This window comes from Carcharodon carcharias, chromosome 1 (assembly GCF_017639515.1).
Source record: "Carcharodon carcharias isolate sCarCar2 chromosome 1, sCarCar2.pri, whole genome shotgun sequence".
Lineage (NCBI taxonomy): Eukaryota > Metazoa > Chordata > Chondrichthyes > Lamniformes > Lamnidae > Carcharodon > Carcharodon carcharias.
This window is the reverse complement of record NC_054467.1, coordinates 19,086,347-19,230,525: the sequence shown is the minus strand read 5'-3', so window position 1 is coordinate 19,230,525 and position 144,179 is coordinate 19,086,347. Positions and strand designations below refer to the sequence as shown.

Here is a 144,179-nt window from a genome sequence, read left to right as displayed (position 1 = left end):
TCAAATTGGCCTGTAATTGCCCGGATTAGTTCAATCTCTGTTTTTAACTACAATGGCCTGCACTGCCAACTCCTCTAGCACACATCCATTCTTAATAAAGCCCTGAGATTTGGGCCTAGAAATTGGTTGGCATTGGCATACCAATGCACTCCTGCACCTCCCAGCTCCCACATTCAGCTAAATTTTTTTTAAAAAATGTCCCTTTTTGGTGGTAGCCTACACCAGTGCCTTTAAGTCTCACTGCTAAGACTGCATGTAGGGCCTGTTTTCCTTAACACAGCTTCATACGAGGCAGTCCAGTTTCGTGTGAAACAGGCATGATCTCCATTTTGCATTCAACAATGTGAATTGCTAAATCCCCCATTATCATCATCCTGGAAGTTATTATTAACCAGAAGCTTAACTGGACCAGTCATATAAATATTGTGGCTACAAGAGCAGGTCAGAGGCTGGGATTTCTGTGGCAAGTAACTTATCTCCTGACTCTTCAAAGCCTGTCCACCATCTACAAGGCACAAGTTGGGAGTCCAATGGAATACTTTCCAATTGCCTGGGTGAGTGATTTCCAACAATACTCAAGAAGCTTGAGACCATCCAAGGCAAAGCAGCCCACTTGATCAGCACCCCATCTTCCACCTTAAACATTCACTCCCTCCACCACCGATGCACAGTGGCAGCAGTGTGTACCATCTCATGATGCACCTCAGGAACTCGCCAATGTTCCTTTATCAGCATATTCCAAACAATGACCTCTACCACTTAGAAGGACAAGGGCAGCAGATGGATGGGAACACAACCACTTGTAAGTTCCCCTTTAAGTCACACACCATCCTGGCTTGGGGCAGTATTGACTGTCTCTTCACTGTCTCTGGGTTAAAATGCTGGAACTGCTTCTCTAACAGCACTGTGGGTATACCTACATCACATGGACTGCAGCAGTTCAAGAAGGCAGCTCACCACCACCTTCTCAAGGGCAGTTTGGGATGGACAATAAATGCTAGCCTTGCCAGCGGCGTTCATCCAAAAAACAAACAAAAAGAAATAAAAGCAAAAAACTGTGGATGCTGGAAATCCAAAACAAAAATAAAAATACCTGGACAAACTCAGCAGGTCTGACAGCATCTGCAGAGAGAAACATAGTTAACGTTTCGAGTCCATATGACTCTTCAACAGAATTAAGGAAAATTAGAAAAGAGGTGAAATATAAGCTGGTTTAAGGGGGGGTGGGACAGGTAGAGCTGGATAGAGGGCCAGTGATAGGTGGAGATAGCTAAAAGATGTCATAGACAAAAGGACAAAGAGGTGTTGAAGGTGGTGATATTATCTAAGGAATGTGTTAAAGGTGACATTAAGGGTAGAAAGCAGGACGAGCAAGGTACAGATAGTCCTAGTGGGGGTGTGGTGGGGGGAAGGGATCGAAATAGGCTAAAAGGTAGAGATAAAACAATGGAAATAGGTGGGAAAAGAAAAATTTATATAAGTTATTGGAAAAAAGGGGGTTCGGAAAGGGGGTGGGGATGGAGGACAGAGATCATGATCTAAAATTGTTGAACTCAATATTCAGTCCAGAAGGCTGTAAAGTCCCTAGTCGGAAGATGAGGTGCTGTTCCTCCAGTTTGTGTTGAGCTTCACAGGAACATTGCAGCAGGCCAAGGTGGACATGTGGGCATGAGATCAGGGTGGTGTGTTGAAATGGCAAGCAACAGGGAGGTCTGGGTCATGCTTGTGGACAGACCGAAGGTGATGTCCCGCCTCCCCAGGGGTGATTGGATGAGCCGAGTGACGACAGGTTGATTGTAGGAGGGATTTCAATGTATTCCTGCCCTTGTTTGGCTGGGAGGGACATCAATCAGAGAGCCTGCCACCCATCCCCTGCTCTGCCTCTTCCGCAACTGGCTCACTTCCATCTACTTGCTTGGTTTTCAGTCCCTACAGGAAGTGTTGTATAGGCCTGTTTCAGACACAGGACTTCGATGCCTTGTTTTCTATCATCACCAATATGCACATCTACCGCATAATGATCATGCACTCGCTGCCCACCATATTGGATGTTCATGCGCCCATTTTGCACTCTTCGAAATTCTAGGCCACAATTTCCAGGACCTCAGCAATCGCCTTCCTTAGGGTCCCAGGATGTACTTTGTTGGCCCCTGGTGCTTCGGCTTCCTTTAAATGAACATCTAAATTTTTTTCTTTTATCATTCACGATATTGCATATCTCACCCTCAGCCACTTCAGGATTCAGTTGCCCGACAATTATCCTTCTCTTCGGTAAATATGGATGCAGAGTATTTATTAAATAATTCCACCCACCGTAAATTGGCAAACCTCCCCTCTCGCCTTCCTCCTAATCTCCTCAATTTTAATTTGTGTTCCTTTTTATCGGAGGTTAGGACACGATTTTTTGTGTCTATTTTCCAGGTCATGGAGCCTCATCTGTTGTCCAAAAATATTGGAAAATCACAGGTATGCTGCCTTTGGTTTTCTGACATGCACCTGCGGGGGGCGATGGTCCCAGATGACAACGCAAACTTGGAAAATCAGCTTCTCAAATTCTGAAGTAAACAGGAATTTACCTAAGACTATACTTTGTGACTTTACGTTCCCAATGCAAAGCCTTGCTAGACAGGAGACCAGATCGGGCGATTTGCCATGGAGCTCAGCAAATCTCATTCCTGTCTCTCTCAATTTTTCACTCAATAAGATTAATAACTGGAAAATGTGAACAGCTGCGATTCAGTCACAATAATCTCTGCTGGCGACTTACAATCAGACCTCTTGTTGTCAAGCAAGGCTCTTCAGTGGCAGCGCCACTTTGTAAGGCTGCTGAATGTAAACCTGCAGCCGAGCTTTAAATACAATGTGACCAACCTTGAAAAACCAATGGATAATTAATGGTAACAGCACAGTACATAAGAAAGAATGCAGAATTGAGCAGTGAATACATCCTTCATAGAGGAATGAATATGGTGGTCAGCCGCTTCCTGTTCATGTTAGATCGAAAGTAATAAATAAAATTGGCTTTCAGTGTGAGGTTTTTGGTTCAAATAGTGGCCTATTACTTGCAGGAAACAGGAACAGGTAGAGGTTGAAATTATACTAACAGCTTTTAAAAGGAAAAATAACTGATTATTTGAAAGGGAATTTTTTTGAAATGGTCTGGGGAACAGCTGGGGAATAGAACTAATTGGATACCTCTGTTTCAAGAGCCAGTACAGTGTCAAAGGGCTCAATGGCCTTGCTTTTGACATAACCATATTTGGGTGCCTAGGGATTACTCTCTATGTTCCACAAGAAAACCTGCAGCTTTCTCTGTTGCCACAATGGCCAAGTATCCCCCATCTCACTCCTCACCACTGACTTGACTTCCAGAGACCATTTCTGCCCCTTTTCTTTTATTCCTAAGCTCTACCCGCAAAGCTTCATTTGATGTCCCCTCCAAGATATCATCTCTCCTTACTGCAGTAACTGACTCCTTAACTAATAATGCAATGCCTCCTCCTCTTTTACCCCCTCCCCTGTCTGGCCTGAAGATTCTATATCCCGGAATGCTGAGATGCCAATCCTGCCCCTCCCTTAACCACATCTCAATGATGACTACTATATCACAATTGAACATGTCAATCCTCACCCTTAACTCATCCGTTTTACCTGTAATACTCCTAGCATTAAAGTAGAGGCCATCCAGCCTTGCTTTCCTCCCTTGAAACTTAATGCAGCTGTACTCCCTCTGACTTGATTGCTTTATGATGTGTCCCTATCCTGCTAACATTCTGTGTCCCCTCCCCCTGCTGAATTAGTTTAAACTCCTCCCAACAGCACTAGCAAACCCGCCCATAAGGATGTTAGTCCCGCTGTGGTTCAGATGTAGACTGTCCCGCTTGTACAGGTCCCACCTTCCCCAGTAACAGTCCCAGTGATCCAGGAATCTAAAACCCTCCCTCCTGCACCAACTCTTAATTCACGTATTCATCTGCACTATTCTCCTATTTCTGAGCTTGATAGCACGTGGCACTGGGAATAATCCAGAGATTACAACCTGAGAGGTCTTGCTTTTTAGTCTACTGCCTAACACCCTGAATTCTTGATGCAAGACCTCATCCTTCTTTCTACCTATGTCATTGGTATCAACATGTACCATGATCTCTGCCTTATCACCCTCCCCCTTCAGGATGCCCTGCAACCGTTCAGTGACATCCCGGACCCTGGCACCAGGTTGGCAACACACCATCCTGGAATCACGTTGATGGTCACAGTAGCGCCTATCTGTTCCCCTGACTATAGAATCCCCTAATACTATTGCTCTTCCTCTCTTCCTCCCCTCCTGTACAGACAGGCTGCGTGTGGTGCCAGAAACTTGGCTCTGTCTGCCAGAAGGATGTGATTGCACTGGACGGGGTGCAGAGGAGATTCACCAGGATGTTGCCTGGGATGAAACATTTAAGTTATGAAGAGAGGTTGGATAGACTTGGGTTGTTTTTGTTGGAGCAGGGAAGACTGAGGGGCGACCTGATCGAGGTGTACAAGATTATGAGGGGCCTGGACAGGGTGGATAGGGAGCAGCTGTTCCCCTTAGTTGAAAGATCAGTCACAAGGGGACCTAAGTTCAAGGTGAGGGGCAGGAGGTTTAGGGGGGATGTGAAGAAAAACGTTTTTACCCAGAGGGTGGTGACGGTCTGGAATGCACTGCCTGGGAGGGTGATGGAGACGGTTGCCTCACATCCTTTAAAAAGTACCTGGATGAGCACTTGGTACGTGATAACATTCAAGGCTATGGGCCAAGTGCTGGTAAATGGGATTAGGTAGGTAGGTCAGGTGTTTCTCACGTGTCGGTGCAGACTCGATGGGCCGAAGGGTCTCTTCTGCACTCTGTGATTCTGTGATCCTGCAGGTCCTGGGTCTGCACACCTTCCCTGACTCTGGTCTGAAATCATTAACGCTGGGTTCTAGCAGGCATCAGATCTGGTGTCAATAATGTAAAGGAAAATTTTGAAACGTTTTGGGAATGGTTTGTGCTCTAAGTGTCTCTGAGGAGGCAACTTTGGTACTGGTGGAGTGTGAGAACCTGAAGCTGTATCCCTCCCCCCACCTCCCCACTCTGCGGGATAATAACACCATCCTCATGCTTTTTCTTCTTCATTCATTTATCTACTCATTTGCTTACTCCCTCTCACTGTCACGCAGACAAACAATCAAGCATGAAATTGTAGCACACAGTGTACTGCATGTAAGTAACATTTGAAAAGGTATCATGCAGTCAACACCCTAACATACCTTCCCCTTTTCTTTCCATAGATGACCTCAAAAAAGAGAAAGATTTCCATTTACATAGTGCCTTTCCTGACCACTGGACATCTCAAAGTTCTTTACAATTAATGAAGTACTTTTGAAGTATAGTCACTGTTTTAGTGTAGGGAACTGCCCTGCAAGTACACAAACAGCAAATTCCCACAGAGAACAAGGTGATAATGGCCAGATAACCTGTTTTTGTGAAGTGGATTGAGGGATAAATATTGGCCAGGCTACCAGAGATAACTCCCCTGCTCTTCTTTGCAATAGGGCCATGGGGTCTCTTACATCCATCTGAGCAGACAGATGGGGCCTCGGTTTAACATCTCCTCTGAAAGAAGGCACCTCCAACAATCCAGCACTCCCACAGCACGGCACTGAAAACACCAGCTGCAGCTCTCAATACCATACAAGAAGCCAGCACCTTCCAGCATCCTGTGTTACACATTTCATGCATTGCAAGCCAATTTGAGGAGGGTGAACTGGATGAATCACTGGGAACGAATGAGCGGCAGCATGTGGTTGTGGTAGTGAAGCAGTGGGAACCTGCTGCCTAGATGTTGGACTCCTCCTACTGATCCCCGTGAAGTTTCAGGTCAATCAGTACTGTATGTTTTCAGCAGGCTCCCAGAAGGATTTCCATTTATGTCTGGGAACTCATCACTATGGGGGAAGAATGGGAAATTGCTCCTGAAGCAGGGACTATTGCGTGCCAGAAGCAGCGCTAAAGAACAACACCTTTCAATGCAGAAGGGCAATGTGGGGAACCATTCATCTGTGACCCCTGAACCCACTGATATGCCTGTTACATTTTAAATTATTTTCCTACCTTGCTTTACTATAGATTTTATGACTTTCATATTTTAGACCATGCTTGAATCTTATCTCACTTTCAGCCACTTGCCTTTAAGAGTCACCTTTGCCCTTCACTAATCTTACTACCTAGGTAAAAGATCACTAATGTTCCTCGGACACTACAGAAAATCCTAGTATATTAATTACTTTTACACTTACTAGGATTATGCCAATGTCTTCACAAGATCTTGTTCATATATACAATAAATAATCTCACATCCCGCCCAACCTCGCTCTGGTTTAAAACTGGTAAACAAATTTACTGAAGCATGAAGATGTGATATTTTATCATTTGTTCTCAGGATGTGGGTGTCACTGGCAAGGCTGATATTTATGTCCCATCCCGAGTTGCCCTTGAGAAGGTGGTGATTGGACCTCTTCTTGAATCACTGCTGCTTGAATCATCACCCACAATGTTGTTTAGACTTGGAGCTCCAGAATCTTGACCCAGCAATGTTAAAGGAACTATGATATGTGCCTTAGTCAGGGTGGTATGTGATGTGGAGGAGAACCTGCAGGTAATGGTGTTCCAATGCACTTGTTGTCCATGTCTTTCTAGATGTGGATCTCACTCGTAACTTTAGGAGGTACAGCCAGAAAAGCATCGGCAAGGTGCTGCAGTGCATTCTATAATTAGTACACACTGCAGTTGGATATGCCAGTGATGCAGACGTTTAGGCTGGTGCTTGAAGAGCCAATCAAGTGGATGGCTTTGTCCTGGATGGCTTTGACTTCTTGAGTGCTTTTGCAGCTGTACCCAACCAGGAAAGTGGTTGTATTCCATTGCACTTCTGGCTTGTGCCTTGGGGTGATGGAGAGGATTTGGGGCTCAGGAGGTGCTTGTCACTTTAACACAGAACACTGACCTGCTCTAGTACCCATTGTATTTATATGGCTGGTCTAGTTAAGTGTTTGATCAATGCTGACACCATTGGAAGATGATGGTGGAGAACTTGATGATGGCAATGCTTTTAATGGTTAGGTTCTCTCTTGTTGGTGATGGTCATTGCCTGCACTTCTGTGGTGTGAATGTGACTTGCCACTTATCAGGATATACCTGACTTCATTACTCTCCCTGTTCAACCTGAATCACAAGACATTGGGATCCTATGTAACCCAGAGCTTAGTTTCAAACCCCACATTCATTACATTACCAAGGTCATTTAATTCCAACTCCACAATAATGCCTGACTCACTTCGGCCTCATCCTTACAGTCACTGAAAGGCTTTTGTCACTGTTGGACATGATTTCTCCAACATCCTTCTTGCTGACCTTCCATATTCCACCTTTATGTTTAAAGGAAATCAAAAACATCATGATCCAAAGCACTAACTTGTTTCTGTACAAACAATTATTATATACACAGCTCCCCCTTCTTATTTCTTTACCATGGGAGCGAGTTAAAAATCTACCCATTTTCCTGACAAGATTTCAATTTGTTTGATTCATTTCCCTCTTAGGCAGTTTGAAAATTCATCCATTTTTACACTCCTCACTCTGTTGCCACAGATTTGGTGCTCAATCTAGTTCATCTTTCTATCTTTTAACATGTGTTTCAGCTTCTAGTTACAGTTTGATGGTGTCCCATTTGAGATTACATTATTCAGTCCAGCTCTGCATTCCAAAGAGCATGAGATTCTTTGTGAAGTGTTTGATATGGGCCTAATGAGTACATTTCAAGTTCTTTGTTCTTTCAGTTTTTTGTTTTTACATCTGAAACTCTATCTGCAGATTTTCCATTCCAACTCCAAGTTATTTTAAATGTTACTGCTCAGCTTTTGGAAATTAGGTCATTTCTGAAGTGTCCCAGATTGTAACTTGGTATTGTGCTTTAAGTGCTCTTTTGGAATACACAGTGCAATTTCTGCAAATATTCTTCAGTATTTTTTCTTGCATGCAGAAAATGCATTTGCCAATTATATAAAAGTTGGAAGAGGGAATTCAGGGTTTTCCCACTCGTGGCTGACACGCTCCTTCCTTGTGTTATAGATCCACATTGAAGATGTCAGAGATTAGAGCTCAAATTTTGTTGATCCCAGCAAAAATTGTGCAGGCCTAGAACTATTATACAGCTGTGCACAAAATGCAATACAAGCTCCATACTAGGCTACAGCGGAAAGATAAGTATGCCCAGATACCTTGGTCTGCTGCACATGTGTCTAAGATTGCAAATCCTAGTAACTCTCACAGGGCTGAAGTTCACACTCCAGAAATGGCTGCATTTTCTACTCTATTGTGCCTGCACAAAAGTAATATTAAGGCAAATATTCAACATTTCAAATTAATAGTAAATCACCAGTAAAAATATAGTTACAAAAAGCTGTATATTTATTGCCATGTTGAATTATGAAATTGTTATTTTTAATAGTACATTTGCACGGTGCAGTACATATCGCTGAAGGATTGTAAAGTGAACACAAACTAGACTTCATTATGTGAATCAGATAGCCTTATTTAGGCATGAAAATAGTGGTCCTGAATTTCTCCTGAACTTATAGTGGTCCTGAACTTATCTCAAGAACTTAAGAGCAGGAGACCTGAGAAGTTCCAGGGACACAGACTTCAAATTCTTTTGAATAATGTGCCATTAGACAGGTAAATACTGGATTGAATAGCTGTAATCCAGAATCAGAAGCTATTTATCTTAAATAATGGTCTTCAATTATTACTCTCACTCCCTGATCCTGCAGTTCGTTCCCAACCAAAGTGATGTTCCTGTGTGAGTCCAAAAATAGGCCCCTTAGTTCTCTCAATTTCTTCATAACACTTGCGTTGCTGACCTCTACACATGTTATAAATTCCTGGTCCAATAATTATCTAGATCTGGAAACGGTCCACTCTTCATTCATGCAAATTGACTTGAAGAAAATAATTTCATAAATCATTTCCCGATTCTTTATAATATTTTTGCTCATCATCCATATCTAGCCTTCAACATTTCAGCTGTGACTAACATCTATATGTATCTATTTAATACAATAATTGATCTCCTGTGGCATTGAACACAATGAGTTAGAGATTTCTCTCTTACATGTTCTTCATTGCTAATTCTCTTTTCATCCTTCACTAGTTGTGCATATGTGTATCCCGCTCTCTCTCCTTTTTTCTAAAATTATCTCTTTTTGCTCCTCTCTGTTCTACATCATTCTGTCATTATTATCTCATCTTCCTTTCGATTGAGGAGTGATGTTTGGCATTGTGTGCTTTGTAGGAAAAGGAGCAACCAGCAGCTAATGTTGTACTTCCGATAAGGGATTGTGGAGAAGACCTGACCCTCAGCAGCTCCTCTCGCAGCCTCTCTCCCAATTATGTGCGCTATCCTGTTACCTTCTCTCTGGACATTCCCCTTCTTACCAACCTTTTACTGTCAACATTCCCACAAACTGATCCCCTTCAAACGACCTGCTAAACGCCTTTAACCTGTCCTCCTTGCTCATCTGCCAACTCTCCTCACCTTAATGATTCCATCTTCTGCCTCCACTCCTACCTACTCCCTCTTCTCTGAGGAAGGTGGTTAGAAGACTGTGGCACACTCTCCTAATTCCCCTTCCTCCCCCAATCAACCCTATGTTTCCATTTGTTTACTTAACGAGCCTTCGTTTGCTTTCAAAGTACAACCTTATTTTAAGAAATCAGGTTATAATGAGGAAAAAAACTATTTGTCTACCTTTCTATTTGTGTTTTTCTGTCTTTCTCATAGATGCTAAGACATTAGCAATGACCTTACCAGGCTGTCCTGTCAACAAATCACAGGCCTGATAACTGTCTGGCTTCAAATTCAAATGTTTTTGAAAATTGTATTAATATGTAATAAAGACACAAATTTTCTCTACTAATCTTCTCTCCAACCGACCCCAGTGTATATCTCACTTTTATTACTGAAGTTTATAGGACACAAAACAATAGGTGTGGAATACGATCAGTCATTTTCTCCCTCACACACACATGCAACCTCCATTTAAAAAAAATGCTCGATATGTATATTACTGTCATCTAGCTTCTGAAAGGTGTTCTCCAGTATTTTTCTTGAAAACTTTGCGCAGAAATTTCTGGAAGCTGAAGAATAAGTATTTATCAGTATAGCTGACTTAACAGTACTGATGTTCCCTGAGAAATTGTATGCAACCCAAAATCAGCTAACGGCAGCACAACTCTGGGCAAAAATATCAACTTATTTTCATCCACCATTTTTTCTCAATAATTAAAATGTCTATAAGTCCAAAACAAGAAATTAACAAAATATAGAATTCATAAAATACAATTTCACAACAGTGCGGTTAAGTTTATATGTTGTTATATAAAGATTTTACTTTAATGACCGAGGCTCCCATAAAAGCCTAAGGTTTGATTGGATAAGTTGCCAGACATTCTGGAGAATTAAATATTGGACATCTTAGGGAGTCAAGGGTTAATAATCGAATTTCTTTGTATTTTAAAGCAATACGCTTTCCAATATAAACAGGATGCCTTTGAAGTGTTATGAGAGGAAAGCTTGGCTTGTCTTATGCTTTTACTGTCCAATATTATATATGAGAAATGCTGTGCAAGGGAATAAGTGACAGGAATGAAGTCAGCCATGAGTGATTATAGTACTTCTTTAGGGGATAGGGCCATAAACATAGGTAAAGGGATTCATTAACTATAGTATAGAAGGATAGTGGAAAGATACAATAAAGTTATAGAAAGAACTTAAAAACAGTCAGGCTAGGAAGTCTTGTTTGAGGAAAGTAGTTTTGGAGAAAACAGCTACAACTATTTATATGAATAGATGGTTTTCAAAGGGTTTGAGAATAGATAAGCCATGGTTTTTGTACCTTTGACGTAAAGTGTATAATGGAGCAGGGTTTTCAACAGTCTTTCAGAGGGACTGAAATATAGAACTAGAAGTTCATCAAACAAACCTGGCACCAATAAAACCTATTTTTATATACTCCGTCATAAAGTGTCTCTTGCTTACTCAAAGCACATCACTGTAAACTGTTGAATACAAACATACACATCCTGCATACATATGCTCAGTGATTCAATATGTGAAGATGGATGGAGATTGAGGTCAATGTAGAATGATGGATTAACGGTTATGGTAATGAGTAAGTGATGTGCACCATGATGTAACAGTGACATCAGCAGTCATGTGCAAGAGACTAAGAGAAGATGGAATAGTCTGTACAAGAGAGAGATATATGTACCTAGAAGCTTAGAATGTACCATAGCGTAAATAAAGGAGTTTTTCAGGAAACATGCCATAGTTAGACCTAAAGTCACTCATAAGTAGCAGTCAACCTTCCAGATCCAAAACAGGCCACAAGTTACTTGAAGGGAGATCCATATAGTATTCAAAGTGGAAACCAAACCACACAACAACAATTTGCATTCATATAGCACCTTTAATGTAGGAAAATGTGCCACTGCGCTTCATAGGATCCTAATCAGATACATCTTGCCAGTGCCACAGATATTACGACAGGTGACCAAAAACTTGGTCAAAGAGATAGATTTTTTTAACGAGCACCTTAAAGGAGGAGAGTGAGGTAGAGAGATACCGAGGTTTAGACAGGAAATCCCAAAGCTTAGGACCGAGACAGCTGAAGGCTTGGCCACAAATGGTGGAAAGATGAAAATCTGGGATGCACATGTGGTCAGAATAGGAGGCATGCAGAGATCTCAGAGGGTTGTAGCACGAGAAGCAAGTAAAGAAATGGGGAGGGGCAAAGCCATGGAGAAATGTATAAACAAGGATGTGAATTTTACTACAAAGGCATTCCCCATTGCCGACTGAGAGCCAATATAAGTTAGCTAGCAGAGAGATGAAACGTGATTGGGACTTAGTACAAAATAAGGTTACAAGCAGCAGAGTTTTTGATGAGCTCAAGTTTTCATGGTGTGCATTAGGGTTAAGTGGGAGGCCGACCAGGAGGGCATTTGAATATTTGAGTCCAGAGGTAGTAAAGACACGGATGAGAGTTTCTGCCTAATGAGCTGAGGCAGAGATGGAGATAGGCAATAGTACAGAGGCAGAAATAGGTTTTCTTCACAGTCTCCGCCAATTTTACCATTCACCATGGTGATAACTCAGACATGCCCATGATGGACAGCACATTTTATTCCACAAAGCGAAGATGTGTGCAGGTGGCATTGGTTTCCTTCATTGGCAGCCACTTGGCACAGTTTGCGCATAACCTTCTCCTGCTAGTGAACCTCCTGTAAGGATGCATAGGCAATTTGCATGTCATGGTAGAATAGTTGATGGGCAGTGTGTAAGATGTGAGGTGTGTGTAAGTGAGGTTTGCAGTAGTGGTGAGGATGAGGAGAAGGAGATGTAGTGAAGTATACTACAGTTTCTGGAGGAGAGTGAAGGGAACCAGGGCAGGGATGTTTTTGGAATGGTGAGGCAGGAGCACATTGCTTTTTTCCAACATTGCCGTCATGTCCTGGGAATGAAACCCCTAGCATTGTCCTGTTCTGCAGGCCCTCTCCCCACTCCCCATTCATTCATCCCATGAATGAATAAAAACATGGAGAATTTTCCATTGCCTCATTTTTTCCATTTGTATTGGCCAGTTGAGTATTTTGGCCGGGCACAATTACAACACAAAGTTTGAGTCTCTGGTTCGCCCGACTGAGAAATATACTTGTCCACTTGTTTGGTTTCTGTTGGCTCAGTATGACATACTCACATCCACTTACCTAAGACCAGAATGTTTTGATGCAATTTGGAAGAGCCAAGGCTTGAAGACCCCAAAGTATGCGCAGGAATAATGCTGGAATGTAACCAGTTTACCAGATCAGAGCACTGAGCTAAAATAGCTGCAAAGGGTCAAGAAGGGGCACCCATTCGGTGATATTGCTTTGGAGATCTTATTTCAGGCACTCAACAGGGTGAGGGAGATTCACTCCTTGTTTTTCACTCCCACGCAGGGGGTAGAAAGCCCTCCAGGTAACTTCACTGGCTGGGCCAGCATTTATTGCCCATCCCTAGCTGCCCTTGAGAAGGTGGTGGTGAGCTGACTTCTTTAACCGCTGCAGTCCAAGTGGTGTAGGTACACCCAGAGCACTGTTAGGAAGGGAGTTCCAGGATTTTGACCCAGCAACAGCGAAGGAACGGCGATATATTTCCAAGTCAAGATGGTGAGTGGCTTGGAGAGGAACTTCCAGGCAGTGGTGTTCCTATCTATCTGCTGACCTTGTCCTTCTAGATGGTAGTTGTCATGGGTTTGGAAGGTGCTGTCTAAGGAGCCTTGGTGAATTCCTGCAGTGCATCTTGTAGATGGTACACACTGTGGCTACTGTGCATCGGTGGTGGAGAGAGTGAATATTTGTGGATGTGGTGCCAATCAAGCGAACTGCTTTGACTTGTACGGTGTCCAGCTTCTTCAGTGTTGTAGGAGCTGCACTCGTTGAGGCAAGTGGGGAGTACTTCATCACACTCCTGACTTGTGCCTTGCAGATGGACAGGTTTTGGGGAGTCAGGAGGTGAGTTACTCGTCGCACAATTCCTAGCCTCTGACCTGCTCTTGTAGCCACAGTATTTATATGGCTAGTCCAGTCCAGTTTCTGGTTAATAGTAACTCCCAGGATGTTGATAGTTTGGGATTCAGTGATGGTAATGCCATTGAACATCAAGAGGCGATGGTTGGATTCTCTCTTGTTGGATTCTCTCTTGTTGGAGATGGTCATTGCCTGACACTTGTGTGGCGCGAATGTTACTTGCCACTTGACAGCCCAAGCCTGGATATTGTCCAGGTCTTACTGCATTTGGACATGAACTGCTTCAGTATCTGAGGAGTTACAAATGGTGCTGAACATTGTGCAATCATCAGCGAGCATCCCCACTTCTGACCTTATGATAAAAGGAAGTTCATTGATGAAGCGGCTGAAGATGGTTGGGCCGAGGACACTACCTTGAGGAACTCCTGCAGTGATGTCCTGGAGCTGAGATGACTGACCTCCAAAAACCACAACCATCTTCCTTTGTGCTAGGTATGACTCCAACCAACGGAGTGTTTTCCCTCTGATTCCCATTGACTCCACTTTTGCTAGGGCTCCTTGATGCCAGACTTAGTCAAATCTGCTTTGATGTCAAGGGTAGTCACTCTCACCTCACCTCGGGAGTTCAGCTCTTATGTCCATGTTTGAACCAAGGCTGTAATGAGGTCAGGAGCTGAATGGCCCTGGCAGAACCAAAACTGGGCATCAGTGAGCAGGTTATTGCTAAGCAAATGCTGCTTGATAGCACTGTTGATGACCCTTTCCATTACTTTACTGATGATTGAGAGTAGACTGATGGGGCGGTAATTGGCCAGGTTGGATTTGCCCTGCTTTTGTGTACAGGAGATACCTGGGCAATTTTCCATGTAGCCGGGTAGATGTTTGACAGCAATGCAGGTTATGAAGCCCTTCTCCAATTATAAATACAAGGCTTAAGTCTACAGGATTCTGCAAAGTACCTCACAATAAAATACAGAAATACAAGATACTAGGAATGGAAAAAAAAATAATGAGCGCTGTAAGTATACACTGGATATTGTAGAGAGAACTAAAGGTGAAATTTGGCAGTGAAAATTGATTTCCACTCAATATGTTAATTCACTGTGGAGGAAAAAACAAAATTCTAAATTATGTTACTAGAGCAATGAATATTAGTTTACTGAAACCAAGCTAAGTACATTGCTATGGTTGGACTGCACCTTCAGAACTGTATTCAGTTTTGGTCACCATGACACAAAAGCAACAGCCAGATAAGGGCCAGGGCTCTTTACCTTTGAAAAAAGACATGAGAGGTGCTGTTTTAAAAGTTTAAATTAAGCAATATAGATAAGGTTAACATAGAGCACTATAGCAAGGATTTTAGAATGAAGGAACACATAACACTGATGAAAAGAAAATTAGGACAAATGCTAGATTGTTTTCACATAAGTAGTGACCAACTCTTGAGTGGTTTATGACAGTGGGAGCAGAAACATTAGATTCGTTTAATAGACAATGAGATGTTGTGATGCGGGTCTATAGGTCTTCTATTCTGGTTCAATGACTAAAGTGAACAAATTATTTCCTTAATCTGTGATCCTGCAGTCAATCCAGCGACACTGCGAATGATATCCGAAGGTTTCCATTAATCCTTTTAGAACCATAAAGTACAATCTATTCCTTGTCAGTCAAACCAGCACTGAGAGCTGAATGTACTCTATACCAAGATGCAGAGCCATAATTCGGCATCTAGGCCAGTTAAATCAAGAGTTACTAAATTGCAAACCAGCCTTATATCACCTAAATTTCTGTCAAGTAGGAATTTAATAGATTGTGCAATCTAGTAATGGAACTTATCAAATCTTTGCATGCCTCTCTACATTCCGTGCATTCTGAGCACATCATTGTACAAGGAAGAACATAGCTTTTTTTAAATTCATTCACAGGATGTAGGCTTCGATGGCTGAGCCAGCATTTATTGCCCATCCCTAGTTGCTCTTGAGAAGGTGGTGGTGAGCTGCCTTCTTGAGCTGCTGCAGTCACTGTGGTGTAGGTACACCCACAGTGCTATTAAGAAGGGAGTTGCAGGGTTTTGACCCAGCAATGCTCTGTGTGTTTCTGGATTGAGCTTTGTAGACTACTTTCACATCGGTGCTGCAACATATTTCTCAGTGTTTAGCAGGGTCAGGATTGTTGCTCATATTTCTTTATCCTATTATTGTGGCCTCCAGCTCCTTTGAATTAAGAAAGGGCGTTTTCTTCTGCATCAATACCTTATCACCAAGCACTTCTAAAACTCTTGTTTGTAGTGGTGCTGGCAGTGAACTGCATTTACACTGTTGTATGCTGGTAGCGATTTCTGATATTGGAGTTCTACTTTTAAGCCTGCCAGACCACTTAGAGCCTCCTCCCTTTCTATGCTAATTTATTTAATTATATCACAGTCCTTTTGCCTGATTTCCATACCCATGTCATCCGTCTCACTTGTGAACACTGACACAAAGTGTTCATTTAGAATCCTACCTACGTCTTCCAGCTCCACAGACAAATTACCACAATGGTCCTTAATGGGTCCTACTCTTTCCGTAGTTATCCTCTTACTCTTGATGTACTTGTAAAATAACTTTGGATTTTCCTTTATTTTACCTGCCAATGTTTCTTCATGCCCCCTTTTTGCTCTCCTAATTTCATTTTTAAGTTTCCCCCTATACATTCTATACTCCTCTAGGGCTTCTGCTGTTTTGAGTCCTCGGTATCTGCCATAAGTATCCCTTTTTCTCTTTATCCAATCCTGTATATCCCTTGACATCCAGGGTTCCCTGGATTTGTTGGTCCCACCCTATATCTTTACTGGAATATGTTGGCTCTGTACTCTCCCTGTTTCCTTCTTGAATGAGTCCCACTGCTCTGATCCAGATTTACCTAAAAGTAGCTGCTCCCAGTCCACTCTGGCCAAATCATATCTGATCTTATTAAAATCGGCCTTCCCCCAATTTAGAACTCTGATTTCTTTATTTCCATTAAACTGCATCTGGCACCTGTCTACACATTCCAGAGCTTTCTGGGCCATTTATAATGCCTACAAAACCTGGCTATGTCCTTATTAAGACTTTTGCCATTTTCCTTACTGTTCGTCAAATACTTTTGTACACTTACGTTCCAGATTGTGCTCCTTATGCCCAGTTCCAAATCATCTATATATGCTAAGAACAAACTCTGACTTCTGGGATATATCACATAAAACCCTTCACCAATCTGAGAAATAACTCTTTGATTCCTGCCCATCTACCAACTTTCTACCTATCTTGTTACACTTCCTCTTTATATCCTACTCCTGAATTCTTATAACTACTCTCTTAGGAAACCATCTTATTGAACACCTTCTGAATTCGACATTCATAAAATTTATGACATTTCTTATATCTATCCAGTTATTTCTTCAAAAGACTATGGTCGGAATTTTCCCTGAATTGCACTCAGTGCAGCAGCGGGTGTGAACAAAGGCTTTATTCCCGCCAGCTGCTTCTGGCTGGGATTTTCTGGCCCTGTTGTGGCGGGTCCCGCTATGGGAGATTCAGTGGCCCAGCCAAAAATCCATTGGCATTCAGTAGGACCTGGTGTATCAGCGGTGGGCGGGGCCGAAAAATCCCACCCTACGGCCGGGATTTTCCAGCCCCACCCGCTACCGGGGATCTTCCCGTCCTGCAAAAAGTCAATGGACTTTTGACTGGCCCACCGCATCCCCCATGGTGGATCTTGCTCCGGCAAGGCCGGAAAACCCCAGCCTATATTTAATGTCAAACGTAGCTCAACTTCACGAAAATCATGATGACTGTCCTTGATTAGCCAATGCATTTCTAAATGCTCACTAATTTGGTGGGGAGGATTCTAGGAATTTGCCAGCAACTGACATTAAACTATCTTGTCAATTGACATTTAGTCCTTCCTGTCTCTCTTCCTGAAAAGTGTTAGGTTGGTTCATAAGTTCTTACCCTGCAATGTAATTTTTATATCCAAGGTAAATTGAAAAATTGTGCTCCAGCTTCTGTCATCTCCTTCCTTCAATAGCATAGGAAATATACAATTAGGAGCAGGATAGCGTATCTTTCTTGAGTTCTGCTCTCTCCTCTAGAATGAAGCCCTTTCAACAACCTATAACAGTTGTTCTACATTCTCACTTCTATCATCATTGGCAAAACTGATCCAAAGCATTTACTTAACATTCCTGTCATAATTTTGTCCTCCATAATTGGAATTCACTCTTCAAATTTGAGCAAGCCTACCTTCGTAAACATGAGCTCATCTAATACTCCGCTGCCTGTGTCTTTCCTTGCACCAAGCCCCATTCACCCATTACCCCTAGACTCCTTGACCTACACTGGTTCCCTCTCAAGCAAAATCTTGATTTTAAAATTCACATTCTTTCTTTCAAATTGTTCCATGTCCACCTATGTAATCTCCTCCAGTTCCAGGATGTAATTAGCAGAATATTAAGGGGGAGCAAGTGCATATTTGGATTTTCAGAAGGCTTTTCATAAGATTCCACACAAGAGACTGGGAAGCAAAATTAACGATTGGAGGTAATATCGTGACATCGACTGAGAATTAGTTAACAGACAAAAAACAGAGAGTAGGAATAAACAGGTCATCCCCAGCTTGGCAGGCTGTGACTAGTCGGTTGCGGCAAAGATCATTGCTTGGGCCCCAGTTATTCAAAATCTATATCAATGATTTGGACGTGGGGACCAAATGTAATATTCCCAAGTTTGCTGCTGACACAAAACTAGGTGGAAATATGCATTGTGAGGAGGATGCAAAGAGGCTTCAAGGGGATTTAGACAGACTAAGTGAGTAGGAAAGAACACAGAAAGTGGAATATCATGAGGAAAAATGCGAAGTTATCCACTTCGGTAGGAAAAACAGAAATGCAGAGTATTTCTTAAATGGCAAGAGATTGGGACGTGTTAATGTCCAAAGAGACATGGATGTTCTTGTTCATGAGTCACTGAAAGCTAACATATAGGTGCAGCAAGCAATTGGGAAAACAAATGATATGTTGGCCTTTATTGCAAGAGAATTTGAGTACAGAAGTAAAGAGGTCTTACTGCAATCATATAGAGCTTTGAAGGGACCGCACCTGGAGTATTGTGGACGGTTTTGGTCTCCTTACCTAAGGAAGGATAAAATTGCCATAGAGAGATTGCAATGAATGTTCAACAGAGAAATTCCTGGGATGGCAGGATTGTCCTATGAGGAGACTTGGCCTGTATCCTGTAGAGTTAGAAGAATGAGAGGTGATCTCATTGAAACATACAACATTCTTACAGGGATCGACAGAGTAGATGAAAGAAGGCTGTTTCTCTTGCTTGGGATGTCTTGAATCAAGGGACACAATAAGGGGCAGGCCATTTAGGACTGAGATGAGGAGAAATGCGTTCACTTAAAAGGTGGTGAATCTTTGGAATTCTTTTCCCTAGATGGTAGTGAAGGCTCAGTCATTGAGTATGTTCAAGGCAGAGATGGATAGATTTCTAGATATTAAAGATACCAAGGGATATAGGGATGGTGAGGGAAAATGGCATTGTGCTATAAGATCAGCAATGACCTAGTTGAATGGCAGAGCAGGCATGAGGGGGCAAATGACCTCCTCCTGCTCCTATTTGCCATGTTCCTATGCTCCTCACCTCACAACTCTTTGACACATCTGCACTCATCAAGTTCTGGTCTCTTGAGCAACCCTAATTTTAATTGTTGGCTATGCCTTCATTTGCCCAGGCCCTTAGCTCTGGAACTCCTTCTTTACACCTCTCTTCTTGTTTTCCTCCTTTAAGATACCCCGCAAAACCTATCCCTCCGACCAAGCTTTTGGTCAGTGAGTTATTGTATTACTGTTGGTTATGAAGGGAATCTGAATGTTATCGCTTTATTATTTGTTATCCGACGGAATCAAAGTTCATTCTGCCTTTGGTTTCCCCTCCTCGCTGGCTCCTCCAGCCCTGGATTTCCCCTCTTCTCCTGTTCACAGTTGGTTTCCCAAGTTCTTTGAACTTATTGTACACTAGATGCTGGTGTATGAAATCACAAGAAAAAAACACTCAATTACACTGGACCAACCTTTATGAGGTAAATTTAATAACATTCATAGAAGTAAGGTCATCAAATGCCATCACATAGGCAGGTGTCATATGTTCAGGATGTCAAGTGATCAAATTTCCAGGAATGTCTCCAACCCCAAATCTGATCCATATGTGGTAAATATGCATGAACTTTACAAATCTATTTCTGCAAGTGTTTTAGCTTCTCAAGTAGAATCAATCCTACCAACAAATCTGAGGCTTGTTACCAAAAGTGAAAAAATATTACAGACCATATTTTTGATTGGGTCCCAACACAGAGTTTTGTCCACTAAGTTCAAATATCAGGAAGTTAGACACTAGAAACTGGTGGATCTCATTGTATTTTCTGTCCATGGTTAGTGTAATGGGTCAATAGGCTATGAGTGATGTAGACTATGATTTATCTTTGACATCAGCAGTCATGTGCTAGAGACTGTATAGCAGACAGGCAGCACTGAGAGGAGATGTGCCTACTCAGTAACCCACCTTATACATATTGTGCATAGTGTAAGTAAACTAGTTATAAGTAAATACCTGAGTCTGGCTACAGTCCCTCTTCACAAGGTACAAGGCCTAGCATGTCCATCAAACACGTGGTACTGCATATTACCATTTTCCTTTCAGAACAAGCAATGTAGTCTGAAAGAGTCTCCATGGGCAGAATGTTACGTCCTGCAGTGGGCATGCACCTGACCCGATCGGGCGTAAAATAGCACGCGATGACGTCGGGTGAGCGTCCTGATGTTAATGCGCATTCGCGCAATATTTTGGTCGGTGGATGCCGGAGCCGCACCCGCCATTAATTAAGAAGCTATTTAAGGTCATTAAAAAGACAATTGATGGCAATTTTTCGTTACCTGTGCGATTTCATGTTCGGCGCACGAGCAAAGCGGGCAGGTGTCCAGCCGACATTTTCAGAAACCTCATCCACGGGTGGGATAAAAGGGTGAGCAGCATTTCCAGTGTCAGTAGTGGGGAGTTTAGGTACATAGTTTGCTGCTGGTGACGTTTTTGGTACTTGGCAGCTTCATCTCTATTCGAGGCTTCATTGTTAGCATTTCCAGGCTTCATTTCAGGACTTCTTGGTGTCTCCAAGGCCCCCAGAGCATTCAGGGCATGTGGAGCCTTCCAGGTATCAGACAGCCTTCTGTAACCCTGGTAATGGGGATTGTGATCTCCGCTGGTGGCACCTTCTCTAAGGAGGAAGAGAGGGGCAGAAGGAAGAGGAGATCAGGTCTCCCAATGCACCTTCCAGGCAGGTGACTGGTGGGAGGAGAGGGGCAGGCACAAAAGGCGCAGGGCCAGCAGAAAGTCCAAGGCGGAAGTGGCCGCAGCAGACGCCACTATCCTGCTGCCAGGGTTTACAGGCAGCGATGCAGCTACCTCAATATGTCTGAGGTGCAATGCCGAAGGAGGCTCCACCTCTCATGGGAGACCCTGACTTCATTTGTCAGATGGTTGGGCCTAAGATCAGCTCCAACTGTGTGGGCGGACACCTCATGCCATTGGCTCTGAAGGTCACAGTAGCCCTCAACTTCTATGCCTCCGACTCTTTGCAGGGGTCGGCGGAGGACCTGTGTGGAGTCTCCCATTCAGCTGTCCATAGTTGTGTCAAGCTGGTGACAGAAGCTCTGTTCAGGCAGGTACTGACCTTTCCGGTACGAATGAAGCCAGCCAGGCTGAGTGAGCTAGAGGCTTTGCAGCGATTGCTGGGTTCCCCGCAATTAATTGCTAATTTTGGATTTGAAAACTATTGTCAGTAATCGTGACCATGAAACCACCAGTGATTCTCATAAAAACCCTTCTGGTTCACTAATGTCTTTTAGGGAAGGAAATCTGTCTTCCTCACCTGGTCTGGCCTACATGTGATTCCAGACACACAGCAATGTGACTGACTCCTAACTGCCCTCTGAAATAGCCTAGCAAGCCACTCAGGTCAAGGGCAATTAGGGATGGGCAGCGAATACTGGCCTTGCAAGCGATGCCCACATCCCATGAAAAAAAAAATATTTCTATTGCTCAGTGAATAGTTAATTTGTTAATGATTTGCTGTGCTTCCTAGGAGCCAGCTTTTTCCAGCATAGGGAGTAAGTCTAAGTGTTGCATGCCCTCTACAGTAAACCGACTGCTCAGCATTCAGGAATTCAGATCACAATGTCAATAAATGCAGCAACAAATGATTTCTACAGTGGTCTGGTAAAAGCTATAAAGGGGTCACATCCTTCTTTCCAAAAATAAGACTGTCTAAAATAATGAAATATGACTAAAATGTTTTTTTAATGAGGAAAACAGTAGTTGGCTGATATTGTCATTTTGAGAGTAATTTTGACTACATGGCTTCGAACAAACATGATGGTCTTTATCAAAGAAAATGATATCCCAATTTTCAACAAAATTGCTGTTTAATATGTCTGTACTTTTGACTGCTGTCACAAATAATGATGAAATATGGGAAGAAGCTTGGATATTTTGGGAAACACTGTAATGATTGTTACTGTAAAATACTGTAAACTGTAATGTGCTCAAATGAAAAGCCATGAGCGGGAGAAGTTGTAAATAACTGGAACATTACACTGACCTCCATAATAGGAAAGGTGGGGTGGACCAAACAGAAAAGATCACATTAAAGGTCTTTACACTCCATCTTTTCTGTCTGTATAATTTTCTCATTAGGATTTTTGGAAGTCCATGCTGGTTTAATAGCTGGCAAAAACAAAGAAGATATTACCCAATGTATTAACTACGATCCCATATTTTATCTGAGGAGCTGGTGGCAGAAGGGTCAGTAGTTTTGTGTTCCATAGCACAAGTTGTCCTGTATTGTCAGCCAGCCTGTAAGACATCTCCCCTGTGTGCACTTCTACTGTGATTTGTTTCTCTTGCTTTCATCTGCTGTCCAGGAGGGCTGAATGAAAGCCTTTATTAAAACTAAAGTCTTAATCTGGGTTTTTACTACCATAATGGATGCTGGAATGACCTGCCCTGTCTTTTCTAGAGAGGGAAAACAAGAGAAAACACTTGCAAATCCTATGTCGAGGCAGACTGCGAAGAGAATAAGGAATGCAGTCTGAATCCACTGCTAAGCCCTTTTGTGATACAGTGCACTATCTTGAAACGTAGGCATGATTGCATGATGCTCCCTAACCCCTCTGGTAGATATCCACAAGCCCACTCCTAACTGATATCCGTCACTTTTCTCTCCTTAAGCCAGAACAAAATAAGGATTGAGAGCATATATAAAAAAGGCATGATTCCTAAATCCAAACTTCTCACATTTCTAAAGGTGGCCGTTGACAGATTGATCTTCTCAGGGGCTGTGTAAGCCTATATATAAATGCATTGCTGGATTCAAGAGAATTCCCCAGAGTCCATTATAAGTAAAACTAAACTGTTTAAATCTGGCAAACAAGTGCTACAGTGGTATGTAGTGCAGAAAACCAATACCAGTTTCTAGAGTTGAAAATATAAATGTCACGACTAGCTAAGTTAATAGTTAAGTTAAAATAATTGACTCGTATTCAGCAGCAGTTCCTCTTCAAATGAAACCCATACTACGTGCAGTATGAGAAATAGTACAAATGAAAATTCACAGGGACGATTAATCTTTCAAGCTTGTGATGGATATCAATACCAAGCCAGAAGAGCTGACAATTAAGGAGTTATTTTTATCACTTATTTCCAAAGCAAAAATTGTCCTTCAGTAAGCAAACCTTTACATGCCATGAACCAAAAAGTGACATTATGAATAAAAGAATGTGCTAATATGTGTCCAGGCAAAAATTGAAACTTCAGATTGTGACAGGATATCACGGAGGAACTCCGCTGCATCTCGTATTATTTCAGGAGACAAATATAATCCACCAGAGAAGGCACCTGTAATAAGCTGAACAATTAGGCACGTTTATTCATAAATAGTTACAGTAAAAGCAAGATAAGAAAATCATTCCAGTAAACGGCAACCTGCATCAAAATCGCAGTTAAGCTGACAAGCAAGGCAGATCCTTTCCAAACTTACTTGCAGACCTGGAGATATAAAGTAATTTTCAGAAAGAAATAACAGACTTATTCCTCAGGGAACAAACAAACCTGTCTTTGCGTACGCTAACCCAGTCACATTCCATTTTCGTGTTTAGTGGCCAGGCTAATACATGAAATGTGCTGGATTTTTATACTCATAAATCCTTTGGAAAATAGGCGCAGCTTTGAAGATTAGCCTGTGAGACAGAGGTAATTGAACAGTTTCAACAGTCTTGACAATCTACAAGCAGAAAAGCATCATGATACTTGTCGGCATTTGGACTGTTTCACACATCCCATGAACACTCAGTCCAAAAGCATCATTAACTCAAATTGGCCCCCTTTGGATTGGGCAATGCCCTTTCGGCCCTATACGAAAGCTTTCACATGGCGTCATTATAAAATATTATTCAGTCATTAAAAATTACAATACAATAGGCCATAACCTAATTTAGTCATGGATCAGTTGGTAGCACTTGTGCCTCTGGGTTCAAGTCTCACTCCAGCGCTTGAGCACAAAAATCTGTGCTGACACTCCAGTGCAGCGCAGTATTGTACTGTACTGAGAATTTCTGATGAGACATTAAACCGAGGTCCCATCTGCCTGCTCGGGTGGATGCTAAAGATTCCATGGCATTATTTTGAAGAAGAGCAGGAAAGTTATCTCCAGTGTCCTGGATAATATTTATCCCAAACCTAAGCACACAAGTTCATCAAGAATCACAAATAAAACAAAAGAAAGATGCACATTTTCTTTTCCTTTAATATGGTCGATGTGCCACTGATTAGGGTCGACACTTGCAAGTACTGAAGACAAAATGGATATAATTCATCAGCTTCTGTTCTCTAAAACCCCTGCACTTCATCTGAACACCGTTCCATCTATCGTTAGTTTACAATTGCCTTTTACCAAGAGTGTTTGACAACTAGTTAGTAACTTTGTTATGAACAAACATTCATTTGTTTTCCTCCAGGACCATTGATCCTATAAAACTAATAAAAAGGAATCTGTCAAGGAGTTGGTTAAACAGTGGCCTCATGCATCTTGGTTCAAATCCAGCCCAAACTGATTGGATGAAAGTCTATTCTGTCTGGTGATTTTAAGGTCTCGTGTGAAATAAGTTTAGACGTGATGAATTCAGTAACCGGTTAGTGTAAGTCTACAGCACAGGATTCTCCACAATTCGGTATTCGTTAGCAATGCCAAACAGAGAAACCACAGGATAGTTTGTTTGGAAAATGGGAGAAAAAAAATCAAACTGCTCTTCTGAGCTGGAAAATTAAGCACGTGCCTGAGGCAGGATAGAGGAGGCTTTACTTTTCCATCTGGCTGTGCTATAGCTGATTGCTTGATTGGTGACTGGGTGCCTGAATCAGTGAGAGTTCCATTCCCCAGCAATAACATCCCTCATTTTGAGCATAAAAAAATCAAAATAACAGAAAAGGAAATCTGAAACAAAAACAGAAAATGGTGGGAGCTCTGTAAAGGGAGAAAAAGGTTTAAGTTTTCAAGGGTAACCCTCTTTGAAACTGAAATCTGAGATTTCACCTTCTAAAGTCCATCTTCATTTCCTGTTGCAATCTGAATGATGTTTCTAAAACAGTTTTCCAATCTGAAACAATAAAATATCTTTTCTCTTCAATAAGGGGCCTTTTTTAAATTCATCCCTGGGATGTGATTGCTGCTGTTAAGGCTGGCAGTTATTGCCCATTCCTAATATTTTACTTTCTAACTGCCCTTAAGAAGGTGGTTCTGTGCCACCTTTTTGAATACAACTGAGTTTCTTAATGCACCATTTCAGAGGGTGGTTAGGAGTCAGCAACATTGCAGTGGGTCTTGGAGTACCATGTAGGCCTGATTGGAGAAGGACAGCAGATTTCCCTCTCAAAAGAACAGTAATGAAGATAACAGGTCTTTACACACCATTGCTTACACTAGCTTTACGATTCCGGATTTAAACTCTGCAACTACTGTGGTGGGATTTGAACTCATGTCTCCAAGTTATTAGTCCAGGTCTTTGAATTACTAGCCCAGTAATATATGCTGTCATACCTGTCCTGTTAGCATATTTGCAGCATTTTCTCTTATTGTATCATTCCAACAAAGCTTCTTCCCACAGTAAGCACACAATTGCCTTCACAATTCTCTTCGTGAACATACATCGTAAAATTCATTGGTCACATCAGATATTTTCAAATCTAATGCATCGGAAATCTTCACATTCCATCAAGAGACCAGAATCACATTGAGGCAATGCTCTTAAGTTCCACATTTTTCCCACGATTCTCACAGAATTCAAAGGATTTTCATGATTTTGTGTAATTTGCAGCTGTCACAAACCAACTATGACAGAGGTGCACTCCTGGACTATTTGTCTTTGTATGAAATGTAGCTACATATTCCTGCTATGATTGTTTCAGTGAATTGCAGGGTACTGCTGAGAGCTATCATGGACTTTCCGGCCTTTAAAACCAGTTAATATGCCAGGCCTTATGGATTATTCACTCATGAAGGCATGCCTTGCTTTTGCTTAGGATATCCATGGAAATAATCTACACCTCTGCCGGTTGCAGGATGTTGTGTGATAAACATCACAGCTGGATATCAGGCCGTTTGCCCAATGTCAAGTCTCACAGGAAGTAAACATTTCGCCAAATCAGCATTGGGAAAGCCAAAGCCATCTTATTTGGCTTGTTCCAAAATCTCATTATCTTCACTGTGATTCCATCTCCAGCCTTCGCTGCTGACTCAGGTTGAACCAGATAATGAGCAGTTCAGGCCTGGTTAAGATTCAAACTCCACAAACAATCCCTCACCAAGATAACTTACTTTATCACCAGGACTACTTAATTCTCAAGACCACCCATTTCTGCTTTTACCCCATTGCCATTACTGAAGAACGCCTCCCCACAACCTCCCCATCCATGTTTTTGTCATCTCCAGACTCTACCGGAGCAGTGGGACCTTCTTAAGTTTAACAATGGAAGCAAAGCCTCTGTAACAGGAGTGCGGTCAGCATGACAAGGGAATTTTTATTTTAAATTTACAGTGGGAGTGGAGCCAGGAGGAGTTGAGGCCAACTTGGGGAAAATACAGAGCCAAATTTCTATTAAAATTTAAGTTAATGCAATGATCGGAGGCCCAACAGACACTGGGGAATGTTGTCTTTAAAATTACATTGAGGTCGGAAGTATGCCATCAACAAAGAAACACACACGAAAACTAGGGCGCCTTTCACCACTTCAGGACATTCCAAAAACCTCTAAAGCCAATGACTTTTGAAGTGCAGTCAATGCTGTTATGTAGGAAATATGGTAGCTGATTTGCACACAGCCAGGTCCAACAAATAGCAATCAGATAACAAGGGGTAAAGATTGGTCCAGGCATCAGTGAGAATTCTCCTGCTGTTCTCCAAAAGAGTGCGACTGGGCCATTTATGTCCACCTGAGCGAGCAGACGGGGCAGTGGTTTAGAGTTTCAGCTGAAAGACAGCACCTCCAACACTGCAGCACCTCCTGAGTACTGCATTGGACTGTCAGCCTAAACCTATATGCTCAGGTCTCTGGAGTGGAATTTGAACCTACAGCTTTCTGACTCAGAGGCGAGAGTGCTACTCCTGAACCATGGTTGACAAAATGCAAGCAACAACCAGGGAAGGTTTTTTAAAAGGAACTTGGAGGGAAAGGCTGGGAAAAACTAGATGTAAAGCTAAAGTGGGTCAAGACAAGTGCAACAAGGACCAATTTTCCTCCTCATGTCTCGCTCAGCTATGTGCTTCTGAAGTTTGTTTCTGTATTTATAATTGTACCCTAGTAAAAAATGTCTGATTAGTAATGCATTTTATAACTTAGTCGTTCTCTTGAACACAGCTTTTTCTTTCAAAAAAAAGCACTGATTAAATTTAATCTAAATTCATTTTTTGAAATTTACCCACTAGCTATTCCTCAAAAATTCTGAAAAACAGCCAAATAAATTTTGTTAAGTACTTTTCATCATTCAATCATTTGGCTATCTTAAATGCTGTTAAATTGAGAAATTGTGTGCACTTGCTCTTGGTCAAACAACAGGATTTAGCTAACAGCGCCATCTGTCTGGTAAAAAAATATCAAGTTGAAGCTCCGACTTCTGGAAAGGCAAGAGAGGCCTTCAAGTAAAAACTATAATGAAGGTATCAGAAGATGGAAAAGATGATTCCACAAATAAGTGTAATAATGCCATTATAAAATATGTATTTTTAATTTTGTTTACAATCTTTTTTTGGAAATTTGTAATGGTGGTTACCGAGAAAAATTGGTGAATATCTCCTTTCAAAAACATTCTGTGGGAATTAGTTCATCAATAAACAAATATTAATTTTATAGAAATTGTTCCTTTATGAATGTCAACATGTTCCTTTAGGCTTTTCCCCATTTTATGTGTTTACATAAACAAATTCCTTGTTAAGCCCAGACTTAAAAAACAGGACTCGAAAACGCCACACACAAAATGCACATCAAATGCATGATTTTTTAAATACACGAGCAGATCTTCCATGAAGTTATTCACAGTGAGTTCAGCACTCAGCTGAACTTGGGTATTTTTGTCATTGTCAGCGGCTCTTTTCTTTGTTCAATCTCTTTCTTTTCTCTTAACTGTCTGCCTCCAGAAACTTGCTATCTCCCTAACCTGCCACTTGATCCTCAGACTCTCCTTCAATTTATCTCTGTCTGTTCCCTGATCTTTCTCTGTCCTTCCAATCTCTCTCTTTCACTCTGATCCCACCCCCCCCCCCCCCCCCTCAAAAGAGAAGAGCAGGGAGTGGGGCTGCATCATTAAATATTTTTAATATGATGCAGTAGGAAGGAGAGTAAGACCTGAATTGCAACTGTCGCTCCAGACTACTTATCTAACATCCAGTACTGGGTGAGCAGAAATTTCCTCCAGTTATATGTTGGGAAGGCTGATGCCAGTTTTCTTGGCGTCTGCTCTAAACTCTGTTTCTGAGCTACCAGCTCCATTCCTCTCCCTGGCAAAAGTCTGGGATTAAGCCAGTCTGTTCACAACCTTGGTGTCACAATTCTTTTATTCCTTGATGGGAGGTGGGCAATACTGGCAAGGCCAGCGTTTGCGGTCTATCTCTAAATGCCCTTGAACTGAGTGGCTTGCTAGGCCATTTCAGAGGGCAGTTAACAGTCAACCGCATTGCTGTGGATAAAAGCAAAATACTGCAGATGCTGGAAATCTGAAACAAAAACAGAAAATGCTGGAAAAACTCAGTAGGTCTGACAGCACCTGTGGAGAGAGAAACAGAGTTGACATTTCGAGTCTGTATGACCCTTCCCCAGAGCTCTGAAGAAGAGTCATACAGGCTCGAAATGTCAACTCTGTTTCTCGCTGACATTGCTGTGGAGCTGTGTTACATGCAGGCCAGACCAGATAAGGATGGCTGATTTCCTCCCCTAAATGGGATTAGTGAACCAGATGGGTTTTTCCGATAATTAGTGATAGTTTCATGATCACCATCAATGAGACTAGCTTACAATTTCTGATTTATTAATTGAGTTTAAATTCCACCAGTTGCCGTGGTAGGATTTTGAACCCGTGTATCCAGAACGTTAGCTTGGGCCTCTGGATTACTAGTCCAATGACATTGCCACTCTAGCCTCATCCTCCTCCCAGCAAAGACCACTGAGATAAGCTTCCAATCTCAGGTTCGGATCGGCAGTAAGACCATTTACCTCCATCTCTGACTTCACCCTGCCATCTGCTGCTGAAACCCACATTCATGTCTTTGTTACCTCTAGACTCAGCTATTCCGATGCATTCCCGGCTGGTGTCCCACATTCTCCCCACCGTAAACTTGAGATCACCCAAATCTCTGCTGCCCATGACTTAACCCACACCAAGAGCAGGGATTTTCTACACCTGCCCACCGCAGCGACCTTCCGATCCGCCGCCAGTCAATGGGCTTCTAGCTGGGGCACCGCTTCACCCACGGTGGGTCCTGCCCGCAACGGGGCCGGAAAGTCCCGGCCTGAGTCCCATTCCCCCATCATCCCTATTCTCGCTGACCTGCATTGGCTCCCAGTTAAGTAATGTCCTGATAAAATTCCCATCCTAGTTTTCAAATCGCTTCAGAGCTTCATCCCTCCCTATCTCTGCAATCTCCTCCAGCCCCCCAACCCTCTGAGATATTTGTGCTTCTCTATTCCTGGCTTCTCAAGCACCACCCCCCCCCACCCCCACCCCCTGATTTTAATTGTTCCGCCATCGGTGGCAATGACTTCAGTTGCCTAGGCCTTAAGCTCTGGAATTCCCTCCCTGCACTCGTCTGCCTTGCTATCTTGCTTTCCTCCTTTAAGAAACTCCTTAAAATAGGGGTTTCCAAACGGTGGGTTGCCACACCTATGCTGTCCCAGAGGTAACATTTGGGGCCACAAGCTGCCCTTACTTTGAGCTGCAATGGTGACTATGGAGAGGAGACAACCTATGGAGGCACTGTTGGGACAGCCCTGGTCCCACTGGATCAATCCCACCAAATAGCATGGGGCAGACAGTGAGTCCAAAGTGCTCTTCAATCTCAGAAGACACTTGTAACAGTGAGTTCAAGTGGGCCTGGGATCTTTATGCACCAATTTGGCATAGTTAGAGGTCGGCGAGTGTAACTCAGTCACTGCCTGAGTGCAGGAAAAACTGGGCAGTAATTCAGCTGAGCCAGGAAGGCGAGAGGTGGCTTCAAATTTTACTGCGTTTCTGCTCCCGTCTGCCTGTAGTACAGGCTCCTTACCCAGAGCGACAACTCTACTTCACAAGTACTGGCAACTAGATGAAAAGGGGGTGGGGGGGGGTGGGGAAGGGGAGAGGAGCTGCTGAGTTAATGAGTGAGGGGCGGGGGGTTGGGAAGAGAGACTGGTGAGTGAGAGTGGAAAAGTTTTCGAATGAGGGGCTGCTGAGTGTGTTGGGGGAGTGGGGTTGGGAAGAGGTGAGTATGTGAATGAGTGGAGGGAGGGGTGTTAGGAAGAGGTATGTGTATGTGCATGTGTGTGTGTGGTGGGGGAGAGAGGTTGATTGCAATGTATATTCAAGACTGGGGGGGAAGAGGGGCTTCACTGGATTTTCTGTCACCAGCAAATGTGGAGATCTTGGCTGAAACCTACATGAGTTCATAAAATAACATTTTTACAATGTGTTTGAAAGCAGATTCTCATATTTATATGATATGTTGATCCATAGAGCACAAACCTTAATAATTATATACTATGCTGCTTTGTTTCTGTTCTGTTTTTGCAAACTGCAGCTTGGTCTGATGAGTGTGAGGTGCTGAGACTGAGATGGTGCTGAGTGAGGGAATTATTGTGCTGATGGTCAGGGAGGTCCTCGTTGGTAGAGGCAGCCGCCGCAGAGGTACAATGGGGAAAGGTCACTGTCTAAGACCTTTCAGTCATAGTGCACCCAGGGGCTAGAAAATTTATAGAGCCCCTCGGGCTGTTTGTCTGGCATTGAACGTATATTGTAAATATCAAAAATACTGAAATTGTATTGAGGCACCCAAGAGTGGAACATGCTGTATGGAGAAAAGTTGAATTTTATTGCACTTTCTGTAATTTTTCAATCTGAAATGTTTCGCCCTAAGGCAATATGCCTAACAGGGAATGTACATTGTAAATATCAAGACTCTTACAAATGTAGGAAAGTCAGAACAAGGAGTAGGCCATTCAGCCCCTCAAGCCTGCTCCGCCATTCAATTAGATCCTGGCTGATCGTCTACCTCAATGCCACTTTCCCCCACAATATCCATCCCTTGATGTCATTAGTCTCCAGAAATCGATTATCTCTGTCTTGAACTTGCTCAATGATTGAGCTTCCACCGCCCTCTGGGGTAGAGAATGGGGTAGAGTGAAGAAATTCCTCCTCATCTAAGTCCGAAATGGCTTGCTTCTTATCCTCAGGTTATGTCCCCTGATTTTAGACTCACCAGCTAGGGGAAACATCTTATCTACATCTACCCTGTCATGCCCTGTAAGAATTTTGAGAGTTTCAACAAGGTCACTCCTCATTTTTCTAAACTCTAGAGAATTATATACGCAGTCTCTTCAATCCCTCCTCATGGGACAATCCCACCATCCCAGGGATTAATCTGGTGAACCTCCATTGCACTCCCTCTATGGCAAGTATATCCCTCCTTAGATAAAGGAACCAAAACTGCTGTGCACAATACTCCAGGTGAGGTCCCACCAAGACTCTATACAACTGCAGCAAGACATCTTTACTCCTGTACTCAAATCCCCTTGTGATGAAGGCCAACATACCATTTGCCTTCCTAATTATTTGCTGTACCTGCATACTCGCTTTTAGTGACTCATGAACAAGGATACCAGGACCCTTTGGACACCCGAACTTCCCAACCTCTCATCATTTAAGAAATATTCTGTCCTTCTGCTTTTTCTACTAAAGTGAATAAGTTCACACTTATTCATATTATATTCCATCTGCCATGATACTAGCCCATTCACTTAGTCTGACCAAGTCCTCTTGAAGTTTCCTTGCATCCTTCTCACAGCTTACATTCCCATCCACAGAAACATAGAAAATAAGAGGAGTCGGTCATTCAGCCCTTCGAGCCTGCTCCGCCATTCACCATGATCATGGCTGATCCTCTAACGCTGTGGGTCTCCTATCCGCCTTCACTTTCATCACTTGCTGTGATATTTTTAAACGTTCCCTAGCTAACTCACATGCTCTGTCCAATCTTTCTCTGAAGTTTGATATATATTCCAAGAGAGTATTTCCAAATTTTGACCCACCAATTTCTTCTGAATCAATTTCAGTGGTCCTGGTTGAAATCCAGTTGATACAGTAGGAGCATGCCTAATAGCAAATCCCTTATCCCAATCCTGTGGATGGTCCTGACTATATGCCCTCATCGTAGTTTTTAAAGTTTGATGCCATTTTTCCAAAGCCCCTTGTGACTCAGGATGGTAAGCTGTTGACTTAAACTGTTTTATCCCCAAACTGTTCATTACTTCCTTAAACAACTGTGACATGAAATTTGAACCCTGATCCAATTGTATTTCTTTTGGTAAACCATATCTTGTAAACAATTTAGTCAACTCTTCCAAAATTCTCCTTGTTGTAATATTTCTTAAAAGTATTGTTTCAGGAAACCTTGTAGAGACATCCATTATTGTCAGTACGTACTGAATTCCACCTTTAGTCTTAGGGAGGAGTCCTACACAATCAATCATGACCCTAGAAAAAGGCTCTTCAAATGCTTGAATTGGAATTAAAGGTGCCGGCTTAATCACTGCTTCTGGTTTCCCTGTCACCTGACATGTGTGACATGTTCTACAGAATTTAACTACATCTCTATGCAATCCAGGCCAATAAAAATGTGTTTGTATTTTCACCTGTGTCTTTCTAATTCCTAAATGTACCCCCATTGGAATTTCATGAGCTATTCTCAGGATCTCATTTCTATATCCAAATGGTATAACAATCTGATATACTTCCCTCTAGCTTTCATCGAATGAAACTTGATATGGCAGCCACTTTCTCATTAACACATTACCCTTAAGATAATAACATTCTGGAATACATTCTGCCTCTGGTTCTGAGTAAGCTCTCTGATATAACTGTTTTATTTGTGGATCCTTTTTCTGTAACTCTATCAACTGCCTAGAGCTAAAAGCCTCAGCTGCATAATCTTCCATTCTTTCTTCCTGAACAATCTAATCAAAGACAGTGTCAGCTAACTAAATTTCAACACCTTCTCCCCATCTTTTAACTTCCTCTCCTTCTTGTTTCAACCTGTGAGCTTGTGACCTTGTTACCACACAATGTGGAAATAATCCAGGATGCTCTTTTTGCAGCACTTCTGTTGAAAACACCTTGACAAGCTGCTCAACTACCACAGGCATCATGCGCATCTGTGACCCAGCTATATCATTACCTAAAATAAATCAAACCCCTGCAATGGGCAATTTTTACACTACTCCAACAACTACCTCACCTGTTTTCCACTTACTCTTTAAATTTACCTTCCACAATGGAATAGGTTTAGCATCTCCATGAACCCCACTTATTATCACCTGTTCCTGCAATGACCCCTCTGAATAACAAATATCACTATCCCACAACATTAAGGATTGACCAGCCGCTGACCCATGGAAAGACTTTCCCTTCACATACAAAACCTTTAAACCTTTCTGCAACCTGCTCCTCAGAACTCCCTTGGATAAATTGTGAACACATTCCCACTTCTTTACCTTTCACTGGTTCTTCCTGTTTTCCCTGTACACAAACCATTGGTTTTTCCTGTGACTGAACCTCAGAACCCACAGTACTTTTACTTGCAGAACTTTTCTGCATCCCTATAATTCCAACAGATTTTCCCTGTAAATTCCAATACACTGACTTTGTGTGCCCAACTTTATTATAATGAAAACACCTCAATTTTCGAGTGTCACTTCTACCCTCAGCACCTTCCTTTCTATTCTGAGAAAAAACTTGCTGGGAATTTCTACCTACTCTTCTTCCCTGACTCCCTGCCTTCCTTTCACCTTCCCACTTTCTATCCTTCTCTGATTTAAAAGGGTGACAAATAAAAGGTTCAGATCTATGAACTAACTCATAATCAACAGCCATCTCCACTGCTTGTCTTACCATTTTAACTCTCTGTTCTAACACATGAGTTCTCACTATCGAAGGAATTGAATCTTTAAATTCTTCCAAAAGAATTACTTCTCTAAGAGCTGGATATGTTGTTTCTATCTTTAATACCCCTATCCGCTGGTCAAAATTACTTTGTTTTACTCTCTCAAACTCAGTATAAGTTTGCCCAGGCTGTTCACTCATATTTCTAGATTTCTGTCTGTATGCCTCAGGAACCAACTCATATGCATTCAAAATAGCCTTTTTTGTCACATCATAAGCATTTCTTCTGATACTAAAGCATAAATCTCTTGTGTTCTACCAATAACCTAGTAACAACAATGGCCATTTTATCTGTTTAGCTATCTTCTCAAATGAAATAAAGTTCTTCAAACTTCAGGCGAGCTTGCACAAATTTAAACATCTCCCCACCGGGTTTTAAGTTAATGGTTTTTTTCAACATCAGAACTTTCCTCAGCATCTGATCTCTTTTTTAAAGTCCAGCTTTTTAAGTCAGTACTCTCTGTCTCTTTCATTTCCTCTCTCCTCTATTGCTAACTTTTCCCTCTGGGGATCAGATTTTTGCATTTCCATTTCTTCTGAAACAATCTCAATTTCTTTTTCCTTTTCTTTTGCCTCCAAGTCAAGTTTTTTCAGTTCCTTTCCTTGTTCAAAATCAAGCTTCCTCATTTCTAACTGAAGTCTCACTACCTCCAGCTGTGACTCACTATCACTTTTTAAAAAAATTATTCATAGGATGTGGGCTTCACTGGCTGGGCCAGCACTTATTGCCCATCCTTAATTGCCCTTGAGAAGGTGGCAGTGAGCTGCCTTCTTGAAATGCTGCAGTCCATGTGGTGTAGGTGCACCCACAGTGCTGTTAGGAAGGGAGTTCCAGGATTTTGACCCAGCAATAGTCCTCTTCACAAATTACTTTCCTACCTATCTTTGTGTCATCGGTAAATATGGCAGCCATCCCTTCGTCCAAGTCATTGATATAAATTGTAAACAGTTGAGGTCCCAGCACTGATCCCTGTGGCACGCCACTCATTACATCTTGCCAACCTGAAAAAGACCCAATTATGCCAACTCTCTGCTTCCTGCTAGCCAACCAATCTTCAATTCCATGTTACCCCTAAACCTGCTAGCCAACCAATCTTCTATCCATCTTACCCCCTAAACCATGAGCTTTTATTTTCCGCAATAACCTTTGATGTGGCACTTCATCAAATGCATTCTGGAAATCTAAGTACAGTACATCCACTGGTTTCCCCTTTATTCACAGCACATGTTACTTCCTCAAAGAATTCCAGTAAGTTGGTTAAACATGATTTCCCTTTTACAAAACCATGTTGACTATGGCTGGTGATCTTGACTTATCCAAGTGCCCTGCTATAACTTCTTTAATAATAGCTTCTAAAATTTTCCCTACGACAGATGTTAAGCTAACTGGCCTGTAGTTTCCTGCTTTGTCTCCCTCCCTTTTTGAATAATGAAATCACATTTGCTATCTTCCAATTTAATGGGACCCTCCCTGAATCTAGGGAGTTTTGGAAAATTAAAACCGATGTATCAGCTATCTCACTAGCCACTTCTTTTAAGACCCTAGGATGAAGTTCATCAGGACCTGGGCTCTTGTCAGCCCGCAGCTCCAACAATTTACTCAGTACCACTTCTCTGGTGACTAATTTTCTCGGCTTCCTTCCCCACTTCCATTTCCTGGTTTGTAGCTGCTTCTTGGATGTTACTTGTATCTCTATAGTGAAAATTGATGCAAAATACCTGTTCAATTCATCTGCCATCTCCTTGTTTTCCATTATCAATTCTCCAGACTCACTTTCTATCAACACTCGCTTTGTTAACTCTTTCCTTTTTTAGATATATCTAAAAACTCTTACTATCTGTTTTTATATCTCTGGCTAGCTTTCTCTCATACTTAAATCTTTCCCTCTTTATTAGTCTTTTGGTCACTCTTTGCTGTTCCTTATATTCTGTCTAATCTTCTGGCCTTCCACCTATCTTTGCACAATTGTATGCTTTTTCTTTAAGTTTTATACTATCTTTAACCTTTCTAATTAACCACAGATGGGGCGTCCAACCCTTGGATTTTTTCTTATTCATTGGAACATATCTATTCTGTGCATTCTGAAATATCCCTAGATATTAGCCACTGCATCTCGATTGACCTATCCCTTAACTTAATTTGCCAATTCACTTTAGCCAGCTCAGCTTTCATGATCTCACAATTGCCCTTATTTAAGTTTAAAAACTTAGTCTCAGACCCACTCAACCCTCCCTCAAACTGAATGTAAAATTTAATCATATTATGGTTGCTGCTACTTAGGGGCACCTCCATTATGAGATCATTAATTACTCCCATCTCATTGCACAATACCAGGCCTACTATAACCTGCTCTCTGGTTGGCTCCAGAAAATGCTGTTCCAAGAAACTATCCTGAAAACATTCAATGTACTCCTTATCTAGGCTACCTTTGCCCATGTGACTTTTCCAGTCTATATGTGAATTGAAATTCTCCCATGATTATTGCTGTGCCTTTCTGACAAGCTCCAATTATTTCTTCCTTTGTGCTCAACCCTACCATGCAGTTATTGTCAGGGGGCTTGTACACAACTTCCACAAGTGACTTCTTGCCTTTATCATTTCTCAGCTCTACCAAAACCATTTCCACATCCTGGTTTTCTGAACTTAGGTCATCTCTCTCCATTGTGCTAATACCACCATTAACTAACAGAGCCACCCCTCCACCTTCTCCTTGCTTCCTGTCCTTCCTAAATATCTTGCACCCTTCAATATTCTTCCTTTTAGTTCCTCAGTTTCACAAGTCCCTTGGTCGCCTGGGAGATTTTCTGTATTTTCTTCCATGAAGACAGATGCAAAGTAACTGTTTAATTTATCCACCACTTTCCTGTTCTCCACTATAAATTCTCCAATCCTGTAAAGGGCTCACAGTTGTCCAAACTATTTTTTTTCCTTTTCACAGGGGAACCTTTACAGAGGCATCTAAGATTGGAACGTGCTGTATGGAGGCAAGTTGAATTTTATGGCACTTTCTGCCATTTTCAAGTTGAAATGTTCTGTGATGTATTTAACAAATTTAAGAACACAATATACCTTTGAGATATAAAGGTCCCAGCTCTGGCCAATCTCCAGGCCTCGACTCTGACCAGCAACAATTCTATTCTCCACCTGTGGCTACATAAGTGCAGTTTGGTCTTGTTATCAGCCATGTGACCGCATCGCGCAGACTCAAGAGAGGACCTGCGCGCAGGCGCACTGCTGCCGCCTGACGTCAGGGGGCGGAGCCACGTGGCTGCGCGACGGTTGGAGTGACATCATCGCCACAGTGACGCTGCCGCCCTGTTCCGTGGGAGCCCGGCAATGGCGCTCCCTGCGGCCGAGGCCGTGGCTCAGGTGGTTCTGGCCGGGGACCTTCTGACTTTCCCGCCCAGCTCGGGGGAGAAGGTGCTGTGCGGGCCCGGCCTGCGGCGGCAGGGCCACGGGCAGCTCTCCGGCCACGCTCTGTCTGTCTGCAAATCCGGCGTGGTCAGGCACAAAGAGCCCTCCGTCTACTGGGTGGATTCGCAGCAGAAGCGGGTGAGACGGCGCCGGCTGGAGGCTGCCTGGGCCCGGGGTGTGCGGCGGGCGGGCGGGCGGGAAGAATGTGAATCTGGGCATGGAGAGGGGGGGAGACCTGGTGGGTGGGAGTGTGAGAGAGGAACCTGTGCGGGAAATGGGGGTGAATCACATTGAATATTTGACCTCAAACCCTCCCCCCCCCCCAAAAAAAAGCACTGGTCAGGCTCATTTCATTCATAATATTTACACCAATCTGTATTCTGTGTGTGATGCAACCACCTCCTCCCACTAAGTGCAGTGGATGTTGTCTGCGTGGATTTTCGTAAGGCATTTGACGAGGTCCCACATGGCAGACTGGTCAGCAAAATAAAAGCCCGTGGGATACAGGGGAATGTGGCCAGTGGGATTCAAAGTTGGCTCAGTGGCAGGAAACAAAGGGTAAAGGATGTTTTTGTGAACGGAGAAATGTTTCCAGTGGCGTTCTACGGGGCTCAGTGTTGAGGTCCCTTGCTGTTTGTTGGATATATTGATGATTTTGGATTTAAACGTGGGTGGCGTCATTGGGCAATTTGCAGATTACACGGAAATTGGCCCTGTAGTCGCTGGCAAAAAGGATAGCTGTTGTCTCTAGAATGATATCTATCAGTGGTTTGGTTGAGTGGGTGGAAAAGTGGCAGATGGAATTCAATCCAGAGAAATGTGAGGTGATGCATTTGGAGAGGCAAACAAAGCTAGGGAATACACAATAAATGGGAGGATATTGAGAGGAGTGGAGGAAGTGAGAGACCTTGGTCCACAGGTCCCTGAAGGTGGCAGGATAAGGTGGTAAAGAAAGCATGTGGGATGCTTTCCTTTATTGGACGAGGTATAGAATACAAAAGCAGGGATGTAATGATGGAACTGTATAAAATGCTGGTTAGGCCACAGCTGGAATTTTGTGTACATTTCTGGTCGCCACATTACAGGAAGGACATAATTGCACTGGTGAGAGTACAGAGAGGATTTACAATGATGTTGCCAGGGCTTGATAATTGCAGCTGTAAGGAAAAATTGGATAGGCTGAGGTGGTTTTCCATTGAACTGAGGTAGCTGACGGGTGACCTGATTGAGGTGTACAAGATTGAGATTATGACAGGTATGCCCTGTTTCCCCTAGTGGAGAGGTCAGTTACCAGGGGGCACAGATTTAAGGTGATTGGTAAAAGGATTAGAGGGGACATGAGGAAAAACTTCTTCACACAGAGGGTGGTGGGTGTTTGGAATTCACTGCTTGGTTTGGTGGTGGAGGCAGAAACCCTTAACTCATTTAAAAGGTATCTGGATCTGCACTGAAAGTGCTGTAACTTGCAAAACTATGGAAGTTGTTGGAATGTGGGGTTAAAATGGGCAGCTAGTTACTTTTCCTTTTTCGGCCAGCACAGATGTGATGGGCTGAATGGTCTCTTTCTGTGCTGTAACTTTTCAATGGTTCTATAGTCATGAGTAGCTACCCACACTGAGCATCCTTTCCGCCTGCGTGTGTAAAAGCTGAATCAGATCTTTCAACATTGTAGACACTTGACAATTTTGTCTTAATTCTGCTATAATTTTTTTTTCATTCATGGGATGTGGGCTTTGCTGGCAGGGCCAGCATTTATTGCCCATCCCTAGGTGCCCTTGTGAATCAGTTTCCTTGTATGTAAAATCATTGATGACTAGCACTCTTTCTCTCTACAAAGCCAAAGATGCAAAATTTTCACCAGGCACCAACTTCACCCCTGTTGTATTAACGTGCCCGCATGATTCACAATAGGAATTTGCTGCCTCTGATGCTACGTAGCACAGTAAATGCATCAGTGGGACTGAGTCGTCCCTTCATGAATTATGACACACTTCTAAACTGATATGCACATCACTGTGCTTAGATGTAAGTTGGCAATGTCCCAGGCTTAGGGACCCGAAGTGTGTGTCAGACACTACTAAGGTTTAGACAGCTTATCAGTGTCGAAGAACTGGTGAAGAACCAGGGTTTTCAGCAAGATTCTTTGGTTGTTTTTGAATTTGTTATAATGTCTCTTATTGATAAAAAGCACGAGCTCCCCGGAGCAACATTCGGATGCAAGCCTCAAACAGAAATCCCCTTCCTGGTGTCTCAAGAATACAACATGGGCAAGTCAGTGGTCCTTAAGAGATTTCCATTATTGCTAGTTTGCTGTCCAGAGCACAGTTAATAAATTCAGCTGCATTTTTCCAGAATTATGCTTGATCCTGTGTATCATTTCTAACTTATTTATAATTTACTTATGTAATGCAGAACGATTCCATTTAGAGCAGAATTTAAAATGGTTGTTTCGTTGCATTTTTTTTTCCAGTATGTACCCGCTAAAGGAGAATATGTGATAGGAATTGTGACTGCAAAGTCTGGTGATATATTCAAAGTTGAAGTTGGAGGAAGTGAGCAAGCCTCGTTGTCATACTTAGCATTTGAAGGAGCTACAAAGCGAAACCGACCAAATGTCCAAGTAAGAATTGTTTTTATTTAAGCTTTAATAATGTAGACCAGATTTATTTTGTCATGGGATGTGGGTGTCGCTGGCTAGGCTAGCATTTATTGCCCATCCCTAATTGGCCGTGAGAAGGTGGTGGCGAGTTGCCTTTTGAATTGCTGCAGTTTGAGGTGTAGGTATGCCCACAATGCTGTTCGGTAGGGAGTTCCAGGATTTTGACCCTGTGACAGTGAAGGAACGGTGCTATATTTCCAAGTTGGGTTGGTGAGTGACTTGGAGGAGAACTTCCAGGTGATGATGTTCCTTTGCATCTGCAGCCCTTGTCCTTCTAGCTGGTAGTGGTCGTGGATTTGGAAGGTGTTGCCTAAGGAACCTTGGTGAGTTGTTGCAGTGTACCTTGTAGATAGTGGCAGCAGTGTGTACCATGTCTTGGTGGTGGAGGGAGTGAATGTTTGTGAATTGGGTGCCAATCAAGCGGACTGCTTTGTCTTGAATGGTGTCAAGCTTCTTGAGTGTTGTTGGATCTGCACTCATCCAGGCATGTGGAGAGTAATCCATCACACTCTGACTTGTGCCTTGTAGATGGTGGACAGATTTTTGGGGAGTCAGGAGGTGAGTTAGTAGTCGCAGGATTCCTAGCCTCTGACTTGCTTTTGTAGCCACAGTATTTATATGGCTAGTCCAGTCGAGTTTCTGGGTCAATGTTACCCCCCAGGATGTTGATAGAGGGGGATTCAGCGATGGTAATGCCATTGAATGTCAAGGGATGGTGGTTAGATTCTCTCCTGTTGAAGATGGCCATTGCTTGGCACTTGTGTGGCACAAATGTTACTTGCCACTTGACAGCTGAAGCCTGGATATTGTCCAGGTCTTGTTACATTTGGACATGGACTGCTTCAAATGCATAAAGACGGTAATTTTTAAGGTACAGATTAACTCCCGTATTCTCTATGTAATCATAGCATAGTGCTTAGTATGGATGGTTCAGCTTGATACAAGATAATACTCCCAATCATTTTATTCCCAACTATTTAGGCAGGTGACCCACCAACTGCAAAAAGATTGTCATAGATCTGCCAATTTTAGAAAAAAATTTATTACTTTTAACACAGTTCTAAAAGGAATTCTCATTTTCAGGAATTTTGCCAAATACTCTGACAGCAGAAATGCTGAAATCTTGGGTCCCTGAATGCAGACTCCCAGCACAATCTCATCTATACCAATCATTTCTCTGCCACAGGAGTTAATCCAATCAAGATTCACTGTGAAATTTCAATGTGAAAATAAGATTTAAACAAAATTTGAAAAAAATTACATTGTGCAAGAACATAATTAAATAGACATGTTGAATTGCTTTAATGCTTTTTAATACATAGAAAACTTCCAGAACTGAGGCTTCAGCTGGATGTTACCAGCCATGTCCATGCCTTTCGAGCATTTCAGATTTGCAGAGCTCCCCAGTGTGCATTTGTAGCTTTCTCTGAGTTGAAGTAAATTATGTTTACTATCTTGACCTGAGAGTTTCTTTGCTTTTGCCAGAAGACTTAATAACAAAGTAGGCATTAACTTCTCAGAGCTTTATTTGAGGCAAGTTTCACATTAAAATATAAATAACTGCTTTATATTTATGAACTGTTCAATTTTATCTCAGTGACGCCTGATGATTAATGCCACCCCCTGGTTTCTTTTGACATTGAGACAGAAAAAATAGATTGCATATGAAGAATGGGCTTTAGATTCTTTTAAAGTAACTTAATTTGGAGTGATTCCAAATATTTGAGCATACAGTGGAATGAAGGTCACAATGGGAATGTTGTTTAAGAATGCATACAAGATTGATTCCTAGGGCAGTATGTTTCTAGTCCCAACAAGGAAAAGGCATTGCTTAACAGATCCATGAAATGAAATGGGGCAGTTAAGTGACACAAAAGTAGAACATATTTAGGTTCTTTTTTAATTCATTCATGGGATGTGGGCTTCGCTGGCTGGTCCAGCATTTACTGCCCATCCCTAGTTGCCCTTGAGAAGGTGGTGGTGAGCTTCCTTCTTGAACTGTTGCAATCCATGTGGTGTGGGTAGACCCACAGTGCTGTTAGGAGTAAGAATAGAGAAGGTTAATAAGTCAAAGGTAAGGATTCTGAACTTGAAAAAGCTAACTCTGGATTGTTAATGTCAAGTTCTATTTCACAAATTTAGTACCTCTTCATTAAGGTGGGGAAGAGAAGAGCAAGACTGAGGTAGCCAGAGATAGTGATTGTTACTTGACAATGCATATTAAATTGTAAGGAAGTCTCTGAGAATTGATACAAAGAACCCAACAGCCTAAGGACTGGAAATATGAAAGGGTCACATGAGTTGTAGAAAAACCAAGCTGGGATCAGCTAACTTTGTTTATATGGATCCGGGGGCTGGTTTAATTCTGGCAATAATAGATTTTTTTAAATGCCAAAAATGTTAGCATGATAATCAGACATTAACTATAATTAATGGACAGCCATACTCAAAGTGGTAGCTTTTAAATTCAGTCTCAATCTTGTTCCCTTTGTTTCATTGTTATAGGTTGGAGATCTTGTATTTGCACAGTTTGTTGTGGCCAATAAAGATATGGAACCAGAACTGGTTTGCATTGACAGCTGTGGCCGGTCCAATGGGATGGGAGTAATTGGACCAGATGGATTATTATTTAAAGTTTCACTGAGTATTGCACGCATGTAAGTGAAATTAATTTGTCAATATTCTGGCGCTTTACTGCCAATCAGTTGCCCTAACTAAATTTTTAATCCTGATTTTCAGGCTGCTTTCTCCAAACTGTGAAGTCATGAAGAATCTCGGAGAATTGTACCCTTTTGAGATAGTGATTGGAATGAATGGACGGATATGGGTCAAAGCCAGAACAATTAAGCATACTTTACTAGTTGCTAATGTGCTGGAGAGCTGTGGGAATATGACCACAGAGCAAAGGAAGCTCGTTTTCAAAAAGCTGTCTGAAAATGTACCATGAATCCAAGACATTTCTGATTCAGTAAGAGCATTTGGAAGCTGTACAAGTGTTCCCACCTATTCATTGAAGAGGCAAACAACGCTGCAAGAAAAATAGTCTGGATTATAAAATGAACAGTTTGCCTGATGATTCTTTGAAATAAATAAACATTTGGCTATTAGATGTCTCATGTAATTGTGAAAACATTTTTAAAATATTTAAGTATTGACAGCTTGAACTTATCAAAATGTTTTAAGTACAGAGATATTTGATGGTCGTGACTGACTTTGTTCCTGTAGAGTGGCTGAATGGAAGGTCCTGTTTGTACAATAGCTGATGAGACCACAACATTATGGACCAAATAAAGTTTTATTCTGAAGAAGGGTCATATGGACTTGAAATATCAGCTCTGTTTCCCTCTCCACAGATGCTATCAGACGTGCTGAGTTTTTCTAGCATTTTCTGTTTTTGTCTCAGATTTCGCTTTTATCTTAAAAATTTTACTGGCTGCCTCTGTATGATAACTGGAAAGAAATTAAAGAAACTCTTTCTTGGGGCTTTAACAAATCAAGTTTTACCCACTGCCTTGCTATAATTTTTTAAACTCTCATTACTTCTCAATCTTATTTTCAAATTCAGAAACAAAGTTTTATTTTTTGAATAATGATCGGTAAACTTAAATTTGTCTATTTTCATTATTTTCAGTGGTCAATTCTGTTTCATTGTTAAAATTGACAGATTATAGAAATAAAATGACACACTTCAGAAATAATTCACTTATTTCAAAGAATCATTTTATAGTTTGTGGGAATAACTATGATTAATGCTCCAAGGATTTTTTTTAGCGTAAATAAAACTGCTAGAAAGGTAGCACTTTTGCCTATTTCATGCTGCAGGTATGCGTTGATAAATACTGTAAGTTCTTACATGCTCTTAACCTACGTCAGTTAGCTCATCTGCTCTCTCTGCTATTTTTGTTAAAGTGCTCATTGAGCAGGTCTGCTTAACTCTCAGCTCCAAGCTGTCTTGTCTACCCATTTCATTAAATATGAGGCATTTGAATGCTGGGCATCTCTTCCGAGGTATCTCCCAATTTGGTTGGGCCACAATTTCCAAATGTAAGGAATCTGCTTGTGGATTTCAACAATGTCAAGGAATGTCTCACTGCAGAAAATCTGGTGTCCAAAACACACAAGTTTGGGCTTATGGACATGTATATATTGTTAGCAATGTTTGGACAAAGTAGCCACCCCTTCCCAGTGTGTGTGTTTTGGGATGTCCACTGAGGCGAAAGGATTGTGGTGTCAAAGCTGAAATAACTGGAATCTGAAGCTCTTAGTCTACAGTAGCACCTTGTATTTACAGTTTGATTGATCTTCTCTACTCCAGCTAGAGACCAGACACCCACTGGAAGATGTGCTATGGGACCTCACAAGTCCTAATGTACTGACTCTGGGAATTGCCTGGGAAGTTTGAATTTGGGTCGGGACTTCAGACACTTACGACTTTAATTAACTAGACAGTTACCCAGGGAACGTTAGACAGAAAAATCCTAGTCTAACTGGGTAATGACACAACTGACTCCCCACCCCCCAGCACTCACTCATGCTGACTACCCCAAGTGCCCAACTGCATCCGAAACTCTGACTTTCTTTTCCCTTCCCAGCCCTGGTCCAATGATACAGGGCCTAAACCCAAAAGAAGGCATAGGGGAGACTAGAGACAATATATCCTACAGTCCAATCCAATGTAAAACATAATTTGATAATTCCTATACCATTTCTTGGCAGGGTTTTGGACAAACTCACTACTGTAGAACTATTGGTCCGTGCTGATCGCTCAACCATAGCTTGGAAGGAAGGGGGGATTATAAACCTTGGACTTCAGAACTTGATCTTTGCTGCATGGTTAGCCATTTCTCCTTCAAGTAATAAATCGTCTTCACACAAGAGTGTTCTGAATCCTTGGAATTCTCCAGTTCTGATGGCTGTGGATGTTCAGTTGTTCCAGGTATTCAAGGCTGAGACTGGTAGTTTTTTGATTTTACAGAAATCAAGAGATTTGAGGCTGGGGTGGAAAAGTGGAGTTGTCAAGTATCTGTGGTGAAATTAAACTGCAAGGCAGGCTTGAGGGGCTGTATGGTCTTACCCCAGTTCCTATTTATGTTCTTATGGGCATTGTAGTTATTTTTTGTGGCATTATGTATATTTCTCACGTCACAATCCAGAAGATGTAAAGTGGAGGAAGATTCAATCAAGGCATTCAGAAGGGAATTGGATCATTATTCGAAAAGGGAAAAAAATTGCAGGGCTGCGTGGAAAAGACGGGAGTGGCATTAGGTGAATTGTTCTTGCAGAGGTCAGGCTCGGCACGACGGGCGGCATGGCTTCCATCTGTGCTATAATCATTCTATGGTTCTACTTAAAGGCAGAATAGTGTCGATGCTGGAAATCTAAACTAAAAACGCAAAGTTCTAAAAGCACTCAGCACATCGGGCAGCAACATTGGCGACGGAAACATTTGCAACATTTTCTGACTTATTTCAGGAGTACTTCATTGGGCTGTAAAGCGCTTTGAGACGTCTTGAGATCATAAAAGGTGTGGTATAAATTTTAAGTTATTTCTGTATGTTTGTGACACACCTCTTGGTGCTTTTGCAACGAGTATATTAACGTGCCTTTGAATCATGAATCAGACGTCCCCGATTCATATCGAGGAACGACCAGCTTTGTGGGTGTTGGTGCGTTAGCATAAGCCCGTTTTCTTGCACAGCCCAAAGTCCTTTTCTCGATGTCAAATGGGAGGAGCTGAGATCCCAGCTGCCGGCAATGGCAGGGCTGTAGCTCACAGCACCACCTGTCGTCTCTAGGAGAGGATCGGAGCCTTAAACTAGCAAAATACTGCTTGTTAGTTCCAAACCCCATTAACATAAGCGCCTGTCCCAAAGGAAACATGGAGCCAGAAGCTTTGGATCAAGGTCTGTTCAGGGAGAGCGAACAGCGTCGACATTATCCTCCGGTCAGTGTGGTCCCTTTGACATTTCGGTCTCTCTCGATGCAGCGAGTGCGGGGACTGATTTTCAGAACTGGAGCTGTTGTCGTGTCGTTCCCATAACAGCAGAAGTCATAGGGTTGGCGCCGTTAGAACAAGGAGAGTAGGAGGAAGTTACACCGTTTGAGAAAAATCTGGTGGTTGAGGAGTGGAAAAGAAGCTTCGGTTTATACATAGGCTTGTGCCATTATTGCTAATGTCAGTCATAGACTACTGCGACAGCAGGCTCGAGAATACAAGTGTTCAGTGTTTCGTGAGAATCACATCAGGTCGGACACTAAAAAGCAGATCCAACATTATAAAGGGGGAAACCAGGATTTGTTGCTTAGATAAAGCAGCCTTTGCTTATTCTAACGTCAGCTCCCACGCTATGCAATTAAGAATGCATGCTTTCTAATTAGCATAATTTACTGGATTGTAGCATAGCCACCAATTTTCATACAGGTTACATTTATAGCCTTTAGTTATTTTAATTGGGTCACATAGGGTAGAAATTTGAATAACACCAGTTATTTCAGCAGAAGCAATGTTCACCTGGATTTTCAGTAGTAATGTTGGCGACACTCAGCATTCACCGCCATTACTCCTCTGAAATTGACAGCAACTTCTGGAGTCTGCATATGCACAGTTACCTGCAGAAATCCGGAAGCTGGTGTTGGTGATTGTGCGCTTCGTCATATTGTGCATTGTTGAAGTGTCTTCGTCCTACCACCCTGAGTGCAATCAAGTAGAAATCACTGAACTGATTAGAACTAGTCCTTTGATCATTTTGGTCTCGCTGTAAAAGCCCTTGAAAAGTCACGCCCTGTTGACCAAACTTCATTGCTGCTGAGCAGCTTCCCCAACCCTTAAAAGTTGTCAAATTGTTCCATCATGATTTTTCAAAAATCACATTTTTTAAAACATTTGCTTATGATATTTCAGCTTCTACCTTGATCCCAGCCATTTGCCCCAATTATTTCTTTCATTTTCTTTAAAACTTTAATTAAAAGTTTAAAAAAAATCAGCACATTTTACTTCCTGGTTTGCTGTCAGTGAGAATGCTTCATTGTGATTGGCTGCTTACCATGGTTGCTACCATCACTGTTGCTGGGTGGCTGGATATCCCATTGCCTTGGCTCCAGTTGGAAATTGGTGTTGGAAAAGAGGAAGTCAACACCACAGCGGTCCAGTGGCGGAGGGAGGGTGGGAATCGGAAGTCCGTGGGGAGTTCGGGGGGGGGGGGTTTTGGAAGTCCGTGGGGAGTTGGGGGGGTCCGAGGTCGGGGTTGGAGATCGATCAAACGTCTTGGGGACGTGGGTGTATTGGGAGGTCAGAAGTCCGTAGGGATGGGGGAGGTCCGAGTTCTGGGTGAGGGGGGAGGTTGTCGGAGATCAGGGGCCAGTGGGGGGTATCGGAGGTCAGGGGAGTGGAGGATCGGTGATCGGGTGGGGGGAGGGGATTGGAGGTTGTGGGGTGATGAGGGATTGGAGGTCATGGGAGTGGGGGATTGAAGGCTGGGGGGTGCGGGGTGTCGGAGGTTGGGGACGGGGGTTGGTGGTGGGGAGTGTCAGAGGCCGGGGGTGGGGGTGTCGGAGTGTCAGGGAGGTCAAGAGGGGAGATGGTGGGCGTGGGGGTCAGTCTGGGCATTTACAATAGTTGCTCAGAAGTTAGGAGAGGTTTCAATTCCTCTAACTTTTCCTGAGTAACTATTGGTATAAACCTGGCGGAACCATCCAAAGTTTGCAATTTAAACCGCATTTTCGGGTGGTTCCCAGTGCAGCACAGTTGTTCAGAGGAAGTGTGCACTTCTGGGCAATTGCTGTGCAAACCCTTACCTGAGAATTCCCAGAGGGATTCCCCAGCGCATCTTTGGGGTACCCCCCAAATCCGACGCTGGGGAGCTCGGAGGCTACGGACCAATGTATTTCATTTATAATTTTAGCTACACTATAGCAATAAAGTAAAACTGATTAATGCTTTTAGTGATTCTTTGACAATTTATTTAAATATGGATGGAATGTGCTACAGAACAATTGTGCAAGAAACACACTGTTGGCAGAAATGGTTTACATCAAGGATTTAAATTTTATGTTTAGCCCCAAAGTTCTGTGGTGCACATGATTAAACCCATTGTGTGAGAAAGCGGGATAACCTATACCCATTATTTGGACACTGAATGCAAAAATAAAAGCCACCACAAAAATAAACATTCCAAATGCAATTTATAAATTATATCATGCCATATTGCATATAAAAGACAACATTGTGCACTCCTTTGGTGCCTGTTGTCAGTGTGCCTCTTCTGGGCTGAATGCCCCTCAGTGGTTGTAGCATGGCTGCTAACCTTCAGTGGAGGAGACTGAAGATGGTCTGGACTTTGACTGCACCACCTCGGCTTGGGGCAGCAGTCTGGGCTGGCTGGCTGACTGGCAACAGGAAGGGCACTGGCAGAGTGGCAGGGGTGGGAGGAAGAGTGCTGTCTTCCTGCAAAAGAACAGCGGGTTCGAGCTCCGAGCAGCCATTGCTACTGGGGGAGGTACCTTGGCAATCCTAGTAATCTGCTGGAGGGCAGCTTGCTGGGCTGCTGTGAGAGGCTTCTTAACGCATCAAACATTTTGTCCTGCGTACCTGTCAACTTTATCCTGTAGGCTGTCCCATTGAAGTGCTCATCTGAATTCTCTACAGTCAGAACTCATGTGTGACCTGCCCTTCCTGTGAGCCTGCACCTTTTTTTGCTCCATATCTCACCACATGCGAGGTCTGCCTCTATACTATCCTTTAAACTACATGTAGTATCAGCATCTGAGCTGGTGACTGCGAGTGTGCAATCGGGAGATGGGTGTCTTCATCATGACTTTATCTTGCTGTTCCGCCATTGCTTGGCCAGGTTCCATTTCTTGGCTGTCTTAAAGGAGAAAGGCATAAGGTGCGGTTTGGTGCATGGAGGCAGGGTGGGGCAAAGTAGGAGATGCATTCTTATACCATCTGCAGCTTGTAAATCAGAGTGTGGGATGAGGTAGAATTGTGGTGTGAGGATACTGAAGAGTTTGATGATTTTAGCCCTGCCACTGGCCAGAGCCTCAGCAATGGAAATCCCAGTAATGGTTGGTACCATCTCTTCCATGGGGGCTAGAACATGCAGATGCACCAGCCGCCCTTGGGTTAGTTCCTACAGCCTCCAATTGTGCATCCTTTTGTCTTGCAAAAGAGAGGGAAGTGTGCCAGTGAGTGTGCTGCAATTTGTCTGTTGCGGCTGCAATGTTTGAATAACTAGAAGTGTGTGCAAGCTGTGAGATGTGGGTGTGAGGTTTGCAGTAATGCTAAGTGTGTGAGGATGAGGTGAAACATATGAATGTTGGGGAATGAGTCCTGATTGATTGAGATTATTGGTAGGTGAGTAATGTGAGTTTTGTGACTTGAGCACTTGCTGAGTCTGGTGCGGTGATAGGAGATGGCATTTGAAGGCGCATTCGCTGGCCTTGACAATTCATGTAAGGTCATTGAACTTCTTATGGCACTGTCTCAGGATCCGCAGGGCTGACTCCTACTATTGACCTCCGTGGCTATCTGCTCCCAATGCCTTCTGCGCAGTGTCTAGAGGGCTTCTGCCCCCTGAATGGATACAGGACAGTCCTCATACTTTTCACCCCTGCCCGCAAGGCCTTCAGTGCAGGGCCCAAAATCCTTGTAACCCGCTCCCTCCCATGTTGCGCTGTTCTTCAGTGTTTCCAAGGTCAGTGTCACATCCTGCGTGACTCCCAGAATTGCTCGAACCGCAATGCACTTCCTCTTCAAGGGCTGCGTACTAGCTTTAATCAATTCTGGCTAGTTTAAGTAATGCTAACCACTCTCAATATTCATGTTATATTCCAGAAAGTGACTTAGTAAAGGAGAGGACCACAGTCAATCTTTACTCAGTCTTACATGTTTTTTTACAGAATAAAATATTACAAATATTACATAATATTACACCTTCAAACTCGACTCCACCCCAGTTTCAGTGAGTGTCTCTTTTTATTTGCTCAAGTGAACTCCCAATTAATGCCCTCCATCTGAATAATAATTAAACACAATAGATATATCATTAACAAATAGCCCTTTGCTCAGGTGCTCAGTCAACCAACAGCATAGTTATCGTTGGCTGGTCACTGACGTTATTGAAATGAGCAGGCAGCATGAAGTTTGTGTTCTGCTTGCATTGCAGTCAACGGGTGTGGGTTAATCACACATTGCGAACCCCCAGTGCTCATTTTCGAGGCCATTGGCTTTAGCCCCATTATATTTGCCATGACCACGGATTGTATCCCCGAATTACTTATGGACATATTGAACTTTTAAGCAAGAATGTCCTTTTTTAAAAAAAAAATACATACAAGCAAAAGCTGGCTGAGACTGTAAAGTAACCACTTGTTGGAAAATTCCTGTGTGAATTACACTTGACCAACTAGTCCAGAGAGAACAGAATGTCGCACCTAAAAAGGTGTGACACAGCCTACTTCAGTCAGAGGCACTTCAAAGGGAAAGATACAATGAAAACTGAACTGTGAGCTCCTGTGGTTGTGGAGATAATGAAAAACGATTACCATCTCAGCCGAAATCACCACCTGTTGAGTTAGATCCCAGACTGTGAACATGAACTGAGTTGTAAAGAAAGCAGATCTGGGCGAAAGACATTTGTTTTTTTCCCTTACAGGAAAATGCAAGGAAAGGGATTTAATAAAGCTTACTGTGACCCTAGTTCTGTGTGCTAGTCTGGTGTTCTGTTCTTGCGTGTGTGTATGCTGTGAAGGTCACAGCCAAAGAACACCATTTGGGCATCCCTGCGCTTGCAGGTAAACTCTTTCTCTCTGATTTCTTGAAGCAAGGCACAAGTCAGCAAAGCCACAGTCAAAAAGGAAACAGGACAACTCCTTTTAGCTAACCTGCAGAACCAAGAATTTCTAACCCAACTGCTCAACTTCCAAAGTCAGCACTACCGGAGTCACCCAAACTTAACGGCCACAACGTTTCACCATCCACCCCTCATGAACAAGCCAAAGGACTGATTCCTATATATTTTTAACTTGTGTTTTTGGACTCAATTTCTCATTTCTAATCTGTATGTGTGCGAGTTGCATTTTTATTATTTTTTTCTCATGTTTAGTAACTAATAAACTCACTCTTTCTTTGACTCAAGACAGTCTGGTTAAATTGGCTCCTTTTTAAAACATAAATATAATATATTTGGACTGGGAAAAGGTATCCATAAGGGAAGAGATCCTTTTTAACTCAACCTTGTTGTGACCAACTGAGAGGGTTGAATAAAGAAAGGGAGCCAGTTCATCCCTCCTAACCTGGGAGCATAATAATTTGGGGTACCTCATCTGGGATCATAACAAATTGGGGGAACCTTGCCTGGGGTCTGGCTGTAACATATTTTACCTGCAATTTATATTTTGTGAATCAGATTCAAGATATGTACTGTCTTGTTACATTTCAGATGTATTGACTATGAAGTGTATTTCATTTTTTTAATTGTTCTTAAGTAAATATATTTTTTAAACCCAAACAGACATCTAGTCCAGCTTCCTGCAGTTCTCCAAAATATCCTCAAACCCGGCTGAATAAAACTCTGGACACAGACAGTGGGATTCTGAGGTACCATATGATCAAAATAACTAATTGCTAAGCTGTTTTTCCTGCAGTAAAATATAAATTATTGTTTTAGTGCAAGACAGCAGATCAAGAGAAGTTAAGATGCGAGCAAATAGGTTAGAATGTGATATAAAAAAAAGCTACAATGATAACAATGTACTTTTTGTCTGTGTTGAATCTTTAATTTGTATCTTGTTTTGCTCCACACAGTTAGTAAAGGGTTAACACCGTCACCACACCCACACCTTCGCCCAGATCACACAAAATATTTATCAACAGAAAAGTTATCAACTCAAAGAATCTTGGCTGCAAGGACTCCACAGAGAGCAGTGAACAGCACAATGTGTTGCCTTTAGAATAAACTGCTTAAATGCAACAGCTCTGGTTAATTAATCACGGACATTATTACCCTTGCCCAGTAGGGGATCTGGTCCAGGGCAAGTCAACTGTTTTTCCCTAAAGCTAATAAAATTCTCAGGAAGTTTCAGCATAATTCGCTGTGAGAAACTCACCGCAGATTTTAAAGTAACTTGCCGGTTACGCCATTGCTGGAGATTCCAGGTCTGCGTTGAAACCATTAATGTGTGATCAGGTGGATGTAAGCTATCCCATGCAAACATTTGAAGGAGTGCAGGGAATTCACCCATGTCCTGAGTAGTATTCCCCCTCTCACCCAAAACCAACGACAACAGACTCATACAACTCATTTGTTGCATGTTGGACCCTGGTCTAGGTAAAATTGGCTGCCGCATGTCCACATCACAGTGACTTTTTTAAAATTCATTCCTGGTATGTGACAGTCACTGGCTGGGCCAGCATTTATTACTCATCCCTAATTGCCCTTGAGAAAGTGGAAGTGAGCCGCCTTCTTGAACTGCTGCAATCCATATGGTATAGGCACAGTACTGCTAGGAAGAGAGTCTCAGGATTTTGACCCAGTGACAGTGAAGGAACAGCGATATAGTTCCGAGTCAGGATGGTGTGTGACTTGGAGGGGAACTTGCAAGTGATGGTGTTCTCGAGCGTCTGCTGCCCTTGTCCTTCTGGTTGGTAGAGATCGCAGGCTTGGAAAGTACTGTCCAAGGAGCCTCAGAGAGTTGCTGCAGTGCATTTTGTATTTGTTACACACTGCTGCCACTATGCCTCTGTGGTGGAGGCAGTGAATGTCCAAGTTGGCAGATGCGGATGAAGCAGGCTGATTTACCCTGGATAGTGCCCAGCTTCTTGAGTGTAGTTGGAGCTGCACTTATTCCAGGCAAGTGAAGCTTATTCCATCATACTCCTGACTTGTACCCTGTGGATTTTTTTTTTATGTTGTGTCTTATAGATGGTGGTCAGGCTTTGGGGAATCAGGAGGTAAGTTACTTGCCTCAGAATTCGCAACTTCTGACTTGCCCAGTATTCACAAGTTAAGTTTCTGGCCAGTCGTAACCCTGAGGATGTTGAAGGGAGATTCAGCAATGGTAATGCCATTGCTTGTCAAAGGGAGATGGTTAGATATTCTCTTGTCAGAGATGGTCATTGCCTGACACTTATGTGGTGCTTCAAATATAATCAATTGATCATGAAGTGTTTGGGGGCAATTTAGGAATGTGATACGGTGCAATATAAATGCAAATTCTTTCCTATAGAAACAGCTCAGAGTTCACGTGGGTGGCAAGGAACCTTGCCCATTCCCTGCACGTGCCAGACAGAGTCCGAAATAAAAGCAGTCAATACCCATAGATAAGGTTGTTTACTGACGACAGCTACTCAAAAAACTGCAGGCTTCCACTTTTTTTTTACAGAAAATGCAAGTTTTTTTTAAATTATGCATTAATATCCACTAATTATCACAGTTAACAGCTTTCCAATTATAGCCTGTGCGCTCTGGAAGACCCTACTTCTTACTTAATGTAGCCTAGACCCACATCACAGAGACATTACAGCGTAGAGTGGAAAGTACTACTTTGCAGTATTTAGTGAATGTATATGTCAAAATACCTGATATGTTTAGTTTGGCAATAGTTATGCAATAAAGTGCTATTTTATGAGCTGTTCTCAATATTGACCAAGATTGGTTTCCAACTGGCAAATACTGTTAAGTGCAGTTTGGGATAGACCCATTTTAAAAATTAAACACATTTTGCAATAAACCTCTAAGGTTATAGAGCTGATATTTAAAGACACTCAATATTTACGTTACAGGAATGATGCATTAGTCGAAGTTAGTGTGTTTTTAATATCATATAAAAGCTTTTTATAATTCACACTCAAACAACCTTAGCAAAAAATTACCATTATCTACAGATAAGTTGTAGGTTATATCTTTCCTTGTGTACACGATTCAGTCTTTGAAATGTTTGACAAGTTGTAAAATATCTCATTTATTTCAGTTTCTGCAGTAGTAGATCAAGTTCTGAAATATACAACATGGGCAAAGAGATATTTCCCATTGCATCAGGTGAGAATATCTGTGCAACAAATCGATATGGAAGACGATCTGGGAGGAATCTGCAGTTAAATTTATTGGAATCTGAAAGCAGAAGATGTGCCCTTACCAACAGCCTTAAAACAGCTTGCTATGCCTTAAAAGAACAGCATGAACGAATGAGCAAGAAGAATATGGAATTGGTCAATCATAGTGCTATAATTGACAAGATGATCTTAAAGCAAAAGGTACAGTAAGATCACTTTCGTATAACTGCACTCACTCAATTATTTACAATCAAAACCTATATTCATTTTTGAGCAGCATACTTGAAGAGACTGAGAGCGGAAGGGAGAAGGCTGAGTGCCATTTGAAATGTTAACAGCTGCTTGGCAGTACAGAGCTTGAACATTGCTGAAAAGAAAGACATTTTGCTGAAGCTTTTCGTCTTGCACTCATCAGAACAAATGCAAGAATGCCAAATTTCAAATGATCACAACAAATTATGCTACGGGAGAAAAGGGTGCTGATTGGTTGGCTGAGGCGTCGCCATGGAGAAAGCAACAGGAACCTATAGGCTCCCTAAGCTCCCGGGTAATTCAAAAAAAGGCACAAGGCATGAACATATTCCTTTTGTTTGCAGAGAATGGGTCGCTGCGTATGAACGCATGTCACTTCTGGCAAGCATAAATGAGTCACGTTACGAGCTCGACTGATTATCTTAAATTGGTTGTTGGGCCGTTAGGTTCCTGTTGCTTTCTCCATGACAATGCCTCAGCCAACCAATCAGCACCCTTTTCTCCTGTAGTATAAATTGTTGTGATTGTTTGAAATTTGGCGTTTTTGCATTCCTCCTAATGAGAGCAAGGCGTAAAGCTTTGCAACATATCTCTCTTTTCAGCAATATTCAAATGTTCATTACTGGAGAAGGCAACTGGTCCTGTCTGTCCATTGATATATCTTTTTATGTATGTATCTACCAATGTGCGCCGCCTGCCTGTTCATGTATATGTTTATCTATCCATACATGTATATATATGTCTGTCCATGTATATACTATTTGAGTATACATCTGCCTTATTATCTATGTATATCTGTTAGTATCTCTGCAAACATAGAAGCACGGGGGTCAATTTTTCCTCAGGCTTCTGAACCAAATAGGGGTCACCAGCCCACGTTTGCTGGCAACAAGATTGGCGCCGCAATCTTCTGGGAGGCGGCTCCCAAGACAGCCACCTCCATGCTCTCCATTTTATCCAGGACAGTGGGTGGGCTCCGGATGCTGCAGACCCAATCAAGGAGTGAGCAGCTCTGGGACCTCAGCAGACCCACATGGAAGTACCCTCAACAGACTGCACAGCAGTGCAGAAATAAACAAGTAAATCGGGATTGAGGGAAACCTTTCTGGATTGAGCTCAGCAGCGATTGCAGCCTTTAATGCTTGTGACCCCCGCCACTGGCTCTGATGATCCCCTGCCCCATCCTGCCACAGGGATGTTGCCTCCATTGGGCTGGTCATCTCCGCACGTGGTGGGAGGCTGCTCTGTCGGTGGTGAGGCCGTAAAATTGCCCCTATTGTGTCAGGCAGCCGGTCAGATTCACATCTCGCCTCTGGGAAGGTTCCCCGGCAGCACAAGTGCGTCGGGGAGCTGCCCTGACGCAGCTCTCCCTTGTTTTCTCGCTTCTCTGCCTACAAGGTCGCCATTACAGGACCAGGAAACTTCAGCGTCAGATTCCCAGCTGCGATGTACCGTACTTCATATTGCTAATTGAACACTAGAGGGCACCCTGATAGCAGCAAGCAAACTGCAGCAATGCAGCCCATGATCTCCACATATCACACAGGGTGGCATTTTAAACTGATAGTCCATTCCGAATTGGTGGGACCTGTAGAGGCTCAGGGACCCTTTGGTGTAGTTACTCCACGCCGCTGGTAGGTTGGGAATTCCAGGATTTTGCCCCAGCGACAATGAAGGAATGGCAATGTATTTCCAAGTCAGGATGGTGTGTGACCGGAGGAGAACTTGCAGATGGTGACGTGTTCAAATGCCTGATGCTCCCGTCCGGCTAGGTTTAGAGATTTGGATGATGCGTTCGCCAGTTGCTGCAGAGCATCTTGTAGATCATGTACGTTGCAGCTACGGCACACCAGGCATTTAAGGTGGTGGATGGAGTGGGATCAAGAGGCTGCTTTGTCCTGGATGGTGTCGAGCTTCTTGAGTGTTGTGGGAGTTGCACTCATCCAGGCAAGTGGGGAGTATTCCATCACCTTCCTGACTTGGCCCTTGTAGATGGTGGACAGGCTTTTGGGGAGTCAGGAGGTCAAGTTCTGTGCCACAGAGTTTCCAGCTTCTGACCTGGTCTTGTAGCCACACTATCTGTATGGCTGGACAAGTTAAGTTTCTGGTCAATGGTAACTCTCATGATATTGATGATGGGGGATTCAGCAATCCTGTGGCCTGATAATGCAGTTTAGTTAGAACTGCAATTATACAGTGGACACAAGGTGAATTGTCAATCAAAGATGGGTGTTTGTTTCATGAATTTTGCATTGTTCTCATACACAACTTCAGAACTATTTGATCCCAGAACTACATGCCAGTGATATGGACAGAATAAGAATAAAGGGATTAGCTAGAATGACCATTTGATGACTTTCTCTAGTTAGCAACAGACAATATGTGCTTCATGCAGGTCAACCCTATCAGATCAATTTAACTGTAAACCCTGAGGAGAAACAATACATAGAATCATAGAATGGCTACAGCACAGAAAGAGGCCATTATGTAACCCTAATTTAGATTTTTTAAATTTCCCCCTGACACAGAACCCACCTCATACCTTGATATTTCCTATTCTAGTACTATCTTTCAATATTCATTGCATTTTGGTATCCCTCTCTAGTGTTATCTCCTGGCTCCCACATCCCTGCCAAGTTAGTTTAAACCCTCCCCAATAGCACTAGCAAATCACTCCACAAGGAAATTGGTCCCAGCTCTGTTTAGGTACAACATGTCTGGCCTGTACAGGTCCCATCTCCCCATGAGCTGATCCTGATGTCCCAAGATTCTTAAAGCTCTCCCTCCTGTATCTTCTCTGCCATATCCTCCTATTCTGTATTCGCTTGTGCGTGGTACTGGGAGTATTCCAGAGATGACTATTTTTGTTTCCTGCTAATTTCCTATCTAGATCCCTAAATACTGACTGCAGGAGCACGTCCTTCTTTCTACCTATGTCGTTGACACTAATTTGAACCACAACTGTTCATCGTCTTCCCTCAGTGTGCTTTACAGCCGTTAAGTGACATCCCCGACCCTGGCTTTGGGAAGCCAATATATGATCCTGGATTCACATCTGTGGCTGCAGAAATGCTTGTTCCCCTGATTATCAAATCTCCTATCACTATAGCTGTTCCAGTCTTCATTGTGCCTCCCTATACAGCTGAGCCAATTGTGGTGCCAGGGACTTGGCTCTGGCTGAAATCCCCAGATGAACTATCACTTGGAGAGCAAGAAACACTCAGATGACTCTTGCACTACCTGCCTATTTCTTCTTGATCACTTGGTTGTTTCCCATTCGCTCTCTCCCTCCATACTCTTAAGCTGCAGGGTAACCGCACCTATAAATGTACGATCCTCAAAGCTCTCGAAACCTTGAAGGTGCGCTGCAGTGACACCAGCTGATGCTGAATCTCTGAAATCTGGAGCTTCACCTGCTACAGCTGATGACACTTCCTGCACGTGTGGTTATCCAGGACACAGGAAATGTCCCGGAGTTCCCAGGATGTGCGCTCCAGGGGCCCGAGCTGCCCTGCCATTCCTCTTTCTATGAGACAATAAAACTTACTACTTAACAAAAGACTCACCAGCTACTCACTTCTCTTCTGTTGTCATTTAGATATAGGGAAGTTAAATGAAATGTATTATTGTAAAAGAAAATTGTTTAAAAAAATTATCCATCTACTTAAACTAACTATAAGATAAAAACAAAAAACAAAAAACTGCGGATGCTGGAAATACAAAACAAAAACAGAATTACCTGGAAAAACTCAGCAGGTCTGGCAGCATCGGCGGAGAAGAAAAGAGTTGATGTTTCGAGTCCTCATGACCCTTCGACAGAGGACTCGAAACGTCAACTCTTTTCTTCTCTGCCGATGCTGCCAGACCTGCTGAGTTTTTCCAGGTAATTCTGTTTTTACTTAAACTAACTGCCTAACTTTGGAGAAACGGAAACAAAGCTACATTGCTTGCTAGCCAATCAACTCATGGCCTTCCTGTGATGCCACAGTTTGAGTTTTTCTCTCTCATATCAGTGACCCTGACCTATTTCACACTCCTCTTGTCAAGTGCTGACCTGCTGCATACTACTTCTGGTCTGCTTCACAGTGACGCTGACCTGTTTCACACTCCTCCCAGTCACCTTGGCAACAGCCAATAAAAGCATGGCAACAAACTTCATGATGGATTTCACCAAAGATGCAGATATTTTTACGTATTTGTGAATTTCATTCTAAGTGGTTCCAATTTCATCAAAAAAGGCCATGGCAACAATTGAAAAGTTGCAAAATTTGTGTGTCTGATATGGACTTGCTGTAGAGTTAGTCTCTGACAATGCATCACTTTTAGAGTCGTAATATTTTTCTTCAATTTTTCAATAAGAATGGTGTGTTTCCTATTGCCCCTGTTCAGACCTCTGCAGTCTGATGGGGGAACTGAGAGCATTATACCCCCACTTCAAAACACCTCTTTAAAAAAAAATGTTGTTACAAAATTGACATTGCATCACCAGGAGAGTGCTGTTGCGTTTTTAAAATAACTTTAATATAGATCGCTGAATTTCTTTATTTTCTTTTAGCTGTTAACCAGGCTTGTTCTTGGAGTTGGCCGTTATCGTGTTGAAATTCAGAGGGGAGTTTGGGGAGCAATGTGAATGTATTGCACTCACAGATTGATAATTGAACACTAGAGGGTGCAAGCATAGATGGAAGCAAGCATGCATCAGCAATTAAACTTCAGGATCACTCCTCCATTTGGATTGTTATAGTCAAAAGGAATGTTCAAGCGATAGTCTGAAATAAAGTCAACTGTCACATTGCCTGCATCAAATTGAGATTTTATTTTTAAAGATGAGGGACCAGGAAATGTAGAGGAACAATGGAATTCACGTGTTCATGTACATAAATCAATAAAAAGCAGTAGATGGAAATAAAAAGATATCAAAAAGGCTGTTGGAATAATGGCCTTTATTTCAAAGGGGACTGGAAGTGATGCTTCAGCTATGCAGAGCTTTGGTCAGATCTAGGGTTGCCAACTGTGATTAAATGTATAAACGTATTCCTGGAGGTTTCATCACAAGACTTGCCCCCATGCTCCAGCCATTAGACACCCAGCACACCCAGCCTTGTGACACACTGCCTTCCTACGGCAATCGGAAAGCAAAAAGGCACATTACCCAACTGGATGATGCTTGACTATCAGCCAAACAGCCCTTTTTCCAATTTCAATATTTTTATATCTGGCAAAGAGAAATGTTCAAAGAAAATGACAAAAAAAACAATCATTTTTAATGTCCCAATGATTTTTCTCCAGGGTTGCACACAGCAGTATCTTGGAGATTGATCTTCAATTCCTGGAGACTCCAGGCTAATCCTGGAGGGTTGGCAACCCTAGTCAGAACATCAAGGGTACAGCATTCAGTTTTGGTAACCAACTTCAGGAAGAATTTATGGTCTTGGACAGAGTACTGCGCAGATTCATCAGAATAATACCAGGACTTAAAGGGTTAAGTTATGAGGGTCCTTAGCACAAATTTGAGTTTGTACTCTCTTGAGCTTATAAGGTTGAAGGATGATCTGGTTCAGATGTTTGAAATGTTCAACGAGGTAGGTACAGATCCAGAATAAAGGGAACAACCTCAAAGTTAGAGTTAGGCCATTGAGGATTGAAGCAAGAATGCACTTTCTCACAGGAAAGCCCCGAGATTGACTGATTATTTTATTCGGTTGGGCAGAGCTTGTTCCAGGATCCAATTTACTTTCGATGGAGTTGTGTTGTATCTACGACTATAAAAAAGGAAATACTCCTCACATCAGAAAAACTTACTAAGCAAAATGTAAAGAATTCAGGTGACGAGCTATGAGGCATCACTGAAGAAAGAGGTCTTTTAGGGAGGGAGGTTGAGGGAAAGTGATCTTGGCAGTTCCAACAAACAGATGTGAGAGCGGATTGCACTTGTACAATAGAGTGGGGAGCAAACAACAGAGGTTGAAGGCTGGTAACTAGAGCACGAGAAGGTGAGGATAGTTTTCCCACATGGAACCTTGCCAGGTGGGAATGCTTTTAAGAAACCTAAGTGTGCATGGTCCACAGTTTTCCAGGAGTGAAGGAAATTACCCTCCGAATTCTCAGACTGAATGTAAAGACAGCAGCACAGGAATGACTGTGAGCAGTGTTCGAGGAAATAACATTCTCTTTTTGCTATTTTCCATTTATTTTAAAGTGACTCACCCATCTCATAAAATAGGGAGTAAAAGAGCTTGAGTTAAGTTATGCTATTGCATAATTAGTTCTAAGAAAAAATTGCAATTGAACACGCCTGAAGTCATGTACATAGGTCAGGTACAGACAGCAAAAGGTCTTCACCTGGATCCTGACAAGATGAGAGCTGTAGCAGTGGACCACAGACATGAAAGCGGTGTGATAATTTGTTGGATTCATAAATTATTTAGCAAGAATTTTGCCTAATTTCTGTTGGACTGTGAACCATTAAATAAGCTCACCGGCAAGGATGTGCAGTGGTATTGCAGAACAGAACAAGAAGAAGCATTCACAAAAATCAAACAACTAGTGATGACAATGCCAGTGCTGAAGTATGATGTCAATGATGAAGTCACCTTTCAGTGTGACGCCAGCGAGACAGGCCTCAGAGCAACTCTAATGCAGCAAAGACAACCAATCGCATTTGCATCCACAGCATTAATGCAAACTGAATGACACTACGCTCAGATCGAGAAAGCGTGCCTGGCTATTGTCTTCACTTGTGAGCATTTTCATCAATACTTGCTTGGTAGAGACAAAGTGACAGTGGAGTCCAACCACAAGCCACTTCGAAGCATTTTCCTCAAACCGCCTACTATCTGTTCCAAAGCGTCTGCAAAGAATTTTACTTCGCTTATAAAAATATCATCTGGTCGTGACATACAAGCCAGGGAAACAGATGTACATCACTGACACACTGTGGAGAGCAGCACTCCCTATGAAGAAAGTTGAGGATGCTGTAACAGAATGTGAAACCTTCCAGATTCATCGTGAAGCAGCAGCTCGACATGTCCTGGAAGTTAAACATCTTCTCAAAGTGAGCTACCCAGCAAGATGCAGCTCTCCAGTACTGCAAGAAGTAGTGATGAAAGGATGGCCAGAGGGAATCAAGGGCACACCTGTGGTCGCAAGAGTTTATTGGGCATACAAAGATGAATTGATAACCCAAGTTATCTTGTACAAAGGAAGTAAAGTCATTGTCCCTAAAGAGATGAGAAGAGAGATGCTGAGTCAAGTCTGAGGAAAGGAAGAGAAGCGCTCTACTGGCTAAAAATGAGCAATGAGTTTAAGGACCACGTCAGCCAGAGCAGTGCTTGTAAGAAGTACCATGCTAAGCAAGCTAGAGAGCCACTGATGATGCATGACATCCCAGGCAGATCATGGATGAAGCTGGGAGTAGACCTCTTCATTCTCGCAGGAACTGATTATCTTAACACAGTAGACTACTGCTCTGACTAGGGAGTTAGACCAGCTGACTTCAATGACTGCCGCTGAGATTGTAGAATGCCTGAAAGCACACTTCAGTCGTACGGCACCCCAGACATTGTGATGAGCGACAGTGGCTCTCAGTTCATAAGTGAAGAATTCAGCCGCTTCACAAAGAATTGGGAAATTCAACACAATACATCATCTCCACCCCATCCCCAGTCGAATGGAAAAGCTGAGGTGACAGTGAAAATCATCAAAGGAATCATCAAGAAATTGAGCAAATCTAGTGAAGATGTATACAAGGCAATCCTCAATTGGAGAAATACATCAACTGAAGACATGGAAAGTAGATCAATGACTAATGTCACACTGTATGTAAAATATCTTCCAACAGCAAAAAAACTACTGGAGCCAGAAGTAGTAAGAGACATGAATGAAAAAATCAAGGAGAAACAGCAGAAAGCCAAATTTCATTTTGACAAAACTGCCAAACCATTGCCAGTGTTTAGCATTGGAGACCCAGTCAGGGCACAAACTTACATTGCTCTCAACAGGAATTAGCCCACGTGGAAACTTGGGACACGCATAGTGCAGTTTTCATCTCGATCATCGGCAGTGGACATGAATGACCAAATATACCAGCACAACCACGGGTACATACAAACAACTAGAGAAGTTGTTCTTTCACTGCAGCTGGCCTAACAGGAAGATGGGATCTGACCGGCTGCACAGAGTACAGAATGACCATCACTCCCAGAGGTCCACCGGTCCCCAACAACAGAATTGGAACAACAACAATGTTACTAAGGCAACAAGTGCCACAGGAATGATACTCCCCGGAGAGGGAACATCACCCAGCCGAACAGCCAATAACAACATGCACGCTTACCATTAAGAGGTCTGCATGATTTAACGACTATGTATGCAACGCATGTACAGTGACTGATGAGAATAATGAACAGTTTGTTAATGCATGAGAACAGTGTGTGTATAGTGGATAACTTGGGTAACTCACAGTTACACATGATAGTGCATGTAAATTTGTCTTTTGTTCATTATGAAAAGGGGCGTGTTTGGGATTGAAATGCAATCATGTACTAAACGTCCTGCGTGGCTTGCTGTAGTCATGTGAACTCTGCCATGAGGCACAGGCTAGGGGCAACCATGTTGCATTCAGTTCTAATAAAAACATTGTACTAGAAGCACTGTATTTTTTGAGCTTACAACAGAAGAGGTGTCTTATGAGGAAAGATTGAGTAGGTTTGGCTTGTACTCATTTGAATTTAAAAGATTACTGACAAATACACAACTGGTTTTGAGGATTGTTTAGATGCATTCATGTATTACCACATAACTTTTGATGTTGAGGTTATTTTGTGTTATCTTTAAAATATATTTGTGGCTGTTGATTTTCCAGGCAACTTTTCTTGGTGGAAACATTGAACTTTATTTACAAGACAGCAGCAGCAACTACATGTATGCATCTAACTCTATGACCAAAGAAGAACTCTTCCCCCTAGAGGTTCCCCACACTGCTAACTCATTGGTTTACACAGATAACATGAGCTTACCACACAGGATCATTCTTAAAGCTACAGTCCTACGTTTATCAGAACTATAATCACCACAATGGTCGAGTAAAAATATCATTTAACAAAGTAAAACCCGCTTAATAAATGCGATGGATTGGTATGGGTGAGGGATTCTATACAGAGTGTTGAATATTCTTCTCATTTATCACCAGCTACTAGAAACTAAGATGAACCTGCTTCACAAGGAGGAGGTGACACTTCAGGGAGTCAAAATGGATGATGCTGAAAGAGAGAGAGAATTCCAGGATAGGTAAGCAGATTTAAATTGTGACTCAGCACTACAGCTCATTTTTGGGAAGTTTTCTTATGGCTGAAAATAGAATCAAGGTAACAGTCTTAAAAAAAAATGTTTAACTAATCCTGTTAATTCAGAAGAAAGGCACAAGCTGCCATCGTTCCTCCATAATTTCCTTCCTGGACCTGGATATCATGGCTAATTTTGATAGGGGTGAAAATTGTCAGGCCAGCCTATAACTTTTCCAACCCGCCTCAATCCCCACCCACATGACTGCCACCCTGGGTTAAAATCAGAGCTGGAATAGATTAGAAGGAAAGAGGGAATACAGTAAATGGATGTGATAAAACGAGTGGGTACATGGGATTAGGACGCTACTCATGTTGGAGGGGAAACACCAATACAGACTGGTTGAACCAAATGGCCTGTTTCCATGTTGTAGTTTCCATGTGATTAGTGGTGGCCATCGATGTGGAAATTGGTGCCAGCAAGATGGGAGTGGGGATCAGTTAGCTCAGTTGGCCAGAGGAAGGTGCAGAATAACATCAACAGTGTGGGTTCAATCGCCTTAGTAGCTAAGGTAGTTTTTGGGGCCAGCCTTCTTACCTTGTCTCATAGTGATATCATGACATGGGCCCTGATTAGCAAACATCGGACAATAAGGACGCTACATAGAGAGTGGGAGAGAAAAGAATTATTTTTCAAGTAGCATTTCCCAGCAACCGTGTCATCAGGAGAGGTGGGGGTAAATTTTCATCTTCACCACACGACAGTTTATAATAGTGCAGCAGAATCACCAGGCTGTTTAGAATTCACCTGATTCCTAACCCTTGGTTCCACTGAAATGGAATTTAACTGGGCTCTGTAATGGGCAGTTGAAGCCCGTGTGATGGCTTCCTCCAGTATCAATACACCGTCCACTTCGTTTTGAATTAGATGTTAGCTAGTAATAGTGGGAGCACTGCTGTGTTTACTCACTTGTGTCAGTCCAACGTTGCAGAACTTTGGTTTCTGCTTGTTTTCCCATTTGATTTTTTTTAAACCTGTCAGGGTCTTTATTTATCAGGTGATGTAGCCCCCTCCCCACCACAGACACACATAGAACAAGGGACTCTTTCCAGCTGAAACTGTCTATCCGAAATACAGGCACATGTAGCACATTCCTGGTTAGGAAACCTAGTGCAACGGGGACCCAAATTTCCAATGAGCTCCCTGGCACACATGGCTCCATGCCAAGAGGGTGAGGTTGGAAAATAACCCCTTAGCCACTTAGCTTTTCAATTCTATGGCAGAAACTGAGAAACCAGCTCAGGTTGTCTAAAGTTATTGAGTAACGCATTAATTATTGGCATGTTAATTATTGACAGGATCTGGTGCTTGGAAGAGGAAATTGAAAATGTAAATCATAGACTGGAACAAATGGCTCTGAAGAGAAGAAATCCTTTGTTTACAGCTTCCAGGTACCTGGAGGATGAAAGCAATGAGGTGGCTATGTTTTTTTTTAACAACTAGAATAAACTATTAATGTGTTTCATTCCACTGTAAGGCTTAAGAAGAGAAAGATGGACTTGCATTTCCGTAGCCCCTTTCACAACCTCAGGATGTCCCAACGCTCTTTAAGCTAATGAAATACCTTTGACTATTGTAATATAGCAAAAACAGCAGCCAATTTTCACAATGTGATAATGACTAGATCACCTGTTTTAGATGTTCGCTGAGGGATTGGCCTGGATACTGAGGATTATTCCCCCACTCTTCTTCAAAATAATGCCACCTTTTATTTCCATCTGAGAGGGCAGACAGGGCCTCGGTTTAATAGCTCACCCAAAAGACGATGACGCCTCTGACAGGGCAGTTCTCCCTCAGTACCCTACAGGAGCGTCAGCCTTGATAATGTGCTCAAGTCTCTGGAGCGGGATGTGAGCTCCCAACCTTCTGGCTCAGAGACAAGAGTATTGCCCACTACGCAATGGCTGACCCTACAACGGAGGGAGTTCAGCTCTCAGAGGGTGAGCCTCATTCAATGAAGAACAGATTCCAGTTGGATCCTTTAACATTGTAGTACTGAATCTGTGATTCACACTCCCAATGACCAGACTTTGCAACAAATGCGTAGCATTTGTTAAATTTACTCTTGTGTATTTAGAAACCATTCTCGAGTTTTAACAACCATCCTTATGAAATAAATTTTCTGATGTCATTACATGCCACATAAAGTACTTGCTGTAATTTTTGATTTGAAATTTCAACTCGACTCTCCAAATTTGCTTTCCAATAATGCCCGTTCTCTGGTCATAGAGGCATGTATTTAATATATATTGTGAAACACATTTACTTAAAATATTTTCGTACCTGTAAACCAAACTAAATGGAGTTATTTCCACGATATTTGTTGAAGGAGTAAAATGGCGCAATTGTAAATGTATAATGCAGGCAATTCAAGTGTACATGGATAATGGCAAGATGGGTGCATGATTGGACAAAGTTTCAGGTATAACGTCCCAATTATGCCCCCCACAGGATGTCTATCTTACAAGAATAATAATTAATGAAGCCATATTTAGAAAGCCCTTCATAAATTTTCTACAGCAGCATATGGCTTGGTTATATTGCTGCCTGTCTGGTGTCTGCAGCAGTCAGTTACCATTTCCAGCACATCATCTCTCATGTCACAAATTTCATCACGTTTCTAGCTTAGTTGGAGAGATGTTGCCCATATAGCTCTGCTGCATTCCTCAACAAGGCCATGATCAACCTAAGGGACAAAGGGCAGAATTTAGCCCTCGATGGGTGAGCGAGCCCCAACGGCTCGGTGGCTGGAGGGCAGCTGACCCCCGCCGCTGAAACGGGGCCTGCCGCCATTTTGAGTGGGCGGGCCAATTAAGGCCCACCCAGCGGCCTTCCCAACGGGAAGCACTATGTGCTTCCTGTACAGGGGGGTGGAGGGAATCCCCAACTGTCAAAGTGCGCTCTTAGGCAAAGTGCTATCTCAGGGCGTTTACTGACAGGTAAGAAAAGTCAAAAAATAGAGAAATATTAAAATTATTAACATGTCCCCCTCATGTGACAATATCATACAAGATGGGATATGTTAATAAGAAACACGTAAAAATTATTCAATTTTAAAAAACGGACATGAAACTTCATCCCGCCAGTGGATGAAGTTTCATGAATAATCTGGAGCCCGCTGGGGCTCCTGGCCTGCCCATCAGCTTTAAGCCTGGCCGGGCAGGGTCTTTAACAAGCTTAATTGGCTATTGACAGGTCGACAGGCGGACAGCTGATTTCGCTGTCCAACCGCCTTCCTGAAGATTTAAATGGACCGGGATGATATCGGGGGATTCCTCCTGATGTCATCCCGCATAATTTTCCCCTCGGTGAGTGGGCCTCGCCCCCAAAGCGGAAAATCCTTCAGAAAGAATCTACTTGCAAGATAGAATCACTCAAATGATGGAACACTTGGTATCAAGTGACTGTGGATCTCATAAGCAGAAAGAACTCCATACCAAACACTAGGAAACATGGATAAAAGGCCGGTGCTGGCTCTTTATCAACTTCTCCCCCCATGCATCAGCACCAAAATCAACGAGATTTGTAACGAGATTACCAGGGATGTCCATGCCACTGTGTGATTTTTGATACATCAACATTCATCCTGACAGGAACTGACTAGATAATAAAAGGTGCTGGATTCGGCACTTTTAGTTGAGGCGCTTGACATTCTGAAACAGCGAGTAGTCCTCCTTCATGTCATTCTTGGATGCTGCCAGTAGGGCTTCATTGAGCCATGTGAAGTCTTTTCTACAGAGACACAGGGCTAGAATCTAGTTCTCCTGTAACCTCTGCAGCACCTCAATCTGTAGACATCGTTAAAGCATCAACTATAAGTTATGCACAGAATTTTTACAGAATTTCAGACAGCTCACACAGATAGCTTCATTTTTTTAGTGCATACCCAGTCACTTATTTCCTGAGATTGTAAAGGAGATATATTTAGTTTAATATATAGTCATATTACATTTTAAATCAGTACAGTATTGATATTTTGGATTGGATTTTCTGCTCTAGTGCTTTTGCTGCTTGCTGGGATTGCACATCAGTAAATTCCACATCCCAAACCCACAACCAGAAATTTTCAACCAGAGCTCTCATTATGTGCCAGAAATAATGAAATGGAAAATTCCATCCTTTATTTCCTTGCAACTTTTCCAGTTGTTGAAACAAAAGATACAGTATTTAATTTCCACACTTGTGTTTCTCCTCCCTCTATTGCTCGTCTTTCAGTGCCAGTTTACAGGTAGAGTTGATGCCTCCAAGACCCTCGTTGTAACTCTCAACAGTTTCCAGAATGTTCATTCACATGTCACCCTATCTTATGTGTGTTCAATGGATACTAATGGATTCATCGCAAGGGCACTGCCCTCCGCATATATACTCTGTAATTTTATCCATACCTAATAATGTGGATTCAGACTAATATGCTCAAAGAATGGAAAGCAATGTGTGTGTTTGATGCGCACATTGCAGTGTACATTAAAATATTCTTAATGCAAAATGTCTCCACATATATCAGAATAGTGTTATTTGGCTAACTGGTATGATTTATTTTTAATTGAATTGCACACTGGCTTTATTTGTGGATACTGATTCAGATCCACTCAGGGTGTGATTTATAACCCCTGTGCAGTATATTGCAAACAACTTGGAATTTCCACCATAGCTAAATTAATTAGATTCGACCCGCAACACATTACTTAGTGGTCACGTTTGCTCCCTTGTTAGATTAACACCATCTTCAACCCATGTTTGGCTTTGCAAATAAATGTCTCACATACACTATGGTTATTATATGCTTGGCAAAAGCCAGCGTTATAATTACTGCTGGGGGCAGGATTTGTGTGTCAGGGGGTCGGGGAGAGATGGGGCAGGAAGGGGGAGAAGATTACCTCCATCTTGTTTAAAGAAGATCATTTCAGTCTTATGGCCTTTATCACACAGGACTTATGTAAACATAGCAAGCCTGGGCATGTTAATTCTGCCCTCAGAGGCACTGCTGAGTTGTGTCATACACTTCTCGCATTTGCAGTTTTATTGTTTGGGAATTGTTTGAGTTTCAGTGCAGTAGCTAAAATAAATAATCTTTGTGAAGTACTTCACAAACTGTGCTCTCTCTAATTGGTGTGGAAAGAATGTATCAGAATTCCCAATGTCTCCTGAAAGACTGTAAAAGGACTCTTCAGGGCAGGGCTGTGGCATGTTTATATCTCGTGTATATACAATCAGTGTTAGTTTTGAAAGGGAAAATTTATCCTGTGGTTGACGATGGAATGCTTTGCTGTGTTGTTAAACAACTAGTTAGCGTGACAGGTTTGAACTTGAAATATGCTGTTGAACAAGGTGTATCTGATAATCATAATCTGTGGAAAGAAATTCAGGGGATGGGCGGCTGAGCGATGTTAGTAACTGAGGGACGCCACGTTCACCTGGAATGCAAACAGGAGATAGGACTATAATTTGTTGTCTGGATTCTCCAGTCAGGAACAAGAGATTGCCCCTACAATTGCAATATCATTTCCGAAATAGTACAACGAATACACATATTTCAGGCAGATCTATGATAAAGCTTCATATTGTTCTCTCATACCATGTTAAATATCAATGTCACTTCTGAAAATTACTATCTCTTTATGCTATACTAAGAGATGCTCCTGTACTTCGACAGCTAGAGAGTGATAATCCTTCCCATTTTCTGCACATTATTAGTGTTTGGACGGTGTAGGAATGTTTGATAGTGAGCAAACTCAGGTTTAAGCACTCAGTGTCACTTGTGCACCGTTGAACCACATCCCCACGGTTTTCTTGACCTTTTTGGCCCATCCTGTGATCTGCTGCCACTGGGTTTCCACTGGGCTCACTTGCATGTGTGCCTGTCAGTCAGTTGATGAGAATTTCCTGGATTTACTGCACTCTTAGCTATTACACCTGTATCCACATAGAGCAAACACATACACTCTTTACTCACTTTTTAGTCATGCAATCGCTGCACTGCAGCAACTCACCAAGGTTCCTTCAACGGCACCTTCCAAACCCTCGACCTGTACCACCTAGAAGGACAAGGGCAGCAGATGCATGGAAACACCACTACCTGTAAGTTCCCCTCCAAGCCACACACTGTCCTGACTTGGACTATATCACTGTTCCTGCTGCTAGGTCAAAATCCTGGATCTTACTCCCTAACTGTTAATATTGCTGGTTAGTGTTCCCAATGCAAAGCATCACCTACTGGGGGCGTATGTCAAAAATCGAGATCCATGTTTGCTCCAATGTTCTGTTCATTATTTTGTGTAAATTTTTGGGGAACTTGCGTTTGAATTCCCAATATACGCTGCCGGTGGACAAGTCTCTCAGCACTGGGAACAATGACTCATAAAATTACCCTTTAAGGAATCAAGAGTCACAATTCTCTCATTCAGTCTTAACATGTTTTTTATGAACATTAGGCTGAAGAACAGCCACAAAACTATTGGCGCACCCGACATGACTCACTGGAGCGTTATCAAGAGATAGACTGGAATGTCAAGGAAGAGGGTGGAGGAGGTGATCTGGACAATGTAATCAATGTAAGTTTTAAAAAACAACCTCATTCACTGAGCCCATCCTTTAGTATAATGAAGTACAATCTCCATACAAACTCACTGGTTCACAGATTGGGGAGGGAAATAAGCCCTGAGGTGTATCAGTGCTTTGGGTGTATTTTTATTCCAAGAGAAAAGACAAGTTCCTTGAATATCTACAGGGTGCTCCCAATATCTTGCATTACTTCCACTATGTTGATGTTTCTCATTCCTGAAATTTACAGCAGGGGCCAAAATTGCAACAGGGCCGAAGTTATGAGAGGGCCAATGTTATGACAGGCTGGATTTTACAACAGGAGATCAGGGAAACACCCACCAAAGCTCAGGGCCAAGAAAACCATTAAGAATGAAAAGAAACCTCTACTTGTTTGTGTACATTTTCCAATCAAATGGCCAGTGGCATCACAATGGAATGGGTGATTGAGGGCTGAGAAATGAGGCAGAAATCGCTCGCAATATTCTGCTACTAATTTGGAAAATGTATGATCTTTCAAGCTAAAGTGCACCTGCTTAATTTAAATATTAAAATAGATTTAAATGTGGAACAGCTAAATTTCCCATCTGCTTAGATGGAATTATATTGTATGTTCCATTTACCTGAGAGAAGCTTTATGTACAATAGAGTTTAAAAAGGGGAAGATCACGTTTTACAATTAATTTTCATATTTGTTCTTCATGTTTTGTGAATTTTTGTGAAATTCTTGTTTTTTTTATAAGACTTGGCAGTGGTGAATGTGTATGACAAGACAAATATTGTCTCCTTACTCAGCCAAGGAGTACTGAAGAATTAGCTCAAAACAATCCATTGTAATAATTCACTTTGATTTCCGATCATTATAGGAAGATCCCCTCCAAGAGTTGGCACCTTGCCTAGTCAGCGATGAAACAGGAAAAGCCTCAATAGAGACACAGATATCAGACCTCCATTCGGAACTATTCCAAACCAAATGTGAGAGCTATGGACTGAAAAAGCAATGCCTCGAGTCCGAATCACAGCTAACTGCCAACAGAAAGGTAAGGATATATAGAGGTCATCTGCATTAGCATATCCACGCAAGAAATCCAGTTAAAACTAGTCCAGCTCCACTGAGCTCCTTCGCACGTGTAAGTGAATGCAGGCAAGGTGTAATGGAACCCTAATGGGGGCAGAAATCAACTCAACCGAGGACCGGATTTTTGCTCCTGGGTCGGGTCACAGAGACGGGAGAATTCCCAGCTCTGTGAACCCAACCTTTAAAAATGGCCACCCGCGGTTCGGATTTTCGTTCCGGGGTATTGGTGGTGGGTGAGGGCTGGATTGGAAGTCAGGCCTGCCACGAGTATAGAGGCTGCCAGCTGCGGAAGCAGGCTGGGCCGAAGGCCTGCCCTGTGCTCTGTCACTTTAAGTTGTTTAAAGAAGATTAAAACTAAACACAGCCCTCAACCCTCACCCCTCCCTCCACTCACCCACTCACGTACCCCCCATGCGTCATCCATGACAACCTATGCCACCTCTTGCTCCCACCCACTTCCCTTGGCCCGTCATATCCTCTATGCCAACCCATGCCCCACTACCCACCAGAAAGGCCCTTTATGCCGACCACATCCTCATGGCCCTTTATAGCCCCAGTGCCAACTCATGTCAACCCATGCCTCCCACCCACCACCCTTTATCCTTACCTCATAATAACTCACCTAGTATCCTTGACACTTTTTTAACAGCAGGATAGTTCTTTGACAGTTCCTGGACAGCTTTGTCAGTTCCTTGACAGTTCTTTGATAGTTCCTGGGCAGCTTTGACAGTTCCAGTGAGCTAATGCACTTTTTACGCACAAACATTTTTAACAATCCCAAAGGGTGCCTTACCTGTCCCAAAGATGTCCTGGGACCATGTCCAAAGGGGTTCCCTACCTCACCAAAGGGGGTACCCTGGCTATCCAAACAAATCCACCAAGTTCAGATTAGCTCTTACCTGGTCTAATCTGCATACTCCGGGTTTTACACTCCTGGCCAGCCAAAATCCCTCTTCAGTAGAGGCAGATGGTGATATAAATGGCCAGCTGCCTCCATAAATCCTGCATGCACGGACCCTGAGCTGAAGCCAGTCCCACCTCCTACAAAAATAGGAAATGCTACGTTTAGGGTCGGAACTTAGAATTTCCGGCTATTTTCAAGATTTTTGCCATGATGGAAAGCGTCTCTATTGTAGTGCAAATCTGGGCCCTAGTTTTAGGCTAATATTGGTCTCATTGCACTTATAGCTCAGGTCAGGGTAGATAATGGCAGTTCCATTCTTACAACATTTATACTTGCATTGGCTAACAAGTAACATAGAACAAAGAATAGATTTTAGATACAGATCAACTATGATTTAGCTAAATGGAGGATCATCTCAAGGGACTAAATATTCTACTGCTATCCCTACGTATATGCGCATCATGCTTTCCATGGTGGATCCATTGAACGTCATTGGTCTTTGGTCCTTGAGGATAAGGGTGTTGGCACTCAGTGCCATCTCATTCCAGCTGGCATGAATGATATATCTGGGTGGCTTGCTGACACACAGATATTTAAGTTTGTTCCAGCCCTTTGAATTTAGTCTGAATTTGATGGCTTCTGATAGACCTGTCAACCACGTTAGATTATTGATCTCTGGCCCATTTTCAGCACGTGTCTTGTTACCTTTCCATTGATTCTGCAGTCGCTGTTCCTGTTATTGTAAACCATCTAAGAAACCGTGTGCAACATGGTATGAAGTAGAGGCTCGAGGAATAGACAGGTTCATTATGGTAATGTGCAGAAACATCTCTACATCTGACTGAAACTTCGGAGTGCAGTAATGTATTCTTATTGATTGCGAACTGGTGTGTCAATGGGCAGGTGAGCTTATTCCACATCTTTAGGATAGCTTCATCAGTAATATTGAGCATCTGCCCTTCTTGAGAGGAAGTTGACATCACTTCTTCCATGGATTTCAAAATTGGGAGTGATGTTAAAAAAGATGTTATGCCGATTTACAATCACCCCTTTTCACCCAAAGGTTGGCATTCATCAGGAACTATCTGCCTGAAAGGGTGATAGAGGCAGAAACTCTCATTTCATTTAAAAAAAAATAGTTGGATATGGACTTGTAATGCTACAATTTACAGGCTTACAGACCAGGAGCTGCCAAGTGGGATTAGGTTGGCTTGCTCTTGTTTTGGCTGACAGAGTCAAAATGGGCCAACTTGCCTCCATCTGTGCTTTAGATTTGTGATGTTTTTATATTTCCAATTTACATTCCACACACAGCCAAGGTTTACCCCAGCCTGAATTTCAACATTTTAAAAATTCTTTCATGGGATGTAGGCGCCGCTGACAAAGCCAACTTTTGTTGCTCATCCCTAATTTGCCTTGAGCTGAGTGGCTTGCTAGGTCATTTCAGAGGGCAGATAGGAGTCAACCATACTGCTGTGGGTCTGGAGTCACATATAGGCCAGACCAGGTAAGGTTTCCTTCCATAAAGGACTTTAGTGAACCAGATGGGTTTTTACAACAAGAGATGATGCTTTCCTGGCTACCATTATTGAGACTCGCTTTATATTCCAGATTTTATTAACTGAATTCAAACTCCACCAGCTGCCATGGCAGGATTTGAACCCGTGTCCCCAGAACATTAACCTGGGCTTCTGGATTACTAGTCCAGTGACATTATCACTATGCCACTCTTTTCCCTAGTCAAAAGGTTTTAGTTATAGTACATTATCCAACTGATTTCTCATTAGCCTATTCCCGACTAACTCATTAAATTGGCAAGACGTACAACAAAGCTCAAATAGGGTGGTGATAGTGAAATTCAGCCAAGCTTCAAAGCTCCCATCCGGTGGAAAGCAAATGGGTATTTTAGCACCTTCTGGGTCCCATCAATGATGAGGAGGAGTTGCCATTAATTTATTGTCATTTCCAAAAAGCAGACACAAACATGAATTTCTCTTTGCGACAGATAAATGAAAGCCTTTTATTGGAAATAACCAGCCTGAAACAAAGCTTGCAGGCTTCGGAACAGAAAATCCTGAGTCTGCAGAGCGAAAAGACAATTTTAGCCTCTCGTATGAAGACCCTAGAATGTGAATGGCAGCAGATATTCAGTCAAAAAGAACTTTTGCTGAAAACATTGAAAAGCTTGAAATATCGCAAACACGATGGTTCTTTGTTACAAATTAATCCTGATAACAGGTAATTTTGCTTCCGTTGATTTGTGAGCGGGCAACAAGGAGACATAGACTCCAGGAGACTTAGAGTTATCACTGAAGATTGAAGGGGAATGCTAGAAGACATTTTTTTTCACACACAAGCTTCTTAGAAAGAGGAATATTTTAACACAAATGGCTACTGAACATTGTTTAAAAGGGAATTGGCTGAAACAGAAGAATATATGAGGATAGGGGGAAATGGGTTTTGAGTAGATAACACTGGCACAGGTACAATGGGGCAAATGGCCTCTTACTGTTCTGCCATTTCTGTGAGACACACAATTTTATCTTATGAAAATAAATATATTTTGAAACCTCTGATTTCTATCCTGAAAATGATTGGGTGATGGTGCAATAAAAGTTAAAACTCATATCATTTAAGGAACCAGGGATTTAAAGGTAACATTTCTCAGTGTTTTTGTCATACAATTTGCTATGCTTCATGCTGCACTGCCACAAAAGAAACAAATCCAAAATCAGGAGGAGATTGGTGTGCTGGGAGCAGTCTCTAAATGCTAGACGATAATCCCCTGCATTGGAAAGATCCACAGACTCCTGTCAGTGTTGATCTTAACCCTCCAAAGTTCATGATGTACAAATCCAGGTTCTGATTGGCTAATCCTGACTGTTTATTTGTTCTCGTTAGCAAGGTTACATTTATTGCCGGTGCCCAATTAGTGATAAGGAATGATAACTTCATGAATACTACAAATGAGTAGGTATTGCAGGCACTTCAGAGCACTTCATGGGCTGCTTTACCCTCCATCTTCACCTAGGGTGAAATTTGGGCACACATGGTATAGCCAGGGGATCCTCTCTAGGTCTAACGCTTGCTAACATTTTTATTGGTTACCACGAGAAACATTTTTTGATGGAATGAGCCTTAACCTCCAACTCATGCATATTTCCGATAAGTAGATGATACATTCGCGATCTTACACACCTTAATATGTTCCATCCCATGTTCCAATTTACTTTTGAGATGAAGCAGTTTTTAATGTGCGACTTTTCTTCAATGTACTAGTTGAGAAATCTGCTAATGGGGTCTCCACTACTGTCTACCATAAGCCTGCCTTTACCAGTCAATATGCACATTGGGATTCGCATAGCTCCATGTGCCATAAGATTGGCCTTATCTGCAATCTTGTAAATATGGCCCGAGGTATTTGCTCATCTTGCAAGCTTGATGCAGAAGCAGAGCACATCAAAGCTATCCTGTGGGGCAGTGGCTAACCTGATCAGATTATTGTTCACTATGAATTGCGCAAACTCACAAATGGGCCAAAGGCCCTCACATTTGGACCTGAAAAGTGCCTGCTCTACCGCAAATTATTCTGGAGAGGCAAAGTATTTCAAAAATTTGAACAACAGACTAAGCAAGCTGTTTCACATTGCTACTATGCAGTGGCTACGCGAGTGGTCTTTTCCACCAACAGGATGCTGCCATCAGTCCAAAAAGATGTTGCGTCTACTCCACTATTGAGCAACGTGATGTATGAAATTCAATGCTTGTGCGATGCAGGTATGTAGGCCGTACATCCCAGAGATGGGCTAATCAAATTAAACAGCATATTCCTTCCGTTGTTTATAATAGGCAGAGTACAGACCGTACTGAACCAGCCCGCAACTGCAAAACCCAAAATAAAATAACTACTGTTGGATGTGATTCCACAATTGAGCAGCACTTGCTGAATAATCCTGAGTGTGCTAATAGCTACACTAACAGCCAATTTATGATAAATAGTTGAGCTGGTAACATGGCTCATTTATGCTTACTCAAAGCAACATACATTATATGTATGGACCTGTTCTCTACAAACAAAAGGAATATGTTCATGCTGTGGGCCTTTTTTGAATTACCTAGAAGCTCGGGGAGCCTTTGGTTCCCCACTGCTTTCGCCATAGCAACACCTTGGCCAATCAGAGCTGCCTTGTCCATCAATCAACACCATTTTTTCCTGTAGATTAAATTGTTGTGATCATTTGAAATATGGCAGTTTTGTGTTTGTCCTGATGAGTGCAAGATGAAAAGCTTTGACACCATGTCTCTCCTTTCAGTAATATTCTAGCAACGATTTATATCAATTGACAATAATCAGCTTCTGTTTGAACAATATAAGACCATAAGACATAGGAGCAGAAATTAGGCCATTTGGCCCATCAAGTCTGCTCTGCCATTCAATCATGGCTGAAATATGTAGAAGATATAATTCATGTTTTGTTTGCTATAATCTCGAAAGGGTTAATCTTCCAAATAACTACTATCAGAAGGGAGTGTGACCACTGCTCACACACATCAGGAAACTGCGAGTGACTGCCCAGAAATTCCTAATACGTGAGGCTGACAGGTGAAGCTTCCTGATCACAATCCTTGCTGAGCCTCTAAGTATGCCTCTAGTGATAACATTTAGCATTTTAATCTATAGGATACCATCAAAAAACCTTCAGGAATGTCCTTCGAAACTATGTGCGCAGTGTAACTATCTCCCAAAGGGGCTAGCGTCAGCCAAGGAGGATGAGCTGGTTGTTTACCAGGAGCAAGTGGAACGTGGTAGGGGTTACTTGACTGCCGACAGCAACTCTGTGAAGGCCACAGGAATAGAGCTACACAGGACAGACGTAGAAGACAACGAGCAATCAAAGGTAAGTGGAGAATTCTTCTGGGAGCAAAAAGGCTGCACCTTTAAAGAGACATAGGTTATCACTGCAGCTTAGACCCTTTATCAGAACTCTAAACTGAATCATTAATCGATTATCCTCCAGTTCTCAAATCTGCTATCTTGTCTCCACCCTAAGATCCTACAAAGATTCTGAAAGGACTTGGCTAGATTCTGAGAGGTTTCCCCCCACCCCCCTGGATGGGGAATCTAAAGCACAGGGGCATAGTCTCAGGATAAGGGGTTGATCCTTTAGGACTGAGATGAGGAGAAATTTCTTCCCTCAGGAATCATGAATCTTTGAAGTAAAAACAGGAAAGGTCGGAAATACTCAGCAGGTCAGGCACCATTTGTGGAGTGAAACAGAGTTAATGGCCCAGTTCAATGTCGGGGAGGGTGGGTCCAAACACTGACTGCAGTGTAATCTGCCCTCTCACCATTTTACACTGGAGCCTTTACACCCTGTGATGCTGGCTCCAGCAGGGATGCAAGGACGAACAGAGTTAGGAGTCAGTTGTCGAGCGTTAATTCCAGCACAGCCACGCACCCGTTTCTCGTGGTGACATGAAGACACGCCCCTTAAGGCCTGTCTTCTGTTCATTGACTTATACTGTTATCAATGGGGCCGTCAGTCCCAATATTGCTCAACCTCCCCTCACCAACGGGGCTAACCGCCCCCCCCTTCGTCCCCGATAGTGTTCACCTCCTCCCTCATCCCCGACAATGTTCACTCCTCTCCATCACCCCTGACAATGTCACTCCCTTCCTCAATCCACAAAGATGCTCAACTGCACCCCCACCACCAGCACCCCCCAACAATGCTGACTCCTCTGACATTGCCGGACAGGAGATCTGGAAGGTGAGCTGGGAGAGGGCGTGCGGCAAGGAGTGAGCGCTGTTCAGGGCAGGATGGGGTGGGGGCAGGTGAACATTGCTGGGGAGGGGGTGGTGATTATTGCAGGAGGGAAGGGGTGAACATTGCTGGGGGGGTGTGAATGAATGTTGCTGGAGGGGTGGGGGGTGAACATTGCTTGTGGGGGGGGGGGGGTGAATATTGCTGGGAGTACCATTGTGCTTTGACAACCTAGCTGACTTACTTCATGTTTCTCTGGTTTTATATCTGCTATGAAAATCTCTAAGTAAATCTATATAAAAACCAGAGTAAGTATAGGGCAAACAGCCCAAGTATCCAGAGTTCTTGCCATCTGATCCCACTCTCGCTGAAATCATGAAGCAATCAGACAGGGTAAAACCAACAATCTGAAGTTTAAACCTCTCGCATATGTACCGTGGATGTGCGCAGGACTTCCTCAGGGTCCCACTGCACAGCAAACCACTCACCTTCCTGACTTGGAAATATATCGCCGTTCCTTCACTGTCACTGGGTCAAAATCCTGGAATTCCCTCCCTAACAACACTGTGGGTGCACCTACACCACGTGGACTGCAGCGGTTCAAGAAGGCAGCTCACCACCACCTTCTCAAGGGAAATTAGGGATGGGCAATAAATGCTGGCCCAGAACACCCGTGAACGAATTTTAAAAATCACCGACGTAAATCGACTCAGAGGCTAGTGGAGCCTCCACTAAACCTATTACTTTTCTATCTTTCTTCAGTTCTGATGAAAGGTCATCGACTTGAGACATTAACTCTAGCTCTCTGTCTAAAGATGCTGCCTGACCTGATGAATATTTGCAGCATTTTCTCTCTTTTATTTCAGATTTCCAGCATCCGCAGTGTTTTGCTTTTGTATTTGTGTGAATCTTTGGAATCCTCCATCCCAGAGGGTTAGGGATGCTCCAGCTTTGAATATATTTAAGGCAGAGATAGACAGATTTTTGGTCTCTCAGCGAATCAAGGGATATGGGGAGAGGGCAGAAAAGTGGAGTTAAAGCCAAAGATCAGTCATGATTGTATTGATTGGCGGAGCAGGCTCAATGGGCCATATGGTCTATTCCTGCCCTATTTCTTATATTATTACACTCGTACCCAAATATTAACCTGCCTTTTTACAGATGGTAACAAGACTGCCACATGTTTCCAGCATTTTCTGTTTTTGGAGGGCACTGGTTCAACAGCTGTATTGATCAAAACAATACAGCACTCAAATTATCAATATGAGAACAATACATTCTCAGTATAGCAGTTAAACATTATCAGAGCAATTCATATACATTATCAATATAGAATATTACTCATACATGACATGAAGTACTTACAGCCATTATTCACCTTAAAAATAGCATTGAGGAATTATTTGTGCAGCACATATACATTTTCCATGCCATATACATCCATTATCATTGCAACCTTTCTACATTATCAATACTGCATGTGCATATTATCAAGATGGTAATTTTCAACTTTAAAGGGACAAAATCGGCCACCCATTATTTAACCTGCCTGATTTTCCTTCCGACTGAAATATCTATTTGTTGCAGGAACCTATCATGCCATCCTCCTCCTTCATGCACCATGCCCTAAGAGGATGTTGGCAACCATGGACTTGAATTGGTCCATGATTATGCTTGGCAAAGTAACACAGTGCATGATTTGCCATTGCCTTCTGCAGTATGGCTGACCAAGAAAGTGCCTGCCATCAGACATATTGGAAGGATATTGGCCTGTTTGGCCATGTTATGTGGCTACCAAGTCTGAAGTGGGACTTGAACCCAGAGCTTCTGGCTGAGAAGGTAGGGACATTACTACTGCACCACATGACTTCCTTCCTATCATGGCAGATAACTGAAATCTAAACATTATACATGTCCATTTGAGAGACAGAGGTCTGCCAGAGCAAGACTTCTGTCCATCACTGGGGCTAATTGTTGCCTGTGTCCCAAATCCCAAGCATGCATCATTAAATATTGTAGGCAAGAGTTATCCCATACTTATAAGACGGAGAATAAGGTGAGTTTGCCCACTGAGTTGGTGAGCCTCAGATTGGGATGGAGAGCACAATACCTACATTAAGCCAAAAAGAACAGATGTAAAAAATCTTTTAAATCTTCATCCCAAAAATGCACAACTAATTAATGAAAATCAACCTTCTGGGATTGATTATCACTATTAACTGTATAGTTGGAGCCTTACTAAGGCTTAAAATAGAACGTGTCCCCTCTCCTAGCAGTTAATAACTGGGCCTATCGTGTGTTTTGGGTAGAATTCTAGAGCCAGAGGAATTTACTGTGCCCACTTAATGCACTAATTATTTGCATTGACTTATTATACTTGCTATAGACAGTCATCCCAAAGATCAATCAAGATACACAAGAAAATGCAAGAATGTGGAAAGAGTCAAGGGATTCAACTGAAGGGTAATCAGAATAAACCACCTTTTTCCTATAAAGTGATTAAGGAATATAGTCGTAAAGTAGAACAGGAAGGTAATTCCATTAATGTTACAAGTCCATGGACAGGGTTTTACGGGTGGCAGTGTTTCCTGCCCTGGCACTTGAGAGTCAGCAGGGAGCTCATCCCCACTGATTCTGGCTGTCCTGTAGCCATTTAACACTCCAAGGAGCATTGATTGGCTGGAGGTGAGATTTAGTCCCCTCACTCGGTCAGATTGGCCAACAGTGCTGTAGTCCCAGCAGCGCCAACGGGAGCAGTGGCCACTGCTAGGATTACAAGCAGCCTCCAGATTCTAAGTCCCAAAGCCAGGGTTGGAAGCAAGTGTGGGGGTCTCAGAGCGGGGATGGGAGGGGAGGCCCAGGGGATAGGAAATAAAGGGAGGAGGACGTCTTGATGGAAAGACCATGATGAGGGGAGGGAGCACCCAGGGTGGATGGAGAATCTTTTGGTGGGGGGGGGGGGGGGCACCCAATGTGGAAGGGGACAAGTGAGGCAGGCACCCCACCCTCCCCCCAATTTCCCACCCGAGGCCCAAAAAGGGTGACTCGACGGGCCACTTAAGGGCCTCAATTGCAGTGAGGATAGGTGATACCCTGTAAATTTGAGGACAGCCTCTGGGCAGGAGGGCAGTGGGAAGGCCATCCAGAGAAGTTTATCGGCCTCCCCCAGCCTGCAAACTCACCGGAGGAGGGTGGGGGGGTGTAAAATTTTGCCTCATACCTTATTGTGAATTCCCCTTTCTGAAACTGGAAGTAGTTTTAGAATTCTGTGATTTGTTTATTTTCAGGATTTGGGCATCACTGACCAGCAATGTTGCTCTAATGTTTTATTTGGAGTGCGCGAGTGATTTATTTAAGTGCGTGGCCTCTTTTAAATTTTTTTACTTGGCTGCACATGCAATTTAATTTAAAGGAGCCAATGTGTGTGACCTGTATTGGGAATTTTCGGGTTGCTACATATGGCCCCATATGTGGTTTAAAGGGAACATTGTTGACAAGGCTGGTATTAACTGTCAGGCCTTAGTTGATCCTTGTGGACTGCCTCCTGTTAGGTAAAATTAAGTGGCCTGCGAGGCTACTCCAGAGGGCAGTTAATTGTCATCCATGTTGGTGTGTGCCTGGAGTCACATATAGATCGGATTGGGTAAGTGTGGCTGGTTTCCTCCCCTAAAGCGCATTAGTGATCTAGTTGGGTTTCCTTAACCATGGAGCTGTTAGATTGTTGCTACCTTGGTTAATACTAGCCTTTTTATTTTCAATTCAAATTTTCAATCTGATAAGCAGGGATTTGGACTCGTGTCCTCAATAAATAGTACTAATCCTTCTGTTGATGCTGCTCTCTAAAGTATGAGCATTGTTTGGTAGGCGGAAGGGTCATAGATTGCTGTGTTCCATGAGTGAACTGAAGTTATATTTCCATGAGGATTAGACAGTGTTTGCTTCTCCACATGGCAATGTGTGACTGTTGGTCCACTCTATGAAACAAAATAAGGACACATGGACCATGGAACGGTGGGGTTTCGGGGGTGGGGAGTGGTGGTGGTTGTTATGGGTGGTCATATGAGGGGTGGGGCCATGCTGGTGACCATAAATTCCTCCATTGGTGGCCAACAGCTACACTGCACATGTTCACAAAATAAAACAAAGACAAAGGATCCCACACAGGGTGTCCAAGAAATAAGGGACAAATGATGTCCCTTAAGGATCCCAAGAAAAACAGTCAAAATGAGGGACAATCCCTTAAAATATGTGACAATTGGTCACCCTGATTGCAACATTGCACAGTATCTGAGCTTGCACCAACCTTCTTTATTTGCGGTTTGTAACACTATTGATTTGCTTCCTAAAATAAACATTTTCTTGCCCAATTAATGAACTGTACTTTTTTTTTAAAAAAAATAGATTACAACAGCAAAGTGCAGACCTGAGCAAAACCCAGAACCTCATAAACCTGCAATTTGAAAAATTAATGGAGAAAATAGAAGGTATAACAATAATTACAAATAGCTTAGTTTGCTCTTTCTTTCCATTCTAAGCACCTTATTTTAATGAATAGGAAGTACACTTCCATTCTTCAGGCACCCACCAGTGCATCAATCCACCCTGTGGGGTTTTTTTAAAGAGGTGCAATGTATCATCCATTAATACGATTAAACTATGGGTATGTTTTGTTCATTTGTTCAACTAATGGCGAGGTTTTAAGAAGTTATCCTATTTGCAATTTTAGAACATGCTGCTGTAAACTGTTTTAGTGAAAGATTTGTCTCACAAATCTCAGCCTCCAACAAAGTATCAACATAATCCTGACACCTATCTTCACTAATTTATATGACTGGAGGGTGTTTGGCATATCACGATAGCTTAAGATGCTCTGTTGAGATGTTCTGTTAACAACTCTGGTTGTTTGAAAGTAAATCCTGAGCTAATTTCGCATTTTTAGGTTTTGTGAAGTTAAATCTAAACCTGGAGAATGAGAGAAACCAGGCAGTCTGCAGCCTGAAAATGCAGTCTACTGAAGTAAAGGTGAGAACGTGGACTTAATACTTTAAAAAAAAGCTTTGGGATTGTCAGTAATGGGCAAATCTTCAGCCATGTTTCCCCAAGGCCTGGAACCTCTTCTTTCAGCAACTTTGCCTTAGTCTTTAAAAATAACTTCTTCAACTGTGCTTTTGCCAACTCTTGACATCCTTGCTAACCTGTTCAATATCCGCATACTTCCCACTGCCTTGTAAAACTGTCTGAGACATCTTTCAATAGAAATGTAAGTTTGAGTCGCTGTGACAAAAGGTTACCGGCACAAGGAATAAGTTGCTATAGAAGGCCATAGAAACAAATATTATTCTGAGTTCAATAAGCAATTAGATACTTTCTAAGAGGTGGAAATGCAGCTTTAATTTCAAGTGTGGACCTTTCTCCATCCTTCATATGTTTCTGACGAAAGATTGAATACAGAGCTACATATTGACATGAGCTACAAAGAATAGGCTTTTTGGGTCAAATGCTTTTGCCTCTCCCTGGTTCACTAGGTTGATCCTGGTTATGGAGGGATTTTCTTATGAGGAGAGGTTGAGTAGCTTGGGCCTGTACTAATTGGAGTTTAGAAGAATGAGAGGGGACCTTGTTGGAACATATAAGATTCTTAGGGGGTTTGATAGGGTAGATGTTGAGAGGTTCTTTTCCCTTGTGGGAGAATCTAGGACCAGAAGGCATAATCTCAGAGTAAGGGGTCACCCATTTAAGACAGAGATGAGGAATTTCTTCTCTCTGAGGGTAGTGAATCTGTGGAATTCTTTACCTCAGAGGGCTGTAGAGGCTTGGTTAAGTATATTCAAGGCTGAGATAGACAGATTTTTAATCAATAAGGGAATCAAAAGTTATGGGGAAAAGGCAGGAAACTGGAGTTGACGATTATCAGATCAGCCATGATCTCATTGAATGGTGGAGCAGACTCGGTGGGCTGAATGTCCTACTTCTGCTCCTACGTTTTGTGGTCTTATGGTCTAAAACCCCAAATGTGGGAGATTTTCCTTTGCATCTAGGGAAAACTCATCAGTTCAGAGCGCAAAGCAGAGGAAAAAGGGGCAGAAACACTGGACTTTCCACGCTTTTTGCATTCTCCTGGGATTTACAGCATTTTCTTCTGGGATTTACAGAGCTTTCTCCTTGGAGGTTAGAGTAGAGACAAGTATCAGGCTCCTAATAACGTCGGAGAAATCTAAGTTACCTATTGTCCCATTTCTATACCTCAATTCCATTTGGAAAGGTGCCAATACAAAATGGTTCTCGACCCCTGTGCACCATTACCTGGCTGAGCCTACACTCATCTCTGGAGTGCTCTAGCAAATCAATCAGTTACAAGGCAACTGGGGATGGGCAAGAAATATGATCTTCCCAGCGTTGCCCACATCCCAAAAATGAAGGGTGAAAAAAAAAATCATGGTTAGAAAGTCATTGAAACTTAAAAGAGGAGCAGGAGAATACGATGGGTGGTGAGTTGAAAGGAAAAGGCACACATTGTGGTATCTCGGTTTCTTATAGCGCTAGAGGGGAGATAGAAAGAAGCCAGAGACATGAATGAGAAACATACATTGGCATGTCATTGGAGGAAGGTGCAGTGGTAGAACAGGTAAGAGAGTGAAGCAAACAAGGATGAGGATTTTGAAACCAATGTGTTGGTGTTGGGAAGGTTAATGAGGGGTCAACAAGGAGCAGGACCTAACGTTGAACAGAAAGCAGGATGAAGTTTAGGTAAGGTGCAGCACGTGAGGCTAGCATGGAGAGCGTTGGAGATGCCAAATGCATAGAGACGAGTTTCAGCAGCAGTGGGGGTAAGGTAGACGTGTAAGTTGCCAATGGTGTGATGTTGAATGTGGCCAATCTTGATAATGAATAGAATGTATGAGTTCAGCTCAGAGACAAACAGGACATCAAGGTTGCCGATGACTAGGCTCACCCTGAGCCAGAAGTTGGTAGGGGTTGGAGGTGAAAACTAAAGTCCACAGTTTTTAGCTGGTCCTAAACAACATGGATTCCAACTCCCAAATCTCCCATCCTCGACTTCTCTGTCTCCATTTCTGGGGATAGGCTGTTGAATAATATCTACTATAAATCCACCAACTCCCATAGCTACACTTACTCCTTTCCCAATTGCTGTAATGAATCCATTCTTTTCTGACAGTTTCTCAGTCTTCATCACATCTCTTTTAATGATGCCTTCTTCATTCCAGTGATTCCGATATGTCTTTCTCCTCAACTGAGGATTCCCTTCCTCTATGGTTGACAGGGCCCTCAACTCTGCCCAACCCATTTCCTGTACTTCTGGTCTCACCCCATCCCCCTACATCCCAGAGCTAAGATAGTGGTCCCCCCGTCTTCACCTTCCACCACACCAACTTTGACGTTTAATAGATTATCCTCTGCCATTTTGGCCGTTGCCACCGTGATAAACATATATTGTTATTTCAACACGCTTCCCCATTCTCACTCTGTTCCCTCTGCCCTTGACCTCGTACACTTTTCCACTGAAACTCAACACAGGCTCAAGGAACAGGAACCACATCTTTCAAGTAGGCAACTTGACTCAACAGCCTGCCAGACTCCACATTGAATTCAATAATTTCAGATCCATTTCATTGGACAGCATCTGTTGGTAATGATTCTGCTGTCGCCATTCACACCTCCTCTAGATTGATTGTTGGTCCCATTATCATCTCCTTTTGCCTTGCACCATCATCCCTTTTGTCTTATAATCTCTCTTGCTTTCCACCCTATCACAGACTGTACCTTTTGTTCTACCCCGCCACCCCCCACCCCGCACTCCACAGCTACTTACCTCTTTCCCTGTCTCTATACTTGCTTAAAACCTGTCACATTTGTATCCTTTTCCAGTTCTGATGAAAGGTTGTCAACCTAAAATGTTAACTTTGTTTCTCCCAATGCTGTCGGACCTGCTGAGTATTTCCATCACTTTCTGTTTTTAGTTTAGATTTCCAGCATCCACAGTGTTTTGCTTTTGTAACATGGATTCTGTCTCGCTGTTAAGTTAGAGAAAGTATTTGTGAAGCTCTTGGGACAGAAGCTGTTATATGTTCAGCTGGAGACATTTAGGTCTGAATTTTCATAGCACTAGAACCCGGAATCCCAATTAAAATGTAATTTAAAAGGATTTAATTGAATGGGCTTTTATCAATGAGACCGTCTTTTTAATATTGTGACGTCTGTAATAGATACTTAGAACTTTATTTTATTTCATCTCATCATGGCAGATGGCAGATATTGGGGGGTTAGCATGGAGGGTGTTGGTGGGGGTCATGGGTTGGCATGAATTGGCACTAAGTTGGCATAGGGGCTAGAAAGGATAGGGGAAGAGGCTGGCATGGAGAGTACAATGAGCCATAGAGTTGGGTATAGGATTATAGGTTGGCATGGAAGGTATGAGAGGCCATGGGGCTGGGTGGAGGTCATAAGAATAGTGGAGGAGGATGGAGTGCTTATTCTCCTCAGCTCTGTACAAGATTGACATCATCAAGATAATATAACTGCTTCAAAATTGCCAGATGCTTTTACAATTTAATGCTCCCAGTATAAAGTCCCAACTGACTGGAGGACAGATTACAGAATTGGATACAAAGATAGGTGTCTCAGCATATGGTATTGTTAATCAGGCGATTGATTTTAATGTCCATAAAATCAAGAGTACCACTAATTGGCTATGCTCTGCTCCATACCCAAATTCTTAGTATATGCCTCCATTATGTAAATTTCTGTGCCAGAAGTGCTTAATTGTGACAATTACTCCCATAAGTGTCAGATCTTTCAAGATTATTTTTAAATGTTATTGTTTTTAATCAACAGTTTTCTCCCCTTCTTTCCTGAAGGGATAAGCACACTGGTACAGTTTCACAGGTGCCAACTGTTCCAGTACCCCGTCCAAATGGCGGTTAATCTTGCACGGGACCTAATAATGAGAATCATTGCCCACAGTCTGTCTGTGAAACCATCCCCTCGCAAAGTACCAGGGAGCAGCTGGCATTTGTGAACCTGCACCCAATCATGGCCTTCATCCCTTCAGGAAAGCAGCAGGAAAATTGGTGAGAAAGTTGACAAGGAAGAAAAAAGGGATTAAGAACAATAACATTAAAACACAGACTAGGAAATTCCTTGGCGCCCCAGCAGTGTTCTTACTCTGGAAGTGCATCGGAAAGCGTGATTACTCCTCCACATTTCAGGGGAATTAACATGGGCAGACAGGGAGCGGCTCAGAGGAACTCCCTGGGGCTGTTCTTTTAAATTTTCAACACACGTAGGCAAAATGCTACTATCAAGCAACACCGGTGCTGAGCTTTGTGCAACAGGAGCTTATAGCTGGGATTTGAACTGTGAAAGCTGGCACAGACACCGTGGGCCGAATGCCCTCCTTCTGCAGGGTAACCATTCTATGAAATGTCAGCTCATCCAATTAGCGGTGCTCCCCATTTTCCAGACATTAAGATCGACTGCTTGAAAATTGGTAGTGTTATGAGCTGATCTCCTTACACGTGCATACTTGCAGCAAAGATTGCTGGACAGTTTCAAGATTGGGCTCCATGGTTAGTTTTTGCCTCCTTATCCCAAGTTGTGACTCCCCAATTCAGATCAGTTAACAAGGCACGGACTGGGGATTGAACCTGGGACTCCGCTGATCTGTAACATTCAATCACCTACTGAATTAAACAGGTCACTGGTGTATCCATTCTTGCTGTACTTCAGTAAGCATTGTCACTATAATTTGTACATGCTTTTTTCTATCATTTTATTAAAATGCAAGAGATGAAAGTGTAGATTTTCCTGTTACCGCCTGCAAAATACAGGAAAATATGATGGCTAAGAGTGCGCCCTGAATGGAGGAAGAATTGGACAGGGTCCCTTACTGCTTCTTGCAAAACCTAGCCCGATATTCCTGTTTTGTTAGTACCAAGATTATCCAATCTGCCAAAGGACAAGAACAGAAAAACTCACTTCCAGGTGTGACACATCTGAACATGAAGTTTGATTGCAGAAATCAGATTCTCATCGCTATTTCTTTATTGCAATTAGAACCTTGAGGTATCAAGTGAATGCAACAGAAAATTACTTCTACATCTTCTGAGCAAGAACATTCATCTCAGGCATGACAACCAGTTAAAGGTCAACCAGGTTTGAGATGCATTTGCTAGTAGTTTCTTTTTGCTCTTTCAATCCAAGTTTTATTCTGGCATAGTAAAAAATCGTTGGACTAGTACTGCCTCATCAAAATGTAATGCAAACAACTGTTGTATTTTCTTGGGACCTTATGCTGGATGTTTTCCTCAGGTACAGAGTCACCAGCCTGTAACATTAGTGGCCCTCAAGTCCCCTGTGGTCCGAAATGGATTTTTAGCTGCCTAATATTTACATAAATAACAGCGAGACCTAGGGGTTAAACAGAGAACCCTCTCTACTGTATACCAGCTTGATGAATTATCCTGCATGCCACTGCAGGCTGAATGCTCAATCTGACAGACGCTGGCATGGGTGAAAAATTGGTGCCACACTCAACTGCCCATTATAGACACGGCATGACCGGGCAGTTTCTGCAATGTATTAAAGCTGCCAGGGAAACCTGGGCAGTGTGGCCAGGGGAGGCCAAGGTAACTCCATTTTTAGAAATGATTACAAGGAATCCTTAGGTATTCCCTATCGCAATCCTGCCTCTCCCTCCTCCCAACCAGCACTAGCTCTGCAACTCTCCCAGCGCCTTACTGGGAAGACCGACCTCTTGGTTCTCAGGTGGTGTCCAGCTCCTGCTCCATTTCCCACTCCTGCCCGCTGGTCATCCCCACTGTCTTTATGCAGGAGACACATCCGAAGAATTAAGATGAGGGCCAAGTGACCAAGGCCACTCCTGTTCCTCCCAGCCCCACATGGAAAACCTAGGCCTCCTCTACCCCAGCCTCCCTCCTTCCATCCTGCCAGACTCTTGCGAACTTTCCCTCCCTGTGACTTACCCTGTCGCCAGGGTTTGACTGTCTCTCTGCTGCCAGCTGACAGCCTCCTGATGACTGAATTTCTACACCAGTGCACCGATGAACTGCTGCTTCCTGTCCCTTTCAGGTGCACAACATCCAGGGAACATGCAGTGGGGATGGTGGTATATGGATAATGTTACTGGACTAGCAAACCAAAGGCCCCGACTAATTCCCTGGAGACATGGGCAGGATTTTACGGTCCCAGTGGGGTGGCCTGTAAAACTCACCGGGTGGCTTTCCCACTGCCCCACACCACCCCCCCATCTTCCCCCAACCTATCCGCAATTTTAAGGGGGTCTGGAAAGGCCTCGGACCTAGCTTGCTCGCCCTCACCCTAATTGAGGCCATTGCCACTTCCTGCCTGGCTCAATTTTGAGGCTGCCGGGGTGGAGTGGGGGGAAGCCCATTAGGTCAACTTGCTCGGGTATGGGGGGGGGGTGTGGGGGAAGGGGGAAGGAAGGTTGGGGTGGGCACCCTTTCCACATTTCGTGGGGGCTCCTTTCCCTGCTGACCTCTCCATCAAGACCCCCAGCTGCTGTCCTCACCACCCTAGGCTTCACCTCCCTTCCCTGCGATGAGTCCTCCACCCACACCCTGCACTTATATACTCCTGGGCTCCGGGACTTGGACCAGAGCAGTCCCAAGATTCCAAGTCCTGGCCACTGCTACCGCTGGCATTGCTGGCACTGCAGTGCTGCCAGCCAATCAAATTGGCAGCTCTCTGAGGCCGGACTTCTGCCTAAGTGAGGGGCAGAAGTTCCATCTCCAGCCAATTAACACCCCTCGGAGCGTTAAAAGGCTGCAGGGCAGCTGTGATTGGTGGGATCTCCTCACCCATTGCCAGCCACTCCTGGGGGTGACTCCTCCCTAGACAGTAAAAACACAGACTTTCCTCAGTGGAAGCAAACACATGGAAAACACTGTTCGGAAAAAATCACTGGCCGTACTGTGAAAGAGTTGGCATATATGTGTGCTTGTTTCTAAAATGGTGGCAGTAGAGCATCAACAATAAGGCAGGGCTGAGGGGTAGAGCATGGCTCAGTTTGATATTCTTTGCACTGTTCGACAGCTCACAGTCCTCATCATTGAACTGCACCACCTGAAGAGGGCTTATCAGGCACTCTCCCAAAGTGTGGACTGTCCTGAAGGCAGTTTATCAGCTGATTGGATAAACAGGCTACAATTAATTAAGGTTAGTACATCGCGCTGTAAATCTGCCAGAAATTGAATATTTTTATACCGCCAATAAGATGAAGTATTCATCCAGAAAGATATTAATTCAGAAATTACTGTGTGACATCAGAGTGTGGACACTTAGCATAGTTGTACAACATTCTTTAAAGTGGCATTTTAACTGAAGTGTTAAATTAAGTTAGTGCCTCTGTAAAAATCACAAAGTAATGCCATCCAGGCATATTAAAGTCTCGCAGGAACCTTCAGATCGGCTGGTGACAAAAGAAATGCCATCACAAAGTGTGTAAGACAACCTATTGCTCCAGAAAGGCAGGCTGACTGCATCAACCTCTTTAAAAAGTGGGAGACGCTAAAGTCATGAGCCAGTTGTGAACGTGAAAGTGTAAGAAAACTGTGGTTGTCCTCAAGCTTCACCCACCAGTTATCTGGGTTCAGACTCTCGATTTTCAACTCCAGGTAGTTCCTGCACAGTTGGCTGCAGCAAGCCTCTGTACTAGATGCCATGGTTGAGAAAGAGAACGCAATAACAAAATGTACAGCGTGCAGCAGAGGGGCTTAAATTCCTCAGCGTCCCAAACCGGGCATGAACCCAGCAGTGAAAGGAACGGTGCACCGAAACAGAGAGGAGGTATTTAAATTTGGCCCTGGGTCTCACCAGAATAAATCAAGTGAGCTGGGAGCACCAATGAGGCACTACACTGCAGGTTTTCTGTCAGGACCTTTCAAATTCTGGCTTCCATCAAGGCCCAGGGGTAAGTCCAGAAATGGGAAGAGGCGATCAAATGGCAGACCGATGGAGCCGGTTTTATTTAGCAAAGCTAGGAGAGCTCCTGCTTCTTCCAACTCCACAAAATACTAAACAATTTTCATGTTTTCTCGGCCTTCTTTCCATTGCCTCTAGCAATCCCTTGAAGAACCCAATGCTTTGGCTGCTCAAGACCCAGAAAGTCTGACACCTTAAGTTCTGACAAATGGATTTAGGTGACCAGGTCTGAAAGGTTGAACAGACAGGTCTTGACTGCATTAGCAGTGGCCTGAAGTCCCATGCAGATTGAGCACAGTTGTCTACATTGCTAAACTGGTTATTGTTGTGCCTATTTTAGGCCTGTGAAGTACGCAACTATTTTAAATTAAGGCCTCAAAACATAAAAGTCTATTCGGTATAAATAGATTGGGTGGAAAGTTTGAGTGAGACTTTTGTGAATTCTACATTCAAAATTGACAAAATGTGTATCAGCCATTAATTAGCATAAATCACAAATCTATGTCAACCTACAAAAATGATGGACAAGAAAAGAGAAACTGGTCTATTAAGCCTGCCCTACACCATGACAGTGGGCCCATCATAACCCCCTCCCACCTCACCACCACCCCACCCTCCCATCCCACTTCCTCAAGTGCACTCCTACAGCCAATGGAGAGGCAAAAAAACAGAAAACAACCCAGAGCCAATAAGGGGAGAAATGTCCTCTAAAACCCCCTCCAACAAACTCCCCCATCCCCCAGGCTATCCAAACCAGTAGAGGATAACACATGGCTCAATATTACTTGTGTTGTACTTGATACAATCCTTGCCCCAGCCCAGCTTCCTCTTGAAGACAGAGTTGGGAATATATTCCAAAGGCTGACTGCTCACCCGAAAGGGAGCATCCTCTTGCCACCCAGTTTATTCTTACTCTTACAAAGTTTAAACTCATCTCCCCAGGCCGTCCCCATTCTGTTAAACTGAAATAATATATCAATAGGGGCTCTCTCCAGCTCATTAATTATTTTATCGACCTCGGTCAGGTCACCTCTATTCGAAACTACTCTAAACTAAATAGACCAAGCTCCTTGAGCATCCCCGATTTTAATCGCTCCACCATTGGTGGCCGTGCCTTCTGTTGTCTAGGCTCTAAGCTCTGAAAATACCCTCCCTACACCTCAGCCTCTACACCTCTCTTTCCTCCTTTAAGACACTCCTTAAAACCTATCTCTTTAACTAAGCTTTTGGCCAACTGCCCTGATACTTCCTAATGTGACTCGGTGTCGTTTTTGTTTTATAATGCTCCTGTGAAGCGCATTGGGATGTTTTAATATGTTAAAGGTACTACATAAATATAAGTTATCGTTACTGTTGCACAGTAAACGCCAGCTGCTTTAATTTCAGTGCAACATTATTCATATATAACATTTCTCTCTAAATAGAATGAACCTTTTCCCCAGTGAGACACACCTTCACACTTAGTTGTTCTGCAGCCAAGGTCAAGATAACCTTTTCTTAGTCTTCCCTCTTGGCTTGAATGTGTGTATTCACCCTTCCCTGATGGAAATGAATGGTCCCAGATGGCAAAAAATTATATCTGTCTCCATATTTATATTGGAATAAAACCTTGCACTGCAGAGCAAATTGTAGAGCTCTGTATTGTTCTATATATTTTACCGAAATTCACTGCTTTACCGGTATTCAGAAAGTTTGGAAGGAAACAAAATGTCATTCAGACAACCCCATCAACTTAGGCCTGAATCTTCTGGTCGGTGTGCGGGAGTGGGACCTGCTTGCCGACATGTAAAATGATGCACGGTGACATCAGGCGTGTGTCCCGTTGTCACCGTGCGTCATTCCGATCTTCAGTTCGGCAGGCGTGCACCAGAGTCGGCTGCGTGCCCGCCAAACTGTCAAAGGCCTATTAAGGCCATTTAAAAACTAATTGAAATAATTAACAGAGCCGGGCAGGCGAAGAGCCCAGGCGGCCTTCACACTTTTCATGGAACCTCATCCACAGGCAGGATGAGGTATCATGAAGGGTTTATAAATGTAATAAAAATTTTTAGCGAAATTCATTGACATGTCCCAGCTCTTATGTCACCGTCACGTGAGGGGACATGTCTGAATAATTTTCTTTTCTTCAACTTTTCCAAATCAAATTAACCTCCCTGAGGCATGGAGCTGCCTCAGGGAGATTTCTGCGCTCTTTCAGGCATATGGTTAAAAAAACCGCAGGCCCCAACTCTCCCTCCTCCCCCCACCTGCCCAGGTAGCGCTAAGTGCTTCCGGGTGTGCGTCACACGCTGGGTAGGCCTTAATTTGCCCACCCATGCAAAATGGCGGCACGCAGCCAATCATGGGCAACAATTGGCTACGCATCCACCCACGCCCACTCCCGAACTGCCTGCCCGACAGGGAGAAAATTCTCCCCTTAGTGGTTTTTTTTTGGTCAATGCTGAGTGCTGCATTGATTTTAATTTTGGATCACAGAGTTTTCAGTTTATGGCATGGACTGTCTCTCACAAATAGTAAACCTGCACTTTTATTGTATTGACTCACCGGTTAGGTTCCAACTTCAAGACTGTATTGAAGACATTGGATATGTAACGCCAAACTGTTTTGTTTTGTTAATAGAATGCTGTTGAAAAGATTAAAACCCATCAGGTGAAGCTAAAGCTTTTGAAAGAGGAAAACGAACAATTAGTTCAAAAGTCAAGATGTGAATCATTGCAAAATATGGAAGATAAAGTATTTGCGTTGAAGGAGGACATTCAAGCAAAAACACAAAAGGTGCGTGAAGTTTAAACCAGGAGCTGAAGTTTGGGAAAGTTTGTGGTTGTGGTTGCTGCAGGTCAAACATCTCAGTTCCAGGACATCACTGCAGGGGGAGAATTTTCCCCCCATCGGGGGGGTTGCAGGGTGGGCACCAACCCGATTGGTGCCCCTGTTTTAAGTGGGCGGGCCTTAATTGACATGACGCGCGCCCGGAAGCGCTGAGCGCTCCCTGTGCGGGCGGGGGAGATACCCTGAGCCAGGACCTGCGCCGTTTCGCACATGCGAGCAAAAGAGCACAGAAATCTCCTGTAGGGGTGTCTCAGGGAGATTAGTTTAAGTTTTAAACATTTAAATATAGAAATTTAAGAATTTTAGAATATGTCTCCTCATGTGACAGCTGGGACATGTCAATGAATTTTTAAAAAAATTTTATTCAATTTTTAAACACTTCAGGAAACCTCATCCCGCCTGTGGATGATGCTCCATGGAAAATGCAAAGGCCGCCTGGGCTCTTCACCTGCCCACCGCCAACCTTAAAGCTGGACAGGCAGCATTCTAAACTGCTTTAATTGATTTCTTAATGGCCTTTATTAGCCATTGACATTTCGGCGGGTGCGCAGCTGACTCCCGCGTGCGCCCACTGAACAAAATATCGCAATGACGTCGGGACGCACGTCCGACATCATCATGCATCATCTTACGTGTCGGCGAGTGGGCTCTGCCCCCGATCACCGACCCGAAAATTCTGCCCCAGGAGTTCGTCAGGCTAGTGTCCCAAGTCCAACCATATTCAACTACATCATCAGTGATCTTCCCTACATCATTAGCCCAGAAGTGGGGATGTTCGCTGATGATTGCAGATGATTGCACAATGTTCAGCACTATTTGCGACTCCTCAGATACTGATGCCATCTTTGTCCATAGGCAGCAAGATTTGGACAACATCCAGGATTGGGCTGATAAGTGACGAGTAACATTTGCACCATACAAGTGCCAGGCAATGACCTTCTCCAATAAGAGAGAATCTAACCATCTCTCCTTGACTTGCAAAGACATTACCATCACTGAATCCCCCACTATCAACATCCTGGGTGTTACCACTGACCAGAAACTGAACTGGACTAGCCATATAAACACTCAAGAAGCTCGATACCATCCAGAACAAAGCAGCCTGCTTAACTGACACCCCATCCACCACCTTAAACATTTACTCCCTCCACCACTGACAGGCAGTAGCAACAGTGTGTACCATCTACAAGATGCATTGCAGCAACTCACCAAGGATCCTTCAACAGCATCTTCCAAACCTGTGACTTCTACCACCTAGAAAGACAAGGGCAGCAGATGCATGGGAACACCTTCCAAGCCACATGCCATCTTGACTCGGAACTAAATCGCCATTCCTTTACTGTCGCTGGGTCAAAACCCTGGAACTCCCTTTCTAATAGCATTGTGGGTGCACCTACACCACATGGATTGCAACTGTTCAAGAAGGTGGTGAGCCACCAACTTCTCAAGGGCAATTAGGGACATGTAATAAATGCTGGTCTAGCCAGTTTAGAATGCTGCCTGTCCAGCCTTAAGGTTGGTGGGCAGGTGAAGAGCCCAGATGGCCTTTGCATTTTTCATGGAGACTCATTCACAGGCGGGATGAGGCTTCAGCCCATATCCCATGAATGAATTAAAAAAAACTTGTGATTCTGATAACACTGTGGGGAAAAAAAAATCTTCTATCCTCCCAAAGTAACAGAAAATTACTTCCCACCTTGTTTAATGTATGTTATATAAAAATCATGGCATATTGAAGAGTCATAACAGTACAACTGGTCTCCTTTTGGCCCATCAAACCCACGTTAGATTCATAATTCTATGGGTAGAACTTAATGCTCTCCCCCATTGTGATGTTGCTGAAATGTATGTAGTGCAATGTTCTGATTAGCATACCACTGAATATGTATATAGCTCAATTACATCATCACCAAAGGAAGTGATGCAAGACAGTAGGTTGCAGCAGCGTTGATCCCGATTGCATATGCATGTGGAGCTCTCCTGTGACCCTGTATATAGTCTCTCATTGACCAATACTGTTACTATTCATCAATATGTGATTGTTAAGTTTGTGTTAGAGACCAGTGATAAAAATATTCTGAGGCGAGTTTCTTGGCATTTAATAGGGCGGCAGGGTCATGGGGACCCCTCCACTTCCCGACTCTGCCCCAATTAAGTCCAGCACAGGAAGGCTTGTGGACAGCCTTCAAGCCATCCTGTAGCCAATTGAGGCCATTAAGTGGCCACAGGAAACCCTAGAAGCAAACGCTGTCAGGATGGGGGTGTTGCAGTGGTGGACCCTTGTTCAAAGCACTCAATGCCTGATTGAGGGACCCAGCATTGGAAAGGGGCAGGCCCTGCTGAGAGCCAACCCCCTGACCCTGCTGCCGACTTCCAGGACCCCCATCCCACCAACACTAACCCATGGCCTGAGTCCTTCAGTGATCCTTGGTCTTGGATTGGTGCATTGCTGGCAGCATCCCCAGTGGTGCTGACTGCAATGGCAGCCGTCAGCCTGTGATTGGCCAGCAGCTCTTTGGGGGGGGCGGTGGGATATCCTCTCTTGGGGTCCTTGATCCCTGGTAAGGCCTGCCACTACTCAGTTAAGTGCCTGATTTACTCTTAATTTGGTGGGCCTTCCAAAAGGAGGTGACATGGGTCTCTCGCCAGCTCTCCAGCTGTCAGCCGAGATTTCTGACTCCTGCATTACGTACCACCCTGTGTTTGGAATCTGGATTGTTGGAGTTTGCTTTTAGTTTAATCCATTTTAAACAATCCCCAGAAATTCTTTGTGCTATCTCAAATTTATCTTGAATACTCCATTTAGGATTAAGGTAGAAATATTTTTATTTGATGATGATCTCAGTTCTGGAAGCTGACTGCATCCATGTGGAATAATATAGACAATTGAAAAGGGCACTCAATAGAACACATACCTCCACAACATTATTAAAATTATTCAGCTCTTTATTGAGGCTTTTCTCTGCCTGGTTGATGCTCGACAAAGTTGAAAAAATAAATCTTTTTAAGAGCTTCCATCTCTCTGAGGAGGCATCAGGCCAATCCACATCAAACAACCTGCTCTGAAAACCCTGCTCACATTTTGACAGCTGTGACCATTTGCACCACAGCAGCTGAGACAACCCACAACATTCTAAAACAATCAACAACATCCTAAATGAAACAACCCACAACATTCTTTAAAAAAATGTCCATTCACCTACCTCCCAATGTTAACGGATAGATCCTTTTAAAGTTTCCAAAATTGAATCTGGATCTGTATCTTCACCAAAAACTAACCAGTTCTTCCTTGGGCCATACCCTATCTGTGTACCAAGTTTCATTGAAACCTGTCCATTAGTTTTTGATATATATTGTTTACAGACAAATGGGGCCTAAAAAAATTACCTCTGCCATGTAAGAATTGAAGTATACTGTTAAGAAATAGAGATAGTTAAGAAGTTATACTTGTGTTTGTGACTGTTAGAAATGATTTTTAGTTTTAATATTTAAGTTTGATTTGATTTCTGTGTTTTTGTGTTAAGAAAAGGTCAAGTTGAGTTTTACTTTCACTTTAAAAGGTGCCTGCATTTCTAATGAGAGTTTACAACTGTAAGAGAAGTTAAGCAAACACAAGAGTAGGAAAACTGGGCTGTTGCCTAGCAACAGGGGTCCAGAGAGGCAGGTCCCTCCCACAGCCACATATAGAAGAAACTAGAAACAACAGTTTGATTTGGAAGCTGTTTCATCTCAGTTGGTTTGAAGACAGCTGTCAAGCAGAAACAATCTAGAAGGGGCAGATAGCCAGTCCCAAGATAAAGAAAAAAGTCTCCAAGAATCCAGGGGAGTAGAACAGGAGAAAGTCCCAAGCAGACCTTCTAGTCAAGGGAAGGACAGGAACCTGGAAAAGGTCCTGTTAAGTGAAGTTAAGAACGAGGGACAGAGAAAGGCTCCAAACTTCAAGCTTAAAGAGATAAAGGCTTGTGAGAAGTCAGAAGGTCCAAAGATGCATCTGAAGGTCTGTAACTCTTTGCTATGGGCATGTGAAGCAGTGGTATACTGTTGACAGCTGAGTCAGTGAGAGGGAGTGCATGGAAGAAAGCTTGAATGCATGTAGTGACCCAGGGGAGAGAAAAATCGGAAGGAGAGTTTGAGACCCTGGAGGTGAACCCTTGCGGAAGGCATCTGAGAGAAAGTGTTGGTTTGGAAGAAGATTCTAAGGCGAGTTCTTGGTAAGTGGAGATTGGAAACCCTTGCAGAATTCAGTGAGACTGGTTGGCTCACGGTCTAACAAGCACCTGGGGGTGTGGGTTGAAGAGAGATCCATAGCATCTGCCTGGGGTGGCCTCTGTCACTTGGTTTCAGAGTGTGGTGTGTCTGACCACAGGTGGCCAATTGGTTTAAATGGACTGCACTTCCTGTGAACATTAGAGTATAAGAGACCTTTTGTAACCTGTGTTATCCTTACAAATCTGTAAATACCTGTATATGTATAGTTGTGGGTGAAGAAGTATTTTAATATAGTTCATCTTTTCTTGTTTAATAAATGTTTTATACTTTTGTTAAAAGCTCATTAGCTGACTCCGGTGACTCTGTTCAGTAGCCCCTCTCCACGTATCTAAACAAAGAAATAAAAGTTAGGATCTATCAAGCTGGGTTCCACTCTGGGATCACACTTGTCCAGAGGTAGCTTCAGCTGTGGATCATAACAATACAAACAGCAGATTTCCACATTATTTACATATTTACAAGATCATAGGTCAATTTATGAAAATTAGCAATGTATCAATGATGTTATACAACAGACATAATGAGCCTATCAATGTAACTGTAACTTGAACCTAATACAATGGAAACACTCTCATTCTTTGGTATTTTATAATCATTGCACTGTTGCAATGCTTTCTTGTTGAATTCTTTTCGAAAGTGTCATTGTGCAACACTGGCAACAATGTTGGTAATTACAGTGATGTAACTGGCACTGGGAAGAGTGTTCAAACTGATTTGCAATAGGCATGACTTAAATCTAAATTTTGTCACAAGCTGCACAAGGTTAAGTGAAATGGATGGAGTGCCTCATGTGGAAGGAGCGGGCCAGCAGTGTAAGATAGTCACTAATAAATCCAGATCGGGAGAAATATCTTTTGTGGTGAGAATCCGGAATTCACTAGTGCATGGCATGGTTGAGGTGAACATCATAGATGCATTTAAGGGAAAGCTGGATAAACAAATGAGGGGAATAGGGCGAGAGGACTTGGGGTTGGAGGAGGCTCATGGGGAGCATAAACACTGACATGGACTTGTTGGGCTGAATGGTCTGTTTCTGTGCTGTGGACTTGATGTAAGTGCATCCTTTTAATGCAGTAGCCTCCAAGATGACCAGGGAATACATCAGGTTACCTGCCAGAAACGGTCTGAGAAGCAGGTGAGTTACAGAATACTCAAACACGGGCTTGTCAGTCCAGAGAGAGACAGACGTCAGCACAAAACAAGAACCAGTGCCCTCATTATGTACGTGTCTTGGGAATAGCTAACAAAACTGCCTTTAAACTGTTGGAATTTGTCAGTTAGTCAAGATGTTGAGACTAACCAGCAACGCAGCCTTAACAGCCAGGGACAAAATAAAGTTTAAAAATAGAGGCTTTGATTTATTTAGCATGTCTTCACATTCACAATAACATTCACAAACCATATGTCACTAAATATGCAACCGCCTTTGCCCAACAGTTGCCAGCTCTACATGACCAAAAGACAAGGAGCAATATAAACCTGTACATACGTCATTGTAGTCAGAGAGCATGTGCCAGACAGTTAACAATAAACAATGATCAAACTGTGTGCCTGCATTTCTGAAAGACTTAACTGTGTCTAAACTTTCTAGAACTCTAACAGGTATCATGGGGCCAGTTTAACAAACGCACATTGCTGGCCAAGTATCGTACCTGCCAACCCGTTTTACTGTGATGGTCTCCTTAGGAGCCTGCTTCCTTCTGAGGCAAACAGTGCTTCCCTCCTCCACCTAACTTTCTGCACAAGCACTTTGGCAGCTTCATGCCTCCATTATGGACCTTTCTGCAGACTTTCTAGGCAGTTTTTTAACTTCATGGGTGGTAATTAATCCATGTGGGGGCCCTGACTGCCAGCTGGAGAGCTGGTGAGAGCTGCGCGTAAATTCCTTTGGGGAAGGCCTGCAATGCCAAGTGCCAATAAAGTGGCCAGCGGCTGGTCTTCCCCAGGATCAATGACTGAGCCAAGCAGAGGACGGCTGCGCTGCATTGCAGGCAACGCCACTGGGGGAGTGGTGGCAGCATCAGGTAATGCACCCACCGGAGGCCCAGGATCAAACGAGGGACGCAGGGTCAGTGAGGGGCCCAGCCACAGGTGAGTGAAGGCAGGATGGGTACCATGTGGGGGTCAGCAGCAAGGGCAGGGGTGGGATGGGTGGCTCTCAGCGGCAAGCACCCTGTCCCCCGTCCCAAACGCCCCCTTCCCAATGCTGGGTCCCTCAATCAGGCATTAAGTGCATTTGAACAAGGGAGCACCCCCAGGAACCTGCAAGCAAACAGTACAGGGTTTGCTTTTCAGGCTCCCAGAGGGCAACTGTCCTGCCTGCCACTGGTGGTGGGCATTAGTTGCCCACTAAAGAGCACCAATTGGTGGTGGTGTGGGAAGGCTGTCCGCGAGCCTTCCTGCCCCAGACTTAAATGGGACAGATGGGAAGGCAGCAGGGTCCCCACCTGGCACCCTTCTGCCCAATTAAATGCCCCCCACCTTCATATACAACTTGAGGCAGGGCGTTAAATTCATATATTCACTCCATATACTTTTAACCTGTTGCCTGTATTAATTTAAGTCTGGTGCTTTCTTTAAGCTGCTACAATTCTTTAAATACTGCAGCAGCATGCTAGATTCCATTGACCCCAAAATGATGGGCTCCCAAGCAGAAACATTCATAATGTTGGAAGCTGATCATGAATATTTGCCTTCCAGTGCATTAACTTTCCTATTAAAGTTCAACCCCTCAGTACACTATCTCTCCCATCATAATATCTAATGGTAATTCTCTGCCTCTGTTACTTTTGTTTGGTAGATTATTGGAAACTTTTTTCAAGCTTGTTAACGTTTTGAATATCAAAAATTCATCCAACAAGCAAATGTTTCATTATATGCTGCAGCACTGTCAGGACTCGAATGTAAGAAGATATATATATCTAGAAGCAGGATTGCCAGTAGTTCTGGTGTCCTATTTGTTCTGGGAAACTTGTCTCCTTTTTGTGAGTTCTAACAGCTTGTTTCAATGTTAGTTGGCAGCTTTGGGTGCACAGACAAGACTGCAGCAGGACCAACACAAAATCCTTTTGACAGGTTCGGAACAATTCAATATTATTCTTACTTTCCATTCATGTTTCATGTTAATTTGAGAATTGTTTGAATTCCTAGTTGTGAGCTTCATAATGCTACCAATGTGTTGTGATGCGCAGATAAAGCAGCCTTGGGCATGCATCCGAAAGCAATGGGTGGACTCCAAGGTTGTGAGAAAATGGGCAACGTTACAAGAAGAATGGGGGCAAGCACTGCAGAAGCTGAAGTGAAACCTGAAAAAGCCTTACACAGTGGAGAAAATGACTATCAGAGATGTTGAGTAAACTTTCCTTCAGATGCAACCTCTGCCAATATTATACTTTAATTACTATGTCGTAGAATTATGCAGGGTCAATACATTTCTCTAACTCAACATTATATTGTAACACTAAGGAATGGGTTAGTACACTGCCATTTCTCTTTTGAGACTTGGGTTTAAATCCAGACTGATGAAACTAAAGTTTCCACACTCTGTTAAGGACTTGCATGAAATCAATTTAAGTAGTCTTAATTTAAGCTCTAGCATAGCACGAAACCAAAGGAACTCAGGAACTCTGCTCACATTGAGTAATCATAGTCAGACAAGAATGTAGACATGTGACAGTGGGGCAAGTAGGTGCACTTTTTTAAAGTAGGGTTTAGGACCTATTGTTCAGGAAAAGCTGAGGGGAGCTTACCCAGCATTTGCTCTGAATTATAACTGACCTGGAAATATTTCATGCTAACTACATTTATCTTGATCATGAGTAATCTCACCAAAACAGATTCATCAGTGCTGGATCATGACCCCAACACCAATCATCAAGCCTTCGTTTCTGAGACTGGCTAGGATCTGGAGTATGTTGTCTGTGAGTGAGGTGGAGGAAGGTTCAATCGACCATTCAAGAGGGAAATGGATTATTTTCTGAAAAGGAAGAATGTGCAGGGTCACAGGGAGAAGATGAAGGAATGGCACTATGTGAATTGCATGTTCAGCGAGCTGGCACAGACACAATGGGCTGAATGGCCTCCTTTGCTGTACTGGGTACTATCCAACTGTACATAGGACCTGTCACAAGACAGAACAATCTCAAGCCTGACATATGAGACAAATGAACTACTTACTGGGGAATAGTAGCTGAGGTGGTTTCCCATTGTGTTCCTCAAAGTTTTTATAATCAGAGTACTTTCAGGCTTTATAGATATGGACATACAAGTGAAAAGAAGTAATACATTTATGCAAGGCACTCCAAGTTACAGTTGGAATACTATGCACAGATTATATGTGAAACTTCATAGAGAATCACCAACATGATAACAAACTATAATTATGAAGAGTGTTATGATATAGCAGGTGGTAATTGTCGGGCTGACCAAATCCCAAAGGGAAACTTGGTCAAGCTATCACAACGATTTGCAGTTTATTATGAGAAGGTAGTGAAGCCACAAGTAAAGATTCCACTACCACTTCTGGAAATTTTAAATATTAAATTAAAACATTTATCAACTAAAGAAAAGAAAAACTTAAACATACAAAATTACAGTTACACAGTTAAATTTAGTCTTATAACATTTCCCAAAAGATTTCTATTTCACTAGACTAGACAAATAAACACCCTTTTCAGGCAACAGTCCCTATGGATTCTTAATCTAAAAAAAATCCAGTAACATTACCTCAAGGCACCCACTGTTGCTATGGGGAGGTATTTCATATGAGCTTCTCTCTCTCTCTTACTTGACACTGGAAATCAAATGATTGTAACAAAATCTTGCTTTCTGGAAAACAAACAAACACTTCTCTGGGGTGGCCACAGGCTGCTTACTTTCCAGATCTGTCCTCGCACAGCACACTCTTCAAGATAGCACATGGCCACTTTCAGGCAACTTTCAATCTTTCCTTAAAAATGTTTTTTTCACTTTCATCTTTAAACCCATTGTTCATAACTTTCTTTGGAAGTTACTATTTCCAGAATATAAAAATCTTTCATGTTGTCTTTATAGCTACTACTTTCAGGAAAAATAAACTTAATAACTTTGCTTTATTTGTTTATGATCTTTGCCAGTTGTAAAACTTCCTTTTATTTCTCTTTGAAATTCAACAGTTAAAAATTCAACTCCTTATTTATCTCCTAATGCAAATTCCTATTCATGTCATATTTACTTTTGTTCCCATCTTAGCTTGTTCACCTCCACTTCAAAATGCCTACATTACACCTAACCCTTTTATGATTTGAACCTTTCAGTCTGACTGTCTTCAGTTTAATTAAATTAGTCACACAAACACACACACACACACACACACAGCCCCCAAAGCCTGCTTCACATTATCCCACAGTAATATTGGAAAAAATGATATTTTCTTTACAAGAGAGATCTCAGATTCTAGAATTATTTCCATTAAACAGTGAAGAGCAAGAGGAAAGCTAATAGAGGTTCTTTGAAATTACAGTTTTTAAAATTGTGAAGATTTTTGATAGACCAAGAATAACAACAGCTTGCATTTTTATTGCGCCTTTAATTTAATAAAACCACTCAAGGTGCATCTCAGGAATATTTTAAAGCAAAATTTGACACTGAGACCAGAATTAGAGGACTGCAGATATTTAGCAAGGTTGTGGGATTTGAAGAGACTAGAGATAGTGAGTGGTGAGGCCATGGAGGGATTTAAAAATAAGGGTAAACATTTTACATTGGAGGCGTTGCTTAACTGAAGCCATTGTAGGTCAGTGAGTTCAGGGGTGCTGGGTGAATGGAGCTTGGTGCAAGTTAGAAAAATGGGCAGCAGAGCTTTGGATGGCCCAAGTTTATGGAGGGTAGAACATGACAGGCAGTCAGAAGTGCTTTTTAATAATTAAGTCTAGAGATATCAAAGGCATGGACAAGGGTTTCAGCAGCAGATGAGGCAGAGGCAGAGTCAGACGAGGTAGTGACGATGCAGATATGGGCTCGGAAGCCCATCTCAGAGTCAAACAAGACCCCAAGGTTCCAAACAGCCTGGTTCAGCCTTAATATAGTGAATTGCTGCTGTGAATAGTGAAAGGCTATTTCCTCTGGGTGGTAAGAGAAGGTTGTTTTATTAGGAAAGATTGGACTGACTGGGCTTGTTTCCGCTGATGTTTAGAAGAACCATAGAACTATAGAAATGATACAGCACAGAAGGAGGCCATTCAGCCCACCTTGTCCATGCCAGTCTGAGGACACCCAGGTGCCCTTTCTAATCCCACCTTCCTGCACTCGGCCCATAGCCCTGCAGCTTACAGCACTTTAGGTGCAGATCCAGGCACTTTTTAAAAGAGTTTAAAGTTTCTGCCTCTACCACCAACTTGAGCAGCGAATTCTAGACACCCACTACCCTCTGCATAAAAACGTTCTTCCTCATGTGCCCCCTATGCCTTCTGCCACTTATCTTGAATCTATGCCTCCTGGTTCTAGCATCCTCCGTCAAAGGAAACCATTTTATCCTGTCCACTCTATCTATTCCCCTCATAATTTTGTACACCTCAATCAAGTCACCTCTCAGCCTTCTTTGTTCCAGGGAAAATAACCCCAACCTATCCAATCTCTCCTCGTAGCTACACTTTTCTAACCCTGGCAACATTCTTGTAAACCTCCTCTGCACTCTCTCCAGAGCTATTACATCCTGCCTGTAATGTGGTGACCAGAACTGCACACAATACTCCAGTTGTGACCTCACCAGTGTTTTATACAATTCCAACATTATATCCTTACTTTTATATTCTACACCACTGCCAATGAAGGAGAGCATTTCATATGCCTTGTGAAGAGTGAGGGGTGATTTGATTGAAGTATACAAGATTCTGAATGGTCTTGAGAAGGTGGATGTGGAAAGGATGTTTCCTCTTGTGGGTGATTCCAGAACTAGGGGGCATTATTTTAAAATTAGGGGTCACCCTTATAGGACAGAGATGAGGAGAATTTTTTCTCTCTGAGGGTTGCGCGACTTTGGAACCCTCTGCCTCAGAAGTTGGTGGAGGCGGGAGAAGGAGATAGATTCATGTTGGGCAAGGGAATCAAAGGTTATCGGGAGTAGATGGAGTTATGGAAATCGAAACACAAGCAGATCAGCCATGACCTTATTGAATGGCAGAGCAGGCTTGAGGGGCCGAATGGTCTACACCTGTTCCTATTTCTTATGTTTCTTATATTCTTATGACAAGGGATTATCAATTTAAAATTGTAACTAAGGGGAGAGAGAAAATAAGTTCCTTTATAGAGAAAAATAATTGAGCCTGGAATGCACAGGGAATGGTTGAGGCAGACTCCATTTTGTAGGTTTTAAGGGAAAATTGGTTGGCTATTTGATTGCAGGGTAAGATGCAAAGTTGCAGGAAGAGAGTAGGACAGTAGGAATAGTTTGAGATTGCTTTAACAAAGAACCAATGCAAACACAATGGATCAAGTGGTCTCATTCTGTCCCTTTAAACTCTGTGGTTCTGGTTACCTTGACTTGTTTCCCAACCTCAGGGTCAGGGAGGTCAGCTAAAGGATCTGCACCACGTGCCCAATCTGACATTAACTAATGTAGCCGAGGCTTGGAATGGAAACTGGGACCTTAGTCATCAATATGGCTAAGATATTTACGGTGTAAAGTTGTTTAGGAACACAAGACTTAGGAGCAGGCTTGGGCCATTCAGCCCATTGAGTCTGCTTTGCCATTCGATAAGATCATGGCTGATCTGGTTGCGGTCTTAACTCCACTTTCCTGCCTGTTGCCACCCTCCCCACCTACTCCGCCATGACACTTTACCCTCGACTCCCTGGTCTATCAAAAATCTATCTCACTCACCCTTGATTAAATTCAATGATCCAGCCTTCATTAGAGATGAGCAATAAATGCTGGCATTGCCAGTGACACCAATATGAGAGGTTATTAAGGAAAATAAAAGCTCATGGTGTAGGGGCTAACATATTAGCATGGATAGAAGATTGGCTGGCTGGCAGAAAGCAGAGGGTTTGCATAAATGGGTATTTTTCAGTTTGGCAGGATGTGACGAGAGGAGTCCCACAGGAGAGTCAGGGCCTGCATTCTTTCGCACGTGTGTGGTAGACCACAACAATCTCCCTGAGGCATGGAGCTGCCTCAGGGAGATTAAGTTGATAATAAAACTTTTTAATGAAGGAAGTAAAAAATCATTTAAACATGTCCCAGCTCATGTGACAGTGTCACATGAGCTGGGACATGTTTGTGAATTTTGCAAAATTTAATTAATTATTTTATGAAATCTTCAGGAAGCCTCAACCCACCCGTGGATGAGGTTTCCTGAAAAACACAAAAGCCGCTTGGGCTCTTCGTCTGCCTCCTGCCAACCTTAAGGTTGGACGGGCAGTATTGCTAACAACTTAAATTGCTCTTTTTAATGGCCTTAATAGGTGTTGACAGTTCAGCAGGTGCGCAGCCACCTCCAGTGCGCGCCCGCCGAACGAAATATCGACATGACGCGCGATGATGTCGGGACACACGCTCGTTATCATCGCAAGTCATTTTAGGTGTCGGCGTGTCAGGCCCATCCCCACACGCCAATGGCAATATTCTGCCCTTGGTCACCTTATTTAAGGAAGGATGTAAATGCGTTGGAGGAGGTTCAGAGGAGGTTTAGTAGATTAATACCTGGAATGATTGGTTTGTCTTATGAAGAAAGGTTGGACAGACGTGACTCGTTTCCACTGGAGTTTAGAAAAGTGACTGATTAAGCATATAAGATCCTAAATGGCCTTGACAAGGTGGACAAGAAAAGGATGTTTCCTCTTGTGGGTGAGTCCAGAACTAGAGGGCTCTGCTTAAAATTAGGGGTCGTCCTTTTAGGACAGAGATGAGGAGAAACCTTTTCTCGCAGAGAGGTGTGCGACTTTGGAACTCTGCCTCAGAAGATGGAGGAGGCGGGGTCATTGAATATTTTTGAGGTGGAGGTAGATAGATTCTTGTTAGGCAAGGGAATCAAAGGTTATCGGGGTTAGATGGGAATGTGGAAATTGAAACACAAGCAGATTGGCCATGATCTTATTGAATAGCAGAGCAGGCTCGAGGGGCCAAATGGTCTACTCCTGTTCCTATTTCTTATGTTTATATGTATGTAATGAAGTAAAATAGTCATAACATAAGGAGCCAGCAGGGGGCCAACCAGTGGTTTTAGATTACAAGATGAATGTAGAATATTCAAAGCAAATGAAAGGATACAGTAATAATGGAGAGAGCTCGCAGTGGTTCTGTTTGTATTTAAAAGTAAACACTAAAATCAGTGCCAGTGACCTGGACTTGCAAGGGCAGCAAAGACATTCTTGGATCTCCTTTGGGATTGCCTTAGAGACCGTCATTTTTGCAAAGCTGTAACCAGCTGCTTCAGTTCTCTGAATGGAAGTGTTTAATGCGCTAGTACAATATGTTTGTGAACCTTTATGTATTCATGCTTCACATTGAAAATGTTTGTGATAGTTCAGTCCACTTGTGACTTTAAGATTATTTTAACTATAACTAGAAGGGGCCTGGCAACACTCGGTACCAGGAGCCGAGGGAAGGATGGCAATCCAGACACTGTTGCAATGTGGTTTTCTGGCTTCTATCCAAAAACTGAAGCCAGAAAGCCTCCAGGCTTGAAGATCTTCTTCAGCCCCCCCCTAAGAAGGAATTTGCCTTCTTAGTGCCACCTTCTCCGTGATCACGCAATCTGACCAGGGTGGTCCACACATGTTCGATGAGGAAAATGTGGCAGGAAGCTTGGGAATGCCTTTCCTGTTATTAACATGGTTTTGCTCCATCTGGTTGGAGCTATAGACTCACCCTTGGAAAAATCCTGGAAAATCCCAGAGCGAAGCAAAGTGGGTAGAAACCTGGGGGCACAGATTACTTTGTCCCTTTTCCTCTTTTTTTGCTCTTGGGGAGTGAGCATTCCTCAGCCTCACTAGAGAGGAATGTAAGGCTTAATGCTGGCAGTAACGTAGTGGGGGCAAGGTGATGGGTGTATAGTATTATTGGGCATGGAGTCTGGAGACTGACTCCATATTTGCATTCCATGCAGCCCAACATTCTCCAATGCAATCTTAGGTTCATTAAGGTTCAGAAAATGGTTAAATTAGGGACTACTCCTAGAACTGGAGGGCCAATGCAGTGATCCAGATACCAAGCGTCTGCTTACAATAACTGTATTGCGAAATGTATTGTGCTATTTCTACACTTTATTATGGTTTCCCCACCCCGGAAATCTTCCAAGCATTTTTGTTAATTTTATTTATGTCCAATATCTTGTTTTTCACCATCTCTGTATTGTCACAATGTCATCATGTTTCTAAGGCGTACATTGTTTTGTAAAAATAAAATTAGGGAACTTGAATAAAATGTGTTCACATGGCCGTGTATTTTTGTTTCTGCTTACTTAGCTGATTATTTCAAGTTTTCAACATAAATAGGGACATATTTAATTATATACATGCTCAATATATACAGGAATGCAAACAATGATGTGCACACAGTACATTTAGGAATACAGCCATTATGCACACTCAGTATATACCAGAATGCACTAACTGACAAGCACTCACAATTACATGCAGAAACGCATAGAGTGACATACACTTGGTATATAGTAACGCATGCAACATTATACTTCTCCTTACACACATTTACAAATTCCAATTGATCTTTCTGGAAGCACTGGGATGTTTCTGGGCTGGCAGCAACCTGTAATCCCTACTTCCTCTGATTATCCTTCTCTTAGTCCAGGCAGGAACCCACAAAAATGACATGGATGAGGTTGGCATCATTCCTGTGTCATGACAATGGAATTTAAATTCTCTGACCTGTTGCATTGAGAGCTTTCCACCTACAGCAGGTAATGTGTATCATGCACAATGTAGAAGGGCACAATGCAGGTTTGGGGTAGTGTAGGGATTACCTGGTTGGAGTCATATCCAGCACAAAGGAAGATGGTTGTGGTTGTTGGAGGCCAATCATCTCAGCTCCAGGACGTCACTGCAGGAGTCCCTCACGGTGATGTCCTAGGCAGGTCCATCTTCAGCTGCTTCATCAATGACATTCCTTTCATCATAAGGTCGGAAGTGGGGATGTTTGCTGATGATTGCATAATGTTCAGCACCATTCGCGACTCTTCAGATACTGAAGCAGTCCATGTCCAAATGCAGCAAGACTTGGACAAGAGCAGGTCATTGGCTGGGAGTTCTGCAGCAAGTAACTCACCTCCTGACCCCCAAAATCTGTGCACCATGTACAAGGCACAAGTCAGGAGTGTGATGGAATACTCTCCACTTGCCTGGATGAGTGCAGCTCCAAGCATAGTCAAGAAGCTTGACACCATCCAGGACAAAGCAGCCTGCTTGATTGGTACTTCATTCACAAACATTCACTCCCTTCACCACCAACACGTGGTGTGTACCATCTACAAAATGCACTGCAGAAACTCATCAAGGCTCCTTAAACAGCACCTTCCAAACACACAACCACTACCATCTAAAAAGACAAGGGCAGCAGATACATGGGAACACCACCACTGGAAGTTTTCCTCCAAACCACTTACCATTCTGACTTGGAAATATATCGCCCTTTCATCACTGTTGCTGGGTCAAAATCCTGGAAGTCTTTCCCTAACAGCACAATGGGTGTACCTACACCACATGGACTGCAGCAGTTGAAGAAGGCAGCTCACCACCACCTTCTCAAGGGCAATTAGGGATGGGCAATAAATGCTGGTCTAGCCAGCGACACCCAAATCCCATCAATGACTAAAAAAATGCCTTACTGAATTAGTAATCCAGAGGCCTGGATTGATCATCCAGAGGATGGTAGTTTGAGAATTTGAATCCATACAGTTGCTTGGTAGTACAGAATTTGAATATTGCTGAAAAGGGATACATGTTGCTGAACCTTTTTGTTGTGCGCTCATCAGATCAAATACAGGGGGAGGTGGTAGCATAGTGGTATTGTCACTGGACTAGTATTCCAGACACCCAGGGTAATCTTCTGTGGACCTGTGTTCAAATCCTATGGCAGATGGTGGAATTTGAGTCCAAGAAAAATCTGGAGTTAAAAGTCTGATGGTGACCATGAAACCATTACCAATTGTTGTAAAAAACCATCTGGTTCACTAATGAAGGAAATTTGCCATCCTTACCTGGTCTGGCCTACATGTGACTCCAGCCCCACAACAATGTGGTTGACTCTTAAATGCCCCCTGAACAAGGGCAATTAGAGGTGGGATGTTTGTCCTGAGTGCAAATCAAAAAGTTTTGACAACATGTTTCTCTTTTCAACAATAATTTGAATTCAGTTTGTAAAACATGCAAATAAAAGGCAGGGTCAGTAAAAATTACCATGATAATGTCAGGTTTCATAAAAACCCACGTCACCAGTCCATAAATCCAAAATTAACCCCATGTTTCACTCCTATGAGGACAAACTCACACCTAGAAATGGAGCAATAATCTCCATGTCAGTAGTCAGAAATTCTAGCCGTTGGATGTTTGGAATAGAACAAACTGTCCCAAGTTTGGATCTAATAAGACACAACTCCTAACTAACAGTGCAGTAACACTCTCTGCAGTAAACAGGGACATGCCACACCAAGATATTTAGAACAATTCAGAGATTGGCTTGCAAGAAGATGCCACTCAAAACTGCAAGTGCAGGAATAAACTCCTAACAGTGAAGTTAAACATTCCAGGCAGATATTTACAAGACGGAAAACAAGATAAGCTTTTGGTTGTGCATATTAGAAACACAATGACGCAGCAATTCCTGGAACGGGGGAAGATGCAAGTCTGCAATGAAAACATTACAGCCAGGAAATTCCTCAGAACAACTCCCATTCCACTGGAGTTACTTTGCTGGAAGTCCAGCAGAAACCCAAGATGTGTGTGTATATCTGGATTCCGCCACACTTCTGGCAAAGTAACACCAGTGCCAGTGGACTGAGAGCGTTCTGAGGAATTGTCCAGCCTATGGCATGAAAAGTACTGGGGTTGAAGAAGATCTGTCACATTTTGTAACTAGGGGAGGCTGGAATATGCACTGAATCCTGACTTTGCTTCATTTGGACCAGAGTTTTAAATTCCAAACTTCCATCCTCCATCCTGCATTAAGAAGGAGTTTGCAGCCTTCCACTTGAAAAATCTTCAAGTGAACCTACGTCAGTTGAAACCAAACAAGGAATGTGATAATGACCGGTTAACTTGTTTGAGAGATGTTGGTTGAGGGATAAATAGTCACCAAGGCATTGGGAAGGACACTGAAGGGCTCTGAAAGAAGGGTCACACAGACTCAAAACGTTAACTCTCTTTCTTTCTCACAGATGCTGCTAGACCTGCTGAGTCCAGCATTTTCTGTTTTTGTTTCAGATTTACAGCATCTGCAATATTTTGCTTTTATCATTGGGAAGAACTCCCCAGCTCCTCTTCAAATGGTGCCATGCAATCTGTTACGGCCACATGAAAGGGCAGGTGGGGCCTTGGTTTAATGTTTCATCCAAAGAAAGGCACCATTAACGCTACAGCACTCCCTCAGTACTGTTGTGACAACCTAGATCATGTGCTCAAAACTCTAGATTGGGACTTAAAGCTATGACTTTTTGACTCAGTGGCAAGGGTGCTACTGCTGAGTCACACCTAACACTGCACAGGCCTTGTTTGATTTAGTCACAGATCTAGGCCCTTGGCTAGCTCGGATGGTGATAGCAGAGGAAAACAAGTCCCCTTTCCCTGTCTTTCAACTTCATCTCTGCATGTTTAAGGGACATGATTTTATCCTGTGTGCTATCATGCAGCCCATCACCCAAGCTACACTGTCCTGAGGATGGAGAAAGTGCCAAACAAAATGGCCAGAGTCAAAATTTCTAGTGGAACGTGTTACCAGATCCAACAGGAAATAAATTTTGCGCTGTCAGAAATCAATTCTCCTTTAAAAGTATTTAAATCAACTATGATAAAAACTCCACTTGTGCTCCTTCCATTTTTCCTACATGTAGTGCAACTTAGTGGATACGATTGCAGGTTAAGGTGGAACAAGATTACATCTCACTGCACTCCCACTGAAACTACTCCTCATGGGTCATCAGTCAGGTCACTGGGTTTCTTCACAGTAAAACAAATTGAATTGAGGAATATGACTCCAAAACATAGATAGAAATTGTGAAATCCAATGGTTTTAAAAAAGCACCTTAACTTATTCAACCACTTTAAAGCAATGACCTTGGCACTAAGTCATTATTCAGGGCTGTTTCTCAGTTGAATGTCGTCTTTTGAATTAACAGCTTGTTACCGACCCAGCTGAGAGATTTTTTGAGTTTTTGTCCTTGGGCAGGTGTGACTTCAGCACTGGTTCGTTTTAGCAAAAGTATCTTCAGGTTTTTTTTGCAAAATGTGAAGATGGTAGCATAGCACATAATGGCAGAACAGCCATCTCCACTGAAATCAAATAAAAACAGAGAATGCTGGAAATACTGGCTGTATCTATGGAGAGAGAAACAGGGTTAATGGACGGAATTTCATTCGTAACAGGAGGTTCCAACAGTGGAAACGGAAGTGGGTGGTACTTCCGGTTAGGTGTTGGGAGCCAATTTGCGCGCAATTATGTTGAAAATTTAAAGAACGGGTGGCAGCCTCAAAGAGCTCGACCAGTCACACTATGGAGGGGGTGGGCAGGAAGTGCCCAAACCCGCCATCTGGGTGGTCTATAAATGAGCCGTCTGGACTGTCAGAACAAGAAGGCCTGGACAGAGATCGTAGCGGAGGTGAGCAATTGTCGGTTCCATCCGTTCTCTTGGGCCCAGTGCCGGAAACATGGGAATGGCCTCTTCTGATTTGCTAGGGTAAGTGGCATGGTGGTGCAGTGTCAGTGGGGCTGTCTTGGGGGCATCAACATCAAGCAACGTTTATGTGTGAGTAGAGAGCCTGGTCAGGTGGGGGAGTACGTTGTCAGCCTCAACACTGCATGGCATGGGACCAGAAAGTTTAACAGCATTACAGGCAGAATAAGTGCCGCAAGTGTCAGAAGAAGGCGATTGGATGCTCATGACAAGTGACAGGACATTATCTGGTATGGGGAGGCTTGCGGAAAAAGAGGTCAGGTACACGTTGGGATGTCACTAACTCTCCCCTTTCTCAAGTCGGAGGAGTTGTCGCGCTGCAGCCAAGAATGGGACAAGACTGGTGGAGGCGACCTGAAGATATGGATCCTGACGCCAGCTGAGGAGGAAGCTTTGGAGATTGCCAGGGAGCAGGGCAGCCACACCATTGCCAATGGTGAGGCTGGAGTTGCCAGGCACCAGGGTGATAATACGTCCAACTTGGTGTCAAGAGATGGGCACCGAGCAGGCAGGCAAGAAACTGTCATACACTCACAGGTTGTGTAGAAACTTAATCTCTCTCTTTATATTTTCCACTGCAGGTCTTCGCAATCTGGAGCCCAGGCCACAGCCTGTTGTTGTAGGTGAGGACTCCACCTCCGACAATGCTGACAAACAAAACCAGAGAGTGCACTGCCACCCTCCTCTTCCGCCTTGACCAGCGCAGTGACAGTCCCACCCCGCTGGTTGAGGGATTCCATTTAAAATCAGGGACCCAGTCTGGAGAGCACGTCACAATGTTCCAGACACCTCGCAGCGGCCAAGGGAGGCTGCGACAGCTGAGGTCCCTGACAGTGGGTGGAGCGAGTTATACTCACAGACAAGAGCTCACCTCAAATCCAAAGCACAGACAACAGGAGGCATGGGTTTCCCATGCGCTCAGCACTTAATTTGGAAAATAAGATTTAATCTCAAATATTTGGCCATTAATGAATATTCATGTCTGCAAATGTAGCGCTACCCACCACCAAATGGCAGGAACCATGACCTGCCACGAAACCACCAATGGCTTGATCTCTAAAACTGAAACTGCCATCAAAAAATTGCCTTTTTGGCTCCTGCATAATTAAGAACACCCCCCCACCCCCCCTGCCTCTTTCCCAGCTCTTTGGACCAACCACAAGGTTGCAGGTTCAGGTCCTTCCCTCAAAGATTTGAACAAGTGAAAGTGGGGGGAGGAAGAACAAAAGGAAAGGTTTGTGACAGGTCGGGGAGGGGGTGGGGGCTGAGGAGATTAAGGGCAGGATGTTTGGGTCATCGGGCGGATGTGGTGGGTGGACACGGAGGCGGCCGGGAAGTGGTCCACCACCCGCGATTGGCACCCCCCACCCCCGGCCACGATTTCTCGCCGGCTGGCCAATTAATGGCCAGCCACCATGAAAGGTGCACTGAAATGCTCAGAGCTGCTGGGATGAGGGCGGGAGGAGGATGAGCGCTGAACTCTGTGCAATTGCAGGGGGGGTGGGGGCACGCACTAAATGCTCTCTGAAGCCAGAGAGCTGCCTTAGGGAGCGGAAGAATTTTAAAATCAAAAATAAAGATTTTGAAAATCTGAAAAAAATGTCGCCACATCGGACTCATTCGTATGAACATAAACACAATAAATATTATGTCAGAACATTTTTATCTTTTTAAATTAATGTCGGAAAACTCATCCCGCCCGTGGATGAGGCTTCCTCAAAAATGCAAAGGCCGCCTGGCCGATTTGCCTTCCCGCCAACCGTAAGGTTGGACGGGCAGTGAAAAATCTCTCCCAATTAATACTTTAATTGCTTTAATAGGCCACTTAATTGTCGCAGGCGTGCTGCCGACTCTCGCGCGTGCCCAGCGACCAAAATATCGCACGAGTGCAGAATGACATTGGAACACTCGCCTGACGTCCTCATATGCTATTTACGCCCGATCGGGTCGGGCATGCGCCCACCCACGGGACGTAAAATTCTGCCCTAAGTGACAAAAGATTTCACGGTGCAGAAGACAAATGGACCGGGAAATGGTTGTGGTAAAGAAACACAAGAGCTGTCCAGAGTGGGTGTGAATGGCAGAATAATGAATAGCTGTGTCCAAAGGCAAAAACATGAGAAACAAGGTTACTACTGGCACATGCAAAAAGCAAACAGAACCACAATGGGGGTTAGAAGGCCTAACTGAATGCCTAATTGAAAAGTGAATCAGTTAGCTGCTTTGCTGTTTCACAGTTCCAGCATTCAGTTCTGCAGTTACACTGATTGCAGTCGTTTTGACTTTGTATAATAGTATAAAATGGGTGACAGTAAATTGGCAGCTTGCTGAAGTTAATGGAAATAAATCAGAGAAAATTTAAAACAGGCTGCCAATTTGCTATCACTTATTTTACACAGTCACGCAGAGTCAAAATGACCCACCTTGAATTTCTTCTACAAGCTGCATGTCAAGAAGATATAATAATTATCATAATGTTATTGGAATTTATTGTAAAATAGAGTAATAGTGGGATCTGTCTATGTGTCTATATATGTCTGTAGGTGTGTGTGTAAGACTTAATTGAACTAGTCTGGGTGTTTTGATCTAAGAAGGGAGGTTAGGTTTGAAATGTTAATTAGATAAAGATGGGGACGTTTAGAAGCATAGGTGTCAAGGGAACATTTGCAATTTTAAATAAAACAGACTAGATTGTTTTTAAAGGAGGGATGAAATGTGTCACCCAGCCAGGTGAAGTTTAGAAACAGTCTGTTTATTTTTCCCAAAGATTACTGATAAAACTTAGTGCGATGAGAGGGTTTTATTATCAGGGAGATAAAGTCTAAAGACATAGTGTAACAATGGGTATTTTCATTCAAAGAGGAGGGTATGTATAAAGAAGAGAAGGCTGTTTGTAAGGGAAGGCATTTTTAAAATCTTACAAGTGTGTGAAAAGCCTTCATCATCTATGCCTCAAGCTGCTGTCCTCAGAGGACTGAAGTTAAGAAAACTCACTTGGAATTCAACTTGTTCAAGGTATCATCTTTCTTTGCCTGGGTCTTTTAAAATTTATGTGTCTTACTGTCACTTTAACAAAAGTATAACTGGAAGTTAGATTGAGTAGGAGACTTAGAAGTTATCATAGCGGTAATTTGTAGATCTATGTATGTATTTAAAATAATTTCTCTTATTAATAAATGTTTAATCTAGTTTTGTAAAAACTTATAAGACTTGGTGGTCTTATTACTGCTGAATTCAAGGCACGCATCTCGAAATTTATACAAATTGAAAATTGGCTGAGACAGTTGTTTCAAGTTTCCCTCTGGGATGTGAACAGCCCAGCATTTACCATCAGCTGTGCCATAATACTACAGAATAAGAATCACACTGAGTTAGACCAGGTATACTAACCGTACTGAAGCACTGCATAAACGTAGGTGTCTGCAGGTGGAGAGCAGGAAAGTTATGTCGTTAATGACATGAAAAACTAAAGATAAAACATAAGACAAATTAAAAGCTAGTTTTGTGAAAGAGAATGATGATAAATATCTTGCAAACAGAAACAAAGAGCTAAGGGAGATCGTGAGAAAATCTTGCAGCCAGTTTATAAACAAATATCTATCCTCCACCATCAACATCTCGGGGGTTATCATTGACCAGAAACTTAACTATGGCTACAAGAGCAAGTCTAAAGCTGGGAATTCCAAAGTGAGTGACTCACCTCCTGACTCCTGAAAGCATGTCCATCATCTTTAAGGTACAAGTCAGGAGTGATGGAATACCTGCATCACTTGCCTGGATGAGTGTGGCTCCAAAACTCAAAAACCTCGACATCATCCAGCACAAAGCACCCTGCTTGATTAATATCCACCCACCACCTTAAACATTTGCTTCTTCTACCACTGATGCACAGTTGCAGCAGTGTGTGTACCATCTATAACATGCACTGCAGCAACTCACCCAGGCTCATTCGACAGCACCTTCCAAACATGTGACCTCTATCACCTAGAAGGTCAAGGGAAGCAAACCCATGACAACCACTACAAACTGCAAGTTGCCCTCCAAGTCACACACTATCCTGACTTCGAAATGTATCACCATTTCTTCACTGTTGCTGGGTCAAAATGCTAGAACCCCATACCTAACAGCACAGATGCAGTACCTTTGTCATAATGTAGTAGAAGGGTTAACATAGAACTGAGGACAGTACCACCCACAGGGTAATGTAAGAAGGCACATGACCTAGAGCTAAGGTCAGTCTAGAGATAGATAGCAATATGTAAGAACTTAGCATGGGGTCCTCTCCATACCTTTACCCTTGACTGTAAATATGTACCCAGTTCAGTAATGCTAATAAAGATTTATTTGTAAATTCAACAAGACAATAGAACAGATCAATAAGGACTGCAGTGGTTTATAAAAGCAGCTCACCAATACCTCCTCAAGAGCTGCTACAGATGGGCAGTAAAGGTTGGTCTTGCCAGCAATGCTAACATCCCATGAAAGAATTTTTAAAAATGAATCATTAGGGAAAAGGCTGAGCCAATCAGGAATGAGCAGCAAGAGATTATTATGGTAGCTAAAAAGATTTGCTTCAGTATTTACAGAGTACGTAGAAGGAAATGCTTACATGATTAAGTGTAAAGGCAATCTTTAGCTATATGCATTATTGAAAATAATTGACTTTTATAAGGGCAGTGGGCAGGATGAGATGCTACGCATCCTAGAGGATTGAAGGGCAGTTAATGTAGAATTTTTATAACTGGAGGCCACAGCAATGCAAATTATACATGGTAAGTTACAGCGAATGGGCTGAATATCTAATTCTTCCATACATCAAGATTTTATTTTTAACTTTTAGGTTCTATCTCAAACAAGCCTTAACATTCTATGAATGATATCCAAATGCCAAGGACATGGTCTTGAAAATGTTCTGAACCACCTTTTATTCTTTACTTTATAACGCTGGGATTTTCTGTGCCGGTTGGCGTTGGGCGTGTTCAGCAGTGTGAGCGGACAATATGTCGAGTAGACCAAGAATTGGTTTCACGACGTCATGAAACCAATTTGTGATCGTCCACCCTCGGCTGTATCCCCACCATTGGACGTCAGAAGCTTCAGTGGAATATATCAGCATATCATCATAAGGCCAGCCTGCCAGACTCATCCCCCACCCCCAATGGATCATCCGCCCACATTGGTGGGAAAACACGTCTCGTGACATGCAGAAGTCGGGACTTACTGCCAGGGCCTTGCTCACATTATAGACATCTGAGGAGCAGAAGATGCTGGAGCCTAACAGCAACATTCCTTGAGGAACATCCATGGCAAACTGGGTGGATTCTCATGAACATGGCTCTGCTGCAAAGCAGCCCTTCCCCCCACCAGACACCTTGCCCCCCAGAGCCCCTTCCCCACTTTGGACCCCTTCTCCCCTGGAACCCCTTCCCCCCAAGAACCCCTCACCCCCCTTAGTCCTCCCACCCCCAGGACACCCCCCTGCTTAGTCCCTCCCCCTTCCTGACTCCTTCAGACACACTTACTTCTTCAGCCGCCCTTAGTCCTTACGTCTTCCTGACTCCTTCCTCCAACCTTACCCCCTCCTCCAAGCTCACTTCTTCCCCTCTCCTTCCTCCTCCCCCACCCCAGACTCCCTCCCCTCTCCACACTCCTTCCTCCCCCTCGACCTCCTCCCCTCTCCACACTGCTTCTTCCCCCGGACCTCCTCCTCTCCCCACACTCCTTCCATCCCTGGACTCCTTCCCCCTCCAAACTCCTTCCCTTACACCTTCCATCCTCCTTACACCTACCTACCCTGTTACCCCTCCTCCATCTGTACTCTCTCTCCCCCCCACAAGCTCACCCCTTGACACCTTCATTTCCTCCACTCCCAACCTCACCCCCGACACCTCCTCTTCCTCTCCCAGTCGATCTTAGACCTTCCTCTCCCATCCCCTTGACCACCGTCTGTTGTGAGCATCAACGGTGACTTTCCAATGGCTGTGAGTCCATGACTGCCACCTGGGGAGTGAACTGAAGGTGGGCATGATATGAGAGTGTGGTGAGAATGACCAAGGGTAGAGTGAGGCTGTAGGGTGACAGGGTGAGGGTTCGGTGGTAGTGGTAGAAGGGACAGCGAGGCAGATATGGATCCTGGAGGTGGGAAGGAGGAGGTCGTGAAGGTGAATGTGGATGGGGGTGGGATTTTCAGGAAGGAAGGGAATGTGCACGTTCACCTGGACATCCCCGAAGGAAAAGGGTTGTGGCTGGTAGGACATGGAGGGGAGATGGAAGGTGATGCTGGGGGTCAACTGTGATGGGTGAAAGGAAATGGGTGACTGAAGGAGGGGAAAAGACAGGGAAGCGCATGAAGAAACCGAATCCAGACCATGCTGTCTAAATCAGAAGTGAAACGAGAGGCGTGGTGGGTGAGATCAGGTGCTGCATGGGAGTGGGATTATTGGGTGGGCGGAGATGCAGGTCAGCGCAGATGGACAACTGAAAGTGAACCCCAGCATGCAGCACTCAAAATGCTCAGGACACTGAGGTGAGTATAATACGTAATGTATCTGTGTGCGTGGGCGAGTGCTTGCATGAGGCTCCAAAAGGCCCTACCACACAAACACTTCTCCCTCTGGAATCACTCATTGACCAGCTGCTCCCTCTGCAGTGGCAGAGGATGAGGTTGAGGGCAAAGGTGCATCGGAGGGAGAGGACAGCCTCTGAGATTCCTGAGTGGATGACCCAGGGGTGTCCAGCTGCTGCTTCTCCTCCCTTCGGGTGCCCCGGCCTGACTCCTTCAGGGGAAGGAGCAGCTGGAGGGATGTCGAGGTGCCCCATTTTCCTCTTGTGTTGCCACTGCAGGAACTCACTTATGGATAGCACGATAGAGTGCACGATCGCACGCACCTCTGTGTTCTGCTGGATCAGGATCTCCATGGCGTACTCCATCCTCCCATTGGAGTCATCCATACATGCACTTGTCGGCACCACTTTATCAGAGAACAGGCTGATGCACTCCTCTGACTCATGTGCCACTCTGCTGAGGGTTCCAACAGCTCTGCGTGATGTTCCCACACCTCTGCTAACTCTCCAGGATGAGTTGGAAGGCCAAATCTAGAGGCACGTCATCTGACTCGAACCTCACAGATGCCTGATCCCCAGAAGTCCTCAGAGTGCCGGGGAGCTCGCACGAACCTGCCTCCTGCTGCTGTGGACATGTGTCTGTGTGGCCACCACCAGCTTGTGATCCCGAGACTGCCCTAGATCTAGGTTCCACCGAGGTGTGTGTCACTGCGCTGGTGCAGGGTGTGCGTAAGTGCTGTGAAGGGTCTTCCAGGCTGCTTATTTCCAGCTCTTCATTGGAGGAGGCATCCTCTTGGCTGGGGGTGAGGACGTGGATGGAGCTGAGGGACTGGCTGGCTGAGAGTGTCAGTCACTTGGCAGAGCTACCTGTGAACCAACGTAGTAATAATTAGTGCATGGCAGCAGAGTCAAAAGCAAGAGAGAGAGAGCACTCACATTTGCTTTGAGGGAGGGATGATTTGGTGCAGGGTCCTCACGAGGGTGTTTGCCGCCGACTTCACCATTGCCACAGGCACAGTCCACATCCTCACCAGTCAGTGCGATGGCATGTTCCTCAAAGTGAATGAGAAGCCTAATGTAGGCCATTCCACCCCCCCCCACCCCCCACCCCAGTCCGGGACCTCTTCCTACTGATGTGAGCCAGCTTCTCCTCCATGAAAACAGATGGAAAGAGTATGAGCAGGACGCATGGCACTGTGTGGAATGTTTGTGTGGTGAATGGATCCATGGACAGGATAAGGACATGAGCTCGAGAGTATATGAGCCTGATGGAGATGTGAGGGTGTGCGTGAGAGTTAATGGTGCTGTCCCTTGAGGTGTGAGACCCTTGTTAATGTGTGAGGGGTTTGTGATTGTGTGAGTTGAGAGTGATGAGAAGAGTGGGTTACCTTGGAGGAACGGATGAGACCAACCACCCTGTCCTCTTTTGCATGGCATTGGCGTTGATCACTGCTGACACTGTCTCCCAGGCTGGATTACTAAGGTTGCTGCCCATCCTGTGGCCAGAGCTGGGTAGAGGACATCATGGCCAGCTGGCACTGCGTCCCAAAAGCTCTCAAGGGACAAGTCATTGAACCTAGGGGCTGCAGTCTTTTTGCCGTTCAGGGCCATGTCTCCTTTGCAGCAGCTGTGGACTGGGAGCACTGAGAGGTGCGTGTGTGGCTGAACTTTAAACATGGCGCCTGGTGTGCTGAAGCACGAGGTGATGGCATGCTGGGTGAATGAGAGCCTGCCCGCCACGGAAATGGCGTGTTTCCCGGGAATGCATAATTAATTCCACAGGTTTGGGATGATACGGCGTGAAAAGCTGCCATTGTGGCTGGCGGGTAAAATGTGCTTTACCCACCCGCTACTGCACTTGGTGCAAATCTGGGATGATTCCGCCCTATATGTATTTTGTTCTTCTGCTGGCAGACATTCGAATATAATTTTTCCCATTGGCATTCACCTCTTCCATTATCACTATTAGTTATCCACTTACCATTGCTAAATGCACAATTACAATTCCCAGTTTCACAATATTTTATTAAGGGTTATTGGTATATAGAACAGGTTGCCTGGGGAGGTCTTGGAGGTGGATGGCATAAGCGAATTCTGGCCCAATCACACCAAAATTAATCAGTCACAACACAAGCCCAACATACTGGAGACAATATCTTGGTGAAACTTGTGTACCCTGCCAGTTATTGAAATGCCTGAACTGATGGTTGCATAAGCATATCTGAGCTGTTCCAGGATGTATTAGCTAAAATAAAGCCAGTTCATACAGTGAGTTCAGTTCTAACTGAATGTGTATATGCTTTCATGAATTACAATTTGAGTGTAAGGATGACAATGTTACATGTTGCAATTCATATTTTTAATGTACATGAATTCGTAATCCGATGCTCAAAACCTATAGAGCTGGTGTGCATTTGGCACCAGTGACCTGTGCCATCAGATGCTGATGCTAGCTGTGCATTCATTGCACTGTGACAGGAATGTGCTTGTGGTACTGAGGGGCCTGGTCACCACAGGTTATGCTTATTGAGGCCTCAAATAAAACCTAAATGAGACCTGCTGCCCATAATGCAATCACTGTGTGAATGTAATTCACTGCAGAAACCCAAATAAAACAAGCGCTGGATGGTTGCCCCATTCAGCCATGTTGCTTCTTGTCTGGGGAGTCTGCTTGATACTTGCAGCAAGTTACCACAGCTAGATCCAAGCAATCCACCACTTATTTGTCCTTGGGCTTCACCAATCTCATGCACACCCCCTTAAAGGTGTACTTTATAAGATATCTGTGGATGTCAGCCAATAGAATTCTGATTGAGCACTGCTTCAATAAGGTCTAAGAGTATCCCGTTAGATATCCCTCTCTATTCTCTGCTTCTACATGAGGAATGAGGATCAGGAGAAACATGCTATATGGTGCTATAAGGAGAGGAATCTGCTTGTACCAGAAGCACAAAAGGACCCAGTTATCAGGGTCCTTTTGAGAGCCTGTGAACATGCAGTATACAGGTGAAGTGCATTCATAGGAAGCTGTGAAGAGCAGGCACTGGTGAAACTCAAAGCCGCCGTGAAATAAACAATGAAACGGCTGGCTCAGAACGTAGCCTCTGATCTGCTGACTGAGAGCTTCTAATGTTTTCTGTTTTGATTATAGCTACTTTTACTGGCAGTGAGCTTTCTGTTTGTTGCCTGCCACATTGCATGGGGTCGCAATGAAAACACATGGACATGGCAGCAAAATAGAGTACAAACATAGGCAAAACTGCACATTTGGAAAACAAGCAGACAGCTGCTCAGGTGCTAAGCCCTGTAATGCTCTGCCAATCTAACAGCTGTTAAGGTGCACTGCAAGATCACACTGTAATACTGAACAAAGGTTGAGTGCATGTGCGTTGGTGACATTCCAAAGATCAGTAAGAGTCTTCCGTATCTATTCCCAGAATCAGGTCACGGCGTTCATTCTTTCTGCTGCCTCTATCTACTTGACTCACATTCTACCCCAGAGGGGGACCCTTTCTTGTCTAACAGCACCACCCTCCCTCCTGTACCTCTTTTAGAAACGCTTCCAAAGTTACATCTTAGAGGGGTTTTGTGGTAATCTGAGGTGTAATACACCTTTAGCAGAATGTGAGCAGATTGACCATGTGACTGTAAGACCCAATGGCTGTGCAGCATGGGCTACTATGTTAATGTTAGTCTAGAGTAGAGTCTGGTTGGAGGAGCACATTTCATGTTAGTGCTCTGTTGTGTGCATAAATAAATAACATGTACTTCATTACATATTGGTCTCTGCATCTGCAGTGTATTGTCATCGACTCACCTGCCGACAGGTAAGTTTGCAACCAGTTCGCGAGCAAAGCGACCCCATAATAGAACATAACAACTGGCGACGAGGCAAAACACAACCAGCTGGACGACACCAGGGAAAGCTACGAAAAGTCAACTGAAGTGAATTTGTCGTGCCTTGTAGGCCAATTGTAAGTACAGCTCTCACCATAGTCGTTGAAGTTATCTCCCTCCAGTGTGCCACAATTTGGCCGTGTTGAACCGTTTGATCAGACCACCGATGAATGTTCACATTATATTAAACGCCTCGCATTTCTCTTTTTGGTCAACAACATATCAGGGAAGGAGAAAAGGCGGGCGATCCTCTCATTGACGTGTGGCAGTAAAACATACAGCCTAGTTTGTAGTCTAACGGCACTCAATGCCCCAGATTCCAAGAGCTTTGATGAGTTGGCGAATGTTGTGAAAAGCCACTTTCACTCGCAGCCCTCGCTAACAACGCAGCATTTTAAATTCAATTCGAGGTGTCGCGCCCCGGGAGAGACAGCCGCTTGCTATGTAGCAGCCTTAAAACAGCTGACAGAGCACTGTGAGTTCGGGACGTCAATTAATGATATGTTAAGAGACCGATTAGTGTGTCATTAACTAAGGCACCATTCAAAAAAGTTGTTGTCAGAAACAAATTTAGACTTCAGTGAGGCGCTGGAGTTGGCGCTCGCAATGGAGACGCAGTCAGGGACCCAGAAGAAATCAAGGGAGCACAAAATGGCGCCGTGCTTCACATCAGGAGGGAGGCACCAGCTAGAAATGGCGCGGAAGCGCAGAACTCCATGGTAGGCAGGAAACAGCCGCCATTAACAGACAAGCAAAAAGCAATGGTTTAGCGGATATATACCACGTTAATGGTAGCAGAATTAGAACCAGACAGCTTGCAAATGAATGACAATTTAAAAGAACTGAACGTTTCTACTGCCATTGCAATGGACACATTATGCAACATTTTAAATAAAGGTTGAGGCAAAATTTCAAACAAAAAGGCAGAAGTTGTGAAATTTATATAATGGAGGAACCAGAAGAAACAGAGTCAGATATTTACTTGCTATACAACTTAACAATGGGGAAAACAGACCCAATCTAAATGGCAGTAGAAGTCAACAGAAAACCCATTCGAATGGAGGTAGATACAGGCGCATCCATGACAGTCATAGGGCAACACACATTTAAGTATTTGAATGGAGGAGGCCACTCACTAAAGCTGGTAAACTCAGAGGCTAGACTAAAGACACACTTGCGAAGACATACGAGTAAAAGGTATATGAAAGGTTCCAGTACAACATAGAAGTCAGCCTGCTCACCTACCCCTGATAGTGGTGGCAGGGGAGGTCCAACTCTACTTGGTCGGAATTGGCTTAAAGAAATAAAGTTGGAATGGACTGAGATTTTTCAACTCAGGAAGAAAGATCTGCAAGAATTACTACAGAACTATGCCTCTGTGTTCAGGGAAGAGCTCGGGAAGATTCAGGGGCTGCAAGCTAAAATCCATGTGGATCCTGGAGCAACCCCCAGATATTTGAATGCGAGACCAGTCTCCTATGCATTATGAGAAAAAGTGGATATTGAATTGGAAAGGTTGGGAGTCTTACAACCTGCACAATTTTATAAATGGGCAGTGCCCATAGTTCCAGTACTAAAGCCTGACCAGAGTGTGCGACTATGCAGGGACTACAAGTTGACCGTTAACAAAGTGGCCAGACTTGATAGGCATCCTATACCAAAAATTGATGAATTGTACTCCAAGCTGGCAGGGGGGAATGGTATATACGAAACTCGACATGAGCCGCACTTACCACCTAGAAAAGGCTTCTCGGGATTTGGTGACTATCAACACACACAGGGGGTGTTATACCAGCATATCCTTTGGAGTCTCATCAACTTGTGCCATTTTCCAACAGACTATGAAAAATTTACTCCAAGGCCTACCCCATGTGGTGGCTTATCTCGATGATGTCCGAGTAACAGGACTAAATGATGAAGAACACTTGGAAGAGATATTGAAGCATTTCTCACTAGCTGGAGTATGCTTGAAAAGGGAAAAACATATCTTCCAAGCAAAAGAAGTGAATTACCTGAGTCATAGGGTCGACCCAGTAGAAGACAAGGTGAGAGCAACTCGTCAGGCCCCAGCTCCGAAAAACGTCACAAAACTCAAGTCCTTCTTGGGAATGGCTTTCTCCCAAATTTGTCAACAGTACTTGGCTCCATTATGTGGGTTACTCAAGAAAAACCACAGGTAGAATTGGCAAGCTCCACAACAACAGGCTTTTATGGCAGTAAAGCCGTTACTGCATTCATCAAGCCTGTTGGTACATTTTGACTGAAAGAAAGAATAGATTTTAACCTGTGATGCATCCCCCTGTGGAGTAGGGGCAGTACTCTCCCACCGGATGGTGGATGGCTCCAAACGGCCCATTGGCCATGTCTCAAGAACACTCAGTGTGACAGAACAAACATACTCACAAATAGAGAAAGAAGGCTTATCCATTGTATTTGGCGTTATGAAATTCCATTCATACATCCATGGTCACCACTTCACCATTGTATCCGATCACATGCCACAACTAGGCTTATTTAGGGAAGATAAGGCAATACTCCCAATCGCTTTGGCATGCATCCAAAGGTGGGCACTGATTCTTGCTGCTTATGAATATCTTTTTTTCCATCGGCCAGGAAGCCAATGCCGATGCACTGAGCCGAATGCCTCCAAAAGACAGCGATGTGAACGTCTCCATCCCTCAAGAATTTCTCTTGTTATTAAACTTTCTGGCTTCATCACCAGTGAATGCCAAACAGATCAGAGAATGGACAGACCGTAATCCAGTTTTGTCAAGGAACATGTCTTGCAGGGATGGTCTAACAAACCAAAGTCAAATGAAATGAAGTCCTATTTTAACAGGAGATATGAACTCACCTGCCAGGACGGCATCTTACTGTGGGGAGTGAAAGTCATTGTGCCTCCCACAGGAAGACAACCATTATTGATAGAATTGCAGAGCGGTCACCCTGGCATTTCCAGAATGAAAATGTTGGCACGCAGCTACTGATGGTGGCCAGGGATGGACACTGAAATTGAAAACATGGTCAAGATCTGCATGCAATGCCAACCGGTGCAGAAATTCCCTCCTTCTGCTCCACTGCAACCTTGGGAATGGCCTAGCCATGGGTCCGCCTCCACATCAACTACATGGGGCCTTTTTTGGGCACAATATTCCTCTTACTTATCCAAATGGATGGATGTATATGAGGTGAGATCACCCACATCTACCGCCACCATAGACAGATTGCCTCAGAGTTTTGCGATACATGGTTTACCAGAGATAATAGTGTCTGATAATGGAATGGCATTCACAAGTGGAGAATTCCAAAGGTGTACATAATGGCATAACACATGTTAAGGCCTCGCCATATCACCCTGCATTCAATGGGTTGACCAAGAGGGCAGTCCAGACCTCCAAGGCTGGAATGAAGAAACTAGATGGGGACTCTATAGCAATGAAGTTATCACGTTTCCTGCTCAGCTACAGGACTACACCATATACGACCACCGGTATTGCCCCCCCCCCCCACCCCCCCCCCTCCCCCGCAGAGTTATTAATGAAGAGATGCCTCAGGACACCTTTGAGCCTCAAAAGGCCAAACTTTGGGGGCAGAGAAGAGAGAAGTCAGGAAGCCCAGGAAAATGAACACAGTTACCATAGTCGTGAAAGAAACTTCACCACAGGAGAGGCAGTTTTTGCAAAGAACTTTGGAGATGGGCCCAAATGGCTACCAGGTGAAGTCAGTGCAGTGACAGGTCAGATAATCAGCAGACATGTAGAACACCTCAAAAAAAGGGAAACAGATCCACAAGAAAAGGTGCGTTAAACATTTCCATTGGAGTCTACACCACAGGTAGCAGGAACTCCTCTTGTTTTGGAAGTACCAATAGGACCCCGTTGAGCCTGAGAGAGTTGAAGAGGCAAACTTACAGATTCTTACTGGGGGGCCTAGTGGACAGATAACTCCGGAGATGGAGGCCTCAGATAAACCATCTGAAGTCGTATAACTATGATGGTCGACACATTTGAAAAAGCCTCCCGAGAGACTGAATTTTTAAATAGTTTATTTATGTAAATAGTTAATATATTGTAAGATGTACTTTCAAGTAAAGGGGAAGGGATGTGGTAATCTGGGGTGTAATACACCTTTAAGAGAATGTGAGCAGATTGACTATGTGACTGTAAGACCCAATAGCCATGTTAATATTAGCCTAGAGTAGGGTCTGGCTGGCGAAGCACATATCAAGTTAGTGCTCTGTTGTTTGTGTAAATAAATAACATGTGCTTCATTTCATATTGGTCTCTGCGTTTGCAGTATATTGTAACTGACTCACCTGCTGACAGGTAAGTATGCAAACAGTTTGTGATATTAGAACATAACAGGTTTATTGCTCTGATCTTGCTGCAGCTATTTCTATCGCTGAGCGGAAGCAAAGCTTTAAGGCACCCAGCAGCCCTTAAAAGAGCTGCTGATACAGGTATTGTGCCACTTTGCTTCATGTGCAGTATACCAGGAGTGTTGCACAAGAATGCAAAAGTGTTGGCCTCACATTGTTACATGAGGACAGCTCACAATGCTACAGGTGCATGCAACAATGTTCCACGAAGCAGTCACTTGAAACTCAAGCAATTAAAACCCATCCAAGTGAAAATTAGAGTACAGCAGCATGAAAACATAGGATTTCGAAGCTCCAACATATTGCACCAGGAGTTATGACCGGGTGTTGTGCCTATTGTTTATCATTCTGTTGAGTTGCCAATCTCGGTCACACTGAAGGCAAGTAGAGAAAAGAGCAGGGCAATAGGATTAGATTTGGACTTCTCTAGCAAAGAGCTGGCACAGACACGATGAACTGAATGATTGCTGCATGAGATCCAGCTACAAAAGGCACATGCAAAAACATTAATCTCCACAGTTGTAAAGGCAGCAATAAACCTCCAGAAAGTCAAACTCTGCAAAAAACGTTGATATGCCTAGAGGAAAACAATAATCAGTCAGTTCCAGATCAGTCCCACATGTGAGTTTCCAAATCTGCTAATACACAGTGCACTTTGGCATGTTATTCTGCAAATAACATATCAACGATGTAATCTCCTGAGGTACAATCATAATACCTTTTCACTGGATTAACCAATTGAAAAACATTACCTTTTAACATTATTAACCAGATGATTTGCAAAAACACAAACAATCATTAACAGCCAAAGTGCACTGTGCATCTTTGTTATTTATTCAGTTATTTACTGCCCTGAGTTAAAAATTAATTATTTGACAGGGCTCATCTCAGTGATACAAATATGACCCTTTGGTACTTTAAAGTACTTTTGGTACTTTATCCCAACAGTATCAGATAGAATTACAAAGGTTTTCAGGTTGCTGCCAGTGGAGCCTGTGCTGCTTCAACCTGGGACGGAGTGGCCGGTGCCACAGCTGGCATCTCCCCAATCTCTGTAGCCTCATCAGATGCCACAGTCCCTGGTAGAGGGTGGAGGAGCTGCTGCCATCATCCAGTGTGCACTGAGAGGAACCCGCAGAGATGATAGGCAGCTCATGTGCCAACATGAGGTTGCTCTGGACCTCCCTGCTCACCATTGATGGACGGGCACCTAGCTGGGATACAGGGTGCCTCATCCATCTCTTGCAAGCCCAAGCACAACCCCAGGAACCCATGATTCTGTTTCTGCAGCTGCCTCTCCATGAGAGTCGCCACTATCTCAATGAAGGAGGCAGTGCACTCTGTCAAGAGGGTCAATGCAGTGCTGATGCTCCGCATGGACTCCTCCATAACGGAGATCATGGCAAGCATGCCCTCATGGATCTCCACCAGATCCTCCCGCACATCTCGCTGGACATCCAGCATCTGCTGCCTAATGGATGACTCCAGAGGTTCATCACCTGTCTTCAGCTCAGCATCGTCCTGGTCTCCAGCAGTCCTCTGACTGCCGGTGCCCTGGGCACTCTCTGCCTCCGCCTGCACCTCAAGTAAATGTAAACTGCCCTCACCGCTGTGCTCCAATATTCTAGCCAGAGATCTACTGTCCACTGAGGTGCTGGTATCTGCTCTGGTGCCTGGTTCAGAGAGTGGGTGGGAAGCAGGTGCATCTGGGGCCTGACAGTCCTCTGGCATCAAGGCTGGGTCTTTGGGTTCCTCCAATTGGCTGTGTGGTGGCAAACCTAAGAGAGAACAATGACATGTTGTTAGTTTAAGTCATCACACTGTCACTGTGCATGCCAGGCACCCGGTTGAGACCATGGAGATCTGTATCATGGTGCTATCGTCTTTCAATGATCAATGGGGAATCCTGTTTTGAGGCTCCCATCAATGATGAGACTACACAAGAATGTTTGCCCAATCCGAAACTCTCAGCTCTGTGCTCTGCACTCTTACCTATGTCTGGCAGCCCAGCCTCTCCATGACCGGTTGACCAAGGTGCATAATGCATCTCCAGCTCCAAGGCATATTTTGCTCATATCTGGTTAAGATTACAAGATTAGCAGGGCCTCCAATGGTCCGTAACATTTCAACGTGGTTGTGAGCCATCTTCTCCTGAAATGATAGAGGAGCATTGATTAGTCCACCCTCTTCCTGCAGCACCATTGCAGCCTGGCCAACCCCACTTGAGGAGCACCTCATAGGGCACATCCGAGTCATGGCTCTCGAGCCGCAAGGCATTCAGTCCAAGCAGCCAGGACTTACCCCCTTGGGCTGCTCTGGCATCATTGACAGTTGGCACTCAGACGCTAACACTCCTGAGCTCCATGGGGGGATGGTCAGCCCTTTACCCTTCAACACACTGATCCATGCCAACACGTGCTCACCCTTCCTGAGTGCAGCAGACCATTAAACCTCTTGTGGCACTCCACCCAGGTACGCCACACCACATCGTGGCTGCTGACCAGCACTGCCACCTTCTCCCAAGCTCTTTTTGTCAGGTGCGGTGGCCTCCTCCTTCCATCCTTGGGGACAAGGGTGTCCCTCCCGACAGCCAACTCCTCCAGGGAGACCACGAGGCACCCATCTGAAAACGGGGGGAGGGGCTGAGTGCCCATCTGACCCGCCCTCCCACCTGCTGTCTGCAGCTGCATTGGAATCCATTATTTTTAATTTCCTGCTGACAACACCGAGGACATCTTCATCGCTGGCAGCCTTCCAAGGCCTGACTGTGCCGGTTTCAAACTTGCTGCTAGGTCACCATTGGGCCCAGGGACCAACAGGCCCTCGCCTGCCCCTTCCTGAAGAGAGCCGCTGTTCCTGCTCGCCAGGCCTTAATTGGCCAGCGTGAAATCGCGGTTATGGACCGGTCGCGGACAGCGGGCCATTTCCCGCCCACTCCCAGGCCCACCCATCCGCCAAACTCAAAATCCTGGCCCATGAGTAATTTTCACATGGCAAGCTTTTGACAATTACAAAGCACAACCTGGAAAACGTTACAACTGTTAGTAATTTCCTTGATTAACTTTGTTGTTATGTCAATTCTAAAGGTTCCATTAAAACCTACAATTCCTAAAGATTGAAAGTTAAAAATACCTGCTTCAAAATTGGAGTTTTCTAACTAATTTATCAAACCTCTAAGTATCACTCAGTAATCGTTGATCAAAACCATAATGCCATTTTGTATTTGAAATTTTACAGATTGTACAGGTCTTAGCTTGGTTGAGTTGGTGGCACTTGCCTGAGTAAGTAGGATGTGGGTTCCTACTCCACTCCAGGATTGGAAAATATAATCTAGCTCGATGCTACAGTGCAATACTGAGGTGTTGCTGTAATGTCAGAGAGATGCCTCTTTAGATGAGACATTAAAAACTGAAGTGCCAGTTAACTGCTTGAGCAATTTTTCCTAGTGTCCTGGACAACATTCCTCCCTCAACCAGCACCACCCAAAACAGAACCTTTGGGTATTCATTCACCTACTATTGGTGGGGACCTGCTATGCATGATTTGCTTGCTGATTTTGCACACACAAGAGTGCATGACCTTCAAAAAGTTGGTATTAAAATAAAAACAAAAACAGAATTACCTGGAAAAACTCAGCAGGTCTGGCAGCATCGGCGGAGAAGAAAAGAGTTGACGTTTCGAGTCCTCATGACCCTTCGACAGAACTTGAGTATTAGAGTACTTTGTTATGTAATGAGGTAATGATAAGGTGCTATCAAAATGCAAGTTTTTTCTTTCTGTCACAATCACAGGCGTTACAGGTAAAATTGTTACTACTTTCACTGGTACAGCAATTCATGTTACTAAACAAAGCTATCTGCAAAGTATTTATATTGATATGGCTAGTGTTTGAAATATACACTGAAATGTTTGCCTTGGAATGACGGAAAAGTTATAATGTATATTATTTTATTTAAGAGGTGTTTTTATTGTATATGCTATGCAGGACCATATCTACCTCCATCATGAAAGCTCAATCAAAAACATCAAGGTGTGGAGTTTTCAACAGGACTTCAACCAGCAGTGGCCCCACAACATGCTAGAAACTGCACCAATTCTGCAGAGGTGAAGTTACTTTGAAGTTTGAAATGTCTTGTGAATCAAACATTTTGTGGCTGGAATAGAGCCACTGGGGCCTCAAGGTGCCGGGTAGAACTGTACAAAAGGCAAAGAAAAGAATCTCTCCTTCAGAATGCGGCTGAAGATGACAAGACACTTAGAACTGACTGCGGCATTCAATTAACTCATTACTGCAGCACAACAGAACACAGCGATAAGACTTTGATGTACCAAGGAAAGGCTAATTGACTGAATTTAAACTGAATTAAAGTAATTTAAAGATATTGCTGCAACAGCAGGAGAAATTATTTGTTGCAGAACAGACTCAAGAGGGTGAATAGCCTACTCATGTGCCTACGTTTCCCAGATTCAATTGACTGCTGGTCGCTGCAGGTCAGATGACAAACCCTGGATTCATCTGGCCAAGGGTGGCCTGTGCACCCACGAATGTAAGCACAACGTGAAGATCACCCCCGAGCAATCAGCGAAAACGCGTCATTCTGACCTGAGGAAATGAGCCAGTTTTGTGGGCGGGGACTGCTGAATGGACTTTAGAAGCAACGTAAAAGATCACGGAAACTCCAGCATGAAGCGGTTACGGGCACACCTTACTTGTGCTTTGAATTCTACCATCTTTAGCATAATTTCATTTGATTACAGCCAAATTAAGCTGATATCTGAAAGAGATTCATGAGGAAACTGCAGGTCCAGCTGTGATTCCGAACTGCTGGTTTGAAATCTTTTGCACTTGAACGTATGCAATTGTTCAGACTGTGCCTGTCTGATCAGCAGATGAGTTTTTCATTTATTCCAATGCTTACCTGTGCTTTTTTTATAATTGAAAAGACTTGGTTCTATATATTTCACTGAGGAGAAAGTGCACTCAGGTATGAGAAAGCAATGTTGGAGAAGAGCCTGTTAACCATTAGGTTCCTGAATGGAGGAACTTGTCAAGCACATCAGTTCCATTATACCTGTGATTCATGAATCTTCCTGTGAATCATTACTGTACTCAGCCACCTCATCATTTTCTCCCAGGGCTGCTTCCTAGAGCAAAAATTCAAGAAGTTCAGTCCTGTACAGGCTACAGCCCCACCCCAGTCAATAATACACCCAATTCATCATAAGCCTTGATTTTTCAATCTGCACATCCCAGTTACCCACCACTTGGTGAGTCGTACAATCAAGAGACACATCTGCTCCTTGTTAAAGTGCTAGCCTTAATTTTAACTGCCTGCTGTGTGAGTTCTGCAGCTGTGATCGCAGTACTTGAAGATAATTACAGACACATTCTTGGCTAAGATGCCTTAATGATCAACCAGTCAAAAATTACACCCAATATTAATTATCCTGCAGAACACAATAAATATGCATGAATGTACATACACCCACATATCCTGTGACAGTGAGTTGTTGGGAATATGATGGGAGCCACTGAAAGATGAAAGAACTTGCATTTATACCACGCCTTTCATGACCTCAATATGTCCCAAAGCACTCACAGCCAAAGAAGTACTTTTGACATGTAGTCACTCTTGTAACAAAAGGAAAGGCAGCAGCCAATATATATACCATAAGGCCTCACAAGTAGTAATGAGATAAATGATCAAATCCTCTGCTTTTCTGGGTGCGAGGTGATGTAAATATCTTGGCCATGAAGATGACTTCCCTTTTCTTCTGCGAAAAGAACCATGGGATCTTTTACATCCAACGAAGGTGGGGCCTCGGTATAACGTCACATCCAAATATTTATCTGGCAAAACAACACTCCCTCAGTACTGCACTGAAGTGTCAGCCTAGATTATGTGTCAACTCTCTGGAGTGGGGTTTGAACCCATGGCTGTTAGACTCAAAGGCAAGAGTGTTACCATGCTGAGATTAGGCTGGCCCCTCATGAACTAAGGGTTGATGAAAAGGTGAGAAATATGCTGGAGAAAGGGGATGCGCAAACAAAGAGGTTGTTGCAAAGGAAGGACGAACAAGTACAAAGATGAAAACCAAGAGTTGCAGAGACAAAGATCAAGATTAATGGAAAGTGTAGTATAATGGGGAAAATCAGGGACTTGTGGGGAGATGTAGTATAAAGGATTAATTCTAGTTGTGTAATATGCTAATGAGATACATGGGCCTGAATCTTCCGGTCGGCGTGCAGGGGCGGGCCCTGCTTGCCGACACGTTCAATGACACGCTGTGACATCAGGCGTGTGTCCCGACGTCACCGCGCGTCATTCAGATCTTCAGTTCAGTGGGCACATACCGGAGTCGGCTGCGCGCTTGCCGAGTTGTCAAAGGCCTATTAAGGCCACTTAAAAATACCAGTTAAAAGAATTAACAGAGCTGCCCGTCCAACCTTAAGGTTGTCGGACAGGCGAAGAGCCCAGGCGGCCTTTGCATTTATTATGAAACCTCATCCATGGGCGGGGGTGAAGTTTCATGAAGGCTTTATAAATCAAATGAAAATTTTTATTAAAGATCAGTGACATGTCCCAGCTCATGTGACACTGTCACATGAGTGGGGACATGTCTGAATTTTTTTTTCTTTATTTCAAATAATAATAATCAAACTGTGCCACAGGGAGATTTCTGCACTCTTTTGCGCGCATGCATGAAGAGTGCAGGCCCTAGCTCAGCCTCCTCCCTCTCGCCTGCACAGGGAGCGCTCAGCGTTTCTGTGGGTGTGTCACGATGGGAGGGCCTTAATTGGCCCGCCCACGTAAAATGGCGGCATGCGCCGGTCATGGTCAGCGATTGGCTGCATGCCACCCGCTCCCGCTCCCGCTCAGCCTCCCCAACAGGGATAAAATTCTCCCCAGTATATATCATCGCAGGAAGTGATGGAATGTCTCATGATCTTGCTCTATCTTTGTAGGCCTCGTGGCAAGAAAGCCATAGTAAGTGATGTTCCAAGTAAAATTAACAGTTTCCTTGCCTCAGCAGACTCTGTAAATATTCTGTGTTAGCACAATACCAAGAATATTATAGTTTTTAAAAATTTATTCATGGGATGTAGTCATCGCTGGCTAGGCCAGCATTTATTGCCCATCCCCAATTGCCCTTGAGAAGGTGGTGGTGAGCTGCCTTCTTGAACCGCTGCAGTCCCTGTGGTGTAAGTACACTCACAGTGCTGTTAGGGAGGGACCCAGCGACAGTGAAGGAACGGCAATGGGAAATAGGGCCAAGAAGTGATTGAAACAGGATTATACCAGGCAGGGCTAGATAACATGATATTTGTCTTTGTATTAATATTATCAGTATATATGACGAGCAGAGAAGAAGGTAATTCCAGACTTCACCTGCAATTCTATCATGCTATAGAGGGCCTGGAAAAGGTTCACTGAAAGGTCACTAGAATTATCCCTAGTTTAATAATCCTTAGGTGTTCCCCTAGGCACAGAGAGACAAGCTGATTCTTATTATAGTAGAAACGCATGGTCTTTACATTTATTTTAAAATATAGGGATTAGACTGTGTCTACATGGACAGGCTATTTGAACTGGATAAGTTTGGAAAAACAAGGAATCATACATATAAGCTTTGTAAAGATAGAACTAGATTAGGTACATGGAGGTTTCTCTTTACCCTGGTTATCAATGTGGGAAGCAACATAACTAATTGGTTCATATGATGTTTGTGGATTCACTGTAACAGTTCAGTTTGCAAAATGGCTGTAATTCCATTGGTGACCACCTTAATTAGCTGTAAAGTGCTTCGGGATGTCCTGAAATCATGAAAGGTGCAGAGAAATGCAAGGTTTTTATTATTCCAATGCATTTACAGTAAGGGCCTGAGTTAATAATTTTCTCCTTGGTTTCACTTTGCTTCCTACCTCAATGGTCCTTTCATTATCATGGATTAAAAAATGAGAGAAAGTATTGGTCCACATATATGTCACTTGTATCACATCATCAGCTTTAGTCCCAGCATCCCAGTAGCTGAAGTTCTGCTCAATTGTTTTAAAGATGTATTCGCAAATATTCAGAAATTTGTCCAAGTGAAGTGAGGTATAGTCAATCCTGCAGTACTCTGAATACTCTTACACTTTCCCAAATCAGCTGCAGCACCTCTTCTACAGTCAGACACAGACAGAACCAACACAATAGCCATTTATAGATATTCCGTCCACGGCAACCCAGAGAAGTAACAAGAGCTGGCAAAAAGCTTCAAACAAAAAGGCCTCATAAGGTTGGCAACTCATGAACAGCCTCAGTCTCCAAATGGGAACAAGTAGGTCCTACTATTAGAAGGCAAGGCCAAGGCTAAGAAAGCAAACTGGTCTCTGAAGTAATAAAAATGGAATTGGCCACTTAGTGTATGGGGCTGACTGGCCATGGGGAAGCACATGTAGTAATGTGGGGGCCTACCAACCACATGTGAGCCAGGTGCCCCCCCCCACCCGCCACCCCACTTCTCTGATGAGGCCATTGCTGGAGGGTACTGATGGATATAATCCCAGCAAAGTCAGAGGAACACAACCCATAGATCTTTGAAGCCAGTGCCTATTGATTATGATTCTAGCACTACACGCACACCTAGATATTTCTTGATAAGCCTTTATTAACTCAATTCTAAGTCAACAGTGAATTAAAGTTGATGTTCAATAAGCCTTCAACCCAGGAATAAAATCTGGAACTTTGGTCTGCTAAACATGGTGCTTCTTTGTCAGTCCATTGAAACATGTAAAAAAAGACAAATCCTGACCATTATAGCAGCATGTATCTTTAATTATAGTTTAAGGACAGACTGGTTTAAAGGACCAGTTTAAGATCTCAGATGACTGAGACATGCAAACCCTGCATTGGCTGGAGTCACAGCTAGTACAAAGGGAGATGGTTGTGGTTGTTGGAGGCCAATATTCTCAGCCCCAGGACATCACTGCAGGAGTTCCTCAGGGTAATGTCCTAGACCCAACAATCTTCAGCTGTTTCAACAATGACCTTCTTTCCATCATAAGGCCAGAAGTGGGAACACTTGCTCATGACTGTACAATGTTCAGTACCACTCGCAGCTCCTGAGATACTGAAGCTGTCATGTCCACATGCAGCAAGACCTGGCCAACGTTCTGGCTGACAAGTGGCCAGTAATATTCACAGTATTCAAGTGCCAGCCAAAGACCATCCCTAACATGAACGAATCTTCCAAGCTCCCCGAGACATTCAATGGCATTTCCACCATTAAATCCCCTACCATCAACATCCTGGGGGCTTATTGTTGACCAGAAATTGAACTGGACCAGCCATAAAAATGCTGTAGCTACAAGAGCAGGTCAGGGGCTGGGAATTCTCCAGCAAGGAACCCACCTCCTGACTCCCTGAATCCTGTCCACCATCTACAAGGCACAAATCAGGAGTATGATGGAATACTCTCCACTTGCCTGGAAGAGTGCAGGTCCAACAACACTCAAGAAGCTCAGCACCATCCAGGATAATGCAACCTGCTTGATCGGCACCCAATCCATCATCTTCAACATTTACTCCTTCCACCACCAACACATAGAGGCATCTACAAGATGCATTGCAGCAAATCACCAAGGCTCCTTGAACAGCACCTTTCAAATCTGTGACCACTACCACCTAGAAGGACAAGGGCAGCAAATTCATGGAAACACCACCATCTGCAACTTCCTTTCCAGGGCACACACCATCCTGACTTGGAACTATATCACCATTCCTTCAATGGCACTGGGTCAAAATCCTGGAACTCCCTCCCTAACAGCACTCTGGGTGTACCTGAGCACATGGACTGCCGCGGTTCAATAAGACAGCTCACTACCACCTTCTCAAGGGAAATTAGGGATGGGCAATAAATGTTGGCTTTGCCAACGATGTTCACGTCCCTATCCATTGGGCTGGATTTTTAATCAGAATTTGGGAACCGAACTTGGAAGCTAATTCCAGATCCCTATTCTGCACCGTGTGCTTTAGACAAGCCCATTGCGATTTTCAAAGCTGCAGCCAATCCAATTAAAAGCCAGGGAGCAGGCTCAGTGTCCAATCAGGTCTCCCCTAACTGGAGGACCAATGGGAGGCCGTCCACCTTGCAGTGATTAACAGCCTCACCCACCGAGGGGAGCTGTCGATGTGAAGATGAAGAAAGTGAGAGAGAGGGCCCGGTAAGGTTTTTTTGGCTGTTCAAAAAAGCCAAAGCAACCCCTCCAGAGGATGGCCTTTGGACACATTTATAGTCCAGATATTATTAAGGGTCTAGGGAAAGGGAAAGGGGTTGATTCCTTTGCACCATTCATTGCCAACCCTGCCCCCCACCCCCCCCCACCCAACTGCCCATCCTGAGCCTGTCATGTTGGCCTGGACATGGCCCAGGCCAATGTGGGCTGCCTGCTTTGCCAACTGAAAATCCCAGTCCATTCCCGAATGGGACCAAATAATTATCAATAATTGGCCTCAATTGGCTGCCTGCCAGGAAGCAGCGGGCAGCTGATCCAACCTCGAGCTGCCCTCATTGAAAATGGCTAAGGGTTGGGATTGTGGCGCAAACTGGCCGGTGGTGCCAAATTGTGCCTTTGAACCGGGCCTGCACTAATTTTGAAACCCCGGCAGTCCCGAAGTACACAACAGCTGCAGCGATTGTCCCGCTGAGCGTAAGCCCATTATTGTAATGTTCAAATATATCAACAGTGGTGAACAGCATCAGCTAAAGGGAAGGAAAAAAAATCATCTGTCATGGAGACTAAATTTGTAGCAATATTCCAGACCTGTATTAAGGATTGCAGAAGTGCCATACATTTAGTCCTTCAAAGAGGCAATAAACTGAACGTCAGGTGAGGATTGCCAACTCACCACAATTTCCTAGAGTCTCCAGGAATTAGAGATTAATCACCAGCACTTTATACAAGCAGAACAAGCAAAAAAAAATCATTGGGGCATTCAAAAAAATCTGTTCACTTTTTCATTTCCTTTGAACACTTAATTATACTGGAGAAGGGGGAAAAGGCTGTTTTACTACGGAGGGTGGCTGATGATGGGATGGAACCTCCAGGTATATGTCCAACCAAATTTGGCAACCTTTGTTCAGGTAGACATAAAAGGTCCCATTGCACTTGTTCAGGAAAATTGTCCAGTGCTCTAGCTTTCATTGTTGCTGCAATTTTCCACTAAAGTTACAGCAAAGATTTTGGTTTTGGGAAATTATGCCCCATATTGCTCTTCATGTCAAAAGTTATCTCATGAAACAATAAACATTCATGTTTTACACTGTTTTCATGAGGGTGTGGAAGCAGGGGGTGAGTGAAAGAGAGATAAGTGAAAGAATGTAGAAAATAATTATTTAGCAAATGCAGCTGGATAAAGTCTTTAAGCAAACCACTAATTTTATTTCTGGAATTCACAAATATAAACAAAGCCGAAAGCAGGTTTCCCTGGTCTCTGTTAGCGGAGGTTTCTTTCTGAGATAAGAAATTCAGAGCAGATCTCCGGAGAAACTTAAGTTCAAAGATGTTTATGAAATTAATCTAGTTTTGCATAAATTGGATTAAGAAACTGACATATTTACATGCTGATCAAAAGGCATTCCTACTGAGAACCTGAAATGCAAATTTCTGGTAGTAATAATGGTTTGTCTATTATATAAATAGAAGGCACGTTGAGTGGGGTGGCCATCTGTTTCTCACAGAAGAAAGCTATTTGCAGCTTGTTGCTGGCTTTATCTGAATAACTTGTCCTGCTGTCTACCATCAAGATTCCTAGAATTTCTCTCAGTGAAAAGTTCTGCCATTATTAGTCCAAACATTTTTTGCTGTTTTCAGCATACATTCAGTGCAACTATATTAATTACTAGCCTGGAAATTGGGGCAGGAGCTGTTTGTGCCATGTGTGTGGCAGAGCCAAATTTTCAATCATGGATTAATTTGTTCTGTGATCTCCACCTATCAAATCCCAAACAGAGCTCTTCGGAGTCATATTGGACTTGAAATGTTAACTCTGTTTCTCTCTTCACAGATGCTAGAACTGCTGAGGTTGTCCAGCACTTTGTGTTTTTATTTCAGATCTCTATCATCTGCAGTATTTTGCTTTTATTTTAGCAGGAGGATTCTCCCCAGGATCCTAGCCAATATTTCTTCCCCAACCAACATCATGTTATCTGCTCTCGTGGGAGTTTGCTGTGTTACAAACTGGCAGAGGTTACAACAGTGACTCCATCTCAGAAGTGCTTCGTTGCTTCAAGGACAGTCCTAAGATTGTGAAAGGCACTTCTATAAATGTAAGCTCTTTCTTCAATCCAATGCATTTGCACATGTTCCTACAGCCATGCTCCCTGATGTTGACACAGTGCTGGCTGTAAACTCCAGGGCCGTGGCTGTCAGCTGCCTTGCTGTTGTTGTTCAACCTGTGCAATCACTTTAAAAATGATCGCCACTTGGATAATCGAGCACCCACAACGTATCAGGTTGTCACCACACTGCAGCTGCTGAAGTGGAGCTTATGAACTTCTTTTAAGTTGTTAGGAAACAACTGGGAAAACCTATTTGTGACATGTTCCACTCCCACCCGGTGCTGCAGGTTTTTCTGCATGGCAGCTTGTTCAAACTTTCAGAATTTGCATTTCTCTGCTGTTACAGCAGCCCCAGCATTTACACCCCGAAACTGTAGGCAGACAGGGAGACACAGGCCAGCTGGGTCCTATTTTTAACACGACTTTTCAAACATTATCTTGTGGTGCTAAGTACAAAGGCTTTGATTTTCTTAAAAAAACATTCATTGTTTCTTGAAAACATACCCTGGGAAAAGCGAATGATCTAATGACTGTTTGTTCCTTGGGTCTCAGAAGCTTTATGCAAAGACTGAACAATTACATACGCTGTTGGCAGCAGATCAATTCAACTGAAAGAGTAATGTAATCCTTCGCCGAGTGAGCAAGTTAAACAAAAATTTGATATGAGTCAATGTTTGTAGATCCTGTTTTATATCCAATGGGCAGCTGGTAGTTCTTGCCCCAGTTCACCAAGCTTTTACGCTGCAGCCGTACAGCCAACTCCATGAGGTCTCCCTCAGTCACAGTCTATACTGAAAAAAAGCCCATGTTGCAGGAACTGACAGTACTGTGGAGTCACAGTGATGTAGGATGATGATTCTGCCACTGGGCAAAGACAGCTTCTTTAAGTACGTATGAGGAGATGGCGCCTGCACATTTACTCCCTGGGGTTTCCATAGAAACAGTAGAATCTGCTGAGCCTTTAGAGAATGAATCCAGAGCATGAAAATCATGGAATGAACCAGCCTAAAATGTTTATTCGGCCAATCAAGCCTGCGAAGATAAATATCTACCCTAATGCCACTCTCGTGCTGGATATTCATCCCCTTATGACATTCCTCTTTTTAAAGCAAGTCTCTTAACTCCCTTGCGAAAGGCTACATGGAATGGGTTTCAACATGGCAAAGAATATCACAATCTAACCTCCTTCTGTATAAACAAACTGTAAAAATGGGAGAAAAATGCACCGAGGTTGGTTTTCCAAAGGAGGATGTTACAAGTCGATATTTAAACCCAAAAGATAATGCTTAACAACCTGACATTCCTGGTTTCATTCAGAGAAGGCAGATGAGATGATGCAGCACCCAAGTCAGTGAAAAATGCCACTGGTATTGGCACTTATCGTCAATCTCAGGATTCTTTTGCCTCTAAAAGAAAGTTCAAGAGGTAGTGAAAATTACTAAATAGGATAATTTTAGTCACTTCAGGCCATGCTAACAACAACTTATATTTATATAGCACTTTTAACATAATACAACTTCCCAAGATGCTTTACAGGAGCATTATAAAACAAAATATATCGAGCCATATAAGGGGATGTTTGACCAAATGACCAAAGGGGTAGGTTTTAAGGAGAGTCTTAAAGGAAGAAAGCGGGGAAGAGAGATGAAGAACTGTTGGAAGAGGATTCTAGAGCTCTAAGATGGTGGGATACATTTCACAGTGATAAATGAAGTGAAATACATGTGAAAGCAGCAGCTTTTAGAAGGCATGTTACGTCAGTGGATGGACCACAAGAGTAGGGAGGATGGGAGAAGTATGACTTACAGCACATTATATCACCTCGAAGTGTGCTCAGTGCAAAGAGTCAGCAACCTGGGCATGCTGGAGGAGCAGTATATGATAAAGGCTCATGCTGAGTAGGGAGGCCATAACTGAGACGTCCCCTTTGGTCCATGAAACCCAATCAACCCAACTATCCAGGCCACTGCTGCCTTTACATTTTATACAACGGGCAGCTTCCAAACACCTCTTGGAATGTCTCAAATATTTGCCACTTTGTTTGGTTTTTAAGATTCTAAAGTCAATTCTGTGATTTCACATTCCCTGTGAAATTACCTGGGAGCAGGTTTCCAACCCTCTGGTTGCCTTTTGCACCATTGAAAGAATGACACGTGCAAGATGGAATGAAAATGCATCAATTTTATCGAGCTGGACATTCCTATTCGTGTATGTGTTTGCTTGACACATCTATCCTTTTTGTGTTGTGATTTCTCAATGTTGATTGTGCCCCATATGCTAAGGGATTACCGCTGGGGAAAGGGCTGGTTAGCCAATCGTGCTACCTTCTAAGGGCATCCATGGTTCTATCCCTATAGCCTTCTTTTCCTTGACCACAATTTGATGCTACCCTGTTGGCAGGTTTTTAAGGGTGGAGAGCATGAAATTGAAGGAATTTGGGTTCCCACCTGCCCAGAGCACACAGCAATTTTACGCTGGGGTGGGCAAGGCCTCAGATGGGAAGCTGCCCTTGCCCCAATTGTGGCCCTTACGTGGCCATATAATCACCTCCATCAGTCGCTGCTGGACCTTCCTCACTACCCTGCCCCCACCTTTCCCCGGACACCCTGATTTCCCCTTTGCGACCCACCAAGCCTACCCTATCCTCCCCGCCTGGGACCTCTTAAACTTACCTTGTCCTCTGGTCCCAGGGCTTAAGCTCAGGCATGTTGGTGTACATCCTCTTCAGCCCACTGCAGCTCTTGTCGCTGCAGGCACTAGAGAGCTGCAGGCCAATCAGATTGGCTGACAGCGTTCTAAGGCAGGAGTTCCTCCCGAGTGAGGGGCGGAAGTCCCATCTGCAGCCAGTTAACGCTCATTCAAGCGTGAAATGGTTGCAGGGCACTCGGAGTTGGCGGGATCTCTTTGAATGGTGGGAAGGAAGACCCCACCATCTGAAAAATTCAGGCCATTATCTGATTTCTGCCCATGGGTGACATCAGCTAAAAGCACAGGTCAGCTTTAACGTATATGATGATAACCTTTCCACCAGCGTCTCTAAATATCTCCACATCTCAGTAATTCTCATAACCTCTTGATTATTTCTGTAGGGACAGACTGCTTTTCCTACATCAAGGCCTGATGAGTCATAACTCAGCATCAGGAGGGCCAAGTTAGAAGCTTCACTCTCGTCCACCAATTGCATCTACAACTCTCGCAGACTAATCTAGTTGAATCTTTTGAGGGGGTCACTTGGTGGATAGGAGAATGGAGTGTCTGTATTGTTTTTCAAAGGCATTTGTTACAGTTTCAGGCAACAGATTAATAAAAATGAGAGCACATGGAATTGGAGGTAACCTTGTGACATGATTTGGTAATTGGATGTAAGAGACAGGGAATAGGGATAAGGGGGTTTATTCTCTGATTGGCAGGGTATGGTAAGTGTTATTCCCCAGTGAACTGTACTTAGGCCTCAGCGATTCACCACGTGTATATTAATGGCTTGGATGACGGAACAGAAAGTTGTGTATTGAAGTTTGCAGATGACACTAAATTAGAAGGTACTGTAAATCGTGTAGATGGAGACAAGAAGTGACAAAGAGCCAAAGGCAGATTAATTTGATGGGGGGAGTGTCA

General features: G+C 43.4%; 2 protein-coding genes across 3 annotated transcripts; both read left to right on the top strand.

Annotated features, from left to right (window-relative positions):
* The first annotated feature begins 37,731 nt into the window (after positions 1-37,731).
* On the top strand, positions 37,732-43,817 carry LOC121284393 (exosome complex component RRP40-like). The gene is made up of 4 exons (XM_041199867.1): positions 37,732-37,991; positions 40,324-40,473; positions 43,018-43,169; positions 43,252-43,817. The coding sequence occupies exons 1-4, from the start codon at positions 37,776-37,778 to the stop codon at positions 43,457-43,459; spliced, it is 726 nt and encodes a 241-aa protein (XP_041055801.1). The 5' UTR covers positions 37,732-37,775; the 3' UTR covers positions 43,460-43,817.
* A 2,330-nt stretch (positions 43,818-46,147) lies between these two features.
* Positions 46,148-102,958, top strand: LOC121284458 (putative uncharacterized protein MYH16). 2 transcript variants are annotated; one of them, XM_041199942.1, is made up of 17 exons: positions 46,148-46,456; positions 52,023-52,108; positions 54,481-54,763; positions 64,005-64,102; positions 65,455-65,572; positions 70,588-70,707; positions 71,563-71,736; positions 74,684-74,916; positions 77,360-77,576; positions 80,830-80,906; positions 82,845-82,927; positions 83,383-83,465; positions 88,518-88,616; positions 90,537-90,659; positions 94,044-94,199; positions 101,537-101,597; positions 101,714-102,958. In XM_041199942.1, the coding sequence occupies exons 1-17, from the start codon at positions 46,391-46,393 to the stop codon at positions 101,872-101,874; spliced, it is 2,238 nt and encodes a 745-aa protein (XP_041055876.1). In that variant the 5' UTR covers positions 46,148-46,390; the 3' UTR covers positions 101,875-102,958. The 2 variants fall into 2 exon arrangements, with proteins under 2 accessions (XP_041055876.1, XP_041055886.1); XM_041199952.1 differs by lacking the exons at positions 46,148-46,456; positions 52,023-52,108; positions 54,481-54,763 and adding an exon at positions 63,452-63,516.
* The last annotated feature ends 41,221 nt before the right edge of the window (positions 102,959-144,179 follow it).

Excerpts from the sequence above, each read along its gene's own strand:
- LOC121284458 (XM_041199942.1), top strand. The coding sequence starts at position 46,391 with ATGGAGCCAGAAGCTTTGGATCAAGGTCTGTTCAGGGAGAGCGAACAG. Across the intron at positions 71,737-74,683 it reads AGCTAACTGCCAACAGAAAG|ATAAATGAAAGCCTTTTATT; the intron begins GTAAGGATATAT and ends TCTTTGCGACAG. Across the intron at positions 90,660-94,043 it reads ACAGGCTACAATTAATTAAG|AATGCTGTTGAAAAGATTAA; the intron begins GTTAGTACATCG and ends TTTTGTTAATAG.
- LOC121284393 (XM_041199867.1), top strand. The coding sequence starts at position 37,776 with ATGGCGCTCCCTGCGGCCGAGGCCGTGGCTCAGGTGGTTCTGGCCGGG. Across the intron at positions 37,992-40,323 it reads TGGATTCGCAGCAGAAGCGG|TATGTACCCGCTAAAGGAGA; the intron begins GTGAGACGGCGC and ends TTTTTTTTCCAG. Across the intron at positions 43,170-43,251 it reads TCACTGAGTATTGCACGCAT|GCTGCTTTCTCCAAACTGTG; the intron begins GTAAGTGAAATT and ends CCTGATTTTCAG.